The sequence below is a fragment of the Heloderma suspectum genome, chromosome 8, assembly GCF_057233095.1.
Source record: "Heloderma suspectum isolate Gila_16-S chromosome 8, 16-S_ref, whole genome shotgun sequence".
Lineage (NCBI taxonomy): Eukaryota > Metazoa > Chordata > Lepidosauria > Squamata > Helodermatidae > Heloderma > Heloderma suspectum.
The window spans coordinates 18,600,160-18,744,338 of NC_139465.1; positions in this window are offsets into that span (position 1 = coordinate 18,600,160).

The following is a 144,179-nucleotide window of genomic DNA, read 5'->3' on the forward strand; positions in this document are numbered from 1 at the left end:
AAAGAATTCCTCAAACCCCTGAACATACAAAAGAAGGAAGATGGTTTTTGCCTCCCTCTGTCTTTGCTAAATACCCCTAATTTCAAGCCAAAGCTTTGGCCTTTTGAAAGCTTGACCAGCTCTTGCTATATCGTTCCTCCTTTTTATCATGCCCCCAATAAGCATAGCCGATTTGCAATTGCAGACTACTGCAGGGCTGAAATGCAGGGCAGAAATGCAGCCCCTCAGTAAGGCAACCAGGAACTACATGCAACTGTCCCGTGTGGTGAATCACTCAACTGCAAGTGGCAGATTCTCAGGAAAGAAGCAGCCAGACCTGGACTGACTCCACCCACCCAGGCTGGTCATTGCATCCTTCTGGGCAGGAAGGAGCATCATAGGCTTTCTGTTGCTTGAGCAACAAGGTCTACCTGAGCTCTGGTGTGTCTTGTGTTCGTGGGCTTGCTGTCCAGTCCTGACTCCTGGCTTGCTCTCAGGTCCTGATGGCCCTTTGGTCCTGCCTCCTGGGTTCCTCCAGACCACTGCCAGCCCTGACAATTTGATACAGAACCACAACCCTGATGGTGCAGGAGGTAACATGCCTGCCTAGGGCCTATAGAGTTACCACACAATTACTGGCTCTATTTCAGCCAAGAAATGCAGCTACTTTGTGACCCAAGAGATCATTTCCCCCCCACAACAGAATCATCAATACCTGTTAAATAGGTGAGGCAGTTCACAGCAGATTTTCTGAGATGCATGCATTTTTCAGACAAGGATGTGAGTCCCATAAGCTTATATATTTAAAGGGGGGGGGGAGAAGCAATATGGAAAGTGAGTCTTATTGCTCATTTTTATGCACTGCATTTCTGTTTCCTCTCTTCCCTTTAACAGAACATTCTTCTCTTTGGAGCCCACATCCTTGCATGCTAACTATTTAAGATTTAAATCCAACTTTGCAACTTTATAGCCGAAGATGACTCCTGCTGTGGGAAGGGAATGGGACAGATGGCATGAGATATTACTGTAATTTTACTGACAAAGCACTAAGCAAACCACAGAAGTAGTTCAAAACCCATTCATCTATTTTTCCCAGTAGAAGGAAGTTTAAGTCACCAAAGAACAATCTCAATAAACATGGTGGTGTGATGAGATGGAAAAATTAGCTCTGTAAAGGGGGAAATTCACATGTTTCGTTTGTTTCCCAATTTATTTATTTTATCCCCCCCGCATTCTATTAAAAACAAGTGCTGTGCTAATTTCTCAGATTAACTATCATAAGGTACAGCAGAGCATGGGCTGCAAATACAACGTGATCTCTAGCTGTCTTGCTGTGTGGTCCTTATTACTCTAGCCCTGATCTGTACAATCCAAACTTAGAGAACAATCCTAACGGAGGAGCTGAATGGCCGATGATCTACCACTTCCAAAGCCCTGCTGGCTCACTCTGGCCAGGGCGGAAAGGGCGGGGGGGGGATGGAGGGGGGCATCCTTTTGCTTTCTACTTCCCTGGACAATCATCGTCTTTCTAATTTCCCTCCTGTTGGTTCTGATGGGAGAGAAATTAGAAACAAACAAACATTGGTTCCAATGGGGAGGTAAAACGCCTACTCCATTTCAAGAATGGCACTGGTATGAGGCATTGCTGGGAAGCAAGGGGTTTTTAGACCAGCGGATCCAAAGCCACCCCTGGAATCCCCTGCTTTAGCCATTGCTGCCTGTGGAAAGACCACCAGTGGTTCTCCTATGCCCAAGGGGATTTTTGCGAGGACACTCAGATGCTCCAGGATGGATGGGCTGCCACACCAGTGGAGCTCCTCTTTAGCGGTGGAGGGGCTCTTTTCTTCTCCTTCCTTTTCTCCAGTGAGGGGGCATCTGTGTATTTATATGAATTCTTGGTGCACACACATAAAAAGTAAAGTCTGCAAATGTTGGACTGCATTTGATTGCTTACCTGTATTTTGACTTTGGCCATGTCTCAGACCCCCTCTTGGAATTCCCCCTCTTGACTGTTAATACTGTGCCTTTGACCATTGCCAGCATACTGACTTCTCCTGCTTTAAACTGCCCTCTTGCTGGACTGCTAAAACTCTGTTTGACCTTTCATCTGCCTGATGACTTGCTAATGGATTTGCCCCTTAGTTGATCCTAGGCTGAGCTTGACTCAGCCATAGCAGGACAGATACCTGTACTCACAAGGTGCCGTCAGCTAATGCTCAGCTCTTCCTGCTTCTGTGTGTCTATACCTATTCCAGTTTGGTTCTTTCGTCATACACCCTGACCCCTTCCACTGCCCCATCCATGTAACTGGAGGGGGAAGGGGTGTATCAACTTCCCAAACCCTGATGGCTTTCCCTATTCCATTCTAGAGAGATCAACTCTTTCCCAGACATTGCCTCCCATTGAGGAAACATGTACCAGCTATTCTGGGTCATTAACATGCAATCTATCTGCATGACCAAAGGTGTGGGGGGTCAGCAGCTGTACCAGTATTATTGGAACTCTTGACGTCCTCTCACACACAATGTTTTTCAGTGAACTGGTGCATTTGGTGATGGTTGAGTAGTCAACTGATGCACAAGCAAGAGATGCAGATGCAGTTGTGAACCAACCCCATGTCAAAAACTACCTCTGATCCTCAAAGACTTGGGGGTCAAGCTGAGTACATCAGTAATTTCAGAACCAAATAAGAGAGAAACTACGTGAATAATAAATATGGAGGTGAATGTTCACAAATCCTAAATCATGTATATATATATTTTTCTCCTCTAGGAATGGATAAGCAAGCCCAGCGGGTTTTCTCACTTGGCATCTCATTACGATTGACAAAGCATGAATTTATGTATTCAGAACAGCATGTGGCAAAATGTGTGCTTGGGTTTTTTATGAAAATCCTCCATTAGGTTTTTCATATTTTCTGGAGCTATTAAAATGTCACTTGGGGTAAATAATACGTGATAATGTACCTGATAAATCTCACCTGCTTTTCTTCGCTGTCTCAATCTCATTTGGTAATAATTCAGGTGCTCGATGGCTTCATTGGCGTTCGCTCCAATGCCATAAAGAAATCCAAGCTTTCCATTTGTAATTCCAATTTCATCAAACCCAATTCAGTTATTCAGGATGTCATGCGATGAGAATTTAAACGGCATCCTTTCTGCACTGCTGCAATGTATCACACCTTCTGGCTTAACCAGTCTTTAATTTGCCATGATTATGGATGCATTTCGTTTCCTATTGATTGCCGAGGGACTGGGCCTATGGTGGCTCTCAGAGTGGCATAAGACTTCCTCAACCCCTTGTCATCCATATGTGTTGGAGTATGACACCCATCACTTCCATCATCCCCAGTTGGCCTTGCTGGTAGGGGATGATGTGAGTCTTCGTCCAACACATCCTGAGGAGAACAGGTTGGGGAAGACTGTCAGAGAGGGTCAGAGATCTGCACCTGTTCGGTTGGCTCAAACCAACAGGTTAGATTCAGTCTCCTCATCATTTCTTCAGACTGCCATCTTGATTCCATGGTCCCTGAGCTGCCAAAGCTTCCTTGCCTGTCTGATCCCTTTCTCACAGTGTTAGAATTCACTTCCACAAGATGTAGAGATGGCCACCAATTGTATGGCTTTAAAAGGGCATTGGACAAATTCCTGGAGGAGAAGACTATGAATGGTTGCTAGTCCTGATGGCTATAGGCTACCTCCAGTATCAGAGGCAGTTTGCCTATGTACATCAGCTGCTGGGGAACATGGGTGGGAGGGTACTTTTGCACTCATGCCCTGCTTGTGTGTTCCCATGTAGGCAGCTGGCTGGCCACTGAGTGAACAGAATGCTGGGATGCTAAATGGACCCTTGGTCTGATTCAGTATGGTTCTTCTTATTTTCTTATGTCAGAGGGGGCCTTGTAGACCTAACCCCACTACTTGAGTAGAAGATCCTGAGGCAGAGACTATCCCCCAAAGATGCTATGTTTGAAGCCCTTCAGTGAGGGAGAGCCCCCCACCCGCAACTAGGCAATTAGTTCCATTGTCAAACTGCTCTTACCAGCAAGAAATTTCTCCTAATGTTCAACCAAAATCTACCCTCCTGTAACTTAAACACATTGGATTTACTCCTGCCCTCTGGGGAAGCGGAGAACAAGTCTTTGCCCTCTTCTATGTGACCAGCCCTTCAGGTATTTAAAGAGTGCTATCATGCCCCCTCCCCCCCTCCCCTCAGTCTTCTCTTCTCCCAGGCTGAACATACCTGGCTCCTTCCACCTATTTTCCATACCCCTGACCATCTTTGTTGCCCTCCTTTGAACACTTTCCAGTTTGTCTTAATCCTTCAAGTTCAGTGGCTGGAACTGGACACAGTTCTCCAGATGAAATCTGACTAGTGCAAAATAAAGTGGAACTTGGAACTTGGTTCTATCAATGTAGTCTGAAATCTTGGCCAAGTCTGATTGACCACTTGTGTGCTTGACCCTTGCCTTTCATGGCTTATTAAATCAAACAAGGAGGGGATGTCCGGCTGGGTCCAGGAGGTTGTAAATTCCTCCTTGAGAGAGAGAGTGGTGCCTGCCGCTTTAAAAGAGGTGGTAATTAGACCACTCCTGAAAAAGCCTAACCTGGACCCAGAGGATGTTAACAATTATAGGCCAGTGGCCAACAACCCCTTCCTGGGCAAGGTGCTTGAGCGGGTGGTTGCAGGACAGCTCCAGGCACTGTTGAATGAAACGGATTATCTAGATCCATTTCAATCAGGCTTCAGGCCTGGTTTTGGAATGGAAACTGCCTTGGTTGCCCTGTGGGATGATCTCTGCTGGGAGAGGGACAGGGGGAGTGTGACCCTGTTGATTCTCCTGGACCTCTCAGCGGCTTTTGATACCATCGACCATGGTATCCTTCTGGATAAGTTGTCTGGGTTGGGAGCTGGAGGCACTGCACTGCAGTGGTTCCGCTCCTACTTGGATGGCCGATCCCAGAAGGTGGTGCTGGGGGATTATTGCTCTGTGCCATGGCAATTGTGCCATGGGGTTCCACAGGGCTCTATTTTATCCCCTATGCTGTTTAACATCTACATGAAACTGCTGGGGGAGGTTATCTGGAGGTGTGGGCTGAGGTGCCATCAATATGCGGATGACACCCAGCTCTACCTCTCTTTCTCATCAAACCCAGGTGAGGCAGTGGTTGTTCTGAATCAGTGCCTGGGCACGGTAATGGACTGGATGAGGGCTAATAAACTGAAACTCAGTCCAGACAAGATGGAGGTACTGTTAGTGGGTGGTTCGTCTGCCTGGCTAGGTGATATTCAACTTGTTCTGGAGGGGGTTGCACTCCCCCTAAAGGATCACGTTTGTAGTTTGTTGTTGCTCTTGGATCCAGAACTGTCACTTGAGGCACAGGTGAACTCAGTGGCATGGAGCACTTTTTATCAGCTTAGGCTGGTATACCAACTACGCTCTTATCTGGACAGAGATAGCCTAGCTACAGTTATCCATGCTCTGATAACTTCTCGTCTGGATTACTGCAATGCGTTATACGTGGGGCTGCCTTTGAAAACGGTCCGGAAACTTCAGCTGGTCCAAAATAGGGCAGCAAGATTGTTAACAGGGACTGGCCTGCGAGCTCATATTACGCCAGTACTTTTTCAGTTGCACTGGCTGCCAGTCCATTTCCGGGCCCGATTCAAAGTGCTGGTATTAACATTTAAAGTCCTTAACAGCTTGGGGCCAGGTTGTTTGAAGGATTGCCTTCTCTCATATGTGCCTGCCTGGACCTTAAGATCTTCCTCAACAGCCCTTCTCCGTGAGCCCCTGCCAAAGGAAGTGAGCTTTTTCAGCTTTGGCACCCCGGCTCTGGAATGAGCTCCCTAGTGAGTTTCGCCTGGCACCTACACTGTATTCCTTTCGGCGCCAGGTGAAGACCTTTTAATTTTCCCAGGCATTTTAGCATTTTAGCTTTCTAGACTTTTAGTTTTGCTGTTTTAAATCTGTATTTTAAACTCTTGCACTGCTGCTAGGTTTTATTGTGGTTGTATTGTTATATTGTGGTTTTAATGTTCTATATATTTTAAATTGTTTTATTGTGTTCCGTTTGGTTTTAATTTTTGTGAACCGCTCAGAGAGCTTTGGCTATTGGTGGTATAGAAATAAATAAAATAATAAAATAAAATAAAATCACATTTGCTTTTTTTTTTTTTTGCAGCTGCATTCCAACTGTATGTTCAGCCTGTGAATGACTGCAATACGGAGACCGTTTTCATATGTAGTAATTGTAAGCCAGGTATTTGCCATCCTATATCTGTGCAATTGATTCTCCTCCCCTTCCAGCCCCCACCCCCATGCAGAACTTTACATTTCTCTCTGTTGCATTCCATTTTATTCATTTTTGCCCAGGTTTCCATTCTATCAGGTGTCCTTATCAAACCTGCAAATTTGATAAGAATTCCCTTCATGTAAGTCATTGATAAAAACTTTGAAGAGGGACAGAACCACTTCTGGCCTTAGATCCTGCGTGAGGTTTTCCCCTGCCTCCTTCACACCAATTTCTTGAAGTATTTTGTCCTGAGTTGCTGTTCTCAGTTCATTGCCTAATGTGGTCTCCTTCCTTCAGCCAACCCGCCTCTGGGATTCTTGTATTTTAGTCCACCTGCCTCCTGTTTCCCATCAGCTTCACAGCTTTGGAATGGCTCTGCTAAACAGCACAAAGCCTTCCCTATTCTTAGCCCAACTGACGTTTAATTTTCCTGAGAGAAACTGCATTGTTTACTAGCTTTCTGTTGCTGACAGTTCCCATTCCCCTTGAGAAATTAGAATGTTTCTGAACATTCCATGAAGGCACAACAGCTCTGTCAATGGCTAGCAGGGGGTCAATGATAGGTCTTCAGTTTTTAGCCTGTTAGGGAGCAATCCTACCGGGACAGGCGGACGCCTCCAAACTCGGAGACAACTCCGAGCAACCTATCCAATGCAGGGCAGGAGAAGCATTTGTGGCTAGACAGCCGATTTTGGTTGCAGGAAGGTGGAGTGGGGGAAGCAGCTGCCGGATGACATGTTGCATGTGTCATACCGGCATTTCCGCCTTCCCCACCTGGGATGCCCCCAGGAACACCCTGTTTTCATTGCTCCATGCTTCTCTTTCTCAAGCATGGAGTGCAAGGCCATTCCACGCTGCCTACGAGGCAGCGCGGGGGCAGGGGGGTGGGGAAAGGTCAGTTCTCAGGGAACCGACCTCGGAGCATGGAGGTCAGTTCCTGGAAACCGACGTATCCTATGGCTATCTAGCTGCTGACTAGTGGCCATAGGATTACACCCTTAGCTATGTAAGGATACTCTAAGCTGACTACAGTTGCACTGAATATGTGTCTGATTTGATTTTTGGAGCAAAGGTGGAGCTTGCTGGGGAAAGGGGGAGATCAGAAATATTTTCCCTAAATCTCTTTTATGTGAAGAATATTAACTTTTAAAAACCTATTTATTGCCATTTGTTTCCTATTGTCCGGGTGCTTTGGTTATTTCTTTTCCTGGTTAGGGCTTCTTTCAACTTCCCAATGATCTCAGAGCCAGTCAGGGTTCCCAGCCAGTCAGGGATCATGTAGAGAATGTGATGATATTGGAATACTATGGAGTCAATTTGATGTGGCAATGTTGCTGAGTATGAATGAAACTGATTTAGAGTGAGGTCAGTGTTTCCTGGGGTGGTCATATGAGTGATCCAAGCCAATCAAGAGTCACTTGGTAAACTAATGGTGTCATTGAGGACAGATGAATCTTGTTGGGGCTAATGCTTCAAGTGAACGTTTTCACTGCCATTTCCAGTTCTCCCTGAAAAATTCCCAAATTGCGGGGTGGGGGTGCCTTTTGGAGCATATGAAAATGTTTTGGAATATTGTGTCTTTGCAAAGACACAATATTCCAAAACACTTCTAGCTTAGTCTTCATGCTAACTACCCATCCTACGAACAGGCAATATCTGTTGGGTGTATTGCAACCTCATCTGTAAGTTACAGGAAGGGGGCAGTGTTGCAGTTAGCTAGTTAATGCCTGGGAATTTTGGGCATAGCTAGCCTTAGGATCTCTATAGCGTAAGTGTGTGGTTTCCTCCTTCCTGCTCCCCCCCCCCCCGCCTTCCTCCTTTGCTGGGAGCACTTGGCTTAGTCTCTCTCTCCTGCAAGCATTATAGAATAGAAAAAAATGGACTGAACAAACTTTTGAAACTATGCTGTGCCTGCATTTGCACATGTAAGAAACTGTGAGTAAACCATTTTATCTTTTTCTTCAACAAAAGAAAGGTGTGGTCTCTCTCTCTCTTTTAGCCTTTGTGTGCATGTGGGACTGGTAAATGCTCATTCTGTTCTGCCTTTTGCTTTTCTCTGCTAACTGCCTTTTTAACAGGAGGCAGCAATACCAAATAATTCCCATCAGTATCTAGCTGCTTTAATATATGCTGAGTTAGGTTTATTTTCCTTGCATGTTGTAGGCAAGTCCTGTTCAATGGGACTTACTCCCTAAGTTTGTTTAAGGTTGCAGGCTTTGTGTTTTGAGATTTCACATTTCAAAGAGATGGATGCTAGTAAGGATAACCCTCACCCGCCCCCCGCCCCCCAGATATCACATTTTGAGCTCAAATGTCACATCCAAAATGTAGAGATTAATTTTGGATTCAAAATTTCACATCATGTTTTAAGTGGCAAAACTGGGAATGTTACCAGACTTCCAGTATTTTCAGATATCTTCAGCTGAAGAAAATGCACTGGGCAGCGTTAGCTCCAGGCTTTTGAGGGCCCTTGGGCAAGGCACCCTCAATAGTGATGGGAATTATTTAGTATTGCTGCCTTGTATTAAAAAGGCAGTTAGCAGATAAACATCAAAAGGCAGAACAGAATGAACATTTACCCCACATGCACACACAAGACTATCTTAATAATAATAAAAAAGAGACAACACTTTTTCTTTAGTGAAGCACAGAAAACTTTATTCACAAGTATTTTTGCAAATGCAGGCACAGCACTGGGTTTCAAAAGGGTTTGTTTGGTCCATTTCTTGGTGTTCTACAACGCAGCGGGAGAGAGCGAGAGCAAGCCATGTGCTCCCAGCAATGGAGGAAGGCAGAGAAAGAGAGGGAAGGGGAGGAGCAGGAACGAGGAGACATACTGTAGGCTGTAGAGATCCTAAGACTAGCTATGCTCATGCATTAACTTACTAAATGCAACCCCGCCCCCTTCCTGTAACTTGCAGACAAGGTTGCAATATTTCCAGCAAATAGCTCCCTCTCTCAGTGAGTGCACCTTCTCAGCGTTACTGTCACCGACTGGTCTTGCTCCTCATCCTCTTCCTCATCATTGCTACGATGTGCTCGCTTGACAGGCAGAGAACCAGTGAGCAAGCAGGTTGTGGTATCAACTGTTCATCTTTCTCACCACCACTGTTGTCTGGGCCAGAGTGAGAAGCAGGTTGCAATGGTGAAGAGTGTTTGCAACTCCAGAGGGTTGTTTTCAGTGGGCCCCTGTTCGGGTCTGGGCCCTTGGCAGGTGCCCGACTCTTAGTGGGCCTTTCAACCATCCATGGGCTGTGGCAGGAGAAGTGCAGAAAATGGCAACTAGAGCTGGACAAAGTGCAGGAAAGGGCAACTAAAATGATGGAGAGGCTAGAGCATCTCCCCTGGGAGAGAACATTACAACAGCTGGGATTGTTTAGCTTGGAAAAAAGGAGGATAAAGGGAGACAAGATAGAGGTCTACAAAATGGCGCACGGTGTGGAGAATGTGGATAGGGAGACATTTTTTCTCCCTCTGTCATCGTACTAGAACCTGGGGTCATCCCATGAAGCTGATTGGTGGGAGATTCAGGACAGATAAAAGGAAGGACTTCACACAGCGCACAGTTAAACTATGGAATTCACTTCCACAACATGTAGAGATGGCCACCAATTTGGATGGCTTTAAAAGGGAGCTAGATAGATTCCTGGAGGAGAAGGCTATCAATGGCTACTAGGCCTGATGGCTATGTGCTACCTCCAGTATCAGAGGCAGTATGCCTCTGTACACCAGTTTCTGGGGAACATGGGCAGGAGGGTGCTATTGCACTTGTGTCCTGCTTGTGGGTTCCAGGTTGATAGCTGTGTGAACCGAATGCTGGACTAGATGGACTCTTGGTCTGATCCAGCATGGCTCCTCTTATGGTTTATGTCTTTGGAATGCTTAAGTGTCTGCTTTCCAGGTTAACATCATTCCACAAAGTCTTCACAGCAAGCAATTGTGTACAGTTTTTTGCAAACGTTCCTAGGACATTGGCTCAGACCATTTTTGTTTTATTGGCTGTCTTGTCTTTGGGAATACAAGAGACTCGTCTCAACAGGCTTGCCAAACAGCTGTATGATCAGCTAGAAAAATATTCCTGGAGACATTGCTTAAAAATGCAAATGCACTAAGTGTTTACAATTGCCATGTTTTGCTGTGACACATTAAAATCCACATAATGGAAGTACAGTAGTGTATTCCCCAAGGCAAGTTGATCTATCTCTGTGAAAGTTTTCAAGTGTATCTTCTGTGCTGTGAGAAAGACTGGCTTTCCTTTTGGATGGCTGAATCAAGGCATCTTTTGTTGTGATTAATTTGTTGTTGTTGGTGTTCAGTACAAAAGAGAGAAAATGAGCATCCCATTATTCATCTGTTCCTGGTCAAAAGAGGGCATTGTTCGATTTGATATCCTGGCCTTTCCCCCATAGACTGTTGTTCTTCAGAAGAGCAGTTAGCAAGTGCAAACAAGAGTTGGCATATTAACTTGGTTAGAGCTAATTTTACATGGGTGTATATTTCTTTTATAAGCTTCTATTATAGAAGCAAATAGACCTTACAAATAGGTCTATCCAACCCAGCAAATAGACCTTGACTCCACTGTTTTTCTTTGGGTGCCATGGGTAGGATCCAATGTTAGTCCTGCATAGAGTGCACCCATTTAAATGAATGAGACTTAAGTTAGTCATGTCTACATTCAGTCCCATTCATTTCAAGGGGTCTACTCTATGTAGGATTAACACTGGATACTACCCCATGCCTTCTCACTTCACTTAATCACTAGCTGGATGTAGCTGTGTCTGTAGCACAGCCTCCGCCAACCCAGTGACCTCCCAATGTGTTGGACTACAATTGCCATCATCCCCAGTCAACCTGGCTGGTGATGGGGGTTGAGGCCCAGAACATCAGAAGCGCATGACATTGGGGTAGGCTGGTGTAGCAGGTCGACAACCCCACTTCCATCAGGCATTCCAGTGGGATTGCAGTCTGAAGATTGTCCTTCATTTTCATAGACCTATTATCCATAGCTACAGCCGCCACTGGTTATAGTCTGCTTCATGTTTGAGAGAAACATGTCTGTGCTGAGGAGAAGAAAGGAGCTGTCATCTACTCCCCCCGCATCCTCTGTGTCAAAAGTATCGAAGACAGAAGATATAGGGGAATTATTTACACTGATAAAGACTTTATCTTCGCAATTTACAGAGCAAGTCAAAAGGCTGGATTTAATCCAAAATTCCATCACCGCCCTGGAAGGAGCTGTAGATTTAATTAATGCGTCACAGCAAAAAATGGAGACGAAAATTAATGAGCTTGAAAACCGAGTGGCAGGAAATGAAACTACATCACAAATTTGTTTTAAAAATATCTCTGATAGAATTTCTCAACTGGAGGCCTTCACAAAAAGATCCAATGTATGGATTATTGGGATTAAAAATCTGCCTAATGATGTAAAATTGCCTATTTTTGTGGATAAACTTTTGCATGAGATACTCCCTATTTCATCTGATTATTTACTTGATATTGAGCAGGCATTTCGTGTGCCAAATGCTAAAGGGGCTGATTACACCATCATAGTTCAATTTGCAAAAGTCTCCACAAAGAATTATATCCTGCGCTTGGCAAGGGAGGCTAGAAGCCTTTCCTGGAAACAAGATAAAGTTATGTTATTCCCAGACTACATCAAAGAGGTGGCAAATAAAAGAAGGCAATTTACCAAGGCAAAGAATATGGCAAAACAAATGAACTTACAATATTACTTAAAATATCCTGCTATACTTTGTATTGTGTCTGAAGGTCAGATGAAGGAGTTTTTAAATCATGAAATAGCAGAGGCTTGGCTTAATGTAAAAATGCATGAGAATTCTGTTACAACCCTATGAACTGGAATCTTTAAACAAGCTTTGTTAACTGTTTGTGCTTAGTCTATATGACTCAGGCTAATTCAGAAGATAAATGATTATATTTATATTGGTTTATTCTCTTTTCTCTTTTATTTTTTCTTGCTTTTCTTTATATTTTTTATTTTAAATAGATAATATATCCAGTATAAAATTTATTACTGATGGTTGAAGGTTTATATTAAGTTTTATTATTCCCTGTTGATTCTCCTGGACCTCTCAGCGGCTTTCGATACCATCGACCATGGTATCCTTCTGGATAGGTTGTCTGGGTTGGGAGTTGGAGGCACTGCACTACAGTGGTTCCGCTCCTACTTGGATGGCCGATTCCAGAAGGTGGTGCTGGGGGATTATTGCTCTGTGCCATGGCAATTGTGCCATGGGGTTCCACAGGGCTCTATTCTATCCCCCATGCTGTTTAACATCTACATGAAACCGCTGGGGGAGGTTATCCGGAGGTGTGGGCTGAGGTGCTATCAATATGCGGATGACACCCAGCTCTACCTCTCTTTCTCATCAAACCCAGGTGAGGCAGTGGCTGTTCTGAACCAGTGCCTGGGCACGGTAATGGACTGGATGAGGGCCAATAAACTGAAACTCAATCCAGACAAGACGGAGGTACTGTTAGTGGGTGGTTCGTCTGCCCGGCTAGGTGATAATCAACCTGTTCTGGAGGGGGTTGCACTCCCCCTAAAGGATCAGGTTCGTAGTTTGGGGGTGCTCTTGGATCCAGAACTGTCACTTGAGGCACAGGTGAACTCAGTGGCACGGAGCACTTTTTATCAGCTTAGGCTGGTATACCAACTACGCCCTTATCTGGACAGAGATAGCCTAGCTACAGTTATCCATGCTCTGATAACTTCTCGTCTGGATTACTGCAATGCGTTATACGTGGGGCTGCCTTTGAAAACGGTCCGGAAACTTCAGCTGGTCCAAAATAGGGCAGCAAGATTGTTAACAGGGACTGGCCTGCGAGCTCATATTATGCCAGTACTATTCCAGCTGCACTGGCTGCCGGTCCATTTCCGGGCCCGATTCAAAGTGCTGGTGTTAACATTCAAAGCCCTTAACGGCTTGGGGCCAGGTTACCTGAAGGATCACCTCCTCCCATATGTGCCTGCCCGGACCTTAAGATCATCATCAGCAGCCCTTCTCCGTGAGCCCCTGCCAAAGGAAGTGAGGCGGGTGGCTACTAGGAGGAGGGCTTTTTCTGTTGTGGCACCCCGGCTCTGGAATGAGCTCCCTAGTGAGGTTCGCCTGGCGCCTACATTGTACTCCTTTCGGCGCCAGGTGAAGACCTTTTTATTTTCCCAGGCATTTTAGCTTTCTAATTTTTTATCTTTGCTGTTTTAAATCTGTATTTTAAACTCCTGTACTGCTGCTAGGTTTTATTGTGGTTGTATTGTTATATTGTGGTTTTAATGTTCTATATATTTTAAATTGTTTTATTGTGTGTTGTTTGGTTTTAGTTTTTGTGAACCGCCCAGAGAGCTTCGGCTATTGGGCGGTATAGAAATAAATAAATAAATAAATAAATATTATTATATAATACTATATATATATATCATTATTAATATTACTAATAATATAGGCTTTTAGGAATGAATTGTAGACCTGTTTCCTTGATATAAGATTGATGATATGATATAGCAATGTAAGGTTGTTTATTAAACTTTAAGATTGTTAAGGTTATAGATATAGTTTTTAAAATAGAATGTCATCAGAAGCCGGGGTGTGTTGGAGTTTAAACTTAATTTTTTAAGGGGGAGGGGGAGGCAAGGGGAGGGGAGGGAATTTTTTTCTTTTCTTTTTTTCATCACTTTCTTTCCTCCTCCCCTTTCCCCTTTTCCTCTTTTTTCTTTCTCTCTTTTTTTCTTTCTCTCTTTGTTATTGTGGTGTCCTCATCAGAATATTGTACTGTTGGGAAATTGAAGTATTGATTAGGTTGTTGGTAATTTTGGTATTGTTTATTTCATTTATAAAAATAAAATAAATAAAAATATATTAAAAAAAGACTGCTTCATGGATTCTGCTTGTAAAGAGCCATAGCTCAGTGGTAGACTACAGGCCTTTCATGAACAAGGTCACAATTTGCAGTCCCCAGCACCTCTGGTGGAAGAGAGCCAGTGTGGTGTAGTAGTTAGAGTGTTGGACTGGGACTTAGGAGATCCAGGTTCTAGTCCCCACTTGGGATATCAAATGATGTATGGATCAGAGGTCTTCAGTTGGCAGTGAACAGCAATGAACAAGTTCAGTGAAATTGCTGGGTCAACTGATGCTACCCTTTAGATCATCTCTCTTGATAGAAAGAGACAGAGAGAGAGAGAGAGAGATTTGCAGTGTAGGGTGAAGAGTAGGAGGATGTCAGACTTTAGGGGGTGGACAAGAGGATTCGATATATTAGAGCCAGATCTGGGTTCTACTCCCCACTCAGCCATGAAGCTCAATGGGTGACCTTGGTCCAGTCACTGACTCTCAGCATAGCCTACCTCATAGGGTTGTTGTGAGGATAACATGGAGAGGAGGAGGAACATGTAAGCTGCCATGGGTTCCTTGCAAAAGGGAAAAAAGATGGGATATAAATGTAACAATAAATAAAACTCCCCTCGCTGAGGCTGCAATCCTATACACACTTACTGTGAGCAAGTCCCATTGAATGTGATGGTTTGTCAGTATCCTCCTTAAGCCACAGTACCCAGAACTGGATGCAGTAATCCAGGTGAGGTCTGACCAAAGCAGAATAGAGTGGAACCGTTACTGAGAACCAGTGTGGTATAGTGGTTAGAATGTTGGACTGGGACTCAGAGGATCCGGGTTCTAGTTCCCACTGGGCCATGAAGCTCACTGGTGACTTTGGGGCAGCCACTGACTCTCAGCCTAGCCTACCTGATAGGGTTGTTGTGAAGATAAAATTGTGAGGAGGAGGATCATGTAAGCTGCCTTGGATGCCTTACCAGAGGGGGAAAAGATGGGATAGAAATGTAATAATAATAATGATTTTGTGTAGCAGGTGCTGGAAAAGGACTCTGCTTCAGATGTTGGTGAACCACTGCAGACTGGAGTAGACCAACCTGAACTAATGTCAGACCAATGGACTGACATTATAAGGCAGCTTCACATTTATTTGTGGAGAGAGCTTTGCATTTTGCACTTCTCCAGATTTTGCAATGCAGACCTCGGCTCAAAAAATGTGGTGACATGCAGTAAAATGTGTATATTGAGATCAAATATGTTTGGGAGAAAATGCATTAAAATATGTATTTAAATGGAAATTTGTGTGCAGATTTTTAATTAAAAAAAGGAATTGCAGATCAATGCTGAAATGGGATAGAGCAGACTTTTGGAAATGGACAGATCTCATCCCTCCCTACGTGTGCTGGGAGCGTTGGTGGATCTAGAGATGAGGATGTCGATCCCCTGATGGTTGAGTTTGGCCACTTTGAGTCAAAGCTCACGCAAGGATCCCCTCTTAGCTGTCCCTTCGCAAGAGATGGTGGGAATTGATGCAAGCACCTGCCCCAGTGACCCTAGATTTCGGTTGAATTAAAGTTGTGGTGCAATGTACCTGATGGGATTATTTAGTAATGATGCCTCCTGCTAGGAAGGCAATTAGCAGAGCAAAGCAAAAAGGCAAAACAGAATGAGCGTTCACCAGTCCCACATGAACACAAGGCTATCTTAACAAAGGAAGTTCACACTCTTCTTTAGTGAAGAAAAAAAAAACACAGTTTACTCACAATATTCTTGCATATACCATGCAGGTACAGCGTAGAGTTTCAAGAGAGTTTGTTCAGTCCATTTTGTGTTCAATTACAACGACAGGAGTGAGAGAGCAAACGCATGTTCTCCCAGTAAGGGTGGAAATCAGAGAGGGAGGCAGGAAGGAAGGGGAGGAGCAAAAGGAAGAAATGACAGGAAACCCCATTGTAGGCTATAGAGATCCTAAGGCTAGCTGTGGCCAAAATTCCCATGAATTAACTAACTGCAATGCTGCCTCCTTCCGGTAACATGCAGACGAGATTGCAATATTCCCAGCACTCGCCACAATGAGATGGCTTTATCCTGAGTCCTGAATGGGTCCACCCAGTCTATGCTGCCAATGCCCCATTGTGACTCTGTCAAATGAAAGTAGAAACGAACATCCTTGGCACTGGCCCTCTCGGTCTGTGGATGTTGGCAAAGTTTCTTTTTACACTTGCCATGTTTTCCTTGCAGTGCTTGGAGCTGTCCATTTGATCGTGGGACTTCAGCCCTAAGTGGCGACAACTCAGAGCGGTGGGGGTGTGCATTAACAAGAATCTGCTACAGCAATGGCAGAGAAGCATTCGAAGAACATCTGCTTCATTCTGCTAGGCTCTTATGATTTTCCCTTTTGTTTTTTTGAGATCTGAAGTCATGTTGCTGGTCACATTTTTCAAGAGTTTCTCTCTGGCAATGATATTTAGAGACTTGAAAGAGGCAACACACTACGAAAATATTGCATACTAGACAAGATACAACTGTCAGCACTAGCAATGCCAGGTTTGTTAATTCTACCGACGTTTGACAGTTCTGAGCGGCATCTAGCTATTTTGAGCTGTCCTTATCATCTGTGGATGTCAGCACAGTTTTGCCTTGCACTCTGTGTTTTCTCACTGTGATGAAATGCACATTTTTTTTTTAACCAATAGCATGAATAATTGGGGCTCAGTCAAACATTCAAGGAAGCTCTTCATGCATTCTGCTGCAAGTGTCTTTCAGGAATAATTCACATGGAGAATATAACAATGACCTGGGTAGTAATGGCAGCTGGAAAATAAAAGCTCCTGTGATTGTCACTTGGAAGCTTTTTCAGGTAGACATTGTTTACCTGAATCAGGATGCAGAGTCATAATCTGCAAAGCAGTTGAGGTCTTGAAAAGATCTCTGCTTTTGATTGAGCAGATCAGGGGCATCTCTACACCAGCCTAAAATCCTGCATTTAACACAGGGCTTTCTGCTTCTGTTTTAAATGCAGGGTCACAACAACTCCCCTTTTCATGTGCTTCCCTTCCCCCCACCCCCTTCCCCCTCCTTCTCCCTGTATCTGAGTCTTCCATTATCTTTCATTGATCTCGCTCCTCTTCTTGCTGCTTTTACTCTTTTCACGGAGGAGACTGAAGCGGAACACAACGGGGTAATTTGATAGCTCATTATCTGCGATCTGTTTAAAAATGGAACAAAGGGCATTTAGTGCAGGAGATGCTTTGAATGCTCATGGCATCATGTAAAGAGCCCACAAACTTCCGTGAAGGAGCAATCTCAATCGCAGGATAAAAGCTCAGTGTGAAGGAGCCCTAGGTTTAGCAAGGCTTAACACATCATAGATCTCCTGGGTCATACCTTATATTGGCCTTGTAAGTAAGCCCAGCCTGCAATATTTTTTACTCGCCCACTAAGAGGCTAGTAGCCTGCATTTCCATGCTAGCTAGCCACAGAGGAGGCAAAGTCTGCTCCTTTGTGGTGAGTATGGCAGTATCTGGCATTTTGGGGCTTAGTGCCATCAGTATACTGATGACACCCAACTTTATCTCTCCTTTTCATCTAAATCCAAGGAAGCTGTTCTAGTTCTAAATGAATGGCTGATGTTGGTAATGGACTGGTTGAGGGCAAGAAAATTGAAGCTTAATCCAGACAAGACAGAGGTGCTCCTGGTTAGTTGAAAGGCAGATCAGGGAATAGGGACTCAATCTGTGCTGGATGGAGTTACACTCTTCCTGAAGACTCAGGCTTAAAATTTGAGTGCGGTTCTGGACTTGGCCCTGACCCTGGATGCCTTGGTTTTGAAAGTGGCCAGGAGTGTGCTTGAGCAGCTGAGGCTAGTGTGCCAGCTCCTCCCATTTGTAGAGATGTCTGATCTGGCCATGGTCAGACATGCCTCAGTTGCATCCCCTTTGGACTACTGCAATGTGCTCTCTGTGGGGCTGCCTTTGAAAACTGTTTAGGAACTTCAGCTGGTCAAGAATGCTCCTGCCAGACAGTTGACCAGGGACGGTTACAAGGGGCATGTGACTCCTGTGCTACAGCAGCAGCTTCACTGGGTACCAGTCTCTTTCCATGCAGAATCAAAAGTCCTGGTTATGACCTATAAAACCCTATATGGTCTTCTCCCATATGAGCCAGTCCAGCTCTTAAGATCTTGGGAGAAGCCCTGCTTTCAAGATTGCTCCCAGGCTGTAGAACTCCCTGCCAAGGGAGGCTAGGTTTGCCCTCTCTCCGCTGTCCTTCTGCCAGCTGGCAAAGACCTCATCATTCAGGCAGGCCTTTGGCATATAAGTGGGTCTGTTGGGTTGGATGCTGTTTTTTATTCTGTTATTGCTGTGTTTTTATGGTGTTTTAATGCATTGATTTATTATTGTTTGAATCCAGTTTTATTTATGATTGTAAGCCACCTTGAGTTCCATTTCTCTTGGTAGAAAGGTGAAGATCAAATCATTCATTCATTCATTCATTCCATCAATCAAATACAAACAAAGAAACAAACAAACAAATGCAGGATACTAGTCTTTTAGCTGGCTAACAAAAAATGGCTTTCTATGATGGAAAAGAGTTTGCTCCCTTACTGATGAGCATGAAATCCAAGAGGACTGGTGGAGAAGGAGTGGAGTAATCCATCCCTCTTCTGCCAGCTCACTCACCTGTATGGAATTCCTGGTTGCCTGTGATGACCAGAGCGCTGTTAAAGGCAAGCCTTTCAATGTCTCCCTGAATCAGGATGAAGAATACTTAGTCTGCAAACTAGTCAAAGTTTTCAAATGATCTCTGCTTTTTATTGGGTGGATAGGGTTTTGCAGAGCTTATCACATCATGTACATCTGTTTTCTTCTTCTTTCAATGATTTTTATCCTGCTTTTCCCCACTGGGATGCACTCATGGTATGTTGTAATAAAACAACTATAAATCATCAGATAAATGTCATAACTGAAAATGGACAAAATAACCAGAAAAAGTAGTAAGTTGACATTGTACATCTATGTCCAGCCCTTCCACCAAGAAGCTCAAGGCAGGGCATGTGATTATCCTCACAACAACTCTGCGAGGTAGGTTATCCTGAGAGTTAGTGACTGGGCCAAGGACACCCAGTGAGTTTTATGGCTAAGGCTCTTATTTGTACCCTGTTGTTCCTCTAAGGATGTTAGATCAACATACATGGGGTTTCCCTATATTTTTATCTCACAGTGAGGTCAGCTAAGTTAGTTTGCTGGATCAAAGCAGGAGGTTAACTTGCTGGATCAAAGCAGGAGCAGACTGGAAATTAGCTCAAGTATTTTACATGCTGACTATTTGTGTTACAGCTTGCTTCGTCTAGCAAGCTCTCATCTTGGAGTTTGATAGCCAGAGAGCTTCATGGCTAAGCAAGGACTTGAACCCAGATCCCGAAATCCAGGTCCATCTGCCACAGTCTATTGGCTCCAAGGGGGAAGCTCACCAGATGGAGGAAATCCTTTTCTGTAACAAAGCAAAACAGCTGAGCTGACTGGCAAAATGCTTTGATTCAACAATCTCACCCCACGGAAAGTTAATCATGAATAACAGTTCCCCTCTACTCAGCACTGGTTAGGCCTCATCTGGAGTACTGTGTCCAGTTCTGGGCACCGCACTTTAAGCAGGATGCAGACAAGCTGGAGAGGGTTCAGAGGAGGGCAACAAAGATGATCAGGGGACTGGAAACAAAGCCCTATGAGGAGAGACTGAAAGAACAGGGCATGTTTAGCCTTGAGAAGAGAAGACTGAGGGGAGATATGATAGTGCTCTTCAAGAACTTGAAAGGTTGTCACAGAGAGGAAGGGCAGGATCTCTTCTCCATCATCCTAGAGTGCAGGACATGGAATAATGGGCTCAAGTTACAGGGAGCCAAATTCTGGCTGAACATCAGGAAAAACTTCCTGGCTGTTAGAGCAATATGACAATGGAACCAATTACTTAGGGAGGTGGTGGGCTCTCCCACACTGGAGGCATTCAAGATGAGGCTGGACAGCCATCAGAGATGCTCTGACTTGGATTCCTGCATTGAGCAGGGGGTTGGACTCTATGGTCTTGTAGGCCCCTTCCAACCCTACTCTTCTATGATTCTATGATTGATTACGCAGGAATTCAAGCGTTAATGTGGCACAAATATAGACTAGCTGTTTTAGTTGTTCAGAGAGTTTAATAAATTAACATGAGCTTTCGTGGGCTGCAACCCATCAGCTGCTGTAATTGGAACTGGAGGATTTCAGTCTGAAAAGATGAACAGGTAGATCTGCAGCAAGCGTTCCACTCTCTTAAAGCAACAGCGGCCAACCACGAGGTGCACTAAGATTATTTTGATTACTCAGGAAACACTAAATGAGAGTGACATTAGCCACAGCAGTGTCAAAACCAGGTGGCCCTATTTTAAAACGGGAAGGGAAATAATTTTTAATGTCTCCTACTTGAAGCAGGAGCTGCAGCAATGCCGAATTTTGGATGATTGCATGCTGCTTTCCATCAAGAGGTCCTTCTTGGTCAGTACTGTCTTCAGCAGGCATAGGCAACCTGGTGCCTTCCAGATGTTTAGGACTACACCTCCCACCATCCCTCCCACTGCCCAGGCTGGCTGGGGTTAACGGGAGTTGAAGTCTAAAACATCTGGAGGGTACCAGGTTGTCTATCCCTGGTCTACAGTGACAGGCAGCTGCTCTCCAGCGGCCTTAGGCAGGACTGTTCCCCAGCCTAACCTGGAGATACTGGGGATTGAATGTGGGACCTTCACATACAAAGCATGAGCTCTCCTGCTGAGCTTCCTTCCTTCAAGGAAATGCGGAGCCTCCTAATTTCCATTTGAAGTGTTTTTACCTGGAGTAGCCATCAGTGGCTGTCTGCTGATTGTAAATCCTGCTGCTTGACAAGATCTCCTGCTGGGATACTTTGTAATCTCCAGTAGGTCTTTTGTTATGAAACCAAGATTATGGGAAAGCGAAGGGAGTCCAGAAGCCAGTGGGGGAAAGGGCCATTCCCCCTTGCTAGGGTGACACTAATTAGGAATGACACATCTTTCATTGGTGACACATCAGCTTGGTAGCCCCATCGAGAGCATCTGGGTTGAAATAAATGGAGCAAAGAATAAAAGGAACCTGGTGGTCGGAGTCTACTACCGGCCACCCAATCAAGGAGAAGACAAGGATGAAACTTTTGAAAAGCAAATAGCCAATGTTTTAAGGAAGCATGATGTAGTAGTAATGGGGGACTTCAATTTCCCTGATATTTGTTGGGAGACAAATTCGGCAAAACATGGCCCCTCCAGGAAATTCCTGACTTGTGTGGCGGATAACTTCCTCCTACAGAAAGTAGAGGAAGGAACTAGAGGATCGGCTATCCTTGCCTGGATCCTAACCAACAGAGATGACTTAGTGGATAAAGTAGCAGTTACAGGAACTCTGGGGGAAAGCGACCATGTTCTACTTGAGTTCTTGGTTCTAAGGGAAGCAAAAGCCGAGTGTAGTCAAAACGCGTACCCTGGATTTTAGGAAAGCTGATTTTCATAAACTCAGAATAATGATCAGTAAGGTCCCATGGCAAGCGATGCTAGCGAGAAAAGGAGTCCAAGATGGGTGGGAGCTTTTAAAAAAGGAAATTCTCAAGGCACAATCACAAGCAATTCCAACAAGAAGAAAAGGTGGAAGACAACAGAAGAAGCCAGTGTGGCTTCACAAAAAGCTTAGGGATGACCTGAAAACAAAAAAGGACACATATAGGAAGTGGAAAGAAGGCCAAGTAACAAAGGAAGAGTACAGGCAGATAGCACAGAATTGCAGGGATGGCGTCAGGAAGGCTAAAGCTGAGAATGAGCTGAGGTTAGCAAGGGATGTTAAAAACAACAAAAAGGCTTTCTTCAGCTACGTGCATAGTAAAAGGCAGAGGAAAGAAATGGTGGATCAGCTATTAAATAAGGATGGCAAAATGATAACAGATGACAAAGAAAAGGCAGAGGTGCTCAATTCCTACTTTGGCTCAGTCTTCTCCCAAAAGAGGGTCTATGACCCCCCTGGCAAAGGTGAAGTACAGGCTGAAGGGGCAGGATTGCAGCTTGAGATCGACAGGCATATGGTCAAGGAACACCTCATTACTTTGAATGAGTTCAAATCTCCAGGGCCAGATGAACTGCATCCTAGAGTCATAAAGGAACTGGCAGAAGAACTCTCAGAACCGCTGTCTATTCTCTTTGAGAAATCATGGAGGATGGGGGAAGTGCCAGATGACTGGAGGAGGGCTAACGTTGTCCCTATCTTCAAAAAGGGTAAAAAGGAGGAACCTGGGAACTACAGACCAGTTAGTCTGACATCAATCCCTGGGAAAATTCTGGAGCAGATCATAAAGCAATCCATCTGGAAGCACCTTGACAACAATGCCGTGATTACTCGAAGCCAACATGGATTTGTCAAAAACAAGTCCTGCCAGACAAATCTGATCTCATTTTTTGATCAAGTCACCTCCCTTGTAGACCGTGGGAATGCTGTAGACATCATATACCTCGACTTCAGCAAAACTTGACAAAGTGCCCCATGATATCCTGATGAGCAAACTAGCTCAAAGTGGGCTAGATGAAACAACGGTCCGGTGGATCCACAGTTGGCTACAGAATCGGACTCAAAGAGTGCTTATCAATGGGACCTTCTCAAACTGGGGAGAGGTAACGAGTGGGGTACCGCAAGGGCTCGGTCCTGGGCCCAGTGCTCTTCAACATTTTTATTAATGACTTGGAGGAGGAGGTGCAGGGAATGCTGATCAAATTTGCAGATGACACAAAATTGGGAGGGATAGCTAATACTTTGGAAGACAGAAACAAAATTCAAAGTGATCTGGATAGACTGGAGCGCTAGGCAGAAAACAACAGAATGACATTTAATAGGGACAAATGCCAAGTTCTGCACCTAGGAAAAAGAAACCAAATGCACACTTACAAGATGGGGGATACATGGCTCAACCACACTACAAGCGAGAAGGATCTTGGAATTGTTGTCGATCACAAGCTGAATATGAGCCAACAATGTGATGTGGCTGCAAAAAAGGCAAATGCTATTTTGGGCTGCATTAATAGAAGCATCACTTCCAAATCCCGGGAAGTACTAGTTCCCCTCTACTCAGCACTGGTTAGGCTTCATCTGGAGTACTGTGTCCAGTTCTGGGCACCACACTTGAAGAAGGATGCAGACAAACTGGAGAGGGTTCAGAGGAGGGCAACAAAGATGATCAGGGGACTGGAAACAAAGCCCTATGAAGAGAGACTGAAAGAACTGGGCATGTTTAGCCTTGAGAAGAGAAGACTGAGGGGAGATATGATAGCACTCTTCAAGTACTTGAAAGGTTGTCACAGAGAAGAAGGCCAGGATCTCTTCTTTCTCATCCCAGAGTGCAGGACACGGAATAATGGGCTCAAGTTACAGGAAGCCAGATTCCGGCTGAACATCAGGAAAAACTTCCTGACTGTAAGAGCAATACGACAATGGAACCAATTACCTGGGGAGGTGGTGGGCTCTCCCACACTGGAGGCCTTCAAGACGAGGCTGGACAGCCATCTGTCAGGGATGCTCTGACTTGGATTCCTGCATTGAGCAGGGGGTTGGACTCGATGGCCTTGTAGGCCCCTTCCATCCCTACTATTCTACTATTCTATGAATTTCGATTCTATCTAAATACCTCATGTGCACAAAGGGCCATGAAGACATGAATAAAACATGTCCCGAGCGACAAACTGTTGGCATAGTAAAGACGCTGGTGCCTGCTGGAAACAGATGGAACTTCTTGAAGATTGTGATTGTGTTTGCAAATGTATACGATGTCAGGGTGTCCTTATTTCTCTCTCTCTCCCTCCACTAAAGAGTATAATAAATGTCAGGGTGGGCACTGAGCCCATAGAATCCCAGAGTAGTTCTGATTCTGAGGAAGAGCAGTCGCTCCTGGGAGAGGAGCGCGCTCCTCTTTCCCAGGACCAACAGCTGACGGAGATTCCTCCCACCAGCATTCCTAGTTTAGTCAGCAGTCCAGGGAGTGACCAAGCACAGATAGCAGACTTGGTGGATGCGCGACGCAGACGCAGAGAGCGGTGCCAGATGGAGGGCGCGGAAAAGAGGCGAAGTGCCAGGTTGGCGCGCAAACAATGGCTGCGCCCAGAGGATCCAAGGGAAAAGGGGAGGGACTCTCCCTAGCCCTTAAGTTCAGGGTCTGCCAGTAATTCCCTTTCAAACGGGGACCAACTGTTTCAACTTAGGGCATAGGTACTCTGCTGCTCAGATCTAGTTGCTACCTGTAGAGTTGTTAAGTTGTAAAAGAAGAATAAAGCTTTGAAAGGAATTCCTTTGTCTGTGTCTGGACTTGGCTACTGGATTAGACTGAGAGAAGCCTCCAAGGAGCCCTTGACAATACACTCCCTTCCAATAATCACCCATTTACTCTGCGGTTTTGCCATGTGTAAACCATATTTTTGTACATGCAAAGGTGTGTGACTTACATCAACGTAAACTGATGTAAAATTACATCAATGTGTCAATTCAACAAGTGCTCTCTGTGTGTGTGTGCGTGTGTGCGTGTGTGTGTGTGAGAGAGAGAGAGAGAAAGAGAGATCAGATTCATGCAGTGGTGTAGTGGGTCAAAGTGCCAGGACTTTTGGATTAGCAGCAATGATGAAAATTTTTTTTTTTAGAAAAAAAATAAAATAAAAGGGGAGGGAACCACCAAAACATCCCAAACAGGACTGAGCATGCATGGCAGCTGTTGAAGGGTGGGGATCTGCGAATCAGCAAAATTCGAGCTTGTTGAAGTTCTCCAAATTCCATCTTGAAGCTCATGCAAACCCGAGTTCATATCAAATTGTGAACTTTGTTCTTTTCATTTCACATATTTTCATGCATATTTTCCCAAATGTACTCATCAATTATGCACATCTTTGAAATGTACACATTTTCTCTCATTGATTAAGGTGTACTTGCATGCATTTTTCAAAAGTACATATTTTTCAAACGTACACATGCTGCAGAATGCATTTCTTTTGGGTATCTGAATCATATTGAATGCTCAGAAATGTACAGACCTCGACTACAGATTGCGGCCAAGTCTGTATTCAGCCCAGAAAGTGCAAACTGTGTAAATCCTGATAAAAAATGAACTGAAACGAATTTCTCATATGTCCTTATTGAAGGGAGAGAATGGAAAATCACGGGGAACATAATGGAATATCTTGGAAAACAGCATAGCTGGCCGGAATCCTGTATCAAATCACTCCACACTTGGGAACATTTTGTTCTGGTCCAACATCTATAACCCCTTTTTTTAAATGACAGGTTTGTCAATCTTGCTCCTGTGTACATATATATGTATGTATGTATGTGTGTGTGTGTACATTTTTGTTCCCTCCACCCCTTATGCTTGCTTTGTAACCATACTTCTATGGTGACCTGTGGTTCAAACAAATAAATGGTCTGACTTTAACATTTTCAGAATCTGATGGTATGCTTGCCTGCCCTTTCAGCAATATCCAATAAATGTGTTTATTTCTGAGATTGAAGTGATGGGAGCTTCACAGTCCTACGGAGCCATCTCAAGTCCCTCTGACGTACTTTCCATTTAATCAAGCCACCCTCTATGATCCCATGTGCCAACCGAGGAGCCGGACAGGCGGCATTTAATTAATTGATTAATTAATTAATTAATTAATTTTAGACATGTATAGTTTGCCTTTCAGTCTTGTTTCTGAGATGCCCAAGGTAGCTAACAACGATGATTATTGAAAACAATAATATTACAAAGAACTTTACAAAAAACAAAACATCCCCCCTCCAAATGAAACACAGATAAAATCAGCAGGTAACTGTAATTGAGGGGGGTGGGATGGTGGGAGACAGACAGTCATTCAGGAAGCAGTCAGGCCATAAATGTGCTGGGTTTCAGCTCATGTCAAAATGCAGGGGCAGGGAGTTCCACAGCTTCAGTATCTTTCCTGAGTTTGGACCAGCTGCAATTCAGACAGTGGCAGGACATGCAGAAGGGCCCTGTGCAGATGTGGACAGTGACGGTCGTATGGATACTGGGCCAAGTTTATGGTTTTGCTACTAGTCTACAAAGCCCTGAAGAACTTAGGACCAGGACACTTGAGGATGTGCCTTCTCCTTGATCATCCTGCCCAATGACTGAGGTCTTCTGAAGAGGCACTCCTGGTGGTCACAGATGGGTCGGAGATCCACTTGGAGTAGGGCCACCAGGAAATCCAGGAGTAGGGCCTTCAGCAAGTTGGCTCCCAGCTTATGGAATGCTCTTCCAGATGAGATCAGGCATGCATCTACACTACTTTGTTTTAGGCATTTGCTGAAGACTTTACTTTTCAGGCCAGCATTTCCTGACTGAGGAGTAAATTCCAGCCACTGTTTGATGTATGCATTTTTTTGTATTGTATTTTTGTTTTTGTATCTGGTGTTTAAACTTGTACACCACTCCAAAATCTTTTGATGTGGAGTGGTTTATAAATCCTATAATCAATAAAAATACATAAATGTGGAATGAGATGTTGCTTTATGTATCCTGGTCCTAGGGATGGGTGAGAATGTGTTCAGTTTGTTTTTGGATAACAATTTACCACCAGCTCCCACTGTCTGTACCTCTTGAATTTGGTCAGTGCGGAAGGGTGAAAAATCCATTCAGTTCATTGTTGGTAAGAATTTACCCCAAAGTGCAAATTCTTTGATAAAAGAATGGAAAGAACTTGAGTTAAACAACAACAACAACAACAACGAATGCGGGAGAAAGCAAAGCTGACATATTTGTTTATCCCTTCCTTGTCCCAAGCCATTTAGGGCACAATCCTATGAATGGTTAGATGGGAAAAAAAAGTCCTACAACTCCCAGCATGGCTGTCTGGGTCATGCTAGAAGTTGTAGGGCTTTTAACTGTCTAAACATGCATAGGACTGTACCCTTACGGCTTTAAAGGGGACCACCAGCACTTTGAATTGCATCCAGTATGGACTGGTAGCTCTCAAATTGTGTGCAATAACAGGGAGTTATTGCATGCATCAGAAAACCAGCTCTGATAGAAAACATTAGGTGCAAAATTTAGCAGGCAGCTCCAAACGCTTCGTGGAGGCAGCCCCACAAATCTGATGTAACCATGGCCAGGTCTGCTTTCTCTAGGAATAGTGCACCAGCCAAATACATGCTTGGCTGGGGTAACATCTGAGCCTTCCCCAACCTGGTGCCCTCTGGATGTGTTGGACTACAATTCCCATCAGCATAACCAATGGGAATGATGGGAATTGTCAAAGGGTGCCAATTCATTTCAGACATCCTCAACTTGTTCCTTCGATCATTCCCAGCCAGCATGTTGGTTCAGACATTCTGCCCAGCAGTAATGGCGGCTGGGATTTATGGGGATTCTCATTCAAGACATCCGGAGAGCACCAGGTTGGGGAAGGGTGGGTGAAACATTATTTTAATTTCATACCTTGTCTGGCATCAGTGCCTGTTCTTTAAATGGTCCTTCCATTCTCCCCACCTACTCCTGGCTGTATTTGATTTTACGGCTGGCTGGCTTGCAGAAGAGCAATGTAGTTTTCCTCCACTGGCGGTGGAAAGGCCTTTTCTGCTTCATTAAAAATGAATTGATCACCAAATGCTTTTGTCATTGTATTCCTTCCTTTGGTATTCCAGAAGTGCCATTTACCCAGCAGCAAAAATATGGGGGGTGAGAAGAGTCATATCCCCCCCCCCACACACACACATCAGGCTAGCATCCTGCTCGTTGTTATTTGACAGTAACATTTTCTGTTATAAGAGAAACCTTTTGGTTGGAAGAAGATGAAATTAACAGCACTTAAGATGTTGCAGGTCTTTTGGTCTTTCTGGCATTGGGAAGTGTTTGATTCCTTCCCATGAGGATTGTTGGGATATTGCCCTAGAAAAGGGGTGCAGAACTGGTCTCAGTCCAGCTCTCCAAATGGCCCCATAAGAACATAAGAAGAGCCCTGCTGGATCAGACCAAGGGTCCATCTAGTCCAGCATTCTGTTCACACAGCGGCCAACCAGCGGTCAACTGGGAACCCACAAGGAGGGCATGAGTGCAACAGGACCCTCCCACCCATGTTCCCCAGCAACTGGTGTATATAGGCTTACTGCCTTTGGTACTGGAGGTAGCATATAGCCATCAGGACTAGTAGCCATTGATAGCCTTTTCCTCCAGGAATTTGTCCAACCCCCTTTTAAAGCCATCAAAATTGGTGGCCATCACTACATCCTGTGGTAGCAAATTCCATAGCTTAACAATGCGCTGTGTGAAGGAGTCCTTCATTTGATCTGTCCCGAATCTCCCACCAATCAGCTTCATGGGATGACCCCAGGTTCTAGTGTTTTGAGAGAGGGAGAAAAATGTTTCCCTATCCACATTCTCCACACCATGCATAATTTTGTAGACCTCTATCATGTCTCCTCTTCTCTCTCTGCCTCCCCTGGCTCCACACCCTTTCACCTACCGCTGATTGGTCATTTCCCCATTTTTGTGGACTTCTTCCTCCATTCTAAAAGGTTGAAATGCCTTTCCCAAGGCTTGCTTACTGGCAATAAGAGCTTTAAGCTAAAATATCCTGGTACTTTTGGCCCCGCTCCATTTTGCCTTTTGCTCCACCCACCACAGGAAAGGGGCCTCCGAGAGCTTATCTGCACTTGAATTTGGCCCCTGCCCTGAAAAAGATTCAGTGCCTCTGCTCTAGAAGGTAAAGGGAGCTGGCACAGAACAGTGAAGGGACAGAGGGATCCAAAGCATAGGACTTCTTCACACAGAGCTTTTATCCTGCTATTGAGATTGCTCACTCATGGAAGTTTGTGGGGCCTTGAGATGACATAGTCATCCTCAACCTCCAGGGCATCTCCCACACGAAATGACCTTTATTCCATTTTTAACTAGATTAGAGAGAATGAGCTATCAAATTACCCTGCTTGAGTTCCGTCCGTGAAAAAGAAAAAACTGCAAGAAGAGGGGCGAGATCAATGAAATATATGGAAGACTCAGATACAGGGAGAAGGAGGGGGAAAGGGGAGGGGGAGGGGGAGAAGGAAGCGGGTGAAAAAAAAAGGGAATCGTCATGATCCTGCATTTAAAATGGAAGCAGAAAGCCCCGTTTTAAATGCAGGATTTTAGGCTGGTATAGAGATGCTCATGGACTTGTATGGGAGCAAGTTACAGAAAGCCTGCATCTACGTTTGTGGCGAAAGAGAGGAAGGAATGCTGAAATGCACACACAGGGGAATCCACATTACCTGCTCAGATCCAATCACTCGAAAATGGATGGGCTTGAAGAACTCTGACTCAGGGAAGAGCCACCCGCTGCACTGGCCTTCAACTGATGGGTCAGTCTCAGGACCCACAACTGAGTCATGCCCTGATCTAAGGCGGTTTGCACTTGCAGAAGCAGCCCCGCTATTGGTTTAGTTGGTTCGGAATTTTTTAAAAAGAGCAGTGGAAGGAGAAAGGTTAGGAGGGACAGCAGCCCTGCTCAGGCATTATCTGATAGAGGATCATGCATAAGAGGGATGGGGCCATGCATGCTGGCTCTGTCTCCAAGGTCCCTAACCTCCCTGTGTTGAGCAGGAAGGTTTGCCAGGGGCAGAGCCATCATCCAGGGTAGGCATGGTTGGGCATTTGTCAAGGGCCCACGCCCCAGCAGGGGCCACTGACAAGTGCCCCTTGGAGTTGCTCCCCCACCATAGCAACCTGCAGATTCACCTGTTTACTGCTCTGGCTCAAATAATGGGTGGTAGTGAGAAGGACGAGCAGTAGAGGCCACTGCTGACTTGCTCACTGGCTCTCTGCCTGTTAAGCAAGCAAGCAAGCGATGATGAGAAACAGGATGAGGAGCCGGAGCAGCTGGTGACAATGAGCTGGTGAGAAAGTAGCTCCATCGAGGGAGGGGCCCAAGGGAGCCAGCACCGGCCGGGGGCTTCTAACTGCATTTGCTAGAAGGCAAGTAGAAGCCTCCATGGGGCCACCGACCTGCTTTATCAGTGCTCCCACTTGTGCAAAGGTTTTTACTCACTGCTTGAGTAGCAGATCTCTGTAGCTCTCCCTGTTGAACATGGGGAGGCTGGGGACTTAGAGGGCAGGGCTTGCAGGTGTGAGGATGTTGGGAGTGGGGCTAGCGCAGTCCTGACCCTGGTACTTGTGTTCATGTACACTATTTAGGCCTAACGCTTGGCTAGGAAGACAGGAAAGGGAGGGGGGAGAGAGAAGGATAAAAAGGGGGCGAAGGCAAGAGAAAGCTGTGAAAGTGATGGTCCCATGCTGTAAACTGAGGCCTCTGGAAAGGCTAATGGCGACTGATCTATTCATCCTTGACCAGCAATACATGACCACTCAGTTACCAGATCCCCACACTTCAGCACAATTTGTACTTTGCTGTGCCACAAGCAGGAAAGTCCTCCAAAATTATATATAGGGGGTGGTGTAGGAGGTCAGCAACGAGTAATGCCTGGGCTATACCTGGCCTGCAATTGCTGTCCTAGAAGACTGAATGGGAGGGGGGAGTGATGGCCGCAGCCATAGGTTTTCCAGCTGGCCACTTTGGGAAGAGAGGGTTTGGCCCACCAACCCTGCTTCTCATAGTGGTAGTTGCTGGCCAGGATCATACAGATCATCCTTAAAAATTGGCTGTATTAGAGGAACGATATGAAGTATAACACTGCGCTAACTCCATGACACTGTAGCAGACACCATGGGCTGGTGGTGCAGGCACATTGCCTCATTCGTGCATAATGTGGGAATGGATGTGTCAAATCAATGTTAATCTGATTGCACTCTTAGGAGATTTGCAGAACATCAAATGCTTTGGGGTGGCGCTGCTGTTGGGTTTGGTCAGGGTTCCCCTTATGACCTGGACTTCCTGAGCTACTCCTTAAAGATCTCTTACCTCCTTAAGAGTCCCACCTTCCTACTTCTCCCTTTCCCTTTCCAATAAAACGTGGGTTTTAGGCGGTAGACGTGGGGCGATTGCCACTCTAAACACAGGGTTTAACCACAACAGTTTAATGGTAAATTAAAGCAAGCAAATCACAACTAAAGGTATTTACACAATAGAGCTGAGTGATACAAAAGGCATTAAGAGAAAATAAAAGTTGCAAAATGCAAGTTCCTTTACCCTAGCTGTCCTTAGACTTTCCAGGCTGCTTCTTCCTGCTCTCTCTTCAGGCGCTGATCTCTCTGACTCTACCCTTACTGGCTCTCTCACTCTCTTTATATACCCTCCTCCCTCAAAACTGGAAGTACTGTTTCAAATCTGAAGAAATGAAACTCAACTGGGGAAATGAAACTGAAACTTAAGCAGGGAAATGGAACTACTCCTCTCAGGGATACCCCCTCCCAACAACGACAACAACACCCTCCAGGCCTCCAGGCCTAACATTTTTCCTTGCCTCTGTAGGCCTCAAGCCTTCACAGGTTCACATGTGTATCTGTCATATATCTGAATCACATGTCTCTCTGCTTTCAGAGTAGAACCAAAAAAGGTTGATTTTATTCTTTACATTTGCATATGAACTTTTTTTTGTGGGCTGTTCATGTAGTTTTCAGGTTGTGACACAATGTAGTTCTGAAAAGACTTGGAAAAGTGGCTAGTGATGTCATCTGAGTACATCATGTATCACTGACAAGAAGGCATCTGTCAGCATAGATAAAATAAGCTTCCCCTCTATCCCCACTTACATGGTAGTGACAGAGATGGTCAGAGTAGCAGGGCAGTCTAGTTGGAGGCCTCTCCATAAGACCTCCCTCCCTGGTGTTTTAAAGGATATAGCAACAGAATCCTAGGTGCCAGGTAGTTTCCAGGGACAGGTGGTTTTCAGGGTGCCTCATCTCTATACTAACATTGGGTACCCTGGGAAAAGTACATTTCCCAAGGTCCCTAGCCCTTGGGACATTCTGATTAGGGAGAAGAGCACTCTGATTAAATTATGAGTGTCAATAGATATTTTGGAAAGATATTGTGCTAGATTCAAGCACTATGAACTGAAGAAGCTCATACTGAGCTATGATCATCTTCAACCATGTTACTAATTCTAGCCCAGCAATGTTCAAACTATGTTCCATGGAACAATGGGGTGCCTTGGAAACCTCAGGTGCATGAGGTTCATGGAAAGACAGCTTGCCCATCGCTGCAGGGGAGCGTTGAGCCTGTGCCCATTTCATGGATGACAACACTCAGACCTAACAGGCTCAGGTTGTGACCTGAATGAACTGCAGTCTTGAGAAAATGCTGCTAGATCCTCTGCAATGTGATGTGGTTGGGTGGCAGACATGTTGACCTGGAAAGCATTTCCCCCAGTGGAAAACGTTACATGCTGCTATTTCTCACTGTGCAAAACATAAAAAAGCAACACTGTCTGTCTCAGCATGGCTGTGCTTGCATGCTGTATTCTTCCAAGTTGGCTTTGATGTCTACTGGAACTCCCCAGAGTAGGCCAGATGGCCAATGAAGCTGATGTGTCACAGAGGGTCAAAATGGCCAATACTGTGATTAAAAACAAAATGAAACCAATTGTAATCCTGAGAAAAAGATAGAGCATGTGAGTGTGTGTGTGTGTGTGTGTGTGAGAGAGAGAGAGAGCAAGCGAGCGAGCACATATTCAGCCTTGGCATGAGATCAGCTTCGTTGATGTACTGCTAACCCTAACCTGATCTCTGCATTGGCATTGCTGTGAGCCCGAGATAATATCTTAGTAATGGGACATTAATACTGGCTCCCCTGACATTGGACGGTCTGCCTTCCAGCAGGAATGTAACTGGGTGGTTTCAATTTGATGCTGGGAGTTGCCTGAGCTTAACAGATTCCTATCACCTTAAAGCCATTAACCAAGGTGTTTGCCTTTGAGGACGCCGGAATGGGTTCACAGGACGGCTGCAGTTCTCCCAAGCCAAGGCGATTTGAACGAACAGATGAACAAACCAACAAACCTTGCTACCATGACCAGTGTTGTGATAAGCTGGTCTGTCCGAATTACCTTATGCATTTTGGCATGCTCCAAAACCCAGGGTTGCCAAAGGTACCATTAACACCGATGGGCTTGGTGTCGTGCCGAGTGAAAAGAAGATGATCTTCTCTCCAGGCTCTTGTTTAGTGAATGGCTATGCTCCTCAAGGGGCACAAATACCTAAAAGATGATTGCTCAGTGTCCTTACATATTTGCTTGTTTGTTTATTTGTTACATAGCTGCCTTGAGTGCTATTTTTTGGTAAAAGGGTGGGTGCCAATCAAATAAATGAATAAATGACTAAAATCTCGCCTTTTCCTCCAAATACCTTAAGGTGACATATATGATCCTCCTCTTCTCCGTTTTATCCTCACAACAACCCTGTGAGGTAGGTTAGCCTGTGCGTCAGTGACTGGCCTAAAGTCACCCAGTGAGTTTCATGGCCGAGTGGGGACCTGAGCCCGGCCTCTCTGGTCCTAGTCCAGCACTCTAAGCACTACACCACACTAGCTTTCAGCTATTTTGCAGAGAACAGTCCTCTGTTTGAAGATGTGACAGAAGACAATCCCCTATTTGAAGCTGTTCTCTCTTTGAAGGGCTGTCCAGTCCCAGTCCAGCTTCAGAAGAAAGAATTCTAAGAAGGGACAGCGGGAGCCTTCAAACTGCCCATCTCCAGTGAGCATCTGGACAGGAGACTGAGCACGGCACAGCAAATCATCTGGTCCCAGTCTTCCCCGCTGTGGTGAGGGGTATTGTATTTCTATTTAAATGGCAGTCATTATTTCTAAATTGGCATCTATACATATAAATTAGCACAGGCAAATTATATGCTAATTGGAGTCCTCTTTTTCAACTGAGGCATTTCTTCTTTTTTTTTGGCAAGGTGTCAGTGTCCGTCCTAACTGTAACTCAGCCTGTAACTAAACCTAGGCACAAGCAACTGAAATAACTGCAGATGGCCTCCGCATTTACTCCTTCCCTTCCTCTATTGTATCTCCTGTGCCAGATTTTGGATTGTCAGCTCATTAGGACTGAGACTTGTCCTCTTGTAGTCAGTAAAATGCCAGGCACACTGATGGTGCTCTATCTATCTATCTATCTATCTATCTATCTATCTATCTATCCATCCATCCATCCATCATCTATCTATCATCTAATCTATCTCTGTAAGTGTATGTTGTGAGAGGTTGGGAGATGCATTGCATACTTCATTACTCTAAATCAGGGGTAGGCAGCTGGTGCCCTCCAGAGGTCTTGTATTACAATACCCATAAGCCCCAGCCAGCATGGGATGATGGGAATTGTAGTCTAAAACCTATGGCGGGCACTAGGTTGCACCCCCCCCCTTGCAGGTCAGTGTTGGCCTGCTGGGTCTAGGCAGAGAGTTCTCTTAGGAAGGTATCCTTCTAAAAAGCTCTTGTTCCTCATAAATGTCAGCCTAACCTCAGAAAGCTGAGGTACTTGGAGGAGGGAAGCGTGTGAAGATATTTGGCCTAGTTCAGGGGAGGAGCTGTAGCTCAATGGTTGAGTACCTGCTTTGCATGCAGGAGGTCCCAGGTTCGATCTCCGCCTTTTCCAGGTAGGGCTAGGAATGAATCCTGCCTGAAAACCTGGAGACCTGCTGCCAATCAATGTCGACAATACTGGGCTAGATGGACCAAGGGTCTGACTCAGTATAGGGCAGCTTCCTATGTTCCAATGTACCCGTGCTCTAGACAACCCATGAGTATGAACCTACTGCTAGATGGCACCAACTTTATTATACAGTCTGACCACCTGTGAAAGGGTCAGGTTGGTCAACCACTTGATGATAATGAGATGGGGTGGGGGGTCATTATAAAGCTCCCTTATACTGAGCCAGACCGTTAGTCCATCTAGCTTAGTATTGCCCATGTTGACTGGCAGCGATGGCTCTACAGGGTTTCAGGCAGGATTCTTTCCCAGCCCTACCTGGAGATGCCAGGGGTTGAACCTAGGACCAGCATTCAAAGCAGGTGCTCCATCACAGAGCTATGGCCCTTCCCAAGGCATTCACAAAGCATATAGACCTATACTGGAATACAATAGGCCATGTCTAGTAAAGGACATGTACAAATGAATGCATTCTGTATATGTTGTGAACTAGGGCTCCTTTCTCCAGTGGAAGTACTGCAGCTCAGGTCAAGCAAGAGGCACAAAGCAGCTTTAATCATTCCATGGAGCAGATTTCCCTCTTCAGTGGCTCCCATTTTGCTTTAATTCTTTGTCGCAGTATCTCCCTTAATCTAATTCTGAAGCTTTTGATATTGTGCTATCACACCCTATTTACCTTTTTTTCACAGGGCTGTTGCGAATCATTAGCTAGTTTTCCCCCTCTCCTCTCGAAAGGACTTGAAAGACAAGAGAGAAGGACAAAGTGCTATTATGAATACATTTTCTCTTTTTTCTTATCTTTAGTGGTCACTAGAGTTTCAAAGAGAACTTTCTGGGAAAGCTCTACATCTTTTAGATTTGGCTCACATTTAAAGACACTGAAAACACGACTCTGATGCACACACGTCTTTGTGAAATGCACTGTCTCCATGTCATGTAAAACTGGAGTGTTGAACTTCTTTTAGCCCGTGCCAATTTCAGATTCTGGAAAAACGCTTGAGGGTGGGGCTGAAGGCAAAAGGGGATATGACATGAGATTTGAAGCTGTGGGCACCAGCTCAGAAGGAGCAGGGACTGGTTCTAGTATCTGTTTGGAATTACTGGGTGGGTTTACACAACATGACAAGCCAGAGTATGCCGTCGAACCATGGCCTGTTGTTTTGTGTGAATCCAGCCACATGAACAAACTACGGTTTGTTAACCATGAACAACCCATGAAGAGAACCCATGGTTTGTCGTTGGTTTGTGAACTGTGGGTTGTTCACACCTAAAAAATCATGGTTTGTTTGCATTGCTGAATGCACACAACACAACTCACAATTCAACAACAACCCACACTCAACCCATACTCTGGCTTGTCATCTTGTGTGAACCAGATCATTGTCTGTCATGGACTAGTACACTGAGTCATCTTCCTTTGAGGATTCTGTCCCCTCATCCTCAGAGGAGGCTCTGGAGTCAGTAGGGAGGGACTCAGCCATGGAATGGCATTAAGAGGCTTCTGTCTCCTCAAGACACAGTTCTCCAGAGGAACCCCCAGGGGTGGCTTCTTTGCATCCAGAGAAGGCTCCCCTATTATCCTCAGACTCTGAGGACTTGGGCCATGAAGAGATGAGCCTGCCACAATCACTCACACATCGCCACAGCCTGAGGCTGCTGAAACAAGCCAGGCCCCTTTAAGGGTCAAAGCCTCAGTAAAGGCAGAGGCAGAGCTAAGCAGTGTAAAAGCTGTTCATTTCTTATTTAAGTCTTAGTTAGGGTTGGCGGAGAATTTCTCCCCGAAACTTCGGGGGGCCAAGCGCCAACATGTTCGGCCCCCCAAACAAGTTTCGGGGAGAAATCCTCCGAACCCCCCCTGCCCCCCGCACCCCCCCCGGGACGGGACTTACCTTCGCCGAATGTCCCCCCCGGCGGCGGGTCTGGCTGGCGGTTCGGCAGGTGTTCGAGCGGGGCGGGAGCGGCAGCCGGTCTTTCGACCAGCTGCCGCCGCCGCCATTACAATCAAAGAAAAAAAAAAAAGCCCCCTGATAGGCTACGTGACGATTCACGTAGCCTATCACGGCTAGATTTGCAAAGTCAGCCGTGATAGGCTACGTCAATCGTCACGTAGCCTATCACGGATGACTTAAAAAAAAAAAAAAAGTGTGTACAGATAATGGCGGCCCCCATAGGGAGCCGCCATTCCCGTTCCTTATTTGGTCGCTGTAGTCTACGTAAAGATTTACGTAGACTACGGCGAAAATAAGGGCAACGCTATTTGTAAATCTACGTAAAAAGATTTACGTAGACTACAGCGACTAAATAAGGAATGCAAATGGCGGCTCCCTATGGGGGCCGCCATTAGCGTACGCGCTTTTTTTTTAAAAAAAAAGTCACCCGTGGTAGGCTACATGACGATTGACGTAGCCTATCACGGCTGACTTTGCAGATCTAGCCATGATAGGCTACGTGAATCGTCACATAGCCTATCAGGGGGCGTTACAAAAAAAAAACAAAACAACTTTCGCGTTCGCGGCTGGGCGAGGCGGGAAGCCTCCTCCCCGGCCTGAATTTCGGCCGGGGCGAGGCGGGAAGCCTCCCCCCCGGCCTGAATTTCGGCCGGGGCGAGGCGGGAAGCCTCCCCCCTCCAGCCGGAACTTCGCAGGGGGAGCAGCGAAGCGCCTCCCCCCCACCGCGAACGTCCTTCGAGGACAGGTAAGGGACTTTCGTCCACCCCTAGTCTTAGTCTTGTTCAGATCTTTGGTGGAGCAACATCTAGACAAGTCTGTCTGACTTCCAGCCCCAGCACCACTTGGAGTTTTCTGTGGTGCTGATCTCTTTCTGCCTTGCTTCCTGAGAATCTCAACCCAACCCGATCCTTGCTCAAGGTCTGATCCCTAACAGAACTCTGCAACCCAAGCTACAGCTCAGAGCATCGTTGGACCTCATGGCCTGAAATGGTACACTGTCTCTGGAAATGGCCATGGCTCAGTGGAAGAGTACCTACTTTGTGTGCAGAAGGTCCCAGATTCAATCCCTGGCATCTCCAGGTAGTTCTGGGAAAGACCTTCTCATGAAAACCTGGAGAACTAGGGACAGCCAGTGGACACAAGAGCCAGTGTGGTGCAGAATGGTTAGAGTGTTGGACTGGGTCTCGGGAGATCCAAATTCTAGTCCCCACTCGGCCATGAAGCTCACTGGGTGACTTTGGGCCAGTCACTGACTCTCAGCCTAACCTACCTCACAGGGTTGTTGTGAGGATAACATGGAGAGGAGGAGGGCCATGTAAGCTGCCTTGGGTTCCTTGCAAGAGGAAATGTAATGTAATAAGAAAATAAATAAAATAAATAAAAAAATACTGAGCTATATGTAACAAAGGTCTGACTCAGTAATAAGGCATCTTCCCATCTTCCTAGGTTTCAGGATGTCTTTTTCTTTAAGAAGGGGGTGGAGCTCAGTGATAGAGCACCTGCTTTGAGTGCAACAAGTCCCAGGTTCAGTCCCTGGCATCTCCAGGTAGGATTTGGAAAGACTCCTGGCTGAGGTCTGCTGCCAGCCAGTGTAGACCAGGGGTGCAGAACCTCTATCCTGGGGGCCAAATACAGCCTTCCAGTATTCCCAGTCTGGTTCTCCATAGTTCCCCAGATGGCCATGCCTCTTTCCAGTGGCCCATCCCCCTTTCCCCAACCCCTTCGTGGTTTTCTGGCTTTTGTGGATTTTTTTCCCCATTCTGAAAGGTTGAAATGCTTCTCCTAAGGCTTAATGACTGGCAGTAAGGGCTTTAAGCTAAAATATGCCAAGTTTTTAAAATATATTTTGGCCCACTTCTTTTGCCTTTAGACCCTCCCACCACTTGAATGTGACCTCTGAGAGCTTCTCCGAAATAGAATTCGGCCCTTGGGTCAAGAGAGTGTGGACCAACTGGTATTTGTTACCCTCCCCCTCTCTCCTAAAATTGTCTCCACCATCATCCATTCTACCTGGCTGCAGCAGAGGGAGAGGAGAGATAGTGAGTACTGCTCCACTGGCTCAGATGGAACCATTAGGCTCCTCCCCTCCCAGAACTGTATCCACTATCATCCATTCTACTTGTCTGCAGCAGAGGGAGAGGTGAGAGAATGAGGACCCTTTGACTGACTTAGTTCCCATACATTACATTCATAGACAATACTGAGTAGGATGGACCATTAGTTTGACTCAGTTTTAAGGCAGCTTCCTATGTTTGATGAATTATAGTCTATTGATTGGGAAGGGGTTTATTACTTTCCATAGTCCTCTTTCTGTGTTTGCTGTAGAGATGACGTTCCTTCCATAATTTATGTCAAGCGCAGAGCAACTAGAGAGACATTTTCTCCCCCTCCCCCCTTTTTTACGAGTTCAATTCATCTCATTTTGGGGAAATTTCATGTGACTAAAGAGGCATCAAATTATTTTGATTTAGAGACAAGCTGGCAATGCATCCTTGGGCTCTACTTCATCTGACACCTTGGGACTTCTGATTTCATACTTAAAAATGAACATCAATAGAGGAGAGCCGAGTCAAGGAGACAACAGCATGTAGCTGCAGAGTGATGCAGAATAGAGGTCAAGTTTATTTTGCTTGTGTATTTGTTACTGCTTATTGCAGCAGCAATCCTGAGACTGATGGGAATTATTTGGTATTGCTGCCTCCTGTTAAGAAGGCCGTTAGCAGAGAAAAACAGAAGGCAGAACAGAATGAGTGTTTACCAGTCCCACATGCACACAAGAAGAGACCACACCCTTCTTCTGTGAAGGAAAGGTAAGATAGTTTACTCACCATATTCTTGCATTAAATTGCAGGTACAGCATAGTTTCAAACAGAGTTTGTTCAGTTCATTTCTTTGTTCTATAACACTGACAGGAGAGAGAACAAACATGTGTGCTCCCAGCAATGGAGGAGGTCAGAGAGAAAGAGAGAGAGGTAGGAGGAAGGAGAGGAGCAGGAAACCACACTGTAGGCTATAGAGACCCTAAGGCTAGCTATGCCCCAAATTCCCATCCAACTGAAACACTGCCCCCTTCCTGTAACTTGCAGACGAGGTTGCAATATTCCCAACAGAAACGGTATGCTCAGGGTTAAGCTGCTGTGAGCAACAGATTAATTCAAAGTTTACAGGTTCCTGGGTGCCCAAACTGCCCAATCACAATGGAGGTTTCCCTGCCATGTCTCTGCATGTTTTCCTGTTCAGCCTCCACTGAAGGCTGGTGTATTTGCTCCATCTCTGGATGTGATTCAGGGCCAAATTTAAGGGTAGGGAACCCAAGGGGTCATCTGGATTGGCAGACTGATGTGGTGGTGGTGGTGCCAGGCTCTGGAGGCATCAATCATAGGTTATCGACTGAACTATCTACTCAGCAGCTGAATGAAATAGGGACAAACATTTAATCTTCAATTGTCAAGCTGGCAACATCGATATGTCTGGCTAGGATTGTGCTAATATCTGTTCATTAATCATGGGGAAATTTCCAACATCACTGTCCTTTCAGGTGTGTGTGTGTGTGTGTGTGTGAGAGAGAGAGAGAGAGAGAGAGACTGTGATCAGATCCATGCATGCAACTATATTGGTTTATATGACAAGAATAGATCATGCAATGAGATCGTGCATCAAAGTCATGAAATGGGCTACACATTCCATTAAAGCAAATTAAGGTATTCAAAAATTGAACAAGTGGAGGGAGGTGCCGAAGATGTTCCTCATCTGTGATGCCATTTTCTGTAGGGCAGGACCTCTGTGATTAGTTCATTCTGCCTCTCCTGATGCAGGAATGCCAACCCTCCAAGGAGCTGTCCATTTTGTCTCTGTATTAGTCCCAGTTCTGGGACTGTGTCTTTCCAATTAGGAGGTATGTCCAGATGATGGACTGGTGCACAAACATGCTCTTCTGAGGTCTGGTATTTCTTTCTCTAGAATCATAGTGTAGGAAAGAACCTCAAAGGTAATTTAGACCAACCATCTGCCGATGTGGGAAGTCCATGGCTCCAGCTTTCCTGAAGGGTGGCCATCCAGTGTTATAAGACACCTCCAAAATTCTGCTGTTTCTTAACACCAGCCTCACCTTAAAACAAAGGATAGTCCACTAAGGCAGTCTGTTCCACTGCTGAACAGCTCATACCATCAGGAAGTCCTTCCTAGTATTTAGTTGAAATCCCCGTTCTTGTTATTTGAACTCATTGGTTCAGATCCTACTTTCTGCAATGACAGAGAGCAAATTTCCTCCATCATCTATGTGATATCTCTTCAAACATTTAAAGCTGGAAATCATATTGCCTCTTAACCATCTTTTCTCCAGGTTAAACATGCCTAACTCTTTCAAACCTTCCTCATAGGATTTGGTCTTCAGTTCCCTCACCATCTTTGAGCTTTTTCTATGCGAGGCATTTATTGTGTGCTCATGATTCCTTACTCAGTCTTGTTTACGGGTTCTTTAGACAACATTGTGATCCTCCAGTTTCCCTTCTGTTTTTTCAGAGCACCTCCCTGTTTTTGTTTTGTTTTTTAGAATGGGGGAAAATGCAGTATTATTTCTGAAGGTGCAGTTTGTACTTGTGTATTTGTGCTATTCTGTTATAGCACAGCTCTGCCTACAGGTTATGTAGTGGAAAAGCAGGAAAGGAAAAGCTGTTTGTGTAGAAGTTGGATCTCAATTCTGCTACAAAACTGGAAGTAGATACAGCGATTAACAGCCTTGTGTAGAAAAGCTCTTTGCCATCCTCCTCTCTTCCAGTTTGTTGATAAACGTGAACTTTTGGGGGTTTTAAGAGTTGAATATGCCTCCAATTTAAAGTTGGGAAACACTGGGTGTATACTTCCCAACTCAGACATAAATTTAGAAGTCTGTAATTTAGAGCTACAGCAGGGGTTGCAGAACCTCCAGTCTGCTGGTCTCCCCAACCCAGCTTGTTATGTCATCCAGCCCATGGAAGGCCAGTTCTGCACTCCCAAGCTACAGCTTTAATCTACACTTACATCGCTATTTCCACCACTGCTCACTCCTCCCCATTGGTTCTACATGTTCCCTTGGGTCTACAAACAGGTGGAAATGTTAGACAAAGTAAGGTTCTTTCACATGTCTCTTAGCTGGCATGACCCCCTGAGCTCATTTTTGTTGTGCCCCCAATAGGGTTAGACGCTGGACTGGAGGCAATCACAGGGCTCGGTGATGGCTGGTGAGGGTTCTAGAAGGGTAATTCTTTTGTTCTCCACTTTCTGGGCAAGACAGAAGGACTGTCACAAGTGATTTAAGCACATGGTGTTGATATGGTCACAGAATTGGATGAGTGGAAAGTCTGGCTGTTGTTAAAGACTCTAGTTCTCATTGAGTTAGTAAACCTGTGTCTGGGCTGTACCACATCAGGCTGCAGGTGATTTCACAGCAGGCTCCTGTGACTGGATGCTTCTCCATACAATTAGGGCGCAAGCCTATGGCTGCTAGATAGCAGCTAGATGGCCATAGGATTGGTCGGTTTCTGGGAACCAACCCGTGCTCCAAGGTCAGTTCCTGGAGAATTGCCTCCCCTCCCCTGCCACCTCGTAGGTGGCGTGGATCATCCCCAGGCTCCGCACTTGTAAGAGCAGTGTGGAGTGGAGCAAATGGGGGCGTTCCTGGGGGCAGGACAGGGCAGGGAGCGCAGAAGGGCCGGTATGACATTTCCTATGTGTTGTCTGGCCTCCCCACCCTGCACTCCGACGTCCCGTGGCTAGTCAGCTGAAATCAGCCATCTAGCTGTGAATGCAGGGCAGCTGGAGAATGGAAGAGAGGATCCCATCTGGGCTTCTCCCGTCATGCATTGGATAGGAGGTCACCTCCGAGTTTGGAGGCAGCTGTCTGTCCACATAGGATTGCTCCCTTAAAAATAAATTTAAAACATCTAAAATGTTTTCATTTGAACAGAACCCCTCCTCATAGAAAAGTAACACATGGGGGCATGTGCTCTCCTTGATGTGGTAGCTTTCTATGGGCCAAACCATGTGTTACATTATCATAGAATTATAGAATCAGAGAGCTGGAGGGGTCCTTGAAGGACATCTAGTCCAACCCCCTGCACTTGGCAGGCTATGCAGAGCTAGAGCATCTCCAACAGGTAGATGTGGAGCTCCAATGAAGACCTCCAATGAATACCTGCTGCAGGGCAACATGAGTGGGAGGGTGCTCTTGCATTCCTGTCCTGCTCTGGGGTTCCCATAGGTATCTGGTTGGCCATTGTGGGGACAGAATGCTGGACTAGATAGGCCTTTAGTCTCAGCCAGCTTGGCTCTTCTTGTCTCCTTACGTACTATTGGCAAACTCAGTCCTTCAAGTGCAACTCTTAGGCAGCCAAAATGGAACAAGAAGGAGGTTTCTTTTGTAAACTGCCTGGAGAGCCTTGGCTATTTGGCTGCTATATAAATGTAAGAAATAATAATATTGGCAGGCATAGAGGAACCCCAAGGCTTATGAAGATACAAAAAAAAAAAAAAAAATCCCTTTAGGAAAATCAGCAATGATAACCCAGGGAGGTGGGGGGCACCAGGCCAATTAGGACTCACTGGCCACAGGGTGCTGATTGTTGGGGAAGGGAATGGAAAACTGTCAGCATTGGAATAGAGTATCATGGAGAAGGGCATGGCTGTCTGTCTGGCTGACTGGAATATAAGCACATACCCATACTGCAACATTGTGTTGCAGGTCACACCTGTATAGAATAAGAGGCTGATGGTGAATGAAAGATTGTAGATGCATGGGAGATATTTGGGGCATTTGCTGACTATCCAATCATTTAGGAAGAGTCTCCATTCAACTAGATAGCCACGCAGGAAACCTGTCCCTGGCATTCATGTCAACGTGCTTAAGAATCCTGACGTATCTTTTTGCAGAACTGCAGTTCTCTTTCCCTAGAGCTAAAGAGGTGATGCAAATGAACCACCACAAATGCCGATGGATAAGTAGCAGGTAATCCTAAGTAACGTCTACTCAGTATTTTGTCTGGATTGGATTGTGCCTTTGTAGATATGGCTTCAGCTCTGCACAGATCTTTAACCACTAGAAGGCACTCTGGCATAATTTTCCCCCCTGTGCTGTCTTTTTTTCAGCTATCTAAATAAGAGAGGGAAAAAGTCAAACAAACAAAACACGCCTGTCTTTAAAATGCCTAATTGCATGGATAATCAGGCTCTCCTTTTGCATGAAAACATAACGCTCAGACTTTGGCTTAACTGCTGCCTCCCAGTGATACCCAAGCAAATGTTAAACTATTGATCTCAAGAAAAGCTTGTGAATTTTGAAGTGTATTTAGTGTGTGTATGGTGTGTATGGTATGGCAGCGTAGCTCACTGGTAGTGTCCACAGTTTGCACACTAAAGGCCTGATGCTCAACCCCTGGCATCTCCAGGTAGGGCTAGGGGGAAATACCTCTGTCTGAAATCCTGGAGAGTTGTTGGTATTCATTGTTGACTGGCCTTCCCCAACCTGGTACCCACCATGTGTATGGACTTCATCTTGCAGAATTCCTGATCATTGGCCATAGTGACTGGGGATTATGGAATTTGAAGTCCAAAACATCTGGAGGGCATCAGGTTGGGGAAAGCTGGTGCAGAAAATACTGGACTAAATGGACCCCTGGTCTGACTCAGTGAGAAGGGCATCCACCATGGGGTATGCAAAGGTGTGTTCCGAGAACTAGATGTGGCATTGTGACCGAGCTGGTAGTGTGGACTTAGGGAAGTGAAATACTTAATTGCTGCAGCAAACTGGGAGCGAGTTGATAGCATTGACAGCATGGTGAACCTTAACTACTGATCCAAGATCCGCGTAGATGTTGCTAATGTACTAGGTTTATTATTATAGTTTCCTGGCCAGGATCCTAACCCAGGCATATAGCAGGATTTAGTTCCAGGGAAGAGAAAGCGAGAGGTGGGAGTCTGCTAGGCTGTATGTAAAAGAACAAAAGCACACTTAGTTTACTGTGTGTGAACACAACACAGACAGTACAAACATGAAGTACTATACTGATGAACTTACTACTAGATTATGGGTCAAAGCAGACCTTACTGTATCTAGCAGCTACAGCTTCCTTCCTTCCTTCCTTCCTTCCTTCCTTCCTTCCTTCCTTCCTTCCTTCTTTCCTTCCTTCCCTTCTTTTTCTCCCTCCCCCCTTCTCGCTCTCCCTCTCCCTCTCCCTCTCTGTCTGTCTGTCTGTCTTTACTGTAGAATAGGTGCAGGGGGCCCTATCCAGATTTTAAAAGCCTCTTCCCCCGGCACTAAGGTCCTGATCTGAATTGGGGTCTCTGTGCCTATTCCAGAGTAAAAATGAAAACAACAACGATAACACATCAGGACCAAAGAAGCAAACGCCATGTTATTTCCACGTAGTCATGATGATGCTATGATTTAAGTGAGTTTCCAATGCAAAACTTCACATGCTCAGACCATCTCCCCTTTTGGCTCTAACGTATGCGAAATGTAGAAGCAATGGAAAGGCACTCAATGGTGGCGGGGGGGTGAATATCTCTGCGGGGGAAGAGAATAGACACGTTAGTCGTGTGCTTCCCAGCTAAAGAAATACACATGGCCATCTAATAAGACCTTTAAATCTAGGGTCTAAAACAGGGATAAGCAACTTTGTGCCTATGGGCAGCAGTGCACCCCTTTCCTGGAGCTCCCCCCCCCACTTACATTTTTAAAAAGATTAACACATTTTCTTACCAGCTTTGTTCAGTGTGTTGGGGCTCAGCCCTCACTTATGCCTTGTATAAGTGAGGGCTGAGCCTTTTGGGGCAGCTTACTCGACCTTTGTGATTAGCCATTCCACCCATGGGAGCCATTTTGTGGTGGTGCCCAGGACAGTTTTTCAAAGTGTCAGATGTGCCCATCAGTCCAAAAAGGTTGCCTGCCCATGGTCTAAAATTACCTAGCTACATGACCGAGGGCTGATATAAACTATCACTGATATCCTTTGCTAATCAGCGATTTCTAGTATTGAGGTGATGGAATCTGCTGACAACCTTATTATAAAATGTACCTGGATTTTGGAAAGGAAAATACCCACTGAATTATGCTACTTAATTCAGTATCATGGTCTTTTCTATTGAGGGGGACAGGGCTTCCTTGGCAAAGAAAAACATGTTATTTGGTTTTTTTTTTTTTTTTAAAAAGAAGACCCAGGTGCATGAAAATAAATTTGCAAAGCGATGCTGTTGGGCAGGGTGTCCCCCCCTGCCTCCACTGACACTGTTGCTGGGTTTACAAAGACAGATCTCTCTGTATAGACATCTATTAATTAAACATAATACTAGTTTACATAATCTCTCTCCAAACATATTATCTTCAAGCTGCCCTGATGCTGTCACTTTTGTTTAATTCCTGGGGAACATTTAGCAAAGACAGACAGTACAGAGAAGTTGGAAAAACTAAGCTTTGTAAAGTGCAGGATTGAACAGAGTATGCTGACATTTAAATTGAAGACCCCCCCCCCCGCAACACGCGCCTTACAGGAAATCCTTTATTAAAACATCTGAAGTGCAAAGGATAGTTTATACAAACTACAGATGATCTAATATTTGCTCTGTGCATAGAAAGCTAGTGTAACAGGGAGAAGGCTGAGCTGAAACTTTTGCTCGCATGAGTTTGCTTTCAAATGTGTGGGGAAGCATTCTTCATGGGGGAACTTTCTCACACAATCCCATCCACTACAGCCCTGAAGTGACCCAGTTCTGAACGAGCTTTACCATATGATACAGCTGACAGTGTGAATCAGCCTTTCCCAACCAGGTGCCTTCCAGATGTTTTGGACTTTGTTTTCTATCAGCCCCAGCCAGCATGGCCACTGGTCAGGGATGAATGGCGTTGTAGTCCATAAATTTGGAGGGCACCAGTTTGGGGAAGTCTGGTCTACACCGAATATCAGCAGCTCTGCAGGATTTCAGACGGAGGTATTTCCTCCAGCCCTGCCTGCAGATACCAGGGATCGAATCTGGGACCTTTAGCATGCAAATCGTGGGCACTACCAATGAGCTATGCCACCACACACAACTAAATACTCTGCCCTCTTCGAAATGCAGAGCCGCCAGCACATCCTTAATCTTTGACTCTCAAACTTTTCTTGAAATCAATAGTTTAACATTTGCTTGGGTATCACTGGCAGCCAGCACTTGAGAGTTATATTTTCATGCGAAGGAGAGCATGATAATCCATGCAATGTGGGACCTTTAGCAGGCAAATTGTGCAAACTACTAGTCTGCAGGCTGCCTGAAGACTTCAGACGGACTCCACGCAAGAGTGCAACTGGCAACTGCTTCTCTGTCTTTGGCCAGAGGCCAGGAATGTTGGGAGTTGTAGTCCAAAACATCTGGAGGGTCCCAGCTTAGAGAAAGCTGATTACAATATGGTGTGAGCATGAGGGACCCCTGTTGCCCATCACAAAGGATTTCAAATGCAGCATCCATGCTGGTGGGAGGGGCTGCAGCTCAGTGAAAAGAATCTCAGTTATCAGGGCTGGATGTCCCATTGCTTCCATGAAGCTCAATTCCTGCCTTACCAAGAGCAGCCCTGTGGTTCAAGGATCAGGAAGATCTTGATCATGGGGGAGTTGTCCAGCAGAGAGCACAATAAGAAAAATGTTGCTTGGGCAAGGGCTAGGATCCAACTGAACGGTCCAAACATATGGAGGGCACCAGATTGGGGAAGACTGGTTCAAACTCGGGATGGACAAATCTGACACTTTCAGTTTCTCTCAGTTCCCCATTTTTCCAATCTTAAATTTGGTTTGTCTGAAACCTTGATTCCCCCCCCCCCCACAGTTCACAGGAAAATTCATAGGTATTTTGTGTGCAATTCTCCTGATATTTTTTGCATGCAATTTTGCCAAGTAACATGTTTTGCAAGAAATTTTCCTAATAACAATTCACTTTTTAATATTATTTTCATCAATATTATTTTTAATACTATTTTCATCAATGTACTCATTTTGGTGTGCACTTTTTCCTAATATGCAAATTACTGTACACATGTTTTGATTGGAGAACTCCATTGCATCATTTGGAAAAGTGCGAGTTTTGATGGGTAGCTGAGTTTCAGTTTGTGTAGTGGTTTACAAATGTGAAATCAGGCAAGTTTGCACTGAAATGCAAACTTTCTCCCCTGTCCCTATGCCGAACTGACTATGACTAGCAAAGGTAAGTGGTCCAGGAGAAATAGTGCCCTCCTCACTATCTTTTCTTCGCTTTCTGCCACAACTAGTTCATTGGAAGCAAATCCAGGAATTTAGCCTCTGACCATGTGCCTTGAGATGTTTACTAGATAGTTCATCCAAATTTCCTTCTGAATTTTTGAGTTCTGTATTAAGTGGTCTCTCCCCACCCTGCCCCAAATCCATGCCTTAGAAATTCTCCATCATTCCATTTTTCATTTCTAGATTGTGTACAGAGCATGATGCCTGCACAGTTTGCCACAACTTTTGGTTGCTTCAGCACTTCAGTACATTCACATTTCTCTCCCCTGGCCCATATTATGAATGTTAATGTGTGCACTGATACAAATGCCACAAAGAAAAAGAATCTTTATGCAGTCATAGCTCAGTGGTAGAGCCCCTGCTTCTCATGGAGAAGGTCCCAAGTTCAATCCCTGGCATCTCCAGGTAAGGCAGGAAAACTCCTCCCTGATACCGTTGAGATACCTGCTGATACCCGCTGCCAGTCAGCATTGACAATACTGGGTTAGATGGACAGATGGTCTGACTCTGCGTAAGGCAGCTTCCTATGTGCCTATGATTTTACATATGATTTTTATTTTACTTTGTAATTTAGAATTTAAAAAGTGGAGAATGCAGCAGCTTGGCTGTTGTCAGGAGCTGCCCATTTTCAGCATGCAACTCCTTTCCTGAGGGAACTGCACTGGCTACCTATCTGCTACTGGGCCAGGTTTAAGGTCTAGTACTAGTGTACAAAGCCCTAAACAACTTGAGACCAAGATACCTGAGAGAGCAGCTTCTCCCTTACCAACCTGTCGGGTCACTGAGGTCATCAGAGGTCATGCTCCTGGTGGTTCCACATGGACCTATGGCCTGGTTGGAGTCCACCAGGAAAAAAGCCTTCAATGTGGTGGCCCCCTTCCTGTGGAATTCCCTGCTTTTGGAGGTCAGGCAGGTGCCAATGTTGTGTTCCTTTTGGTGCCTCCTGAAAACATTGTTATTTCAGGAAACCTTCCTTGAGCGACCAGCTGCAGTTTTATCAGAACTCAGTGTATCAGAACACTGTTTCCTTTTTAAAAAATAGCAATTATTTTAACATGGTTTTTATTCTTTTATGTTATCTGTTGATCACAGCTCCAAAACTGTTGGATGTGGAGCACTATATAAATATTGTAAATACATACATACATACATTTATATCCCACCTTTTTTCCTCTTGCAAGGAACCCGAGGCTGCTGACATGATCCTCCTCTCCATTTTATCCTCACAACAACCCTCTGAGTTAGGTTAGGCTGAGAGTTGGTGACTGGCCCCAAGTCACCCAGTGAGCTTCATGGCCAAGAGGGGACTAGAATCTGGATCTCCAGAGTCCCAGTCCAACATTCTAACCATTACACTGCACTGGCTCTATTGGGATTCTTTGCATATGATGTTTTACCAGTGTGTAGGAACACACGGGCACATCAGTCAAACAGTGCACAAAATGTTTGTTGTTGTTCAGTCGTTCAGTCGTGTCTGACTCTTCGTGACCACATGGACCATAGCACGCCAGGCCTTCCTGTCCTGCACTCTCTCCCGGAGTGTGCTCAAGTTCATATTCATTGCATTGGCGATGCTATCTAGCCATCTCATCCTCTGCCGTCCCCTTCTCCTTTTGCCTTCAATCTTTCACAGCATCAGGGCCTTTTCCAGGGAGTTTTCTCTTTGCATTAGATGGCCAAAATATTTGAGCTTCAGCTTCAGTATCTGTCCTTCCAATGAGCAGTCAGGGTTGATTTCCTTTAGGATGGACTGATTTGACCTCCTTGCAGTCCAGGGGAGTCGTAAGAGTCTTCTCCAGCACCACAGTTCGAAAGCATCGATTCTTCTGCGCTCAGCCTTCCTTATAGTCCAGCTCTCACAGCCATATGTTGCCACTGGGAAAACCATAGCTTTGATTAGACGGACCTTTGTCGGCAAGGTGATGTCTCTGCTTCTTACTATGCTGTCTAGGTTTGCCATAGCTTCCCTCCCAAGGAGCAAGCGTCTTTTAATTTCATGGCTACAGTCATGGTCTGCAGTGATCTTGGAGCCCAAGAAAGTAAAATCTGTCACTGCTTCCATTTCTTCCCCTTCTATATGCCAGGAAGTGATGGGGCCAGATGCCATGATCTTAGTTTTTTTAATGTTAAGTTTCAAACCAGCTTTTGCATTCTCCACTCCCACCCTCAATAAGAGGCTCTTTAGATCCTCTTTGCTTTCTGCCATTAGGGTGGTATCGTCTGTGTATCTGAGGTTGTTGATAGTTCTCCTGGCAATCTTAATTCCGACCTGTGATTCATCCAACCCAGCATTTCTCATGATGTACACTGCATATAATAAATTAAATAAGCAGGGCGACAATATCCAGCCTTGTCATACTTCTTTCCCAGTTTTGAACCAATCAGTTGTTCCATGTCCGGTTCTTACCTTTGCTTCTTGACCCTCGTACAGGTTTCTCAGGAGACAGGTAAGGTGGTCTGGTACTCCCATCTCTTTCAGAATTTGCCACAGTTTGTTGTGATCCACACAATCAAAGGCTTTAGCGTAGTCAATGAAGCAGAAATAGACATTTTTCTGGAATTCTCTTGCTTTCTCCATGATCCAGCAAATGTTGGCAATTTGATCTCTAGTTCCTCTGCCTCTTTGAAACCCAGCTTGTACTTCTGGTAGTTCTCGGTTCACATACTGCTGAAGCCTAGCTTGTAGGATTTTGAGCATAACCTTGCTGGTGTGTGAAATGAGCGCAATTGTGCGGTAGTTTGAACACTCTTTGGCGTTGCCCTTCTTTGGAATTGGAATGTAAACTGACCTTTTCCAGTCTTGCGGCCACTGCTGAGTGTTCCAAATTTGTTGGCATATTGAGTGCAGCACTTTCACAGCATCATCTTTTAGGATTTTAAATAGCTCAGCTGGAATACTGTTATCTCCGCTAGCTTTGTTGTTAGTAATGCTTCCTAAGGTCCACTTGACTTCACCCTCTAGGATGTCCAGCTCAAGTTCAATGACCGCACTATCATGGCTATCTGGGACATTCAGATCTTTCCTGTATAGTTCTTCTGTGTATTCTTTCCACTTCTTCTTAATCTCATCTGCTTCTCTTAGGTCCCTGCCTTCTTTGTCCTTTATCATGCCCATCTTTGCAAAAAACGTCTCCTTGAGATCTCCGATTTTCTTGAAAAGATCTCTAGTCTTTCCCATTCTATTGTTTTCCTCAATTTCTTTGCATTGTTCATTTAAGAAGGCCTTCTTGTCTCTCCTTGTTCCTCCTCTGGAACTCTGCATTCAGTTGGATATATCTTCCCCTTTCTCCCTTGCTTTTCGCTTCCCTTCTTTCCTCAGCTACTTGGAAAGCCTCCACAGACAGCCACTTTGCTTTCTTGCATTTCTTTTTCTTTGGGATGGATTGAGTTGCTGCCTCCTGCGTTATGGACCTCCGTCCATAGTTCCTCAGGCACTCTGTCTATCAGGTCTAATCCCTGAAATCTATTCCTCACCTCCACTGTATATTCATGAGGGATATGATTTAGGTCATACCTGAATGGTTTAGTGGTTTTCCCTACATTCTTCAATTGAAGCTGAAATTTTGCAAGAAGCAGCTCATGATCTGAGCCACAGTCAGCTCCAGGTCTTGTTTTGACTGACTGTATGGAGCTTCTCCATCTTTGGCTGCAAAGGACATAATCAATCTGATTTCAATATTGACCATCTGGTGATGTCCATGTGTAGAGTTGCCTCTTGTGCTGTTGGAAAAGAGGGTTTGCTATGATCAGTGTGTTCTCTTGGCAAAACTCTATTAGCCTTTGTCCTGCTTCATTTTGTACACCAAGGCCATGCTTGCCTGTTATCCCAGTGATTTCTTGACTTCCTACTTTAGCATTCCAATCCCCTGTGATGAAGAGGACATCTTTTTTTGGTGTTAGTTCTAGAAGGTGTTGTAGGTCTTCATAGAACCGATCAAGCTCAGCTTCTTCAGCATCAGTGGTTGAGGCATAGACTTGAATTACTGTGATGTTGAATGGTTTGCCTTGGATTCGTACTGAGATCATTCTATCGTTTTTGAGATTGTACCCCAGTACTGCTTTTCCCACCCTTTTGTTGACTATGAGTGCTACTCCATTTCTTCTAAGGGATTCTTGCCTGCAGTAGTAGATATAATGGTCACCTGAATTAAATTCGCCCATGCTTGTCCATTTTAGTTCGCTGATTCCAAAGATGTCAATGTTCAATCTTGCCATCTCATGTTTGACCACCTCCAGCTTACCTTGATTCATTGATCTGACATTCCAGGTTCCTAAACAATATTGTTCTTTACAGCATCAGACTTTCTTTTCACCACCAGACACATCCACAGCTGAGTGTCCTTTCGGCTTTGGCCTAGCCACTTCACTCTTTTTGGCTCTACTTGGAAATACCCTCTGCTCTTCCCCGGTAGTATATTGGACACCTTCCGACCTGAGGGGCTCATCTTCTGGCGTCATCTCTTTTAGCCTTGTGATACATTCCATGGGTTTTTTTTGGCAAGAATACTGGAGTGGGTTGCCATTTCCTTCTCCAGTGGACCACATTTTGTCAGAACTCTCCACCATGTCTTGGGTGGCCCTGCACAGCATAGCTTATGGCTTCACTGAGTTACGCAAGCCCCTTCGCCACAACAAGGCAGTGATCCATGAAGGGGGCACAAAATGTACCCTGATGCAATTATAAATCACAGCAAGGTTTTTTTTTTTTTTTTGCAGTGTTTTATTAACATACATCGGCAATGAGAAGGAGAAAGAAGATTCAAATAAACCAGGGGAACGGAAAGCTGCCACAAACCGTGCATGCACCAGTCTCAGAATTAAATTCAAGACATTTTCCTCCCTAATGTGGAATTCCAGAGGAGAGAACTGCAAGGCAGAGTGAACTGGGGGAACATTAAAGGAACATAACACGAGAAATCCTCTAATCTCTAATGTTGATATCTTTAGTCTGAACATGCACACACAGAGAGGGAGAGAGACAGAGACAGAGAGAGACAGACTGACTGACCAATTACTATCATTGACAAGCATAGCCTTTCCCCCAGAGCCATTTCTCCCCTTTCTCGACACTGATGCAGGCAACAGTAGTAGCAACAAGAGAAGCTCTCCTTTTGATCATGCATTTCTCCAGCCTCCAGCAGTGACACGCAGCATGCTAGCACACACTCAAAATCATAATCCTCAATGTGCAATTGATGAGTGGATTGCAGGGCAGTGTCTCAAGCTCATTACATCTACCAAAGAGACTCTGTGGGTGGCTGGCAGAGGAGACAATGTTTTCCAGTGTCCTCGCAATGGCTAAGGATGGAAGGGAGGGAAGGGGGCAGAGAAGAGGTGGGAAGAGGACATGAAGATGCCGTTTAACTGAATCTCTTTCAGAGGCTTTCCTCTGAAGGTTGATACAGTATTGTCTAATAAGGCTAGATAAGGGGACAATTTAATCCGTCCAGGTTTTTGAAAGCCCTTGAGCAAGACGCCTGTAATGCCTCCCCCAGGAGTCTACCTTCTCACTGCCATTGTCGCCAGCTGCTATTGCTCCTCATCCTCTCTCTCATCATTGCTGGCATTTGCTTGCTTGATGGACAAGGGCCAGGGAGCAGGACAGCAGTGGCACCTGCTGTGCTGCTCCTTCTCACCACCACTATTGTCTGGGCCAGAGCAAAAGGCAGGTGAATTAGCAGATTGCAATAGGGAAGAGGAGGAGCAACTCCAGGGGGCTCTTGTCAGTGGGCCCCTATTGGGGTATGGCCCCTTGGCAGGTGCCTGACCATTCCTACCCTTGACCCTGGCCCTGAATTCAATACACAAACCTAAGTGCTTGTTCTCCCTTTTTAAAGCCACTTTTTTTTTCTTTAAGTACAGGGGGGAAAGAGATGTCCATTTATCAAGAGAAAACTCCCTCTCTCCCTCCCTCTCTCCCTCTGTCTCGTGTGTGTGTGTGTGTGTGTGTGTGTGTTTGTGTAGCCATTCACTCAGCAGATCATTTGAACTGTAATCGAGGACCACTTTCCACCTTGAGTAAAGTAGTTCTCACCTTCTGGTTGTGTGGATGTGATTTTGCCTGATTGCTGAGATTGTCACTGGAAGCCTTGCTCTGGATGACCGCCCCCCTGCCCATGAGAAAACAGGCAAAAAGGAACAGTGGCTTCTTGGTGGTGTCACCCAGGCTCTGGAACTCCCTTCCCAGGGGTGTTGGCTTACTGCCCACTCTCCTGTCTGCGCCAAGTGAAGTTATTGCTATTTGGGCACACATTTGGGGAGGGAGGCATATGAAGCTCTTTGATAGTTGTTTTGTGTGAATGTGCTTTTACTCCAATTGTTTGCTCAACATTTTAGCTCTTGATTATTGTATTTTAGGAAGTTATTTTTATTAGGGTAGAAAGGTGAGATAGAAATATTTAAAATTAATAAATCCAATTCTCTTTAGTAGGCATGGTGATAAAGCAGACCAAGCTATCCCAGAGTAAGAGAGCTCACCTGGGGTACTTTCGTCATTTACCTTGGCTCATATAATCCTGCCAAGTAGGAAGGAGAATTTACTATACTTGAGGTGCAGAGGTATGGTAAAATGGTTATCTGTATTTTATCCACCCATTGTTATCTGCTCTGAAAATACAGGGTGAGATGAAATATGAATCTAAATCAGTATTTTGATTTCATAGCCAGGATCCAAAGATGTGACATACTTCTGTGGGCGAGACCTGCATGCACAGCTAAATAGTTGTTGGCTGTTTTCACTGCAGCAGCTGCTGTTGCCAAAGAGGCAAGCCACTTTTAAAGCTGCGGCTTGTCTCTTTGGCAGTGGGAGCTGCTGTGTCAGAAACAATAGAGAAGCCTCCAGCTGCATGAATGGCTCTTCCCTGAGTACACACATCATGCTTTTGGATCTTGGATCTTGTTTGTGTAGTGGTATAGCAAAATAAGATGCAGCTGAATTTCTCTCCCACATTGTCTTATCCTCCCCCCCCCACCACAGTTAAATGTTCTGTGCTTGAAACTCTTGGGGGTAATTATCAGGTCAGCTAACCTGTGAAGAACCAGCATTCTCCCTCTTGCTTCTACTCTGCTGCATTTGAAGCATCCATCTTACATCCCCAATCTATGGCTTGCTGCCTTTTAAGCCAATCAAATACAGGAGAAGTGTCAGCAATGCTTTACCTCATTACTGGCACTATGCTAATGAGTAACAAGGGATGCAGATTACATTTAGAGGAAGCTCCCCTTTTTGCAGTGATAAAAATTACAGCAGATGTCACCGGCAAAGCTTCAGTTCATTCTCATTCTCTCTCTCTCTCTCTCTCTCTCTCTCTCAGATGTCATCGCTCCTGCACGAGGCCTGATAAGATGAAGATGGTATAATGATTATTACTGTAATAACATCCTATATATAAAATAAAAGACTCATCATGCTGAGATATCTTCTCCCTCCTAAGAACAACAAAGAGGGAGGGCTGAGCAGTTACTACTGTAGATTTATCAGCTCTCAGATTCATTCTTCAAAGCCTCGCACACAGAGTTGCCATAGGACCATAAAAAGAGCCCCCAGGAGCTGCAAAGGGCAGGGGCTTTTCGAAGGGGTGTGTATATGTTCCCTGACTAGCCTCAGGGAAAGTGCAGGGATGTCCCTTGGCAGGCACTGTTTTGTTTTGTTTTTTGCACCGAGTCCCTCTGAAGTTTTCAGGCAGTCTGCAGTTGTGGCTCTTGGCTATGCGTGGGTTTGAGTGAAACTAGGGAGGAGCATCTGTGCACTTGAGAGCTGAAACTGAGGGGTCTCGGGGAACATAAGGAGATGCCCCTTGTAACTTTCGTTCTAACCCACACATATCCAAGAGTAAGTCTGCAGGCTGCCTGAAGACTTCAGACGGACTCCACGCAAGAGTGCAACTGGCAACTGCTTCTCTGTCTTTGGCCAGGTTTGGCCTCTATCCAGCAATTCCTTCACCTCCTCCTTTGCAGACTGAGTGCTGATGCAGGATTACAACTGCCTTTCCCAAGCTGCCCTCCCCACCATGTTTTAGATGTCAACTCCCATCAGCCCCAGCCAGCATGGCCAGAGGCCAGGAATGTTGGGAGTTGTAGTCCAAAACATCTGGAGGGTCCCAGCTTGGAGAAAGTGGATTACAATATGGTGTGAGTATGAGGGATCTCTGTTGCCCATCACCAAGGATTTCAAATGCAGCATCCATGCTGGTGGGAGGGGCTGCAGCTCAGTGAAAAGAATCTCAGTTATCAGGGCCGGATGTCCCATTGCTGCCATGAAGCTCAGTTCCTGCCTTACCAAGAGCAGCCCTGTGGTTCAAGGATCAGGAAGATCTTGATTACAGTGGAGCTGTCCAGCAGAGAGCACAATAAGAAAAATGTTGCTTCAGCAAGGGCTAGGATCCAACTGAACAGCATTATAGGGAATGTTGTTGCCCTGCTCCTTCCTGGGTTTTCATTAGGGCCTCAATCCAGAGAATGTTTCCTCCTCATGAGTAGGGATCAAGGATATTTGACACACTTCTGAAGGGGCACTGTGCCTTGGCCTCTGCCCTTCTGTCCAGACAAACTGTTGCCTTTGTTCCTGCAGTCTTGGGGATGATTTCAGTGGGCCTAGAGCAGGGGAAAGGGACAGTTCTAGGTGATTTGGTTCTTCCAGTGCCACAGCTTCCCTCAATGGGGCCTCAGTCCTGCCGGTGGTCTCAGGAGGGCTAGCAGCACCTTCTGACTGCCTGTGAGTCTCACAACCACTAGGACCAGCAACCTCCTCCTCCAAGGTATCCTCCAGTTCCAGAGTTGTCCTGCCAGGAAAGTCATGAAATACAACACTGGGAAAGATCTCAAAACTGGTGACCTTGAGAACTGCTCCCAGTCAGAGTAGACCAGCTGACCTCAACGTGATGCTCTCCAGATGTTTTGGACTATAGCTCCCATCATCCCTGACCATTGGACATGCTGGCTGGGGCTGATAAGAGTTGTAGTCTGAAACATCATGTTGGGCCAGGCCGGAGCAGACTCTGCTAGGTTAGAACACTCAGTGGTCTGGAATAGCCAAGCGTTTTGAGTTACACAGAAGTGCAGTCTATCAGTGTCTCCTGTAAGTTTGCTGACTGGAGCAACTTCATGTGACCCAGTATGAACCTCCCCACACACTACGATCATCATCTGAGGCCCTCCTTTAGGCCGCCTTTAATCCCAGAGAAGACCAGTATGGCTGGGCACCTGCCAAGGGCCCACACCCCAGCAGGGGCCCACTGCCAAGATCTCCCTGGAGTTGCTCCTCCTCTTCACCATTGCAGCCTGCTTGTTCACCTGCCTCTCGCTCTGAACCAGACAGTGGTGGTGGTGGTGGTGGTGGTGGTGAGGAGCAATAGATGCCACTGCCTACTTGCTCACTGGCTCTCTGCCTGTCAAGCAATCAAGTGGTTGTCATGATGAGAAAGAGAAGGTGGAGCAATCACAGCTGGTGACAATGGTGGGGAGAAGGTAGACTCACTGAGGGAGGAAGGGTGCCTTCCTGAAGGGCCCTCAAAAACCTGGAGCTAGCACTGATCCCAGGGCTCCAGGCTGCACTCTCTTATTCCTTCTTATGCTTCATGGAAAGCTGTGGGGCTCAAGCATGCATGTGCAGAGCCAGGTATAAGTCCTAGCATCAGCCTATGAGATTGCGGCCCCAGGGAACTTGACGTTTGCTGTACTAAGTGATGGCATCTGAGAAATGGAGGTGCTCCTTCTTTTTTGTTGTTGTTGAGTGGGCCAGTAAAACTGTTCCTCTGGTTAGCTTGGCTGATCTATCATTGGTACAGAAATAACATTCTTTACGATGCTTATAAATGCAGAAGGCATGGCCATTCACCAAGGATCCATTACATTTATGGAGGCGGCCGTGAAGCTTCATTTCTTCCTGATTCATGCATCGGATTGAGTAATAAGAACACAAGGTTGATGATCCAATAATAGGCTATTTCCTAGCTGGCAAACCACAGACTTCCACTTACCCACCCTCTTTCTCCAGTCTGATACATTCAATGGCAAGCAAGGCTTATCCACGTATTCCAATATAAATTATCCCCCCACCCCCACCACAGCTCTGACTTTAAGGTGTTTTTGTTGATCAGTGGCCTTTACAGATGATCAGATCATAGTGTAACAAATATGATTCAGTCAAGTGTATAGGTGACCTACAGGAGTATGATGTCACTCAGCTGGTGGTCAGCTAATCTACAGGAGCATCATGTGATATAGTCAGCTGATTTATAGAATATCATGTGGCTTTAGGTGAGGTCAGGGCAGAAGGGGTTGAGAAGGATTTCTTAAATTTAATAATTTTTAGGCTGCTTTTCCACTGTAAGGCCTTTAAAGTGGCTTCCTTTTTATATTATTATTATTATTATTATTATTATTATTATTATTATTATTACATTTCTATCCTACCTTTTCTCCTCTTACAAGGAACCCAAGATGGTTTACATGGTCTCCCTCCTCCTCTTTGTTTTATTCCCACAACAACCCTGTGAGGTGGATTAGGCTGAGAGTTGGGGACTGGCCCAGTCACCCAGTGAGCTTCACGGCCGAGTGGGGACTAGAACCACTTCCGAGTCCCAGTCCAACACTAAACATTACACCACACTGGCTCTCCTTTGTCTTCAATGTAAAATTGAAATACATAAATACATCCAAATATAGAACAATGTGTAAATAAAAACAAAACAGGGCTGCAAAGGCACAGAATCATAGCACCAACAGTTTCGACAGCAAAAGCAACTAGGAACAGAATCTCTTAGTCAATGTATATCAGCCTTCCCCAACCCGGTGCCCTCCAGATGGTTTGGATTTCAACTTCCATCAGCCCCAGCCAGCATGGCAAGTGGTCAGGGATGATGGGACTTGTAGTCCAGAGCATCTGGAGGGCTCCAAGTTGGGGAGACTGTTCTAGGTCAAAGGCCCAACAAAATAAAATTGTTTGCAAGGAGTGTTGAAATGCCTCAAGTATGAAGGCTTCATGGATCTCCCAGTGGGCAAGGAGTTCCACCACCAGTGCTGTAGTGCTCAGCTTTGAAGTGTAGGTGCTCCTCGTGACAGTCTCCATAGCCGTGCCCCCAAGGAGAATCCAAAAAATGGAGGCAGCTTTGCTGATCCGTATCAACAAACCAGTCCCAGCAGCTTTATCTCCACCAGGAGCAGGTCTTTTGTAAAGCTAATGGGCCTTAATTGCCCATTCAAGACCAAACAGCCACACAATACTTTGCATCACAACAGGCAACAATGCTAGGAAAATTATTCCTCCTACCCCAGCTACTGTGAGGATTGCAGTTGCACCTAAGCTCAGAGGGAACTGTATATTTAGGGGGTAGTGGCAGATGATGTCAGTACAGAACATACCGTCTTGTCTCATAACAATTGCCACTCATACCTCTGATGTTGCAGGACCTCCACTGATGTTCTGAGCAGGCAAGCAGGTTTATGTGGCAGCCCTGAAGACGGCTACTAGACCTGATGGCTCTATGCAGCTTCCACAAGATGTAGTGAGGGCCACCAATTTGGATGGCTTTAAATGGGGATTGGACAAATTCCTAGAGGAAAAGGCTATCAATGGCTACTAATCCGGATGGCTATGTGCTACCTTCAGCATCAGAGGCAGTTTGCCTATGTATACCAGCTGCTGGGAAACATGGGCAGGAGGGTGCTGCTGCACTGATGTGCTACTTGTAGGTTTCTTGCGGGCAGCTGGTTGGCTACTGTGTGAACAAAATGCTGGACTAGATGGACTCTTGGTCTGACCCAGCATGACTCTTCTTATGTTCTTATACCCTTGCCCCAAATGATATAGAGCCACCATAATTCTGAATGTAAAAGGGGGCATATACCTTCATGTACACAGTGTTGTGTTAGGTAGGAGTTCTAATCCTGACTGTTGGGCTTGAGCCTTCAGGAAGGCTAAGAGAGAGATGGCTGTATGGTAACTGGAGGCCTTTTGCTAGATGGCTGCCTCAGAAGAAGGTAAGGCTTGTAAATAAGATATCTGGGGCATGCATTGCAACAGCAAGATCATAGAATCATAGAATAGTAGGGTTGGAAGGGGCCTACAAGACCATCGAGTCCAACCCCCTGCTCAATGCAGGAATCCAAGTCAGAGGCTCAGAGCATCCCTGACAGATGGCTGTCCAGCCTCATCTTGAATGCCTCCAGTGTGGGAGAGCCCACTACCTTCTTTTTTTAAAAAAAAAGATTGAGAGCACAATCTTATGCATGTTTAGTAAGCCCCATTGAATTTGATGGATTGGATCCAGTCAAAGTTAGCTGCACTTGGGTCCTATTGAAATCAATGGGACACGTTAGTCATTATCAACTTTTCACATTGATTTCAGTGGATCTAAAGAGAACTTTATCTGGATCCAACCCGTTGATGCTTACTCCCAAGTAAGGATGCATAGGATTGTACTGAAAGTAGGAGCAGTAATGCTAATGTCTAATTCAGCCAATGGCCATGCCGCATATATAAATCAAATATAGAATATATCATGGCAAGACAGATTTGTAATGAATATATATACCCCTTCCCCAATTATCAATTGTAAACTGAAACTGAACAATATCATGTTCTATTCATGATCAACAGCATCAGAAATTCTCCCTTTTGTAAGAGACAGCCCTGAGAATTTAAACAGCATGAGTCTGCATTGCAATAATAGCAAAGTTAGCAACTTTTGTTTTGGGGGGATAATCCATTTCATGTTCTCACTTAAGAGAAACAGTATTTTCTGCTCAGTAGACCATTAAGTGCTTCTGTTTGTACATACACCCAGCACTAAAATTTGCTAGGGAAAATAAAATTCTCTTTCCCAGTGAAACAGACGTAAATTAGTATGCTGTCTGGAGTGGAATGTGATTGCAGCACATCTACATATCTTCCCTTCTCTGTGCAGAAGGGAAACATCAGCCTCTGTGATTAGCAGGCTGTAAAAAGCCTTTGGCTGGCCAGGCCTAGTATAAATGTTGGAGCCTGCCTAGTCTGCAGAGCAGTGGCTTTTGCTTACTGCACATCAGACTCCAACTTCAGCCTGTAGCACCTCAAAGAACTCTGGAATGGAAAACACCCTCTCAGGGGCTGGATTCGAGTCTGATTGACCCAGCCTGCTTCTGACCATCTTTGCAGCCACACCCAACCAAAATGCAGAGCAAATAGAGCTGCCGTAGAAAAGGTAGCCATCAATAACGTTGAAAGTGAGTTTGTGGGTTCTCTTTTTGGCATCCTGAGGGATGTCAAGCAAGTTTTGACAACAGTAAAACATTGCAGTGGAATGTTGCATACATTCCTACACCCTGAAAGATAGAACACAGGGGCATGGCTGCCTTATTCTGAGCCAGAGCATTGGTCCATCTTGCCCAGTATTGTTAATGCTGAGTGGCAGGATTTCAGGTACCAGATTATTGAACCTGGAACCTTTTGCATGCAAAGCAGGAGCTCTACCAATGAGCTACTGCCTTGTGTGATAAGATCTGCCAATGAAACCTTCCTCCCTATGCCATCATTTGGGGGAGGCATGAGTAATGGCTGTAAGATCTAGGCAGGACTGTGGATACAGAAAGGTCTGTGGGTTCCCGGACCCCTCCCTAAATGTTTAGCTTTCATTCAGGAATCTGCCACTCTTTTACTTATGAATATACTGTGTAAGGGAAAGCGTACAAGCAGGATTCTCTCCAACTGTCTACTACAGAGTCACTGTTTTTCTACACGAGGCTGTTAATCTGCTGTATCTACTTTTGGTTTCATCACAGAATTGAGATCCGAGTACTACATGAAGAGCATTTCCTTTCCTGCTTTGCCACTACATAACCTCCAGATGGCACTGTGGTATAGCAGAATAAAACAAAAACACAAGTGGAAAAAGCATTTTCTTTTGCTTTCAAAAATAATATCGCATTTCCCCTGCTCTAAAAACCTTACCGAAAGCGCTTTTTTAAAAACAGAAGTGAAACTGGAGGGTCACACCATCTTCTAAAGAACCTGTAAACAACCGTGAGTAGGGAATGATGAGCACACAATAAATGCCTCATGTAGGAAAGCTTTGAGCTTGCTTCTGCCTTCCAGTGTTCTGGCCAATTAGTGCAAAGACACTGGGAGAACTGATGAGCAGTAATCAGTTATGTTCCTGCCCAGATATTACGATCAAGTGGGGATGCCCTCTTGATGGTGCCACATTTGCCTGGGGTTTAATAAGTGGCAACCTGAAAGAGAGTGTTGTCAAGACACTGATTGTGGAACTTTCTCCCCCCTTGTATATGGGTGGCATCGAATCTTAGAAGCTTTTGACATCAACTAAACACCCATTTGTTCTTTCAGGCTTTTGATTGAATTTGTGTTGCTGATGCTTGTAAACTGTTATTTATCTATGCTACTGGTCTCACCTGTTTTATTGTCATCAATCGATGTTTGCATGGTTTTAATGTGTTATTGGTTTTGTACCCCACTTTGGGATTATTTTATAATGAAAAGCAGGTAATACATTTCACAAGTAAATACTGTAAACAATAGTCCGCTGTTTTTAAATTTTATAAAATTAAATCTTGTAAATATTTGATACAATTAAATAATGTCAAATATATTGGACTACTGCTCTGCAGTGATCTCCTGCCCTATTAGACCTCCTTGCTTCAAAAATGTCTGACTATGGGTCAGGACCGAGGGCTTTTGGGTTTTGACACCCTATTGTTGGAACACTCCCCAGAAAAACCTGCCTGGCTGATTCTCTTGGAAACTTCAGGGAGTCTTATGAAGACTTATGAAGTAGTTTTCTTATTTAGGAGGTCTAGCATTGTGGATCTCTAGAGGGAAAGCATTTGATGAGCTTCTGCCAGGCTTTAAAAACCTGGCTGTTCAGGTGGGCATTTGGGGTGGGTTAGGGTTTTTTAGAGCAGTGTTGTTTTGTTATGTTGTTTTGTTCAGTTGATTATGTAAATTCATTGTATTTCAAGTTGTTATTAGTATTGTACGCTGCTTAGAGTGGCTGGGTAGCTGGCCAGATGGGCGGCTAATAAATCTAATAAATAAATAAATAAAGCGTGAGTGATTGTTATAATGCACTACTAGGTTTGTCCGCTGGTGGCTTTTCCAATTAAACTTTTGAGTAGTGTTTCCACAGTTTTTTTATATTTGGTCCAGGGCCAGTGTGGTGTAGTGGTTAGAATGTTGGACTGGATCCTGGGAGATCCGTGTTCTAGTCCCCACTCAGCCATGAAGCTCACTGGGTGACTTTGGGCCAGTCACTGACTCTCAGCCTAACCTACCTCACAGGGTTGTTGTGAGGATAAAATGGAGAGAAGGAGGACCATGTAAGCTGCCTTGGGTTCCTTGCAAGAGGAAAAAAGGCAGGATATAAATGTAATAATACCATTATAATTTCAAGTGTTGTGTGTAAGCTGCATTGAGAACCCAATAGGGCTGATAGTGCAATATAGATAAAGGATGCATCCAGGTCATTCTAGACCCCAGACCCATGGGTGGATGGGTTCATAGGTAGTAATGTGTATTCACTTAGTTAAAATTAGGTAAGCCAGCTCTGCTGCTTTTATGTGGGCGTCCTGCTCATTCTGCTGAGTGGGACCCCAGGGGCCCTAACTGAGGTGAGGCATATGGAGCCTGTTCCTTCTATACTATATCATCTTCATGGGTTACCATTTTGTTTCTGGGCCTAATTCAGAGGGCTGGTTTTGACTTTTTAAGGACCTCAACCACTAGGGACTGAGATATTTGAAGGACTGTTTCCACCCATATGCACCTGAGCATTTGGATTGATGTTCTCCATGTCCCCCTGCCATCTGAGGGCACATAGGACAGGGCTTTCTTAGTAGTGGTAGCACAGCTGTGGAACACCCTCCCAAGGAAGACCCACTGGGCTCCATCACTGTTGGCTTTCTGCAATACAGTAAAGACACAGCTCTTTTGGAGAGTGCATGGTGGAGAGAGCCCATTTGACTTTTTGTGTGTGTGTGTGTGTATTCAGTTGCGTTCCTGTTGGCTTATGAGGCTTCTGCTACACTGTATTTCCCTTCATTTGTATTGGGCTATGTGTTTTAATGTATAAATTAAGGTAAACAAGTGTCCTACTTTATAGAGGACAGTCCTCTACTTTGGATAGCTGGTTGAGGGCAGTCCTCTATTAGAAGGTGCCCTCTATTTGAAGGGCTGTCCAGTCCACATCTGGTAAAGTCAAGGAACGATAAAGAGGGACAGCAGGAGGGCCTTGGAAGTTGCCCATCAACTCTTAGCACTTGGACAGCAGACTGAGCAGACATGCAGGTCACCTGCTCACTGTCTTCCCCACTATAGAGTGAGGTAGTTCTATTTAAATTACAGTTATTTCTAATTGTGCACCTATACTTGTAAATTTGCTTATGCAAATGTTACCCTCTCTTGCCCTCTTTTTTTTTTTGGTGAAGCAATTCTTCTTTTTTGGGGCAGTATGGAAGTGGTCACTCTTAGCATGCTTGAATAGATTGCTAATTTGGGGCTTTGCTTTTAAGACAGAAAGGTGTGGAATAATATTTTATAGCTGCTCCCATTTCCTGGAATTACCTTCTAGAGGATTTGCGGATGGTTGTGCTTCAATTCATGTTTTTAAATCTCCGTTAACAACTTTTTTTCTTTTCCAAAGGTTTTGGAACCTTAGTTTAGATCTTATTCACTCTTGGTAATGTTGATCATTTATTTTGTAGTGTTTCCCATGCCTGTTTGGTGCATTCCCTTCCTTTTGGTTTTATTTTGTGATCTTATTAGAATGTAAGCCTTTGGGGTAGTTTTATGGTTTTATTCTGTACAGTGCCATGTGCATTGATGGTGCTATATGAATCTCTCTCTTTCTCTCTCTCTCTCTCTCTCTCTCATCTCTCTCTCTCTCTCTCTCTCTCTCTCTATATATATATATATATATATATATATATATATATATGGCTTGGATCCAGATTCAGTGGGACTTAAGTTGAGATGAACTTAAGTCCCACAGATATTAGGGCCTCCATAGAGGGCTTTGGACAGTATCCAACGGAGTCATTTGGCAAACTCAAAGAGCGCTCATGGAGCTCTGCTGAACTTTTCCATTGCACAAGTGCTTGCACAACCATGCTTGTGCAAATGCAACTTAGGGCGGATTCTCCTTCTGCGCACAGTTCGGATCCTAGTTTCTGCAAGCACAACATCATTTGTGCTAGTGGAATGAGACAGTTGGGTATCGCCCATTCAGTCATTCCACCATTTTGAGCTTTCTTGGCATTAGCCGAGTCATGTACCCCATGTCCCGCTTTGAGCCCAAGTTGTGGGGTGCATGTCAGCTGTAAATGAAACCCTTGGAAGGACAGAGCCAAACAATCTCAAAGTAATTAATTTTCATTGGAGCAAAATCTCTTAAGCTGTTTTACTGCATTAAAATGATGGCATTAGATTCCCCCCCCCCCTGCCGCCCTAATGGGCCATTGCTAAAGTATTGCTAAAGTGCTTTTACCATCTTAGGCTTCTTGAGCATTTCAATAAAGTGACTTTATTATTATTAGCAGGTTTTACGCCCTGTATTATAGACTCCTCTGGAAATTTTCTTAAGTGTGTGATTTCCCTCCCCCCACCTTTCCTTTTCTTTCGGCATTAGAATATTAAGGCATCTTGATGAGGAGCCTGGTATAAATGCCTTGGAAGATTTTATGCTCCCCTGGTATGCCAATAAACCTCTGAGTCAGATTCTTGCTTAAATTGCAGCAATCATAAAAGACATTTAAAGAAAGCAATAATGCTTGCTGGAGAAAAGGCATCGCCTAGGAAAGTCACATGAAGCAATGGCCTTGGCGGCATGAATGGGCCATCAGACATCAGAGACAGACTTGTGCATTGCCTTGCACACAATGGGTAAAATCTGACAAAATTCTGACTTAGGGTAGGCCCATTGAAATGAATGGGACTTAAGTCTAACTTAAGTCCCATTTATTTCAAATAGGCTATTCTAAATAGAACTTACGTGGGATTTTACCCAAAGCTTTCCAGTGGAGTTGGGTCACATATTCAGCTTGCATCTTAACATTTGGTCATGCAGCACTTCTAGTTTTTATATTTTCAGTACAATTTTAGATCTTTGGTACTAATTATTTTCCCCTATGCTGGTCTCCAAATGAATGCTGTAGCAGGAAACGGGGTTCAAAAGAGGGGTTTTGTGTTTTGGAACTCAAGCCCCACTTCTGTGTTGTACTTAGGTTTGGGGGCAGGTTACTTTTCTTTTAGACTCTTGACAGTTTTCCTTCTGGGAAATGGGTGTTTTGTATCTGACCATGCCCACCATGGCAGCTACTTTGTGTATGGGCAACCCCCCCATGGCAGCCATTTTGTAAGAGTGTCCACAAACCAGTCATTTCCCAGAAGACAAACTGGTAAGACTAAAAAAAAAGTAACTTGCTCAAAAACTTAAGTACAAGGAGAGGTGGGGGCCTGGGCTCCAAAGCACAAAACCACTCTTTTGAATCCATATAAAGATGGCACTGGGGGGCAGGACTTTGCTTTGTAATGTAGCAACTTCATGGTAAATTACTTTTTAAAGTATCTTTGGGCACAATCCTATGCATGTTTAGACAGAAAAAAATCACAATGCCCAGCATTCCCCAGCCAGTTAAACATGCATACGATTGTACACTTAAGACATAAAATAAAAACCAGGAGGGGCAGGGAGCCTGCAGGGTGCCAAGAGAGGCATCTGTGGACACATTTGAGCACATGCGCACCACATTGGAAACCTCAGCACTACCTATTAAAGTAATGGGTAACTTGAGAAATTATAAAATCTCCTATCAACTCCAGTATGAAGAAACTCTTAATCAAACATCAGAAATAACATACAATTGAGTTTCTAGTGTAACACAAGGATTGCACATGAAGAAAGTTAGACAATAAAGTAGTTTTGCCTAAGAACAATAGGTGTTAAAAGAGACAAATCCCAGCAACTTGACAAATACCAGGAAATCACACTTAGCTTCTGTTGATGACCAACATAAAAAGGGCTTTCAAGCAGATGAGTAAGAAAAGGACAATTGTAGTTATTGATAATCTCGTTAAAAGAGGCCTCACTAATGTGCAGCTCTGCTGAGTAAAACCACGTAATGTTTTACATTGACTGCCCTTTAAATGCCCGTGTTTGATTTGTTAAACATGTTTCCTGCCATTTATTAGTGGTGCTGGTATAATTTTCCCATTAAACAGTGAAAGAATTATGGGGAGACCTGGAAACAAGGAAGACTCCTTTTCATCATAAAAAAATACTGCATCATAGTTATATAGTTTACAGGCTACGCCTGCACCTACAAAGTGGCACAAATCACTGTATTCATAATTAACATATTTTTCTTAAACCAGCAATGGCACATATACTTAAAACATGGCTCCCTTAATAGCTTTTCTTTTCTCCCCCACCCTCAAGTGAGATTAAATAAAAATCAAAGTCAAGCCAACATTCTCCAAAACATGCTAATCTTGAGGCTTCCATTCTCCGCAGTTATATGCAGATTAACATAAATTATATTTACTAGGGATGTGCACTGCTACAATTTGAATCCTGAATTCTGAAGCAAACTGGAGTGATTTGGACTGCTTGGGTCCAAATATGAAGTGCGTCCTGAGCTGTCCGAAGCAGTCCAAAGCAGGATGGAGAAATCTGAAGCACTTTGTATCGCTTTGGACAATTCTGAAGCCCAGACAGAATTTCTGAGCAAACGTAACAACTTGGTAGAGAAGGGAGGGGGAGAGGAAGAGTTGGGAGGGGGGAACTGAGCCTTGGAAAGTGGCATCTCCAGGAGCTAATAGGGATGAACTTTTAACCCAGCAGTTTGTTTCCTTCCTTTGTACTGTTTGTTCTTTGGCTCCCTGTCCTTGTCAATTAGTATTCCTTCCCTTCCTATTTTTCAAGTCTCTGTATTCTTATAAAAAACCAAATAATATACAACCCCAATCCCTTTTCTCTTCTGTTAGGCTTAGTGTTATTTCCTTTCTCCTCACCCCTTAGCTTGTAGGTAATTTTTTCTTTCTGCATCTGCTTTTCTTTTGGTCGTGTGTGTGCGTGTGTGTGTGCGTGTGCAACCCCACCTTTCCCTTGACCATATCCTGTTTTTTCCCATGTGAGAGAAACCAAGGAATAGGGAGGGTATAGCTCAAATCCTGGTGCTGTCCTGCCAGAATTGACCTCCCATCTTCAGCCTCTGAATGGTTATGAATGCTTATTTGCTTATATCTTTTGTTGGGCAAATTGCTAGATAATGATCCAGGATGCTCATGGGATGTCTCTGTGGGAACTGTTAATCTGTTAAGCAGGGAGGTGGGACTGTAGTTCAGTGGTAGAGTAGCTGCTTTGCATGGGGAAGATTCCATGTCCAGTCCCCTGGAAAGGTTCCCCACCCCTATGGTAAAGCAAATAAAGGTTCAATCACATGTATGTATCAGTCTGTAAGCACCTTGAAAACAATGCAGTGATTACTCGAAGCCAAAGATGATCAGGGGACTGGAAACAAAGCCCTATGAAGAGAGACGGAAAAAACTGGGCAAGTTTAGCCTTGAGAAGAGAAGAGAAGACTGAGGGGACATATGATAGCACTCTTCAAGTACTTGAAATGTTGTCACAGAGAGGATGGCCGGGATCTCTTCTCGATCACCCCAGAGTGCAGGACACGGAATAACGGGCTCAAGTGACAGGAAGCCAGATTCCGGCTGAACATCAGGAAAAACTTCCTGACTGTAAGAGCAATATGACAATGGAACCAATTACCCAGGGAGGTGGTGGGCTCTCCCACACTGGAGACATTCAAGATGAGGCTGGACAGCCATCTGTCAGGGATGCTCTGACTTGGATTCCTGCATTGAGCAGGGGTTGGACTTGATGGTCTTATAGGCCCCTTCCAACCCTACTCTTCTATGATTCTATGATATGTTTAGACAGCAAAGAAGTCCTACATCTCCCAGCATGGTGTAACCACCATGGGGCATGCTGGGAGTCGTAGGGCTTTTTCCTGCCTAAACGTGCATAGGATTGCGCCTTTATTTGCTTTATAATAGGGGTGGGAAACCTTTTTCAGCCTCAGGGCCAAATTGCAAAATAGGAAAGGCCTCAGGGGCCATGTTCCATGTGTGGATGGGGGCAGAGGGCGAGTGGGTGGGGCTAGATGTGATGATTACCCTTGCAAGCCTGCTCATTTGCATACCTTATGCAAAGTCAGACCATTGGCCCATCTAGCCCAATACTGGCAACAGTGACTGGCAGTTTTCGCTCTTCAGGGTTTCAGGGAAGAATTTTTCCAGCTGCACCCGGAGACCCCCTGGAGGATCAAACCTGGGACCTTCTGCACACAGAGCATGTGCTCTGTCACTGAGCCCCAGCTCCAGTTTACTCAGAAGTAAGGAGGACAAGGCTTCTGCATGTCTACTCAGACATAAGGACTGAATCACTCTGCAGTGTTTTAAAATAGCACCCCAGATCCAAGCCTCTGCATGTCTACTCACAAGTCAGCAGCTCTCCTGCCTGCAAAATGCACAGCTCAGAATCTTTGCAACAGCTCTTTGCAGGCTATTTACAGTTTAGTTGCCTTTAAATAGCCTCTTATCTCCAATCAGTGATCAGAGAGAACAGCAAAAGAAACTTGGGGCTGAATAGGGGACCTACCACGGCCGCATTTGGGCTAGAAGTTTCCTGTCTTTGCTTTACAACTTCCTGCATCCAAGACATGAGCCATATGTTCAAAACCCTCCCCCCATGTGGGACAGTCCTCCTGGTGTTTTCTGTACCACTGCAGAACACAGGTAAGGAATCTCATATTTGAAGGCATCACGTGCCGAAGCCTCCCATCCCATGGGAATCTAGCCTGTCAAAGAGAACAGGTCTGAACTAGCCAAGGAAGGCTGGTGGTTCTGATTTCAGTGGGGCTATGAATCCACTGTGGGTTTCAGCCAGAACCAGCCAGAACTCCAAAGGAGCTATTGAAGGTGCTAAACCTATTTTTGGGCCGTGGTGGCTTAGTGGTTAAGACGCTGAACTGCAGACTGGAAGGTCGGCAGGTCAGCATTTCGAGACCTGAGTGCTGCATGACAGAGTGAGCTCCCGTCTTCAGTCCCAGCTTCTGCCAACCTAGCAGTTCGAAAGCAAGAAATTGCAAGTAGATAAATAGGTACCGCCTCGGCGGGAAAGGTAACAGCGCTCCGTGCACCTCGGTGTTCAGTCATGCCGGCCACATGACCACGGAAGCGTCTTCGGACGGCGCTGGCTCTTCGGCTTAGAAACGGGGATGAGCACCGCACCCTAGAGTCGGACACGACTGGTTGGGGACACCTTTACCTTTTTTTACCTTTAAACCTATTTTGAGGATATGGTTCAGCACCTTGGACAGCTCCTTTAGAGTTCTGGCTGGTTCTGGCTGAAACCCAGAATGGATTCATAGCCCCACTGAAATCAGAACCACCAGCCTTCCTTGGTTAGTTCGGACCTGTTCTCTCTGACAGGCTAGATTCCTATGGGATGGGAGGCTTCGGCACGTGATTCCTTCAAATATGAGATTCCTTACCTGTGTTCTTGTTGTTGTTGTTGTTGTTCAGTCGTTCAGTCATGTCTGACTCTTCATGACCCCATGGACCATAGCACGCCAGGCCTTCCTGTCCTCCACTCTCTCCCGGAGCGTGCTCAAGTCCATATGGATTCATAGCCCTACTGAAATTGGAGCCACCAGCCTTCACTGGACCTAGCCTTCATATGCCAGTTTTCCACAAAGAGGACAGCCCACACCGGGCCGGGGGGGGGGGGTATTCAAACACATGAACTCCTCACCTGTATGCTGAAGTGACACAGCCCAGAAAGGCTGCATTGTACACCGTTTCTGAACATGCTCCAGTTGTAATGAATCCCCAGCCATTGTGAAGATTATTCCATCTTCAAAAAAGGGAACTCTCAATGAAAACCACTTCGGCTAATGCAGTTGCTTTGATATCGCTGACAACATTATGCCAGTCGCAGCAACCATTTCCTTTACAGCAAATCAGGGTAAGGTTAAAGTACGTGGGCATGAAACAAAGTCTTTGAAGCTGGTAGCAGCCTAACCATTGATCCTTTGATTTTTCAGAGGGCTCTATTTGGAAAGGAAGCATTAAAATGAAAGGGATGCATGCTGATGTGCTTCACTGTCCGGGGACCCATTCAAGCTGTCGCTGTGCATGCAACATGAAGAGTTATTACTGAGGGGCTTGCAAGCGGCGCACCTGTAATTTGTCCTATTTACGCTAAAGGATCTTTGATATTTAAATTAGACTCCCCCCTCCCAAACATATTACTTTCTTTCAGTGTGAATGCTAATCAAGAAGACGGATGCTTAATAGAGAAAAAAAGCTCCAGCTGTGTGTGTGTTTTTAAAAAAATTGCAATTGCAGGTATTGGATGATGATGAAAAGTCTAGAATGACATCTCCTTGGAGGTGTATTCACCCCTCTTGGTAAGGCCAGTTAGTTTTGGGCCTCTTTCTTTTCCAGTTTTGAGAAATTTGACTGTCAGATTTTGGTGATAAGATTATAAGTGTGGTGGTTCCTTAAAAGGATGCCTCCAGCTCTTCTTCTAGATGTAACCTTAGTATGTTCACAAACCATGGATGAGTGGGGTGTTAACAACATAAGAAGAGCCCTGCTGGATCAGATCAAGGGTCCATCTAGTCCAGCATTCAGTTCACAGAGAGGCCAACCAGCTGCCCACGGGAAACTCACAAGCAGGACATGAGTGCAACAGCACCCTCCTGCACATGCTCACAAGCAACTGGTATACAGAGGCATCCTGCATCTGATATTTGAGGTAACATATATCCTTCTCGACTAGTAGCCATTGATAGCTTTATCCTCCATGAATTTGTTTAATCCCCCTTTAAAGCCATCCAAATTGGTGACCATCACTACATCTTGTGGTAGCAAATTCTATCGTTCAACTAGGCACTGTGTGAAGAAGTCCTTCAGTGTATTTGTCCTTAATCTCCCACCATTCAGCTTCATGGGATGACCCTGTGTTCTAGTATTATGTGAAAGGAAGAAAAATGGCTCCCTGTCCACTTTCTCCACACGATGCATCATTTTGTACACCTGTAGCCGTACACCATTTTCTTGCCTTTTTCCCCCTAAGCAATCTCTTCTGATGTCACAGTACATGATCTGGGTTGGGTAGGAAGATTGGTCATGGCCCCTTGGGTAGCCGTTGGCTCAGCTGCAGTGATGTCACAGAGAGGGGCTGGACAGCCTTCCACCAAGCAGCTGAAGGATAAGCAGCTGAGGGTGGGCATTGTGCCATGCATACTCTAACATGCCTGTTCACTCCATTCCTGACATATCTCATTGAGTGGGAAGACTTCTTCATTTTGTTCATCCTATGAGCTTGTCTCTAATGGTGGCATCAGTCCCATGCCTGCACCATAGGAACCAGGCTACCGGGTGTCTAAAAGGTACAGATGGTGATTTTCCAAGGCAGCAGTTCAACGTTTGATAGTTGAGACAGCCTTATGGCAGGGAGTTCCATTAGAGCAAAGACTCAAAGTTTTAATAAAGGAAACAGGAGGGATAACCTGTCTAGTTTCTCCACATTTGGTGGTAGAGGTGGGATAACCTATGGGTTCCCCCACCCCCACCCCAATTTGGTGACTAATGGTGGAATAACCCACTAGGTTATTTAGGGGGTTAGGCAGTGATCTGAAGTATGAGGAGAGGAAGTGTTCCTAGTATGTCCCTATATTCATCTGTGAAACGTTGGAGGGTTTGATGCTACTTAAGGACAAAAAAAGAAAAGAAGAAGCTTTGTCGGCCTGCCAGCCCTAACAACACTTTGATGAACGCTGCAATCACTGATAAGGAAGCTATGCAGCCTCTTGTCTGCTTCATGCAGTGATTCTCTGACTTATGGCTTTTATATTTTCACTCTGGCCTCTCCAGCATGCCACCTGATAAATCAATGCACAAGTCATTAAATGCTTCATTATCCAAGTAATATAATTCATTCACAGTGATATGGGGCAGAGTGGGTGGGTGGGGGGAGAGAAACCAAGGGATGACGGGGACTTTAGAAACAAGCCCACTTGAACCCCCAACTGTCCATCAATGTAACAGATTAACTGGATGAAGGAGAGTATTCAGGTGAAGAGGTCAGTGAAATGTTGCCATATGTGGTATCTTTCCCCTCACCCCTACAGCAGGCCTTGACATCTTACTAGGAAGCACACACTTACCGTTTACTACCGGTAATGAGCTGGAGAATGTAATGGCAGCATCCGTCACCAGTTCAGTGCAGGGTTCATTTAAGCTAGTATACTGTCTGTCCCCAAGGGTGGCTGGTACAAGTCACTCCAAGCATCCGTGTTACGATAGTAACAATACTATTCTGTCAGAAATCCTTACAAGGTAACAAGAGAGAAGCAACAGAGGTGATGGGGTAGAAGGATTTATTTCATTTCATTAAATTTCTATGCCTCCTTTCTGTCCAGTCAGGACATGCCTGACAGTTCATGGTCCATAGAACATACGGCTTGAAAAATATGCTCCTGTCCAAACTTCAGCTTCCATGCTCTGTACCACTTGAACTTTCTGAACGTCTTTCAAAGCCAAGCCCTGCATAGGGCAGGTTGCAGCGATGTAATGCAAGGTCATGCAGCAAGGGCCACAAGATGAGAATGGAGCATGATGGAAATTTGATAATGATGCTGACACAGTTTTGTGACCAGAACTGAATTCTGAACGTATACAGTTCAGATTTAATTGTATGCTTGTCCGCTTATATTGCACATCCCCCCCCACCCATGGAACCTAACACATGTTGGTCAGTCACTATGTGAACAGAATGCTGGACTAGATGGAGCCTTGGTCTGATCCAGCAGGGCTCTTCTTATGTTTGGACAGGAACATAAAGATGCTGCCTTCTGCTCAGTCATATTATTGGTCCATCTAGCCCATCTGACTGGGAGTGGCTCTTCAGGGTTTCAGGCAGGAGTCTTTCCAGCCCTACCTGGAGATACCGAGAATCAAACCTGGGTCCTTCTTCATGCAAAGCAAGGGCTCTACCACTGAGCTATGGTCTTTCTGTGAGCTACGGTCCCTCCCAATGCAATGCACACAAAAACTGTGAGGATTCAAGGCATGACCTGGAGGTGACAACACATGAGGGGACTGCTAATCTTTTAGTTGCATTACTGTGGGGCACAGAACAGATAGCTGCTAGGAGGACTGCTGCTCCTTTTTCTCCCTAAACCAGGTCTGCACAACTTGTGGGCCACCAAGTTCACCATCTATGCATTATGGCCTGCCAAGTGCTTAACAAGCCCCATGCTGAGGCAGTCCCAGGCAGATTGCAAAACCAAGGAGATTCCTGAATTGCCATATATATATCTAGTAGGGACTAGATTTGCATTGGTGGGTCACAACTCAGGATCGAAAACAAAGTCACACGTAGGGTAGTGTATGACTCAGCAAAACTCAAATTCATTGAGGTTCTTTGGTTTCCACCTTGAAGCTCATTCCAACTCATGTTCAGATCGAACTGTGAGCTGGGGTGGGGAGTGTTGCCTGAGAATTCATGCATGTTTTTGTGTGCATTTTCCAAACGTATGCATCAATTTTCCACATTTTTTGAATGTCCTTTTGTTGTGTGTGTTTTTCATCACAAGCTCAAAAATGCATGGACTTCAGATTGCACGTTGCATTTGTGTCTGCATTTGGCTCCAGGAGGTGCAAATTGGACACATTCTGGTAAAAAAAAAAAAGAACTGAGGGAACAACCCTATGGAGTTAGTCAGCAGCCTCCGAACTCGGAGGCTGCCAAATATCCAATGCAGGGAGACTGGAGCACAGAGGCGATCCTCATGTCAGGGTGGAAACTGGGCCCATAGAGCCCCAGAGCAGTTCTGATTCTGAGGAAGAGCAACAACCCGTGGGAGAGGAGCTCGCTCATCTCTCACAAGCACAGCAGCTGGCAGAGATTCCTCCTGCCAGCATTCCTGGGATAGATAGTGACCCTGGCAGTGAGAGAGTGCTGGAGGGGGGCTTGTTGGATGCTCGGTGCAGACACAGGGATCGACGACAGATGGAGGGTGCAGATAGGAGGCGTAGCACTTGTTTGGCGCGCAAGCAATGGTCGCATCCCAAGGACACACGGGTAAGAGGGAGGACCTCTCCATAGCCCATAAGTTCAAAGTTTTCCCACTCTTCTCCTTCAAACGGGGACCAACTGCCTTGCCTGGATTCAAGGCTACTCTGCTAACTACCCCAGTGCAGTTCCTTGCTTAGTCGCTGGTGATTAGTATCTGAAAGAGTCATTAAGTTGTAAAGGAATAAAGCCTTGGAAAGAATCCCTTTGGTCTGTGTCTTGAGTTGGCTATTGGAGGGGACTTTAAGAGGCAGCTAGGGTGCTCCTGACAGCTCACCTCCTTGCTCTGTTCACCCTGCATATTTGCTAGATGGGCGATTTTGCCCATCTAGCCATGGTGCTTCCGAGTGGGAGGGAAGGAGGCTGGGCTGCCGCTGGGAACACCCCCTTCTCCCCATCTCTGTGCTCCATTTCCGAGTGCAGAGAGATTGCCATTGTGGAGAGAACCATGCTGGCTACAAGGGGTTGGTGTCGAGGAGCATGGTTTCTGAGGTCAGACCCCTGGTTCTGACCTTGGATCCCAGAAACCAAACAATCGTATGTCCCCCCAGATGCTGTCTAAGGGACATAGGATTGCTCTCTGAAATGAATTTCTCACCCATTCCTTGTTACACATGAACACTGAGCCTGATACTCATAGATACACTGCCATCCACACAAAGACCCATCTGCCTTCTGGTGGAGGAAGGCAGCAGAAGGAACCATTTAGAACAGGCTTCCACAACATCCAATGCACACCTGCAGTTCCAGATGGGTGCTAGCTGGTTTCATGCAGCCACTATGATTGGGCTTAACTATGGTAATATAAGAACCTACTGCAGCCTAATAACTTGTGGATAGACTTGCATATGCCATGCTCTCTGACAGGCAATATATTGGAAGGATCGTCTCCTCCCATATCCATCTGCCTGGACCCTAAGATCATCTTCAGGGGTCCTTCTCTGGGCACCTCTGCCAAAGGAAGTCTGCTGGGTGGCTACTAAGAAGAAGGCCTTTTGTGCTGTGGCACCCCGGCTGTGGAATGAGCTTCCCAGAGAGGCTTGCCTGGCGCCTACATTGTGTTCTTTTCAGTGCCAGGTGAAGACCTTTTTATTTTCCAAGGCTTTTGAGTTTTTCAGTTTCTGTTTTAAACCTTGTACTGTATTTTTAATCTTTGCACTGCTCCTAGGTTCTATTTAGTTATTATTTTTATTTTTATACTGTTGTTTTACACTTTTAAATTTTAGTTTTATTGTCTTGTATTTTATGGTTTTAACTGTTGTGAACTGCCCAGAGAGCTTCAGCGATTGGGCTGTATAGGAATGTAATACATACGTACATGCATATTGCTCCTGTGGTGGTCTGGCAGCCTCAGGTGAGTGGAACGTAAAGGCTTTTGGGGTGAAAGACGAACTGAAAGGGTGTGGAAAATACCATCGAAGGAATGTTATGTGGGCAAAGTAGTATGAGAACCTTTTATCTTCTCAATCTCAGAACATCCAAAGTGTTCCTAGCATACAGTTAAATATGCATATGGAAAAATTAATAATCAGCAGTGCATGAAATGATGTTTATTTACTTGCCCATGATATGCAAATTGTAACCCAGTCATTCTCTGTTCAGTGGATTTGGTGGCATGTGTGGATTGCCAGAGTCTCTCAACACTGCAGGAGAAACCTGTTTCTGTGCATGTCCAGGCCGATTTTTCTTCAATCCAAATATGTCAAAGTGCTGAACTATATACTGAATGTCTTGGCCACAGAAGTGTTCTTTAGCCCTCCCTGTCTCAATGTTATCAAGGCAACAAGTCACTCCCCCCCCCGCTGCAATGCAAAATCTAGCATGCCCACCGGTGCTTGGAAAAATTGATATTTCTGCAACAGAACTGCAACTTTGAGGGCCAGCCCTACCATTAGGTAGAGTGAGGTGGCTGCCTCAGGCAGCTGAGTTTGGATGTCATGAAAAGACAGCAAATTGTTAGTTATTTAATGTGTTATTGTATTTTTACTGGCCAGGATGCGGTATAGGTGCTTGTGGGACTTTCTGCTTCAGATGCCAAAATAACTTGGGTTGGCTTCGGTACTACGTGCCTTGTCTTGTGGGAGGGGCATTTCCAGCTCTGCCTCAGACCTCAAAATGTCCTGGGGTGCCCTTGGTACTTAGCCCACTCCCTAACATGCTGGCTTTCTGTGTAGAGGGATTTATTTATCCTTTTGGTATGAATGAGTGTTTAATCATGCACGCCTCCGCCTGCAGTCTGAAGCGGTGGAGCCAAGCCTCAGCTTTCCCATCTCAGTGGAAAGGAACCACAGAATCGATCTATGGCATAGGGGAGGGGGCACAAAGCCCTGCTCCCCATTATTCTCCTGTGTGAACACTGTCCTCTTAAATACTCAGAATTTCTCCCAGGGGACTGGCAATTACCCATGGCAGGGGCAGCCCTACCATTAGGCAAAGTGAGGCAGTTGCCTCAGGCAGCAGATGGTAGGAGGTGGTAGCAAGGTGTTGGAAGAGAGACCTGTGTGTCATGTGGCTTGCCCTGCACCCTCTAAGGTAGCCTGCTGCCTTCAGGCGTGGTGGAGGATGCTGTCCCATGTGGAAGAAAGATTCAATCCCCCCAGTGGTCTGTATCTTCTCTCCCTTCCAAGCACCCCCCCCCTCAAATTAACACAAAGAGAATAATGCAACAGAAATGGAGCGGCAATTTCTGTTGATATATCTGGTGAAATCACAGAACACTAGATTTCCTGCCTGGTCAGATGAAAGGTATTAATAACAAACATCGCCTGATTGCAGAGGATTTGTAGTGAGCGGCTTTGAAATCAAACAGTATTGAGAGAATTGTCTATGACTAAACCGGGGATGTGCTGTGAATCCTAAAGTACTGCTCAAATAGGTGGTGATGGTGGAAAAGTCAAATACTGCTTAGACACACACACACAAACATTCACTCACATCTACTTGTAGCACCCAATCAGTATGGAGAAACAATGCATAAATATACCCTGCTTTAGCGCAAAACGTCAGCCATATTACAAACAGGAGAGGTTGTCAAACTCAGTAACTTATGAGAGTTTAACACCAGAATAGTTTATTTAATCTTAATCATAGGACTGTCAGGGTTTATAAGAGCACTGTAGTAAAATCTTCTTCAGAAGCCCTTGCTAATCTTGCTTGCAAGGCTCCTATTTAGATAGCACTGACAGAAGCATTTTAAAATTCCACAGAATACCCCAGTCATTCTGGGTTTTTCTTGTTTTTTATTTAAAAACTCACCACAAATCCATAATTTGCCAAACCACTGGGCAACAAATACATCGCCATTAAGCCTCTATCACAAAAATATTTGTTTATCGTGAGTAACGACAGCAAAAAGTAGCATCAGTTTAAAGCGGATAATGCTTAAGATTTAACAGATTATAGGAAATGACTGATGAACAGTAACTATTATACAAAACATGGCTAACTAATGGCTTGATCAGATAAGGCAGCCTTCGCCAATCTGGTGCCTTCCAGATGTGTTGAACTACAATTCCTTTTATCCCCAGCCAGCATGATGATAAGAGTTGTGGTCCTACACATCTGGCCAGCACCAGGTTGGGGAGTCTGGGGGAGGGGGAGGAGAGATAGAGAGAGAGAGGGTAAAGAATGCAAAACTACTCCATGTTTCAGTGTAGAATGAAAGGTGATGCCTGCAAGTCAATATGCTCTGTGTATTTCTGGAATGTGTTCCCTACCCATGTTCAGTTGCAATGGTATTTCTTGTATCTAGGGATGAACACATTTGTCAATTCTATTTTCTCCTGCATTTGGATTGTTTAAATCTTAAGTTCTTTCCACCTTGAATATGAAGAGATTTGTGAGTTTTGTTAAGTTCTTATCAAAAACGAATTGAAATGAAATTCTCATCCAACTGCACCAGCCAAATTCAATAAGAACAGCTGTTCCCAGAATGGACCATGCCACATTATACCTGCCTGCCAGACAGTTGTTAAAGATGAGGAGCATCTCAGAAGAAAAGAGGTGGCAACACTAATTCAGCATCACAAACGTGGCTGAAGACACCAGGATCCAAAGCCAGACTTTTAATAGCTAGGTACCCAAAACCCTGGGTCTGGAACGAATCGGTCAGTTTCGGTTCCTCCCACTTTCACATTTGTTTAATCTCAAATTCTTTCCATTTTAAATACAAAGTTGTGGATTTTGGAAGGTTCTTATCAAGAAGGATCTGAAACGAAATTCTCACTCATTCCAAGTTGTATTAGGATCTTTTAGATTTATGGATACATCAAACCATGGTGGAAGAGTATTTCACAGAGACCTTCAATAGTGTCTAAGTTGCTGCAGGATCAACTATTGCTTGATGTTGATTTTGGTGCTGCTGACCCATGGCCTCCTGTTTCCCATAAAGAGGAGCCCTACCTGGACATGCTGAGAATTGTTCCTGGAACCTTCTGTATGCAAAACGTGTGCTCTACCATTGAGCCACAACACTTCCCAAGAGGACAAAAATGAATTAATGTAAACTTCTGCTCTCTGCCTACTGAGAAACCTCTGTGTTTTGCCTACAGCATGACAGAGATCTGAATTACAGCCAGTCTTTATGTTTTCAGAAGCATATGGAGGGTTACCTCCATATGCTTTTGAAAACACTAAGACTGGCTGTAATCTTTGTTCTTTCTGTATGTTCTTCCTTCATCCCAGAAAGCTAGTTATAATCAGACACCTGTAACACTGACTAGTCATTCATTCATTCATTCATTCATTCATTCATTCATTCATTTTGCAATCTCTGTTTTGAGACTGGATCTAAACTGCAGAACTCGTGGCTACAACGTCTGGCTTAAATTTTGGACTTTTTGGTGTGATTTTTGGGCTTTCCTATTCTTTCTTCCATCCCATTTTTGTTGGTACTGCCTAGCCCAGGGGAGGGGAACCTCTTTCAGCTCAATGGCCAAATTCAGTTCTGGGGAAGCTTGGGGGCAGGGGGAGATACCGGTGGTGAGCAGGGCTGAAGGTAAAGGGGGAGGGGCCAAAGACTAAAGAAATCAGTCCTGAAATCCCAAAATTAGCAGCATATTTTATCTTAAACCACTTATTGTCAATAACTAAACCTTAGGAGAGGCATTTTGACCTTTTAGAATGGGGAAAAAACTAGTCAAAAGTCAGGAAACCACCAAACTATCAGTAGTCAGGTAAAAAGGGATGGGGCTAAGGAAAGAGCCATCTGGGGGAAACGTGGAAGGTAAGACTGGGTTCCTGGGCTTGAGATTCTCCACCCCCGACCTAGCCTGATGAAGAGGCCTGACAAACCTGAAAGCTTGCAGAATCTTTTGTAGCATTTGTGTTGGTCTTAATAAAGGCTATGCCCAATGGTGAATTTTAGATTTGTAAACTGTAGGGAATCTGTGAGAAAAAATTCTACTTATTGTTTTTGCAAGGGCAATGAACAGAAAGGTTGAGTGAAAATTGGGACGAGTGTTTCCAATAGATGTCTCTCCCATCCCCAACTATCTAGGAGGCCTATAGCTCATGAGAATAATTTATCTGAGCAAAATACAATTATGACCCCCCTCTTTCAAACACCCTATTTGTTTTAACCATGAGGCTGATTTGGATATATAGAGAGACTTCAGGCAGACTCCAAAGGGATATCTTATTAATATGAGCAAAACCCAGAAGAAAGAGGCCTTGAATGTTAACTATGACAGTTATTAAAATGCTCATAAAATGTGGCAATTAACCCAGGACTTTCCATCCATACATTTCCAAGCACTTTTAAAAGACATTCTGCAAAATTCTCTATTTAGTACTGTCTAATGCCGCAATCCTGGCTAGAGACGAAGGAGTGAAAGCACAGTAGCAAAGACGTGACTCCTAGAATAGAAGCCAATGTACAGTGTATTCATATGAATTATAGGGAACTATAAAACCTGAGTGGGCAGACGTCAGGCTTGAGGGATCTACTTTTTTTTTTTTTTTACTACAACATGGAGCACTAAAAACCAGAGCCTGGTGTAGAAGACCCAGGAATTTGTTTTGAGTACCATAACTAAATGGAACTTGCTGTCCGCCCACCTAGACGTCCACTCTTGCCTTACCCTAAGCTAGGGCTGCACATCTGCCCTTGCCCCTGTAGGGGTGCACATCTGGCCCTCTGTGTTTCCTCAGACTGCTACTCCCACTTCCTCTAGCCCCACTCCTTTCCCCCAATCACCAACCGGCTTGATTGTTCCCTGGCTTTTGTACCCCACCGCCATTGTGGAGAGCCAAAAGTTTCCCACCCTCGCTGTAAAGCAGGAGTGGGGAAATGTTTCCAACTTAAGAGCTGTATTCCAGTTGGAGAAGCTCTGGGGAGCCACATTCCAGTGGTGAGTGAGGCTGAAGGCAAAGGGGGTGGGGTCAAAAAACAGAAGAAGATTTTACCACCAGTGACTAAGCCCTAGGAGAGGCATTTCGACGAGTGCTGTGGCGAACATTTCTCCCACATTTTTTCTGACCATTCTCATTCAGTTTGACAGAAAATAAATCGCTTTCAAAAAGAAATTCAAAAGAGGAGAAATTTTGGAGAAATTCTCATGGGTTGGGTTGGGGGTTCGTGTACTTAGCTTACTTGTGAGGTGGCTGAGGAGTGTGCAAGAGCATCCTGTCTTTCATTGTACAGTCATCTCTGTGGCAGCCTGTAGCCTCCTCAGCTTCCTGCACTTCAGTCAAAGCCATCATGAGGAAGACTTCATGAGGCAAATCCTCTCATGGGCCTTTCTCTGTTCAGGAAGTGCAGGTGGCCTGGGAGGCTGCAAAGCAATGGTAGGATGTGTAATAGAGAGGAAACACACGCAGCACCCTTGGCCCCCTCGCAGGGATTAGGTAAGCTCAAAAATACCACCAAAAGAAATTAAAAAATTTACCTCAGAAGAGTAAAAGCTTCAAGACAGTTGATGCTGTTGCCACTTGCAGGAGCAGTGTAAGGAACCAACAACCCTCATGAGAAAAGAAAGAAGCTGTGCAACAACCCCTGCCAATAGTGAGCTCTATCTGTGAGAAACTGCTGGAGAATTTCTCCTCCCCTGGGAGAAATTCGGTGAAATTGTCCCCCACAATTTATCTGCCCACAAATGGGCTGGAGAATTTTGAGAGGCCATTTGCTCACAGCTCTAATTTCAACCTTTTAGAACGAAGGGTGGGGGGAACTGCACAAAAGCCAGGAAACCACCAAATGATCAGTAGTAGGGGGGAAGCGGGTGGGGCCAGGAAAAGGGGGAGTGGCCATCTGGGGAACCCTGGAGGGGCAGATCAGGACCCCAGACTTGAGTACCCCTGGCCTGGTATAAAGCTTGCCCAAGAGCAATCATAGGGTAAAATCCAGCATAAGTCCTACTTAGAGTCAACCTATTGAAATGAATAGGCCTTAAGGTAGTCATGACTAATGTGAGTCTCCCTCATTTCAGTGGGTCTACTCTGAGTAGGACTTATGATGGATTTTACCAATAGTAAGAAGAGGGTGTTTGTTTGAAATGCATTGGCCAGTGAAGCCATTCTGCGCTTGACTCTAATTTCCCATAATCCTCTGCAGTTTGCAGCCAAGCTGGATTCTTCAGCAATCGGCTTGCATGGAGCCATAAAGCAAAGCGCAGTGAGGAAGATGACAAAGGAACATGCACAGCTGTGAATCTCCTTTATTATTACTAAAAAGCAGCTGAGCCTCCATTGTTGATATTTGTGGCTTTGAACTGTCTGCAGGAGAACATTTTCCATTAACATAGCACTGGCTTTGAGTAAACTGCAGGGAAAAATAGAACGTTTCTTCTTAAGCAATAAACTTGTAAAGGAATCTGTATCATCTCAGGCTGGAACATGCAACAGATTTAGTGGGTTAGGCTGCAAACCTAAACTCATTTACATGGAAGTAAGTCTAATTGAATTCAGGGGGGCTTACTTCTAAGTAGACATGTATGGGATGATACTGTTGACCTTTTGCTTTGAAACGTTTTAAAAGAAGCAGGTTCATGGCTCTTGGTTAGCTTGTGTTCGGAATGAAATAAAGCTGGAGATTTCCATACGCCACATTTATTTTCTTTTGATAAATGTGTCGTTTTTACATGGTGGTGCTGCGTTCATTTCCAATGGAGGTGCCACCCCTCCCCCACAACGAAACATGAAAATGCAATATAGAAAAATCTCCCTACTCATATAAGAAGGGACACGTGCACCAGCCCCCAGCTTCAACTTGTACCCTGCTTTGGAGCTTTGGAAAATGGCCTGATCCGGATATTCTGTTGTTATGGGTGGAGCAGCCAAATGTTCAATGGCTTGTTTAAGGAGAAGGGGAACATTATGCACAGTTCCTTTGCATGGTGAACCCTTGGCTTGTAGTCCTTGTTTATGTAATGTAGTTTATATATGTCTTTCTGCCAAAAATGTCACTCAAGGTGGCTAACAGTAATAAAAACCACAGATTAAAAACCACATCTTAATTAAAAAGATAAAAACAGATCAGTTAAAAACTCCATTAGAACCCCAACACTAAAAGAAATAAAAAGCATCCAAGCAGTTCACCCTTCAACACAAACCAGCTTCCAAGCCAAAGGCCTGCCTGAATAAAAAACATATTTGCTGACCATCAGAAGGACAATGAAGAGGCAGCCAGCTTGGATACCCTTGGCAGGGAGTTCCAGAGCCTGGTCATGGCTGCTGAGAAGGCCCTCTCTCCGGCTCCCATCAAACATGCCTCCAATGCTGGTAGGACTGAGAGAAGAGACTCCCCTGATGTCTGTGGCTCTCTGCCTACCTCACAATTCACAATCAAGATGTTCAAGACTTGCTCACTTTAGAGATTCTGAGGAAGTGAGTGTATTCAGAACTTCCACCAGATTTTTAAAAATTGTATTCATTTTTAACATTTATATCTCACTTTTCTTCCATCATGGAACTCCAGATGAGGTTCCCCTGGAGTCTCCCATCTGGGCACTGACCAGACCTGAACCAGCTTAGCTTCAGCAGGTGGTTGCATCTTATGCACTCAGACCATGTCTTCCTAGGGTAGTGTGTGTGTATGTGCGTGCATACACGTGCATTTATAACACTGATTATGGAAGACTAGTGGTCATTTGATTTCACTTCTCTTTTATTGCATCATCCCCACCACTGCCTTTTGTTCATTCTCTTCTCCTATTAAGTGAAGCGACGTCTTGGAAAAACAAAAAGCAGTGCCAGAAATGCACTTGGTGATTCTGCAGAAAGCATCTTCTTCATAATTAGACATGGAATATAAATTCCCATTACCGATCAAGGTTGCTTTGTCATTGTCAGATCAATTGCAATGTAAGATCATGTGTGAGCACAGTATGGTTGCTGGGACTTGAGGCTGGACCAGGAGTAAGTTAAAGTTTGCATTGTTTTGAAAGACTTTTTGGTGATTGCTAGTTACTAGAAAATGTGCTCATATGCTGAGAAATTTTAGATCACATGAATATCTTTTATTTCTAGGTTATTTTAGGGACTCTTGTTTAAAATGATCCTCTGTTTTCCTCTCTCCTCCTCAATTTGGAGTGAATTAGCACCTCTACCCCCCTTCATGGATCACTGCCTTGTTGTGGTGAAGGGGCTTGCGTAACTCAGTGAAGCCATAAGCTATGCCGTGCAGGGCCACCCAAGACGGACAGGTCATGGCAGAGAGTTCTGACAAAATGTGGTCCACTGGAGAAGGAAATGGCAACCCACTCCAGTATTCTTGCCAAGAAAACCCCATGGAAGGTATCACAAGGCTAAAAGAGATGATGCCGGAAGATGAGCCCCTCAGGTCAGAAGGTGTCCAATATACTACTGGGGAAGAGCAGAGGGAATTTCCAAGTAGCACCAGAAAGAGTAAAGCGGCTGGGCCAAAGCCGAAAGGACACTCAGCTGTGGATGTGTCTGGTGGTGAAAAGAAAGTCCGATGCTGTAAAGAACAATATTGTTTAGGAACCTGGAATGTCAGATCAATGAATCAAGGTAAGCTGGAGGTGGTCAAACATGAGATGGCAAGATTGAACATCGACATCTTGGGAATCAGCGAACTAAAATGGACAGGCATGGGTGAATTTAATTCAGGTGACCATCATATCTACTATTGTGGGCAAGAATCCCACAGAAGAAATGGAGTAGCACTCATAGTCAACAAAAGGGTGGGAAAAGCAGTACTGGGGTACAATCTTAAAAATGATAGAATGATCTCAGTACGAATCCAAGGCAAACCATTCAACATCACAGTAATTCAAGTCTATGCCCCAACCACTGAGGCCGAAGAAGCTGAGGTTGATCGGCTCTATGAAGACCTACAACACCTTCTAGAACTAACACCAAAAAAAGATGTCCTCTTCATCATAGGGGATTGGAATGCTAAAGTAGGAAGTCAAGAAATCACCGGGGTAACAGGCAGGCATGGCCTTGGTGTACAAAATGAAGCAGGACAAAAGCTAATAGAGTTTTGCCAAGAGAAAATGCTGATCATAGCAAACACTCTTTTCCAACAGCACAAGAGACGACTCTACACATGGACATCACCAGATGGTCAATATCGAAATCAGATTGGTTATGTCCTTTGCAGCCAAAGATGGAGAAGCTCCATACAGTCAGTAAAAACAAGACCTGGAGCTGACTGTGGCTCAGATCATGAGCTGCTTCTTGCAAAATTTCGGCTTAAATTGAAGAATGTAGGGAAAACCACTAAACCATTCAGGTATGACCTAAATCATATCCCTGATGAATATACAGTGGAGGTGAGGAATAGATTTCAGGGATTAGACCTGATAGACAGAGTGCCTGAGGAACTATGGACGGAGGTTCAGGAGGCAGCAACGAAATCCATCCCAAAGAAAAAGAAATGCAAGAAAGCCAAGTGGCTGTCTGAGGAGGCTTTACAAGTAGCTGAGGAAAGAAGGGAAGCGAAAAGCACGGGAGAAAGGGGAAGATATATCCAACTGAATGCAGAGTTCCAAAGAATAGCAAGGAAAGACAAGAAGGCCTTCTTAAAGGAACAATGCAAAGAAATTGAGGAAAACAACAGAATGGGAAAGACTAGAGTTCTCTTCAAGAAAATTGGAGACCTCAAGGGAACGTTTTGTGCAAAGACGGGCATGATAAAGGACAAAGAAGGCAGGGACCTAACAGAAGCAGATGAGATTAAGAAGAGGTGGCAAGAATACACAGAAGAACTATACAGAAGAACTATACATGTCCCTGATAGCCATGATAGTGCGGTCACTGAACTTGAGCCGGACATACTCGAGGGTGAAGTCAAGTGGGCCTTAGGAAGCATTAGTAACAACAAAGCTAGCAGAGATGACAGTATTCCAGCTGAGCTATTTAAAATCCTAAAAGATGATGCTGTTAAAGTGCTGCATTCAATTTGCTAACAAATTTGGAACACTAAGCAGTGGCCGCAAGACTGGAAAAGGTCAGTTTACATTCCAATTCCAAAGAAGGGCAATGCCAAAGAGTGTTCAAACTACCGCACAATTGCACTCATTTCACATGCCAGCAAGGTGATGCTCAAAATCCTACAAGCTAGGCTTCAGCAGTATGCAAACCGAGAACTACCGGAAGTACAAGCTGGGTTTCGAAGAGGCAGAGGAACTAGAGATCAAATCGCCAACATTCGCTGGATCATGGAGAAAGCAAAAGAATTCCAGAAAAACATCTATTTCTGCTTCATTGACTACGCTAAAGCCTTTGATTGTGTGGATCACAACAAACTGTGGCAAATTCTTAAAGAGATGGGAGTACCAGACCACCTTACCTGTCTCCTGAGAAACCTGTACGAGGGTCAAGAAGCAACAGTAAGTACCAGACATGGAACAACCGAGTGGTTCAAAATTGGGAAAGGAGTACGACAAGGCTGCATATTGTCACCCTGCTTATTTAACTTATATGCAGAGTACATCTAGAGAAATGCCAGGTTGGATGAATCAGAGGTCGGAATTAAGACTGCCGGGAGAATTATCAACAACCTCCGATATGCAGACGATACCACCCTAATGGCAGAAAGCGAAGAGGATCTCAAGAGCCTCTTGTGGAGGGTGAAAGAGGAGAGTGCAAAAGCTGGTTTGAAACTCAACATTAAAAAAACTAAGATCATGTCATCTGGCCCTGTCACTTCCTGGCATATAGAAGGGGAAGAAATGGAATTAGTGACAGATTTTACTTCCTTGGGCTCCAAGATCACTGCAGATGGTGACTGTAGCCATGAAATTAAAAGACTCTTGCTCCTTGGGAGGAAAGCTATGGCCAACCTAGACAGCATAGTAAGAAGCAGAGACATCACCTTGCCGACAAAGGTCCGTCTAATCAAAGCTATGGTTTTCCCAGTAGTAACGTATGGCTGTGAGAGCTGGACTATAAGGAAGGCTGAGCGCCGAAGAATTGATGCTTTCGAACTGTGGTGCTGGAGAAGACTCTTACGAGTCCCCTGGACTGCAAGGAGTTCAAATCAGTCAATCCTAAAGGAAATCAACCCTGAGTGCTCATTGGAAGGACAGATACTGAAGCTGAAGCGCAAATATTTTGGCCACCTAATGCGAAGAGAAAACTCTCTGGAAAAGACCCTGATGCTGGGAAAGACTGAAGGCAAAAGGAGAAGGGGACAGCAGAGGATGAGATGGCTAGATAGCATCACCAATGCAATGAATATGAACTTGAGCACGCTCTGGGAGAGAGCGGAGGACAGAAAGGCCTGGCGTGCTATGGTCCATGGGGTCACGAAGAGTGAACGACTGAACAACAACATCAACAAGCACCTCTACCTGGCTGCAATCCTATGCAGGACTGGCCCTACCATTAGGCAAGGTGAGGCAGGCAAGGTAACCATGAAGTGCCAGAAGAAGCTCTCCTGCCATCTGAGCTTACCCGCTTGAGTGCATCCGCCACTGCCGCCGCTGCACCACCATTGCCACCATATCTGTTTCCCTCCCTCCCCTGTACCATGGGTAATCTCCAGAAACACCACTCCCACAATGCCTGGCCCTAAAAGAAAGACCCTTCAGAACCAGACATTTGGGCCTGGCTGGTTCTCTGAAGAGCCAGATTGGCTGCTTTTCTGGCCAACATATTTCTTCAGAGAACTTGGCTGCCCACTGCTTGCTTTAAGAAGGTCCACAGAACGGGGAGTGGCAGAGGAAATGGGGTAGCGAGGGAGTGGGGGACACAGCACCAAAGGGGTGGTTGGGCACATGACAGTGGCAGGTTCTCCTGGTGGTGGTGGGAGCATGCAATTCGCCTCTGCTCCTGCTCCACTGCCTAAGGTGGGGGATTAACCCCCAAATCAGGCAAAACTGGAAAACATTCAAAATCACATGGTGAAAATGAGAGACAAAGTTCCAGGATGTAAACCCCCCAAAGTTTTATTCCTTGGAGTAGCCCAATGCTTTTCAGCCCTGTACCGCATATTTCTGGGCCTTCTTCAGGGTTATTTTTTTTTAAAATATCTCCTGCAGAGATCTCTGAAAAATGTGTCTCTGAGAGTAAATCCTGTGACTGGGGCACATGTACATCCAGTAATGAAAGACCTTGAGTTTCATTAGTGCCATCATGAGTACATCTGAGAGGGGTTAAAAGAATGTATATAAACTGCTGTTTGCTAATCAGTTCACTGGTCACAGGGTTTAATCTTGGAGGCATGTTTTTTTTCAAAGATCTCTGCAGGGTCCATTTACAAACATTAACCCCTGAAGAAGGCTCAGAAATATATGGTACAGCTCTGAGACACAATGGGCTATTCTGAGGAATAACCTAGGACTTTTACAGCCTAGGACTTTGTTTCTCCTTTTCACTTGGGGATTAACCCCACCACATGGGAGGACTGGCCCCACGCAGGCAGCCTGTTTTACACTCTCTCTCTCTCTCTCTCTCTCTCTCTCTCTCTCTCTGTGTGTGTGTGTGTGTGTGTGTGTACCATTATAGCAGCCTTTCCCAGCTTGGTATCCTCCAGATGTGTTGGACTTCAACTCCCATCAGCCCCTGCCAGCATGACCATTGGTGAGAAATTCAGGGAGTTGTGGTCCAAAACATCTGGAGGACACCAAGTTGGGAAAGGATGCATTATAGACTAGCAAATTGTCCATTGTTTACAACTAGTATATTTCTTCCACCACAACTTACCATTTGCATTTTCTGCTCTAGGTACCAAGTTGTCTTGGTCCACCAAGCACATGTACTTGGAAGGATGCTCCATTGCAATCTATGACATCTGCTTCTGAGTAAACACGGCTAGGATCGGGGTGTAGCGGCTTCCCCAATGTCAGGGTTGCCTCTGAGCATATGGAGTGCCAGAGCAGTTTAGATTCTGAGGAAGAGCTGCAACACGTGGGGGAGGAACTTTCCTAGGCTTCAGAGGCACATCTGGACAGAGAGGCCCTCCCTCCACACTTCCCTGTGAGTGATAGCGAACGGGGGGAGGCGAGGGAAGGACAACTTGAACTCTTAGACACAAGGCGCAGACGCAGGCACAAGCGAGAAATCGCAGGGGCTGAACTTAGGCGCTCTACCAGATTGGATCAGCGTCAACAGCTGCGCCTAGAGGTGTCACGGGAGAGGGGGAGAGTTTCCCCTCCCACCCCTTAAGTTAAGAGAGTTTGCCGCCTTTTCCCAAATGGAGACCAACTTTCGCAGCTCACCTTTGAACTCCTTGAAGGCATTTCCTTTGTAGTCTGTGAGTCTCTAGCAATTTGCATCTGTATGCCTCATTAGGGTAAATGGAATTAAAGCCTTGGAAATGCAGCCTCTTGTCTGAGTGTTGATTTTGGCTATTGGAGCTTTCAGCAGGGCAAAAGGGGAATCCTGACACCCAGATGCATCTTTTCCCTAACAGGCTTCCACGTGCAAAATACATACGTATAAATCACAGGTCAGATCAAGGTTTACACTGAATCAACTGCACTGATGGAAGTGGGCTTCCCCACCCCTTCCTTCCCATATCAGCTACTACAGACCTCATAAAATGCTATGCTGAGAATCAGGAGACCCTGCTGAATGGAGTGAGCTGTGGTGGATGGGACGGGGGATCCCAAAAAATCACACAGAGGGAACATCTGCAAGTGGGCCCCTGCCTCTCATGGAAGGCAGCTCTTGGATCCAAGTCCATGTCTTCTGCCTATGTATAAATCCTGTCTTCTGCCTACAAAATAAACAGGAGCCATGGTCCAGATGTGAAATAGAAGGCAGATCTGCCAATAAAACAGTGTTTTCAAATGGTATCCATAGCATATCTGAGACTGGTCCCAAGCCTCAGGGGAAGAGGAATGGATTTGTAAACAGACTTTCATATCGGATGCCGAGAGGTCAAATTCTGCTGTTATTGGGAAAACTCCCCATGGTTTAAGGCAGGTCAGAAACTGGCTCAGGCTCAATTGGAAGGAAGTCGATTGACAATGATTGAAGAACGTATCCTGGTTATGGGTCACCGAGCTGGCTGTAATTAATTTAGGAGATTGACATGTTCAGCCTGGAGCAGCTGCCTCTTTCTCTCTGCTAAGTGGCATGAAGGGTACAATCCAATCTATTGCTGCTGATTCAGGATTTAAGGCTAGATGCTCCCAATGCTTTTGAATGGAAGCCTACTACTTTCCATCCTTTGTTCCCGGGTCCACTCCAAGCAATTTTCAAATACACACCTAACTCATTATTTAAGGCATTGCTTTTTGCAAACCAGATGATGGGGAGATGGTCTGCTTGGCTTATACTGGAGAGGAAAGTCAAGAAGGGAGAAATGATCAGGTGTGTGTGTGTGTGTGTGCGTGCGCACGCATGCAGTGCTAATTCCAGGGTTTGAGGGCCCTGGGGCAAGACACCCTCAGTAGGACCCTTCTGTCAGTGAGTCTGCCGTCTAACATCATTGTCACCAGTTGTGATTACTCCTCATCCTAAGAACATAAGAACATCAGAAGAGCCATACTGGATCAGACCAAGGGTCCATCTAGCTCAGCATTCTGCTCACACAGTGGCCAACCATCTGTCGACCAAGAACCCACCAGCAGGACATGGGTTCCTGCCCATGTTCCCCAGCAACTGGTGTACGTAAGCTTATTGCCTCTGGTACTGGAGGTAGCACATAGCCATAAGGACTAGCAGCCATTGATAGTTTTCTCCTCCAGGTATTTCTCTAACGCCCTTTTAAAGCCACACAAATGGGTGTCCATCACTACATCTTGAGGTAGTGAATTCCATAGTTTAACTATGCACTGTGAGAAGAAGTCCTTCCCTTGATCTGTCCTGAATCCTCTTTCTCATTATTGCTACTGCTCACTTGCTTGACAGATCGCTGGTGAGCAAGTAGGCAGTGACAACCTATTGCTCCTCCTAATCATGACTGTCATCTGGGCCAGAGTAAGAGGCAGATGAACAAGCACCTTTCAGTGGTGAAGAAGAGAAGCAGGTCCAGGGGGTTCTTGTCAGTGGGCCCCTGCTGGGGTGTGGGCCCTCGGCAGGTGCCCAGCCATGCCTACCCTTGACACAAGTAGTGGCGGCCTAGGTAGAGAGGATGTGGCCTGAGTAGAGCCCAGAGGTCTGGAGGTCCTCATTTGGCTCATGTGCTGGAGGATGCCCAACCTGCTTCTAAAGCTAACTAAGACAGTGACTGTCACCACATCTTGTGGCAGGAAATTCTGTAGGTTAGCTACACAGTGTATGAAGAAGTACTTCCTCTTGTAGGTCAATCTACTGCTCATCCATCTGAGTTCTAGCACTGTGGGAGGGGAAGACAAAATCCTCTCCATGCATGGTTTATCTCTACCAGGTTCCCATGCAGTAATCTTTCTCTGCCTCCCCACCCCTCCAATCCAACTGGAGTGGTTCCAAGTGCTTCTCTTTTCCATGTAGAGAAGGTCCTCCAGCCTCTTGATCAGATGTGGGGAACCACTTCAGTTCCAGGGCTTGGATTGTTCCCTGAACCCCCCCCCCAGCTGGATGACATCAGAGGGTGGATTACCTACCAGTGAGGTCTGGGGCAGCCCCCCCCCCATGTCATTGGGTCCCTGAGCAAAGCATTGGAGGGAGCTTTTCCAATCGGTGCTTTCACCAGTGGCCAGCTTCACTCCTCCTTTGTCCACAAGAGAAAGATGAAGGAGGAGTGACGCACAGGAGCTCCTGCAACCACCAGGCAAGTGTGCACCCCAGCTTTGTCCTTGCTTCTCATTCCCCATGCAGAAAACGTGAAGCAGGAGCAAAGCACGCTCAGCCAATGCTTGCAGGGAGCCCCCTTGTTATCTCTGATCACAGATTGGAGATAACAAGGGGATTCCTCTCCCTGCCAGCTCCTCAATAATCTCCAGGCCAGGGGCTGGAGAGAGTCCAAGTCTACATGGGCCAGATGGGTAACCCCTGTAGGCTGGAATAGGTCTGCAGGCTGGAGGTTCCTCATTCCTCCCTTGATAATTTGAGATGCTCTTTTATGCATCTTTTGCAGCTCTACAGTATCCCCCTTTCCTCACAATGTGGGTTTGTACATATGGATCTGCTTATTTTGGATCTGCAGCAGAGTCTTCCAAAGTGTAAGGAGTCACCTTTCTGCAATCCAAGAATTATTGAGGGTGGGGGGGGGGAGGGAGAGGAAGGAAACTTCTGCATTCCCACAGCTGTTGTTCAAAGAAAGCAGCTGAATCTTCCGGACGTCAAAGATGGCAGCTATAATAAAAAAAATGAGACGTGGGAAGCTTACAGGAGTCTTAAACCTCTTAAATGACAACCCCATAATTTGTGGGAGAAAAATGATTCCCTGAATGCACGTTATATGTCCAAGTTCCAAATTGCTGAGTTCTTGTAGAAATTGGTTTCTGCCCAGGAGGAGATAATGTCAGTCAAGTCACTTGCTTTTCTGTGTGCCCCTGGGGAGTGAAGGTGGTGGGGTGGGAGGGGGATAAGGAGTCTTCCCATCCACATAACAGCACTTGTTGGAAAGCTAAATTAAATTCAATTTCAGCTCCTTAGCTGGGCTTTCACCAGCACTCCAGAGCATAAAGTATGGCTGCAATGCAAAACTCAGGTTGAAGGAAGGCTCTGGTTTATTGGGCGGCCAGAATTTCCACCTTTTAGAATGTATTCAGTCATAAGACCATTCCATCTAATATCTGCATCAGTCAACACATTAAAAAAAAAACCTGCATGGAAATTTGCATTTATTATCTTTCCCTAAATGCAACTTTCCCTAATGTAAACATTTTCATACACAATTTCCTCTAATATATGCATTTTTGCACATAAGATTTGAGCCAAGAACTGCATCACAAAATTGGTAGACAAGTGTAATCTCATGTTAAATTGAAAGGATAACTGTGTTCAGATCCACATATTAGTCTGGGAAGTACAAATTAGGATGGTTCACTTAAAATGCTGAGCAAAGAAAAACTACTCCTATCCCTAATGTCAACTAGGTATATATAGGGACACCTCTACAGGCCATAATAGCCAGAGTCAGTTCTGGGACAATGCTGAGCCTCTCTTCTTTTTGTCTATCTAAAACAAGAACTATGAAGTGGTTATATTGGAAGTGGCACCAACTCTCTTGGTTGCTAGAGTAATTTTGCCCGCTTCGAATTTTCCAACGTCATCTGTTGGATGTGGATAGCATCCAACTATAGTTACTTTACTTCTCAGCAAGCTAGAATGATTACGTTTTCATCAGCTTGATATCTCCGAAGTGTCAATGCTGAGAAGTAAATTGACCTTTCTGGGGGTGAGAAAAACACCCTTGCATAATCCAGGCAGACCCCTTTTTATTGCTAAGTGATGAAAGCCTTATGGAGAGAGGCACCACATTTCTTATGCCATGCTGGGAAGAATATGTAATGCCCGAGATTCTGCCTAGCAAGACTGGGGGGAAATACATATAAACATCGCATACAAGCAACAGACATTTGCATTTTACTGTATATTTTGATTGTAAATGTGATAATTTTAGCTTGTATCTGTTTTCATCTTCCAAGCACCCAGAGAATTTTTTTTCTTATAGGGCAGCCTAGAAATAATATAAACGAAGTAAAAATAAAACAACACATACTGTGTTTTGATCATTTCAGTGAAAAGTGATAATGAGGATGATATTAACCTCAAACTATTTAATGACAAAAATGTATGGCTGATGATAGATTACAGCAACAGCTCTGATGGGAATAGATGCACTGTGTTGGAATGTATAAAGTGGTGGTTTTCAAACTGTGGAACTGCGTTGTCTGGGGTGTCCACTTACATATTGGCCAAAAGAAGAAGAAGAAGAAGAAGAAGAAGAAGAAGAAGAAGAAGAAGAAGGAAATGCAGTTATATTCTGTACATACAAGTAAAGTTTATGTGGCCATCATGTTATCCACATCTAGGGTACCAGCATTTTCCTCTGCAGACATATTAAGTGTGAACAGTAGGTACATCTTCCAAAATGCACAGGAAGCTTCCTGAGAGTGTGATTTTGCTTCCAGACAGGGTGTGTGATCCCCGTGCATCTTGCTTTCAAGAGAAATTGCTGCTTTTTCCCCACCAGTACCATGCCACCAAATTTCAGTGGCAGATTTGACAGCAAGGTGGCAGCAGGGGTGAACTTCCAATGGTGTTGGGGAGGGGAACAGTGTGACTCCCTGACAACCAGTAGATGCCCATCCCTGACCTAGACTGAGGCCACTGTTCATAGGTGCTGGAAACCTGCAGCTGGTCAGGCTCCCTTGACCGAACAACAACAACAACAACAACAACTAACTCTTTTGAATCGTAGTCATTTTTTGCTGGAATAGCCATTTTGCATCCATCCATCTGCAGTTTATACCTTCTCTGTCTTTTTCAGGCATTGTATATCCCCCAAGTAATGGGCTGGAGTGAGGGTGACAGTGGTAGCTCCACCTCTATCTCCATGTATTGGGGGCTGAATATTGCAGCAGACAGCCTGCTCAACTTGTGTAAGCGTGGTTAGAATCTTGATTTTCCAGGGTTCTTAAACATTTGAGGAGACTGCATGAACATAGAAGGCTCCCCACTAAACACAGCAACCCTCCAACTTGAGGATAGCTATGGAAAAGGTGGAGCTAGTGTGCTAAGATCATGCATGCATGCTCCTCCCTTCCCTTATGTAGCTGAGATCATAAGAACATAAGAAAAGCTGTGCCGGATCAGGCCAAAGGCCTCTCTAGTCCAGCATTCTGTTTGTACATTGGCTGAAATGGATGCCTACAGGAAGCCCACAAGCAGAACACGAGTGCAACAGCACCCTCCTCCCCATGTTTCCAGCAAGTGTCATATATACAGAGGCATATTGCTCCAGATACTGGAAAGTAATATATAGGATGGGCAAACCTGGGTCCCAAATGAATTCATCATTTCCTTGGAAAGTAACGAACGCATCCATGCAATCTCAGATGAGAGTTCTCCTTTAATTCGAGATCTTGTTTGGTGTATACAAGTTTTTGTGCATGAGCAACATCAAACGGCATTCTGGGAGCTGTTGTTTTTAATTGTGTTATGAGTCATGATGTTAGGGACCCCTGCCTGATTGGTTGTTTCCACATGGCCTTCTTTTGTGATGTTTTCTTGCTGTCAGTGATCAATATAAGGCGGAGAGATGATGGTGCCACTGAGTGACATCATCACGTTTCCTTCTGAAAGAAAATGTAGCTCTTGCACAGAAATGCCATACTTTAGATGCAGAATGCATATGCTCCAAAGCTTGCAATCTATTCTAAAGTTCATTCCTAAGATGGTGATCCAAGCTTGCTACAAGGGTGAGCATTACAAATGCATGCGTTTCGACCAATGACTCAACTAAGTACAAACTTCAGTGGCATCACTAGTAATATATAGCCATCATGACCAGTAGCCATTGATAGCCTAATCCTTCATGTATGGTTCTAATTGCATGAGGGAAACTAATAAGACTTATCAGACAGAATGAGATGATCCAATGGAATATCAGAGAATATCATTTTCATAAGAGCATGACATTTGTACTGGGCTTTTAAAACAACCCAGTTGCTTTTGAATAAGACAAAGAGGCAGTGTTCTGATTTCATGAAGGAAAGTAGTGCAATGATAGCCAGAACAAGGGTGGGTAACAGTCTTAATTCCAATTTCAATGGATGTAATTGCTGCTGTTGCCTCAGCACAAACATGGCAATGAATTAAATGCACTCTGCAATACCAGAATATTCAGCAGAGCTGCTCGACAGGGGTAATGGAGCTATATTTTGGGGAAAATGCGAATTAGTGATGGCTGCATGCTTCATTTTAGACGAATAAGCAAACAACTTCTAAAGATATCTAATTGGTGTGCCTGCTGCCCTTGAAAATCTCTGAGCTTCGGGGACAGAACGCTAAAGGCAGCAAGAGGGATGAGCATCTAGGGACTGAAGGGTAATGCGACAATCAGATATAAAATTTTTAATGAGCTCTTTTTTGACACCACAGTTTGTCTTCACAAGTTACTTTGAGCGAGCGAGGCCAGAAGCCATATGTAGATGAGTTTTTCTTGTGACTGGTGCTTGCCGCAGCTGCAAGGCAATATTTGGGTGATGAAATGATATTGCACATAATGGGGTTGAAGAAGGCTACAAGTCATTTCCTTGAGGGAGACACACTCTGTTCATTTTTTAAGAGTGAGCTCACGCGGAGAGTTGCAGGTTCACATTCTCTCTCTCTCTCCCTCTCCCCCCGCAAGTCTTTTAACGTTGCAGAATGTAATTGAGTTTCAGGAAACAAAAACAAATAATGGTTCTGGGTTTCCAGTTGGCTGTTGCATTGTTGTTAGGGGTTTTTGTGGGGGAGAATGATTGCTGCTTGCATTGCAAATCCAGATGAGGCAGGATGGGAATCAGGCTATCGATATTTGAGAGGATGCTGAACCTTGGGGCTGAAGACAGGGAAATGGCCAGAAGGCAGAAGCCTCTCTAGATTCTCTTTCCTGCCAGGTTTGTCTGTGCACATAACAAACAAATGACTGAATAAAATAGTGTTATGCTTTATGCTGGCCTGTCTAACCCACTTAGATTCTCTTTCCTGCCAGGTTTGTCTGTGCACATAACAAACAAATGACTGAATAAAATAGTGTTATGCTTTATGCTGGCCTGTCTAACCCACTTCTGTCTACTTAGCCTAAAAGAGGTTCTCAAGGATCCAAGTACAGGTCTTTCCCAACCAGGACCAGGTAGGGATGGGTGAACTCAACCTAGCTCACCCCGCATACTGCTTGCCAGACCCCTGCTGGCCATCCGACCCTGTTTTCTGTTTGCAGTGAGCTGCCAGGAGGTCTGTGGGCACTCGGTGAGCAGTGCATGGCTGCCTGTTCCCTTGCCAAGCCACCATTTTCTGTAAGAATGGTGGCTTGGCCTTTTTTGTAAATCCCCATTTATGAAAATGGAGGCTGTAAAGCAGCCATTTATGCAAGATTACAGGCATAAATGGCCTGTTTATGCCCATAATGTTGCATAACTGGCTACTTTACAGCCCCTATTTATGTAAAACCAGACTTTACAGAAAAGGCTGAGCTGCCATTTTGCACAGAATGGTGGCTCAGCGGAGCAGCAGAGCTTGCTGCTCTAGGCTGACTCGGCACATGCTGAGTTGGACAAGTGTGGTGGTCTGCAGACTGGCATCTAGGAGGCCAAGCTGATGGGAAATCACTGACCTTTGTGCCCCAACCAGATGCCTGAGCCATCCCTAGGACCAGGGCCAGGGCCTGGAATTGCAGGGCACCTGTTGAGGCTGCACATCCTGCTAGGGGGCCCACTGGTCTAGCAGGCTTATCCATGCAATTTGTACAGTTCCTCCTCCCCAAAACAAAACAAGGTGCGGGGGGGGGGGCAGGGGAGAGAAAAAAATGAAAATTATGTCAACTGCTCCTTGCGTGAGAAGCACCTGCAATGCACATTAACTGCACCCCCCTGTTCCTCCACCAATGAACTGGAGCATCAGTTGAAATAATATGCGAGATCGGCATTCCACCTGGACACGCAGATGAAGCTGATGTGAGCCTAACAGTGTGAGCTATGAGTATTCCCAACTGCCATGTGGGGATAATAATGGCAGCCTGCCTTTCAGGGTTGTTATAAGGTAGACTGAGCTAAAGGATGTTTAGTGCTTTGGAGAATACTTGGAAGGTGCTCTGCAAAGGTTAGGCATCCTTATGATTACCATGCCTCCTTTGAACTTAATGTTAGGGATGTCAGAGGAATCCAGTTGTGGGGTGGAGCGGAATGAGCTTTTCATAGGATCATAGAATAGTAGGGTTGGAAGAGGCCTATAAGACCACTGAGTCCAACCCCCTGCTCAGTGCAGGAATCCAAGTCAAAGCATCCCTGACAAGCGGCTGTCCAGTTTTTGTCGGCTTGGTCCCACAGACTCCATTCCATCTTCTGCCAGCTGGCCCAACATGGTCCGCAGCAAGTCGGGTCAGCTGGTGGACTTCCTCTATTTTTTTTCCATTTGTGGAAATAGTCATTTGCACAAATTTTGGTCCCGATTTGCACCAAGTGTAGCGGCCATTTGAGCAAATTACACCAATTGCAGCTGAAATTTGCACAAATTACTCAAATTGCAGCTACAATTTGTGTAAATGTCTATTTCTGCAAATTTAAAGAAATGTAAAAAGTCCCCAGAATTTGGGGAAAACGTGTGGTTTGGCTTGCAAATGCAGAGTGAGTCAGGCACACCATGGAAATCTTGTTGTTGTTGTTCAGTCGTTAATTCGTGACCGATTCTTCGTGACCCCATGGACCATAGCACGCCAGCCTTCCTGTCCTCTGCTCTCTCCCGGAGCATGCTCAAGTTCATATTCATTGCATTGGTGAGGCTATCTAGCCATCTCATCCACTGCTGTCCCCTTCTTCTTTTGCCTTCAATCTTTTCCAGGGAGTTTTCTCTTCGCATTAGGTGGCCAAAATATTTGAGCTTCAGCTTCAGTCTCTGTCCTTCCAATGAGCACTCAGGGTTGATTTCCTTTAGGATGGACTGATTTGACCTCCTTGCAGTCCAGGGGACTCGTAAGAGTCTTCTCCAGCACCGCAGTTCGAAAGCATCAATTTTTCGGCGCTCAGCTTTCCTTGTAGTCCAGCTCTCACAGCCATACGTTACTACTGGGAAAACCATAGCTTTGATTATACGGAGCTTTGTCGGCAAGGTGATGTCTCTGCTTCTTACTATGCTGTCTAGTTTTGCCATAGCTTTCCTCCCAAGGAGCAAGAGTCTTTTAATTTCATAGCTACAGTCACCATCTGCGGTGATCTTGGAGCCCAAGAAAATAAAATCTGTCCCTGCTTCCATTTCTTCCCCTTCCATATGCCAGGAAGTGATGGGGCCAGATGCCATGATCTTAGTTTTTTTAATGTTGAGTTTCAAACCAGCTTTTCCACTCTCCACTTTCACCCTCAACAAGAGGCTCTTTAAATCCTCTTCGTTTTCTGCCATTAGGGTGGTATCATCTGCGTATCTGAGGTTGTTGATAATTCTCCCAGCAATCTTAATTCTGACCTGTGATTCATGCAACCCAGCGTTTCTCATGATGTAGTCTGCATATAAGTTAAATAAGCAGGGTGACAATACGCAGCCTTGTTGTACTCCTTTCCCAATTTTGAACCAATCAGTTGTTCCATGTCTGGTTCATACTGTTGCTTCTTGGCCCTCGTACAGGTTTCTCAGGAGACAGGTGAGGTGGTCTGGTACTCCTATCTCTTTCAGAATTTGCCACAGTTTGTTGTGATCCACACAATCAAAGGCTTTAGTGTAGTCAATGAAACAGAAATAGACGTTTTTCTGGAATTTTCTTGCTTTCTCCATGATGCAGCGAATGTTGGCGATTTGATCTCTAGTTCCTCTGCCTCTTCGAAACCCAGCTTGTACTTCCAGTAGTTCTCTGTTCACATACTGCTGAAGCCTAGCTTGTAGGATTTTGAGCATCACCTTGCTGGCATGTGAAATGAGTTCAATTGTACAGTAGTTTGAACACTCTTTGGCATTGCCCTTCTTTGGAATTGGAATGTAAACTGACCTTTTCCAGTCTTGTGGCCACTGCTGAGTGTTCCAAATTTGTTGGCATATTGAGTGCAGCACTTTCACAGCATCACCTTTTAGGATTTTAAATAGCTCAGCTGGAATACTGTCATCTCCCCTAGCTTTGTTGTTACTAATGCTTCCTAAGGCCCACTTGACTTCACTCTCGAGGATGTCCGGCTCAAGTTCAGTGACCGCACTATCATGGCTATCAGGGACATGAAGATCTTTCCTGTATAGTTCTTCTGTGTATTCTTGCCACCTCTTCTTAATCTCATCTGCTTCTGTTAGGTCCCTGCCTTCTTTGTCCTTTATTATGCCCGTCTTTGCACAAAACATTCCCTTGAGATCTCCGATTTTCTTGAAAAGAACTCTAGTCTTTCCCATTCTGTTGTTTTCCTTGATTTCTGTGCATTGTTCATTTAAGAAGGCCTTCTTGTCTCTCCTTGCTATTCTCTGGAACTCTGCATTCAGTTGGATATATCTTCCCCTTTCTGCCTTGCTTTTCACTTCCCTTCTTTCCTCAGCTACTGCTAAAGCCTGATCAACTTTGCTTTCTTGCATTTCTTTTTCTTTGGGATGGATTGAGTTGCTGCCTCCTGAACAATGTTACGGACCTCCGTCCATAGTTCCTCAGGCACTCTGTCTATCAGGTCTAATCCCTGAAATCTATTCCTCACCTCCACTGTATATTCATCAGGGATATGATTTAGGTCATACCTAAATGGTTTAGTGGTTTTCCCTATGTTCTTCAATTTAAGCTGGAATTTTGCAATAAGAAGCTCATGATCTGAGCCACAGTCAGCTCCAGGTCTTGTTTTGACTGACTGTATAGAGCTTCTCCATCTTTGGCTGCAAAGGACATAATCAATCTGATTTCGATATTGACCATCTGGTGATGTCCATGTGTAGACTCGTCTCTTGTGCTGTTGGAAAAGAGTGTTTGCTATGATCAGCGTGTTATCTTGGCAAAACTCTATTAGCCTTTGTCCTGCTTCATTTTGTACACCAAGGCCATGCTTGCCTGTTATCCTGGTGATTTCTTGACTTCCTACTTTAGTATTCCAATCCCCTATGATGAAAAGGACATCATTTTTTGGTGTTAGTTCTAGAAGGTGTTGTAGGTCTTCATAGAGCCGATCAACCTCAGCTTCTTCGGCCTCAGTGGTTGGGGCATAGACTTGAATTACTGTGATGTTGAATGGTTTGCCTTGGATTCGTACTGAGATCATTCTATCATTTTTAAGATTGTACCCCAGTACTGCTTTTCCCACCCTTTTATTGACTATGAGTGCTACTCCATTTCTTCTGTGGGATTCTTGCCCACAGTAGTAGATATAATGGTCACCTGAATTAAATTCGCCCATGCCTGTCCATTTTAGTTCGCTGATTCCCAAGATGTCGATGTTCAATCTTGCCATCTCATGTTTGACCACCTCCAGCTTACCTTGATTCATTGATCTGACATTCCAGGTTCCTAAACAATATTGGTCTTTACAGCATCGGACTTTCTTTTCACCACCAGACACATCCACAGTTGAGTGTTCTTTCGGCTTTGGCCCAGCCGCTTCACTCTTTCTGGCACTACTTGGAAATACCCTCTGCTCTTCCCTGGTAGTATATTAGACACCTTCCGACCTGAGGGGCTCATCTTCTGGAGTCATATCTTTTAGCCTTGTGATACGTTCCATGGGGTTTTCTTGGCAAGAATACTGGAAAGGGTTGCCATTTCCTTCTCCAGTGGACCACATTTTGTCAGAACTCTCCACCATGACCTGTCTGTCTTGGGTGGCCCTGCACGGCATAGCTTATGGCTTCATTGAGTTATGCAAGCTCCTTTGCCACAACAAGGCAGTGATCTATGAAGGGGCATGGAAATCTGGCGAGCCCTAAAAGGGCCAGATTACCTTTTGGTGGACATCCCTGCTTAATGTATATAAAAAGATAGTTAAGCACACCAAGGTGGGCTCCCTTGTTCTCAGCTTGCTCACAAAGAGAACCACAGACTATATATAGGAACACAGATTATGACATTATTATTAATAATAATAATAATAATAATAATAATAATAACAATGATATCATTGTTTGCTTGTTTGTTTATAGATTGCCATAAGCATAGCAATATATAATTCTGATGCTGATATATATAGCCATGAAGCATGGTGCTTTATGGAGTACAAGAGGCCAGGCCCCTGCCCCAAGGAGCTTACAATGGGAAATTCGAAACAGTAGAAACAGGGGAAGTGGAGTCTGAATAAACAGGATATTCAAATGGGATAAGAGTTATTTTTCTGCAAAATATTGTTCACAGAATAAAGCAGGCTAGAAAGTATGGGTCCCTGCTTACTGGGGACTGTGTTTGCACTGTCATGCTGGTTTAAGGGAAGTGAAATGTCCTGAATTGTCATCTTGCTGTGTGGCTTGTCAACCATGCTGAAGACTGGGAAAGCTTCGGGCTGGGGAGACTCAGCAGTGCTCTTTTCCCCCAGGCTGGAGCCTGTGGATTAATTCTGGTCATGTGTCACAAGGTCATAGAATCATAGAATCATAGAATAGTAGGGTTGGAAGGGGCCTACAAGGCCATGGAGTCCAACCCCTTGGTCAATGCAGGAATCCAAGTCAGGTGCAGTCAGGCAGCTGCAATTCAGGACCACGGAGAGCTCTTTAAGGAGCAAATGTCAGGATCAGGCCAGATATCAGCCTCACTGAGACACTAGGAGTATTGCTTTGGCACTGGTCTGGAGCTGACCGATGTTTGGTATCAGCCTTCCCCAACCTGGAGTCCTCCAGACATTTTGGACTACATATCCCATTATCCCTGACCATTGGCCATGTTGGCTGAGGATGACAGGAGTTGCAGTCAAAAGCATCTGGATGGCACCAGGGTTGGGAATGCTGGTTCATAGATTATGGAAGAAGTCTGAAAGAAGCCCTGCCTCCCTAGAAGAGTCTGTGTCCTCTGTGGCAGGTGGGGTTGGGATGTTTCCTACAATCTCTGGGCTTAGTGGTACAAATGAAGAGGGTCCTTTTGCACTGTTGGTAGTTCAAGGGAAAAGTCACCTGAGTCCAAAGAAGGGACAGAGCTACCTCCTCTGGAACCACAGATGGAAGCTTTATTATCTCATCTGTGTGTCATAGTCCAGGGCTTTGAACCCTAGTTCTCAAGAGATCCTGACCATTCATCCTCAGAATAAGAGGTTCCAGAGCTAACAATTCTGAGAGAGGATTGTGTTACAGGAAGGCAGCATGAGGCTTCCACTTCCTCAGGACCCAGTTCTCCTGGCAAATCCCAGGGACCCACTGCTCTGCATTCAGAAGAGGTCACAGAGGAGGTCAGACTCTGAGGACTCCGGCCATAAAGACATCTGCACACCTCAGCCACTCCTATGTCATCATCGTAGCCTGGGGCTGTTAAAACATATCAAGCCCATTTTAGAGAAAAGGCCTTAGTCACTATGTAGGTGGGCTAACCAGCCTAAAGGAAGCTAAACACCTGCTTAAGGCTCATTCACAATCTCCTGCTTGCTGGAGCAACATACAGACAAGTCCGTCTGGCTTCCAGTCCCAACACCATTTGGATCATTCTATGGTGCTGTTCTATCTCTGTTGGTGAAACCTGAATTTGCTGAAAAACCCAATCCATAGGGGAACTCTGCAACCCAGATCTCACCAGTGCATAAATGACACTAAGCCCTCACCACAACAGAGGCAGAACAGAACATGGTGGAACCCTCTGATGGGGTCATTGCTTTGGTAAGTGCCTTACAGGGAGATTCAGTAACCCAGTAATCTCAGAATCCCTGGAGCTCTCCCCTCTGACTGAGATCAGGTTCCTGGATTATGACATGGGTGTGATCCTACTACATCCTCCATCCCCCATGCATTCATTATCCACAGTTCCTATACATCTAAATAGGGCTACAGTGTGAATCCCAAATGGATTGGTAGGCATTCTAAGTTGCATGACCAACACATACCTGAGGTGCTTTTCCTTATCATCAACGTATCATCACTTTCCAATATTTTCAAATCTTTCTGGTCTCATCTCACTCAATTGTGCTTTCATATAACACCTGTTCTTTTTACCATCTGTCTTGACAATTTTCGAGTGAGGCATTGATTTGCGCATATTATTGTTTTCTTATTTACAATTTGTTCATTCCTTGTGATGTCTTTCAGAACTATGGTTTATATATTTCTTTTCTACCTTTCTGATTACCAGTGCTGGTCTCCTTCCGCTCTCCTTTTGCTTAGCACATCTGCATTATATTGTATAAATAAATCACTCCTGATAGGCTTCCTGTAAGCTGTGCAGATTGTTATGGGTAGATTGTTGTTTGAGTGAGCTTTTGGATTAAAAAGAAATAAATAAATAAAGCCCAAGATATTTAACAGTGTCCCTCATTCATCTTTTGGAATGCTTGTTTCAGTGCAAGAACAGTGAGAGACGTATACTGAACAACGTATACTGAACTGTGCAGATAGTGTTGGACTTGGCTCAGGGAGTCACAAATTCCAATTCTGAATGCATCCTAGATGCATTCACCATGCAATCACCATAAGAACATAAGAAGGGCCATGCTGGATCAGACCAAAAGCCTATCTAATCCTGGCTTCACAAAAGCTTAGAGATGACCTGAAAACAAAAAAGGACACATATAGGAAGTGGAAAGAAGGCCAAGCAACAAAGGAAGAGTACAGGCAGATAGCACAGAATTGCAGGGATGGCGTCAGGAAGGCAAAAGCTGAGAATGAGCTGAGGTTAGTGAGGGATGCTAAAAACAACAAAAAGCCTTTCTTCAGCTACGTGCATAGTAAAAGGCAGAGGAAAGAAATGGTTGTTCAGCTATTAAATAAGGACGGCAAAATGATAACAGATGACAAAGAAAAGGCAGAGGTGCTCAATTCCTACTTTGGCTCAGTCTTCTCCCAAAAGAGGGTCTATGATCCCCCTAGCAAAGGTGAAGTACAGACTGAAGGGGCAAAATTACAGCTTGAGATCGATAGGTATATGGTCAAGGAACACCTCATTACTCTGAATGAGTTCAAATCTCCAGGGCCAGATGAACTGCATCCTAGAGTCATAAAGGAACTGGCAGAAGAACTCTCAGAACCGCTGTCTATTCTCTTGGAGAAATCATGGAGGACGGGTGAATTGCCAGATGACTGGAGGAGGGCTAATGTTGTCTCTATCTTCAAAAAGGGTAAAAAGGAGGAACCTGGGAACTACAGACCAGTCAGTCTGACATCAATCCCTGGGAAAATTCTGGAGCAGATGATAAAGCAATCTATCTGTAAGCACCTTGAAAACAATGCTGTGATTATTCAAAGCCAACATGGATTTGTCAAGAACAAATCTTGCCAGACAAATCTGAACTCATTTTTTGATCAAGTAACCTCCCTTGTGGACTGTGGGAATGTGGTAGACATTATACACCTCGACTTCAGCAAAGCTTTTGACAAAGTGCCCCATGATACCCTGATGAGCAAACGAGCTCAAAGTGGGCTAGATGAAACAACGATCTGGTGGATCCACAGTTGGCTACAGAATCGGACTCAAAGAGTGCTTATCAATGGGACCTTCTCAAACTGGGGAGAGTTAATGAGTGGGGTACTGCAGGGCTCGGTCCTGGGCCCAGTGCTCTTCAACATTTTTATTAATAACTTAGAGGAGGAGGTGCAGGGAATGCTGATCAGATTTGCAGATGACACAAAATTGGGCAGATAGCTAATACTTTGGAAGACAGAAACAAAATTCAAAGTGATCTGGATAGACTGGAGCACCGGGCAGAAAACAACAGAATGACATTTAATAGGGATAAATGCCAAGTTCTGCACCTAAGACAAAGAAGCCAAAGGCACAGTTAAAAGATGGGGGATACATGGCTCAACAGCACTGCAAGTGAGAAGGATCTTGGAATTGTTTTCGATCACAAGCTGAATATGAGCCAACAATGTGATGTGGCTGCAAAAAAGGCAAATGCTATTTTGGGCTGCATTAATAGAAGCATAGCTTCCAAATCCTGGGAAGTACTAGTTCCCCTCTACTCAGCACTGGTTAGGCCTCATCTGGAGTACTGGAGTTCTGGGCACCACACTTGAAGAAGGATGCAGACAAACTGGGAAGGGTTCAGAGGAGGGTAACAAAGATGATCAGGGGACTGGAAACAAAGCCCTATGAGGAGAGACTGAAAGAACTGGGCATGTTTAGCTTTGAGAAGAGATATGATAGCACTCTTCAAGTCCTTGAAAGGTTGTCACAGAGAGGAAGGCCAGGATCTCTTCTCCATCATCCCAGAGTGCAGGACACGGAATAATGGGCTCAAGTTACAGGAAGCCAGATTCTGGCTGAACATCAGGAAAAACTTCCTGACTGTTGGAGCAATACGACAAAGGAACCAATTACTTAGGGAGGTGGTGGGCTCTCCCACACTGGAGGCCTTCAAGACGAGGCTGGACAGCCATCTGTCAGGGATGATCTGACTTGGATTCCTGAACTGAGCAGGGGGTTGGACTCGATGGCCTTGTTGTAGGCCCCTTCCAACCCTACTATTCTATGATTCTATGATTCTAATCCAATTTTCTGTTCACTCAATGGGCAACCAGCCACTGGAAGCCACAACTAGGATATAAGTACAATAGCACTCCTGGTACTTCAACAATTGGGCAGTATAGAAAGGCAATAAATAAATAAATAAATTAATTAATAAATAACTGACATGTAGGCCAATGAGACCCCTTCATGGATCACTGCCTTGTTGTGGCGAAGGGGCTTGCGTAACTCAGTGAAGCCATAAGCTACGCCGTGCAGGGCCACCCAAGACGGACAGGTCATGGCAGAGAGTTCTGACAAAATGTGGTCCACTGGAGAAGGAAATGGCAACCCTTTCCAGTATTCTTGCCAAGAAAACCCCATGGAACATATCACAAGGCTAAAAGATATGACGCTGGAAGATGAGCCCCTCAGGTCGGAAGGTGTCTAATATACTACTGGGGAAGAGCAGAGGGAATTTCCAAGTAGCGCCAGAAAATGTGAAGCGGCTGGGCCAAAGCCAAAAGGACACTCAGCTGTGGATGTGTCTGGTGGTGAAAAGAAAATCCGATGCTGTAAAGACCAATATTGTTTAGGAACCTGGAATGTCAGATCAATGAATCAAGGTAAGCTGGAGGTGGTCAAACATGAGATGGCAAGATTGAACATCGACATCTTGGGAATCAGCGAACTAAAATGGACAGGCATGGGTGAATTTAATTCAGGTGACCATCATATCTACTATTGTGGGCAAGAATCCCACAGAAGAAATGGAGTAGCACTCATAGTCAACAAAAGGGTGGGAAAAGCAGTACTGGGGTGCAATCTTAAAAACGATAGAATGTACGAATCCAAGGCAAACCATTCAACATCACAGTAATTCAAGTCTAGGCCCCAACCACTGATGCTGAAGAAGCTGAGGTTGATCGGTTCTATGAAGACCTACAACACCTTCTAGAACTAACACCCAAAAAAGATGTCCTCTTCATCATAGGGGACTGGAATGCTAAAGTAGGAAGTCAAGAAATCACCGGGATAACAGGCAAGCATGGCCTTGGTGTACAAAATGAAGCAGGACAAAGGCTAATAGAGTTTTGCCAAGAGAACACGCTGATCATAGCAAACACTCTTTTCCAACAGCACAAGAGGCGACTCTACACATGGACATCACCAGATGGTCAATATCGAAATCAGATTGATTATGTCCTTTGCAGCCAAAGATGGAGAAGCTCTATACAGTCAGTAAAAACAAGACCTGGAACTGACTGTGGCTCAGATCATGAGCTGCTTCTTGCAAAATTTTGGCTTAAATTGAAGAACGTAGGGAAAACCACTAAACCATTCAGGTATGACCTAAATCATATCCCTCATGAATATACAGTGGAGCTGAGGAATAGATTTAAGGGATTAGACCTGATAGACAGAGTGCCTGAGGAACTATGGACGGAAGTCCGTAACATTGTTCAGGAGGCAGCAACTCAATCCATCCCAAAGAAAAAGAAATGCAAGAAAGCAAAGTGGCTGTCTGTGGAGGCTTTCCAAGTAGCTGAGGAAAGAAGGGAAGCGAAAAGCAAGGCAGAAAGGGGAAGATATATCCAACTGAATGCAGAGTTCCAGAGAATAGCAAGGAGAGACAAGAAGGCCTTCTTAAATGAACAATGCAAAGAAATCGAGGAAAGCAATAGAATGGGAAAGACTAGAGATCACTTCAAGAAAATCGGAGAGCTCAAGGGAACGTTTTGTGCAAAGACAGGCATGATAAAGGACAAAGAAGGCAGTGACCTAACAGAAGCAGATGAGATTAAGAAGAGGTGGCAAGAATACACAGAAGAACTATACAGGAAAGATCTTCATGTCCCTGATAGCCATGATAGTGCGGTCACTGAACTTGAGCCAGACATCCTCGAGGGTGAAGTCAAGTGGGCCTTAGGCAGCATTACTAACAACAAAGCTAGGGGAGATGACAGTATTCCAGCTGAGCTATTTAAAATCCTAAAAGATGATGCTGTGAAAGTGCTGCACTCAATATGCCAACAAATTTGGAACACTCAGCAGTGGCTGCAAGACTGGAAAAGGTCAGTTTACATTCCAATTCCAAAGAAGGGCAATGCCAAAGAGTGTTCAAACTACCGCACAATTACGCTCATTTCACATGCCAGCAAGGTGATGCTCAAAATCCTACAAGCTAGGCTTCAGCAGTATGCAAACCGAGAACTACCGGAAGTACAAGCTGGGTTTCGAAGAGGCAGAGGAACTAGAGATCAAATCGCCAACATTCGCTGCATCATGGAGAAAGCAAGAGAATTCCAGAAAAACGTCTATTTCTGCTTCATTGACTACGCTAAAGCCTTTGATTGTGTGGATCACAACAAACTGTGGCAAATTCTTAAAGTGATGGGAGTACCAGACCACCTTACCTGTCTCCTGAGAAACCTGTACGAGGGTCAAGAAGCAACAGTAAGAACCGGACATGGAACAACTGAGTGGTTCAAAATTGGGAAAGGAGTATGACAAGGCTGCATATTGTCACCCTGCTTATTTAACTTATATGCAGAGTACATCATGAGAAATGCCAGGTTGGATGAATCACAGGTCGGAATTAAGATTGCTGGGAGAATTATCAACAACCTCCGATATGCAGATGATACCACCCTAATGGCAGAAAGCGAAGAGGATCTGAAAAGCCTCTTGTGGAGGGTGAAAGAGGAGAGTGGAAAAGCTGGTTTGAAACTCAACATTAAAAAAACTAAGATCATGGCATCTGGCCCTATCACTTCCTGGCATATAGAAGGGGAAGAAATGGAAGCAGTGACAGATTTTACTTTCTTGGGATCCAAGATCACCGCAGACGGTGACAGTAGCCATGAAATTAAAAGACGCTTGCTCCTTGGGAGGAAAGCTATGGCAAACCTAGACAGCATAGTAAGAAGCAGTGACATCACCTTGCCGACAAAGGTCCGTCTAATCAAAGCTATGGTTTTCCCAGTAGTAATGTATGGCTGTGAGAGCTGGACTATAAGGAAGGCTGAGCACCGAAGAATTGATGCTTTCGAACTGTGGTGCTGGAGAAGACTCTTACGAGTCCCCTGGACTGCAAGGAGGTCAAATCAGTCCATCCTAAAGGAAATCAACCCTGACTGCTCATTGGAAGGACAGAGACTGAAGCTGAAGCTCCAATATTTTGGCCACCTAATGCGAAGAGAAAACTCCCTGGAAAAGACCCTGATGCTGGGAAAGACTGAAGGCAAAAGGAGAAGGGGATGGCAGAGGATGAGATGGCTAGATAGCGTCACCAATGCAATGAATATGAACTTGAGCATGCTCCGGGAGAGAGCGCAGGACAGGAAGGCCTGGCGTGCTATGGTCCATGAGGTCACGAAGAGTCAGACACGACTGAATGACTGAACAACAACAACAACAAGGCCAATGAGAATTGAGCATGCTCCAAGGCCATGGAGTGCAGTCTGCCTGTTGGGGTGAGAGAAAATGGAAATGGATGTAGGGGAGAGGGAATGGAATGGAATATAATAAAAGAATGTATGGCTGGCTGGAACAAGAACTGAGGTCTGTGGCTCAGTGGCAGAGCACATGCTTTGCAGGCAGAAGGTCCCCGATTCAATCCCTGGCATCTTCAGGTAGGGCTGGAAAAACTCCGGCCTGAAACCCTGGAGAGCCGCTGCCAGTCAGTGTTGACAATACTGGGCTAGATGGACTAAGGGTCTGACTCAGTATTAGGCAGCTTCCTATCTGCCTATGAACACTCCACACTCCACAGTGAGGCTTTTTCTTGCTGGTCCCACTTGTATATGACTAAAATTGAACTGAGATCTGAACTGAGCCAACAGCACAACAGACAAGCAAGGAAGCCTGATGCATTAAATTGGAATTAACTGGTCTTTCTCATGTGGGAAAATGAGTTCTTTTTGGGGTTTAAGAACCAGGCCAACCTTGCTCCCGCAACAGAGAAGAAAAGTTCCAAAGCAGGGAGAACTTCCACCTAGCTTCAAGTGTTAACTTTTCTTCCAGTAGAATCAACAATGAAGATAATGAAAGTTAATGTGACTATTATCTGTTTGTATAAAGGAGATCTGTTTTGTATCAAAGACTCTGGGGTTTCATTCTATAAAATCTCTTTGCTATATCAAATTGAAAGCTATCACTGTCTCCCAGCTTGACAGGAGGTGATATGATAATCCTGTCATTGCTAAATGTACCTGTAATTCCCCCCCCATTTGAACAGATCTTTATTCCAAATTGACGAATTTAGAAAAAAGGTATTTTTTTTAAATAAACGTTTTGTTAATACTTCAAACTGTCAGTAACTTTTCCATTATGCTTGTATTGTACCCAAAGGCATCCCTTTGTGGTTATTGTTAATAATTTAGTATGGATAATTTGAGATTAAGAGATGTGGTGATTTACATTTTTGACTGGGAGGTGAGCGAACAGAATGTATTTAAAGTCTGATAAGATATAACATAACCAAAAATCAAATAGTAATTTAACAAGATCCTTTGTATTATGCTTCAAAGTCAGTTTGGAAAACTAATTTTCCTTGCATAGACACTGATGTTGCACAGTCTCTGATCTTTAGCACATGGCTTGAAGTATAATGTATAATGCCCCTAGGAATCCAGGACCACCTCTAGGGACAGCCCCTTCCATTTTCAGATGATTTTTGTTCTGAATTTTGAATGTTGTTTTGTGGGCCTGAAACTCCAATTCAAGTAATGTAATCCTCAAATACTTAAGCTTAGTATCTCACTTTAGAATCCATTTAAAATTATACAAGTGCATATTTTTTTAACTCATCTCTGCCCCATTTTCATTACCTGAAAAGATCAGCCTTCACCAATCTGGTGGCTTCCAGATGTGTTTGACTACAATGCTAGCTGGGGATGATTGGAGTTCTAATCTAAAACATCTGGAGAGCACTAGGTTGGGGAAGGCAGGTTTAGATCAAGCTTCAAATATAGGGGTTTTAGGCTGCAATCCTGTACTCAGTTACCCAAGAGTAAGTCCCAGTTCACTCTATAGAAGTTATGTCTGAGTAGACATATTTAGGATAGCGCAGTCATATTTCTGCCTGAGCTTCTGGAGAAAAGATCCTGGTATTTATATTTAGGGGCATTGAACTATGACATCTTTTTCTCTGTTTACTATCTCTCTGCATGCTTTGTTTAAGATTTAAAATGCCAGGACATTTTGGGATAATTCAGAATGTTTGGTTAGATCTTATTTTCAGTTGTTGTTGTTCAGTCATTCAGTCGTGTCCGACTCTTTGTGACCCCCATGGACCATAGCACGCCAGGCCTTCCTGTCCTGCGCTCCCTCCCGGAGCATGCTCAAGTCCATATTCATTGCATCAGTGATGCTATCTAGCCATCTCATCCTCTGCCATCCCTTTCTCCTTTTGCCTTCAGTCTTTCACAGCATCAGGGTCTTTTCCAGAGAGTTTTCTCTTCGCATTAGGTGTAGGGATGTACGAAAGTGACTTAGCTTTCACGGATTATGTTGATGGTGGGGGAGAGGCATTCTCTCCCTCCCCCCGGAATCCTCAATGGGGGGGAAGCGATCCGTTCCTCCCCCCTGGAATCCTCGATAGCTGGCTGTGCTCTGCGGAGGGCTCTGGGAAAAAACAAAATAAAACCGCATACGCAAATGGCGGTGGCTACGGCCGCCGCCATTTGCGTTCCTTATTTTTGGCCATCTGAATCTATGTAAATATTTATGTAGACTATGACAGCAAAAAAAAGAGGAATGCAAATAGCGTAGTGGGAGCTATTTGCGTCCCTTTTTGATTCGCTGTTTTAGCCTACGTAAAGATTTACGTAGGCTAAAATGGTGAATTAAAAAGGGACGCAAATAGCACCCGCTACACTATTTGTGTTCCCCTTTTTTTCGCCGTCATAGTCTACGTAAATATTTACGTAGCCTAAGATGGCCAAAAATAAGGAACGCAAATGGCGGTGGCCGTAGCCGCTTCCATTTGCGTACGCTTTTTTTTTTTTAAACCCACCCAGCCATGATAGGCTACATAAAGATTTACGTAGCCTATCACATCATGTTTTTTTTTTAAACCCAGCCACGATAGGCTATGTAAATCTTTATGTAGCCTATAACGTCTTTTTTTTTTTTTAAACAAGACTGGAAATGGCGGCGGCGGCAGCTGGTCAGAAGACCAGCTGCCGCCGCCACCGGACCCGCCGCCCCCCGGAAGATCCGCCTCAGGTAAGTCTCATCCCGGGGGGGATCTGCGGGGTGGCGAGGGGGTGGCAGGCCATTCCGCCACAGAGTTCGGGGGGCTGAATGCACTGGCATTCGGCCTCACCGAGATCCGTGGCGGAATTCTCTGACATCCCTAAAAAGGTGGCCAAAATATTTGAGCTTCAGCTTCAGTATCTGTCCTTCCAATGAGCAGTCAGGGTTGATTTCCTTTAGGATGGACTGATTTGACCTCCTTGCAGTCCAGGGGACTCGTAGGAGTCTTCTCCAGCACCACAGTTCGAAAGCATCGATTCTTCGGCGCTCAGCCTTCCTTATAGTCCAGCTCTCACAGCCATACGTTGCTACTGGGAAAACCATAGCTTTGATTAGACGGACCTTTGTTGGCAAGGTGATGTCTCTGCTTCTTACTATGCTGTCTAGGTTTGCCATAGCTTCACAAAATAGAGCACTGGCACAAATGAACATGCTATCAGCTGTGTGGAGGGTGAGCAAGCGATGCCATGTGCAGAATGCTGAAGTGCTTCTGAATTTCTACAGATACTGTAGGTATTATTTCCTCTAGGACTGAGAAAATGTCCCCCGGTTCACTTCTCATGGAAAAGTAGTAGTTTCTTTAGGTGGGGGTGGAATCCACTGAAATCCCTTTAATCCTAACTTTTGCATTCATCCATCTGATGCTTTGATGATGCTTCAGAAGTCATGAACACCTCTGCCTTGAATATTTGTTAGAATGGGGAGATAAAAGCTGAAAATAAAGTAGACGTTGTGTGGCTATTTGCTACTGCTTGCAGCTATTTTTTTCCCCATTGTTTGCTACTAATTTGGTGGCTATTTTTCTTTGTACCTCAAATAATCCCAGAGATCACATACTGGATGTGATGACATCACAATGCTACATAGCCAGTTGGATTTTTGCTGTTCACTGACATCGCTAAGGGCAATTTAAGGGCTCATTTAGAGTAAGAATAGTTCTTCCAGGGGTGCAGAACTTCAGGCCCAGGGGCCAATCTGTCCCTTCTGGGGTCCCAATCTGGTCCTCTAGGATTACTCAGAGGCCCTTCCCCCTTCCCCCCAGTCACTGACCACTTGGTGGTTTCCCAGCTTTTCTGCAGTATTTTCCCAAATCTAAAAGGTTGAAATGCCTCTCCTAAGACTGAGTTACTGGCAGTCAGACCTTTAAGCTAAAATATACTGGTATTCGGGTTTTTTGGCCCCGTCCCTTTTGCCTTTGACTCTGTTCATGGGGACGTCTCCAAAATGGAATTCAGCCCATCAACTGAAAGAGGTTCTGCACCCTTGCTCTACAGGTAACATGGCTGATCCTTGGCAATCAGGGATCATAAATGATTAGAGATCACAGCACGAACATTTTCATAGCTGTTTCTCAATGATATTTGAAAAATGACTGCGGGTGGGGTTCTTGATTTTAAAGGTTATTTTGAAGAAATTTGGGTAGGCTCCAGCTGGTATGTTATGGGAACAAGAGCAATATACTTTGGGATCCAATTCCTATATGTTTTCAGATCTTCGGGGCTCTGTCAGTTAATTAGACCTCATCCATTCTCAGACAGCTACTTACACAATGTCCCATCTCTCAGGGTAGTCTGCTTCCTCAGATGGGCTGTTTGCACCAGAATGACTGAGACTGTCTTTCACAAGCAGACTGACAATGGGTGCTAAAGGATGGCAGAGAAATCGATTTGGGTGGTGGAGTTCACTGAGTTTTCTTAGGCTCCCCCCATCCCCCGGCCTTCATTTCAGTTCCTGCTGTGGTGCCCAAATCAATCTGCAGTGATTTGCCTGCCACAACAGCTTTTCTGGGAATTTTCTAGGGATGGCAGAGAATTCTGCCATGGATTTCAGTGAGGCCGAATACACTGGCATTTGGCCCCCCGAAACCCGTGGCGGAATGGCCCCTCAACCCCCCGTCCCTCCACGGATTCCCCCCCTGGGATGAAGCTTACCTGGTGCGGATGTTGTGGCGGTGGTGGCAGTGGCTGGTCTTTTGACCAGCTGCTGTGGCCGCCATTTCCATCTGCCCTTTGCTGTGATAGGCTATGTAAGTATTTACGTAGCCTATCACAGCAAGCAAAACAAACAAACAAACACCTGCGTACGCAAATGGCGGCGGCTACGGCGGATGCCATTTGCGTTACCTTTTTTCTGCAGTTTTAGCCTACGTAAATATTTACGTAAGCTATTACAGCAAAAAAAAGGGGAGTGCAAATAGCATAGTGGGCGCTATTTGAGTTCCTTTCCCCCCCCACCGCTGTAATACCTTATGTAAATATTTACGTAGGCTAAAATGGCAGGAAAAAAAGAACGCAAATGGTGCCCACTACACTATTTGTGTTCCCCTTTTTTTTAGCTGTAATAGCTTACGTAAATATTTACGTAGGCTAAAACTGCGAAAAAAAGGGAACACACATGGTGGCCGCCGTAGCCGCCGCCATTTGCGTACGTGGGTGTTTTTTTGTTTTTTTTTCCCGAAGGAAGGCTGCCCAGCGGCTGGATTTCCGCCTGGCTGCAGGCAGCCCCGGCTGGTGGCTCTGCGGAATATCCGTGGAGCGGAGCCAGCCGGAGAAGGATTTCAGGGGGAGGTGCGGAGCGCCTCCCCCCACTGTGAATTGCCTCATCGAAAAGGTAAGTGACTTTCGTATATCCCTAGAATTTTCTGCATTTTGGGGAGAAGGTTCTGCAACTAGCATGAATTTCTGAGCAATTCATGCAACTCACAGATAAATTTGTGCAAATCATGGCTGAATTGGTGTGAAATATGGCAGTTTTTGTGCAAATTATGGCCAAATTTGCATAATTTGTGTAAATTTAGCCATAATTTGTGCAAATGCAGCCCTAATTTCCTCAAATTGCTCAGAAATTTGAGCAAATTGCAGAACCTTCCCCCAAATGCTCAAAAAGTTCCCTGAGTTTGGGGAACAGCCCACAGCTGGGCTCACAGATGCAAAATGAGTCGTACATGCCACTCTGTTGAGCCAAACACAAGAAATGGATTTCCCAGCGACAGACAGACATCCCAGCCAGACACTGAGACTGGCTGAGATTATCAGCCACACATTGTCAGGGTCATTTTTTTAAAGGTTTATGAACAAATATGTCTGTCTGTCTGTCTGTCTGTCTGTCTATCTATCTATCTATCTATCTATCTATCTATCTATCTATATCTATCTATCTATCTATCTATCTGAGTTAGAAAGATCATGAACTCCTGTCTTTGCTGCTACTTTCTGGGTTTTTTGGTAGACACACTACTGCTCAAAGTCAGCTACACTAAACTCTTGGATTTCTAAGGATACAATCCTATGCCTGTTTAGACCGAAAAAAGCCCTACAGCTCCCAGCTTTCCCCAGCCAGCCATGCTGGCTGGGGAATGTTAGGAGTTGTAGGACTTTTTAACTCTAATCAGGTCTGGGATTGCACCCTAAATGGTTGTTGTTGTTGTTTTAAATGAGGCTGCAATTACTTCCTAACAAGATAGATCCAGAAAGTGCTTATCACACTCCGAAGGGTTAACACAGCCAGATAGTGGGCATGTTAACCATTGCTATGACTTCATTCATTGGCTAAAAACACTGAACAGTGGGAGTGGGCTAGTTTCTCACAAAATGCATGGGCAGACTAGTGGCTGCACATTTCGCTTTGTATTTCGGGTTCTACAAAGGCTAGAGACGTGATATTTTTTTTTAAAAAATGAAAGCTGGGAATCTGGAGACTATGGCTCATTAGGGTGTGTGTGTGTGTGTGTGTGTGTGTGTGTGTGTGGCAACTGGACCCCTTGCCCCTTCCCGTGGATGGCCATGCTTACACGTGAACAGTCTCTGTAAATGGTAGCTCCCAAGGTGTAAGTGCTGGAATGGGGCCTTTAATGGTTTCATTTAGGTACCAAGATGTCAAAAGTCAGCACTAATACCAAATTAGGAGGAAGAATAGACAAGATATCCAAATCTCTGTCTAGGGAGTGGTGGACAACTTCAGGCATCTCTGAGTCCAAACTGCCCCCCCCCCCCGAATTCACCATGGGCTGCAGTTTTACTCAAGATGGCAGCAGCAGCAAAAAAGTTGCCTTGAGAGCAAGCTAAATTTGTCCTTGGTAATCCCCCATAGCTTCTTGTAGCTGAATTTCAGTGTCAGACCACTGCTTTACTTCCTTTCCCCCCAATTTCTTTGGGGTTGGGGGGGAGTGGGGGCCATACTGGGGGTGGGTGGGTGTTGCATGCTGCCCACGGCCTGCGTGTTGCTCATTACTGGTCTGGGACGAACAGAAAGCCTGGGAAATATTATTACACATAGATTTGGTTTAAAATGGCATGATGTCACAATAAATGTCTTGTGTTTCATTTCAGCCCTTCACTCTATTTGAATGAAAAAGCCCCTTTGTCATTAAAATTGCCAGTTCCTAAAATCACAATCTTCTGATGAGCACATCTAAAAATGTCCTTTCTTCATTGTAAATACCATCGAAATTACGTTCTTTTGTAGAATGTAGGCAGACTCAAGAGACAGTTTCCTTAATATACTGAATATTGCTTTCAAAGTACAGTAATTGACTAAATTAATAACGGCCTTTCTTCCCTCTTAGTTCCTATAAGGGACATGTGAATTTGAATCACTCTCCAAAGGATTGAATTGCTGGCTATCTCATTTTGATTACTTTTTGCATTCATTATAAAATTAAAATATGAAAGCCAAGGTCACCTTTTGGGTATCGGGCATTTTGTTTGTGAGAGCAATGAGGCATCAAGCATGTGCATTTCTTCACCAGATAGTGAACAAATGTAGTATAGACCAAAATGAGGGTATAGGAAGTGGGAAAGAATTTGGGAAGAACTTCAGAAAAAAGAAGGCTCTAGAGATAAATGGCCGATCATTGGATTTGGATTTTTTGTTTTTGTTTGTTACTGATCTTAGATTTTACGCCAAAAACAAAGGTAGCCATGTTAGCCATAAGAACCGTTCCAAAATCTGTATGGTGTAATCCCTTTATTCAGTGATATTTGAGTTGGCCCAGGAAAGGCAGTGCACTGTATGGATATTAGATTTTGTGTTACTCTGCAAGACATTCTGGAAGTATTATACTATACTTGGGCAGCCTATATTAAGTCTGCTAGGAATGCAGAGCTGAAGGGAAGCATGCTTTAGCTCAGCTTTTTCCAACATGGCACCCTCCACATGTTTTGGAGCAACTCCCATCAGCCGCAGCCAGCATGGCCAATGCTGGCAGTTGTAATCCAAAACATCTGGAGGGCACCAGGTTTGGGAAGGCTGTTCTAGCCTCTGTCATTGTCCAAGGGGCAAAGGGCTACTGGGAGGCTCTGTCATTGTCCAAGGGGCAAAGGGCTACTGGGAGGCTCTGTCATTGGCCAGGGGGCAAAGGGCTACTGGGAGGCTCTGTCACTGGCCAGGGGGCAAAGGGCTACTGGGAGGCTCTGTCACTGGCCAGGGGGCAAAGGGCTACTGGGAAGATCTGTCACTGGCCAGGGGGCAAAGGGCTACTGGGAGACTCTGTCATTAGCCAGGAGGTGAAGGGCAATTGGGAGGCTGCAGCCTCTGCCTTCCTGGGGGTGGGGGGACGGACATCATGGCAAAGAGGAGACCAGCCCAGCCCATTCATTGGTCAAAGAAAGACCAACTGCAGGGAGCTTGCTTACGCCCTCCTTGCCAGAAAGATTTTCTTTTGTCTGTCCTGAATTTCACACCATTCAGCTTTATTGGATGATCCCGGATGCTGATAGGTAGAGAAAGGGAGAAAAGCCTCTCCTTGTCTGCTTTCTCCACACCATGCCTCATTATATACACCTCTTCCATGCCTCCTTCCTTCCTTCCTTCCTTCCTTCCTTCCTTCTTCTTTCCCCAAACCAAGTAGCCCCAAAAGTTATAACCTTTCCTCATAGGGGAGTTGCTTCACCCCCCTGATAATTTTGGTTGCCCCATTCTGCATGTTTTCCAGCTCTATAATATGCTCCTATAGGCATGGTGAGACCAGAGTTGTACACAGTATCCCAGGTGTGGTCACAGCATAGATTTGTACAGAGGCATTATGACATTGGCAGTTTATTTATTCATTTGTAATTGTAATAAACTATATTAATTTGTTGAATCTGTATTCATATTAAAGGGGCCCTGTGGGGTTTCTGATATTATCTGAAACATTTTATATAGGCTATGGCTAATTAGTTAGTCTTGCTTGTACTCTTCAAGGATCAACTGGAAGATGGGGCAGAAGTAGATTTGTTCCCCTGTTTTTCTTCACCTGTAAGCTTTGTGTATTAATGTGCAAATCTGCATTAGGCAATGCAGATTAATTTGTTGCACTCCATCTGGCAGCTGAGAAGAGAGAGAAAATTAGTCAGGAACTTTATTAATCACTTGGGGGATCAGCTGAGTACTGCAATTAGCCTGGAATGGCATTTTAAAAATGCTGCAGATAGTGTACTGTAAATCAGCTCCAACTTAGTAAATCAAAGCTTATTGGGAAAGTTGCCTTCTTAAAGCTAGTGGTCCGTGTATCATATTGACTTATCAAAGCTATGCTAGGAGGGACAAAGGGTGGCACAGGAGGTAACCAGAGGCTGACTTGGGGTTTTCCCCAATGCTAGTCCTACATAGAGTAGACCTATTCATGTCAATGGGTCTACTCTAAGTAGGACTAACATTGGGGAAAACCCCAAGTCAGACTCTGGTGAAGTCTCATGCCACCCTTAGTCCTACTTAGAATGGACCCATTGAAATGAATGGTACTTAAGTCTCATTCATTTCAATGGGTGTACTCTAAGTAGGACTAACATCGGAGCCAATCCTTGGAATTCGACCCTGGGATTCCAGGGGAAGCAATCCAAAATGGAAGTCGAGCCTCCCAACATCCTAACCTCTTCTCATGAGTGCTCAAAACTGGAGTTCTTGGGAGAGAATGTCCTACCCCCAGCTATTATTTCTACTCCCAGTGCCCCAAACACCCCCTCTCTTGTTGTTCAGTCATTAAGTCATGTCCGACTCTTCGTGATCCCATGGATCATAGCACGCCAGGCCTTCCTGTCCTCCGCTCTCTCCCAGAGTGTGCTCAAGTTCATATTCATTGCATCGGCGATGCTATCTAGCCATCTCATCCTCTGCCGTCCCCTTCTCCTTTTGCCTTCAATCTTGCCCAGCATCAGGGTCTTTTCCAGGGAATTTTCTCTTCGCATTAGGTGGCCAAAATATTTGAGCTTCAGCTTCAGTATCTGTCCTTCCAATGAGCAGTCAGGGTTGATCTCCTTTAGGATTGACTGATTTGACCTCCTTGCAGTCCAGGGGACTCGTAAGAGTCTTCTCCAGCACCACAGTTCGAAAGCATTGATTCTTCGGCGCTCAGCCTTCCTTATAGTCCAGCTCTCACAGCCATACATTTATCTCTATCTTTGAAGAGCAAGAACAGTGGCAGCATCAGTGACAAGAGACTCTACTTGTAAGAATATAAGAAGAGATGTGCTAGATGAGACCAAAGGTCCATCTCCTTTAGCATTCCTGTTTCTTCCCACACTGGTCAACCTACCAGATGCCTATGGGAAGCCCACAAGCAGGAAACCAGCACAACAACACCCTCCCACTCAAGTTCCACAGCAAAAGGTACACAGAGTAATTCTGTCTCCAATTTGGCATGTAATATATAGCCATCATGACTAGTAGTGATTCTCCCTCTCCTTCCTCCCATCCATCTGCCACTCTTGCTCTACATCCCATTCAACATTGTCCCACATAAGTAATCCTGGCTGTGAGGGATTCTGGGAACATGGTACATCCAAGGTTCTTCCAGTGACAAGCAAAATTTAGTACTCATTTAATAAATAAAGAGGGGGTTGCAGGAAAAACGAGCAAAGGGCTGGATGTGCCTGATCTCGTCTGATCTCGGAAGCTAAGCAGGGTCAGCCCTGGTTAGTACTTGGATGGGAGACTGCCTGAGAATCAGGATTCCTGCACTGAGCAGGGGGTTGGACTCGATGGTCGGGTAGGCCCCTTCCTACCCTATGATTCTATGATGGCATCAGCTTGTACCTTTTCCCTGGTGCCAGAGGTGCTGAGCTCCCATGGTGTTGAACCCCAACACCCATGACTGACAACTTGTGGGGGTTCTAGGGACCTGAGAGATAACCCAGAAGCCACCTGTGCAGTGGGCCAGAGGGGGCAGGATGAATTCCAGGAGCAGGGACATTTAAACCCTGGGTGAGTAGGAAGCACTGGGCGAGAAGGAAACACTGACTGGCAGCAACTCTTCAGGGATATCCCAGCCCTACCTGGAGATGTAAGGGGTTGAACCTGAGGACTTCTGCATACAAAGCCACTGAGCTGTATCTCTTACCAATACATTGTTTTGCTGCCTGAAAGGCCAGCATAACCAAGCCCCAAATGTTTTTGTTTTTTTATTTCTTTATTTAAAGCATTTTTATCTTGCTCCTCAGCCAGAAAAGGCTCCCAGAGTGGCTTACATAAATCAAGTAATAACAGTCTCTGCGCATGGGCTTAGAATCTAAAAAGACAGGACACAAAAGGAAAAAGGAGATGGGGAGGGAAGAGGAAACAAATAAACGGTCTTTTAGCTGGTGGAATAGCCCAGCTTCCCATCCTATCTCCCTCTGCTTCAGCCTGTTGGCATCATGGAAAGGAAGGAAATAAATTTCTCAGAACCACCATTCAGGCAGGGTTTAGGAAGATTAATCTCATTTACAATGGGAAGGATATCTGTTATCTCAGAATGAACATGCCAGAGAAACATGCCCCCACAGCTTGGAATCATCATACTGCCACCGTTTGCTTAATTGCTTTACCACTGCTTTTATAATTAAGGCCCATTAACTTGTCACATACTGATAACAGGGATGACCCCGAAACGAGCAGAAAGATGAAAGTCTCCCAGAGGTCTGTGCTTCCCTATGGCTGTGTTAATTCTTTTTGTCCCTGCTGAAGCGACATGAAAGATGAGCACCCACAATAAATGAATAACAGATTTGGAGACAGTGCTGATGTTTTGCGAACAGAAGGACAGGACATCCCATGTCAGGATGCCTGGCTAAAGGCAAGCTGCTGAGTTGGCAAGCTGGAGAGCAAAAGGCCAAAGTGGGCAAAACCAAAACCCTGGTTTCAGACCCCTGTAATGGCAGAATGAGGGGAGGGAAAGATTGACATCTGACACCAGAACGGAATGTTGTGTGGCGCTAGAGGCAGTTTGAGAACATCACTTAAAAGGACGTTCCTTTGAGGGAGTTGACCTCTTCCAGACAGGGAGAGGTCAGGGAAGGAGGGAGTTGAGTTACAATGGACAGAGAGAGTGAGAGAAATTAGGGGCCAGGGGTACTTAGGTTAATTAGTGAGTAAAATAAGAGGCAGGGTGTGAATGAGAAGGGAGGGAGAGGAGATATCGAAAGCACTACAAATGTAGTGTTCGGTTTTTAGAACATTCTTATGATTATTGCTCAGTTATTGTTTGTCCTGAATCTTGACCTGTTAAATAGGTAAGTGCATAAGTAAATGTCTATTCTTTTAAATACCCATGTTCTAGGTGGGGTTGAATTTTTTTTTTTATTTTATTTATTAAGTAAATTTCTTAATCACACATCTGGCCGGTCACCTAGCCACTCTGGATGATGCACAACAATACAAAGAGTTTAAAACAATAAAATTACACATTAAAGCATCATATTTCTAAAATTATCCTAACCAACACCAAATGCCTGCCTGAACAACCAAGTTTTCGAGGCATGACGGAAGCTCATTAAAGAGGGGTCATGGCAGAGTTCCCTAGGGAGGGAGTTCCACAGAGTGGGGGCCACCACAGAGAAGGCCCTCTCCCTCGTCCTCACCAGCCTAGCTGTCCTGGCTGATGGAACAGAGAGAAGGCCATCCGAGGCTGATCTTGTTGAGCGGCCTGTCTGGTGTTGCTGGAGGCGCTCCAGAGATAGGCTAGGCCGGAACTGTATAGGGTTTTAAAGGTCAAAACCAACACCTTGAATTTGGCCTGGAAAACAACTGGTAGCTAGTGCAACTTCTTCAGCACCGGAGTGATGTGATCACACTGTTGGCTGCCTTTAATATATATCTCACCTCACATGCTAAGTATATAAAGAAGAAAGTCCTGCTGCTCTCTCTAAATCAGTAGGTAGTGGCAGGCAGCTGGTGTTTTGGGAAGTGCTGGGAAAAGTCTTGACACTGTGTACTGTAGAGGCCAGGGGCTTATAGGAGACCCCTAGATTATGTCAGAACCCCATTCACACACATGCATTTACACTCCCCCATTCACACATTCATATGCACAGTCACAGATAATACACACGAACATATACACAAAGGTGTCCCCCCCCCCACCCCATGGCACAGCAATTTGTCTTGAATGGGATAATTCTCAGGCCTAATTCTGCACAAGGGTGTGATTTTTAGGGAGGGACGGAGGGAGGGGTCACAGTGCACGAGGAAGACAGGATTAACCCTTCCCCCCCAGCTCCATCCCCCCACCCCAATTCTCCCCAGTGCTGCAATTAAGTTTGAAAAAAAGCCTCCCTTGGTGTCCTGCCTGACCCAGACCCAGGCCAGGATGAAGATCCTGAGACTGCGGAGCTTGAAGACCACATGGAACTCCCTGACTCTAGTTTTACCCTCGCCTCCTCCAGAATGTGTAGGGAAGCTACACTGGGCCCTTCAACAGCAGTGGACCCTGAGAACCCATGGACAGGGGCCCTGTGCCTCACCTGTGGTGTCAAAGGAGGAGTGGAACAGTCTGAGCATGTACAGCTGTCACACTTGCTCATCATTCCCCAGGCCAGCAAGGGAGGATGCAACAGAGAAGAGAAAGTGGAGGAAGATAGAAGTTGATACCATAACATTTTACAATTCTCTACTGTATTAATCTGATAAAGGTTTGGGGAGACTGGGGAAAGTGAGCAGGATGCAGGAGGCAGGTTCCCCCCTTCCTCGGCCCTTATTTTGGGCCACTTCTGCCACGAGGGGCAGCAGAGAATTGTTTCTGTTACCTGTTCCTTGCCCAGTCACTCCATGTCTCCTCCTCCTCCTCCTCTCTCCTCATAACATTTAGTAACCCCAAACAGGGGATGTCATCGCGTTGCAAATTTCCATGCTCCTGTTAGTGGCAGCCAATGGAGGTAGGTGGGGCAGGGAAACATGCAGGGTGGTGTCATTGCATCACATGCTGGTGTAGTGGCAAGAGTGTTGGACTAGGAGCTGGGAGATCCGGGTTCTAGTCCCCACTTGGCCATTGAAACTCACTGGGTGACTTTGGGCCAGTCACACACTCTCAGCCCAACCCACCTCACAGGGTTGTTGTTGTGAGGATAAAATGGAGAGGAGGAGGATAATGTAAGCCACCTTGGGTTCCTTGCAAGAGGCAAAAAGGTGGGGTATAAATGCAATAAACAAACAAACAAACAAAATGACATTATGAGAAAAGGAGGAGGAGGAGGAGATGTGAGCTGTCTTTAGCGGTGGCCATGACTCTAATGTGACACCTCACCCTGACTAAAGTGATATCCATAGAAGATGAACACTTACCTTCTGACCATCATGTGGCATCCATGGGAGAGATTAAAAACCCTGTAAATCGGTACAGATATAATTTTGTTTAGACCTGTGCTGTTTCTACAGATGCCAAGACAACTCGGAAATGACTGTTTGTACATATAGCTCTAAAGACAACAAAGAAGACTTATTCCTCCCTTTATATCCACGTTGTACCTTCACCTGTACAGAGCTCAAGGCCGACAGCAAAGCAAGCAATCCAAAGATGAGTCAGTCAGTGAAAGGAGTCTCTCCCAATATGTAATTACAATAAGATTGCAGGCATGATGCACTGATTATAGTTGTTTTGCTAGCTGAAGAGAGAATTTAAATTTAAATTTTAAAATGCATCACACTGGAGGGTTCTTGCTGTGAAGGCTGGAGAGAGAGGGGAGGGAGGGAAAGATAACTTTCCTCACTCATGAGAATGAGCCAGAAATGTTGCTCTCTCTAAAGTAATTCAGGAAACCTATTAGGGTTCAATATTGCAGTGTGTACTTAGTATGTAATGGCACTCCAGAGCACCGCCTGTAAACCACATTTAAGTCAGGGACTCATAAGCATCTGCTAGAAGGTAAGGAAAGGTGCAAGGGCTTTGATAAACTGGACTCTGGATGACTAGGGAGATGGTTTACACTCCAGCCATTTGTATGAAACTGCCCTTTCAAAAGACATTAAATACACATTATATTATGAGAAGGGACTATGCCAGCCCAGTATGAAATTGCTCCTCAGATAAAAACATGTAGGTGTGAGAGCCTCTTTGGATTTTTCAAAAGGAGCAACGTACGTGATGTGTGTTTCCTCTCTCCACACCTCAAGGTGTTGCCCAAAGAGGAGAAGTGCAGTTCCCCATCTGAACCAGAGCCATCCTAAGAAGTCTTGATGTCTGAGATAGGAAGTGGCACCTCCAGTCTGTGAACTGGCAGATGGGGCACATGCTACTGGGAAGTTCTCCTGTGCAAGTTTTACTGAAATGAATGGTGTGTGTGTGCAAGAGAACATGGGACCAGTACTGTACCTGTATTCACTTGTTGCCTGTGTGTTTCTGGGCCCAATATAAAGTGCTGGCATTAACCTTTAATACCCTAAACATTTAGGGTTCCAGGTTATTTGAAGGACTGCCTGTACCTATATGATCTTGCTCAGGCTTTAAGATCAGCTCCAGAGGCCCTGCTTTTGGGCCTGCTTTCAAGATCAATTTGAATGGTGGGCTCTAAAGACAGGGCCTTGTCATCAGTGGCCCCCTCTCTGTGGAACTCCCTCCCAAGAGATATACAATTGGCCTCATCAGTTCTGGCTTTTAAATGGGCTTTGAAAACCCGTTTGTTTCAAGTTGCTTTTAACTGAGCTGTGTTTAGTTGAAGTGTTGGGCTGATTTTTCTGATTTTTCATGGCTCAGTTATCACAGTTTCAAATGATTTCTCGAATGGCTTAACTAATATATGATTGCTGAGCTTGATTGTGAGATATTTTAACAGTTGTTTCAAATGATTGTTTTATTGAAATAGTATATTATAGCATATGATTATTTTATGTAAGCTGCCTAGAAATATTTTAGATAGATAAATATTATGTTGTAGTTGTTCAGTTGTTAAGTCGTGTCTGACTCTTCGTGACCCCATGGACCATAGCATGCCAGGCCTTCCTGTCCTGCGCTCTCTCCCGGAGCGTGCTCAAGTTCATATTCATTGCATTGGTGACGCTATCTAGCCATCTCATCCTCTGCCGTCCCCTTCTCCTTTTGCCTTCAATCTTTCCTAGCATCAGGGTCTTTTCCAGGGAGTTTTCTCTTCGCATTAGGTGGCCAAAATATTTGTGCTTCAGCTTCAGTATCTGTCCTTCCAATGAGCAGGCTGGGTTGATTTCCTTTAGGATTGACTGATTTGACCTCCTTGCAGTCTAGGGGACTCGTAAGAGTCTTCTCTAGCACCACAGTTTGAAAGCATCAATTCTTCGGCGCTCAGCCTTCCTTATAGTCCAGCTCTCACAGCCATACATTACTACTGGGAAAACCATAGCTTTGATTATACGGACCTTTGTCGGCAAGGTGATGTCTCTGCTTCTTACTATGCTGTCTAGGTTTGCCATAGCTTTCCTCCCAAGGAGCAAGCGTCTTTTAATTTCATAGCTACAGTCACCGTCTGCGGTGATCTTGGAGCCCAAGGAAATAAAATCTGTCACTGCTTCCATTTCTTCCCCTTCTGTATGCCAGGAAGTGATGGGGCCAGATGCCATGATCTTCATTTTTTTAATGTTGAGTTTCAAACCAGCTTTTGCACTCTCCACTTTCACCCTCAACAAGAGGCTCTTGAGATCCTCTTCGCTTTCTGCCATTAGGGTGGTATCATCTGCGTATCTGAGGTTGTTGATAATTCTCCCGGCAATCTTAATTTCGACCTGTGATTCATATTATATATTATACTCTTGCACAATTCTCATTCATTTCAATAGTGCGATGGCAGAAGAACATCCTGATGGGTTGTGTCCCATGGGTCAGATTTGACAGTCTCCCATGCGGCTTTTCTTAATGGCACATCAAATCCACCATGAGATGCAGCCATTTCACATTATCTCATGGTGGGGCTGCCTTTGATTGGGGTGGGGCAATGTGGGGGTCTGGCTGTTGCCCTACGTAAAAGGACTGTGCACCCTACAGCATGTCACAGAATTGTGTTCAATGCATAAGACATGCCTGGGAGTCTCAGCAGACCAAAGTGATGTGGAAAATACACAATGTTGAGTTTGTGCAAATGTCGAGTTCCATAGTAAAGTCAGAGGTTGCATGCATTTTTATAACATGAGAATAGCTGTAGTAGTGGGGAGGGGGGATGGCAGGGGAGGGAATCTTGAGAAAATGCAAGGAACTGCTTTTCACCATCTGAAATGGATTATTTATTTATTTATGTATTGTTATATTTATATCCTACCTTTATTCCTACAAGGAAACCAAGGCAGCTTACATAATTCTCCTCCTCTCCATTTCATCCTCACAACAACCCTATGAGGTAGGTTGGGCTGAGAATCTGTGACTGGCCCAAAATCACCCAGTAAGCTTCATGGCTGAGTGAGGACTAGAACCCAGGTCTCTCGAGTCCCAGTCCAACATTATAACCACTATGCCACACTGGCTCTCACCCTGGATATGAAGATGCCACTGCTTCATCTAGTTCCCACATGACTGAATGGATCTGCTTGTATGAAAACGCAGCTTGGGAACAGACCTCCCACCAGCCACGTCCCCTCCTTGCCAACCCTCTACTCTCCCCAAACCCTCCTCCTCTTCTCCTTAAGGCCTTACCTGGCCATGTGGCAGTAGCAGCAACACTGGCAGCATGCCACAGCCAGAGGAAAAGAAGAAGAGTTCCGTTTTGTCCTTCCCTTCCTTCCTGCCCTGCATCCTGGCATCGTCTTGTCAGGGCCACCCAAACCACTGGCAGAGTGAGTTGATCTCCTTAGGCAGCATTTGCTAGGGAGTAGCAAGAAAGTGTTGGAGGAGAGAGCGTGTGCTGCACAGCCACCCTGCTTTCCCTAAGCTAGCCTGCTGCCCTCAGCTATATGGTGGAGGATGCTGTCCCATCAAAAGTGTCGAAGAAAGATTCAACTGCCAGCCCAGTCAGCTTTGGAACATGGAATAGGAGGGACCACCATCTTGGTCTTCATCTCAGGAACCAACAGCTCGGCTGTTGTCAGGAACTGCCCCTTTTCAAGGTGCAACTTCTTTGCTGAGGGAACTGCACTGGCTGCCTATTCACTACTGGGCCAGGTGTACTACTGTGCAAAGCCTTAAACAGCTTGGGACTAGGATACCTGAGAGAGTGTCTCCTTCCTTACCAGCCTGCCCAGTCACTGAGGTCATCAGAGGGCATGTTCCTCATGGTTCCACATGGACCCATGGCCCAGTTGGAGTCCACCAGGAGAAGAGCCTTTGGTGTGGTGGCCCCCTTCCTCTGGAATTCCCTGCCTTTGGAGGTCAGGTAGGCACCAATGTTGTGTTCCTTTCAGCACATCCCAAGGACATTGTGATTTCACAGTGATTTCGAGAGGCCTCCTTTGAGTGACCAGCCGCGGGTTATTAAATTCAGCCTTATTGGAATTGGTCTTTTAAAAATGATTTAACTGTTTTAACCTGGTGTTCTTTTATCTTGCTGTTCACTGCTCCAAAATCTTTTGATATGGAGTGGTATATAAATATTGTAAATAAATAGATAGATAGATAGATAGATAGATAGATAAAGCCTTGGGCCAGCTCTGCTTCCTGGGCTGGCATAGTGGCTTGTTGTTACAGAGTGTGTCCATGCACTGAATTTGGTGGAGGCTGGTGGCTCTGATTTCAGTAGGGCTGTGAATCCCCTCTGGGCTTCAGTCAGAGCTCCAAAGGAGCTATCCAAGGTGCTGAATTCAATCCCCAAAATGGGTACACCACCTTGGATAGCTTCTTTAGAGTTCTGACTGGTTGTGACTGAAACACAGAGTGGATTCACAGTAGGGATGTACGAATTCCTAACCTTGTTCTGGGTGCTGGCGTCCGCAGTGGGGGGGGAGGCAATTCATCCCTCTCCCTGGAATCCTCCCTGGCCAGCTCTGCTCCACAGCGAGTCCATGGAGCTGCTGGCCGGGGCCGGCCGCTGCCGGTCTTCGGATGCAAATGGTGTCCGGCGTAGGGGACACCATTTGTGTCCCCTGCCTTTTGCCATGAAAGGCTACGTAAATCTTTACGTAGCCTATCACGGCAAAAGGCAGGGACGCAAATGGCAACTGCTATGCCATTTGCGCCCCTGCTCTTTGCTGTAATAGGTTATGTAAAGATTTACATAGCCTATCACGGCAAAAGGCAGGGATGCAAATGGCGTCCACTATGCTGGATGCCATTTGCGTCTAAAGAGAAGCAGCGGCAGATGGCGGAGGGCAGCTGGATGGACCATACCTGCTGACGACCAGGTACGGTCCGTCCCGGAGGGATTCCACAGGGTGGCGGGGGGGGGGTAGTCCATTCCGCCAAGGACTCCAGGGGGCCAGATTCTAAAGAATCATTGGAGTCCGCGGCAGATTTCTCCGCCATCCCTAATTCACAGCCTCACTGAAATCAGAGCCACCAGCCTCCACTGACCGAGTCCAGGCCTGCAGAAGATGGAGTTCTGCCAAGAGCTATGGCAATTGTTTGTAATTATGATATTGTATTGTTTTTAATTGTTTTTAATGTTTTTATTAATGTTTTATAGAAATGTTTTAGCAATTATTATGCATTTTAACGTTTTTAATGTACATCATAATGCATTTTAATGTGTCATTTTTTTGTGAATTGCTTAGAGATGTTTTTAAATATGGTCAGCGGCATATAAATGTATTAAATAAATAAATTGCTCAGCGTTAATCTGAGCTGGAGAAGAATTTGGGGGCTTTAAAAGCTTGCCTCTCATTGTCCCCCAGCCTGGCTGAGGAGAACTTTGCCAGAAGCCTTGGATGGAAAGAAAGATGGATGTGTGATCCTGAGTGAGTCAACAGAAAGGCAGAGGAAAGGTAAGCATTCAGCATGGAGGGTCCACTGCATATTGTTCTTATGGGAGGATTAGTGAATCTCTCTCTCTCTCTCTCTCTATATATATATATATATATATATATATCTGCACTAATGCTAATTAAATATGAGTGCATGTCACAAGATTTGGTGGTAACAGATGTGTTCTCACATAACAGCAGTTTCGTTGACGCATGATGTGATACTTGCTTCTGCCACGTGAAGTTCTCTGTAGCATTTGGAATTCATGCTGTTTGTGGCACCAATTAATTTGACTTAGGGCCCCCCTCCGACACATGAGTGTTTAGGGTGTACAGACTGGTTATGTTGACGTCACGCCTGTCACAATACATTCTAGTTAGCCAGATAGGACTGACTTCATAGAATCATAAAATCATAGAATAGTAGGGTTGGAAGGGGCCTATAAGACCATCGAGTCCAACCCCCTGCTCAGTGCAAGTATTCAAGTCAAAGCATTCCTGACAGATGGCTGTTCAGCCTTGTCTTGAATGCCTCCAGTGTGGGAGAGCCCACTACCTCCCCAGGTAATTGGTTCCATTGTCGTATTGCTCGAACAGTCATAGAATCATAGAACCATAGAATAGTAAGGTTGGAAGGGGCCTACAAGACCATTGAGTCTTAAAAAGGTAAAGGTGTCCCCAACCAGTCGTGTTTGACTCTAGGGTGTGGTGCTCATCTCCATTTCTAAGCTGAAGAGCCAGCGCTGTCCGAAGACGCTTCCGTGGTCATGTGGCTGGCATGACTGAACACCAAGGTGCATGGAACCCTGTTACCTTTCCCGCCAAAGCGGTACCTATTTATCGACTTGCAATTTCTTGCTTTCAAACTCTTATAGGCTCCTAAAATGGTTGAGACCATCGACCATTTTCCTGATGTTCAGCCAGAATCTGGCTTCTTGTAAATTCAGGCCATTATTCCGTGTCCTGCACTCTGGGATGATCGAGACGAGATCCTGGCCTTTCTCTCTGTGACAGCCTTTCAAGTACTTGAAGAGTGCTATCATATCTCCCCTCAGCCTTCTCAAGGCTAAACATGCCCAGTTCTTTCAGACTCTTCTCATAGGGCTTTGTTTCCAGTCGCCTGATCATCTTCGTTGCCCTCCTCTGAACCCTCTCCAGTTTGTCTGCATCCTTCTTCAAGTGTGGTGCCCAGAACTGGACACAGTACTCCAGATGAGGCCTAACCCATGCTGAGTAGAGGGGAATTAGTACTTCAAGTGATTTGGAAGCTATACTTCTATTAATGCAGCCTTTGTGGCACAGTGGTTAAATAGTTTGGCAGTTTGAGCATTGAGGTTGATTGTAGGGATGTGCAAAACCCCCTTACCTTGCGTCCGTGGGGGTTCCGGGGAGGGGAGGTGACCCATCCCTCCCTCCTGGAATCCATGTGGGCCGGCTCCGCTCTGCTGGCGATACAGCCGGCCGCCATTGCTGTGCCGTATTGCTGGGGTAGGGTAAGTGAGTCTCTGGATGCAAATGGCGTAGTGGGTGCCATTTGCGGCCGTAAAGTTGGTAGATTAGCCTAAGTGCAGCCTTAAATGGCTGCATTTAGGCTAATCTACCAGCTTTATGGCCGCAAATGGTGCCCACTGTGCCGTTTTCATCCGGAGACTCACTTGCCCTACCCCAGTGATACGGCATGGCAATGGCGCCCGGCTGTATTGCCAGAGGAGTGGAGCTGGTGGCTGGCTCCGCAGGATCAACACACAGAGGGAGCTGACCCGCACGGATTCCGGAGGAGCATGGAGGTGAGTGTTCTAATCCACCATGGGCCCCAGTGGGGCTGGATTCTTGGAATCCGGCCTCCTTGGGGTCCATGGCGGAATTCTCCCCCATCCCTAGTTGATTGTTATATCCTTTGCAGGCTTGTGGTGGTGGCAGGATGAGCAGAAGGCTTTATCTTTTGGGCTGGTTGAAGAGTGCACTGGAACTCACTTGAGTCACAGCTGGGCCTCAGTGAGTAGACCATGTCCAATTATTCTTTCAATTGTTTCCTTATAAATGGTGAGTAAGTAAGAGTGGGAGTCATAGAATAGAATCATAGAATAGTAGGGCTGGAAGGGTCCTGTAAGACCATTGAGTCCACCCCCTGCTCAGTGCAGGAATCTAAGTCAGAGCATCCCTGACAGATGGCTGTCCAGCTTCATCTTGAATGCCTCCAGTGTGGGAGAGCCCACCAACTCCCTAGGTAATTGGTTCTTCTAATGCATACATTTATGCATTCTTCTAATGCATACTTCTAATGCACTTCTATTGCATACATTCTGTTCTGTATTCTAATGCACAGATTAGGGAAATTTGCACACAAAAATGCATTATATTAGGGAAAACTACTTGGAAAAAAGGTGTATTTGAACAAGTGCATATAAAAATACATAGATCAGGAGAAATGTGCACAAAAATGCCATCTTTTTATGAAGACTTTTAAGGGAAACATGTGAAAAACATGAACTTAATATTGGAAAAATGAATAACTGAGTGGAATCGAACTTGACAGATTTTTCCATCCTTATGAGTCCACAGTGGCACAACAGTAAAAATGTTGGGGGTGGGGGAACAATAGGGAACTGGGGGAATGGAATGGAGAGACTGGAATCTTGACCTGGGTGCACTCCACACTGTAACATTTTGTTGTGGGCCCATTTGTCTGGTTGCATATTTTTAAGTTGGGTTTTTTGTTTGATACAAATCCTTCAAAAAGATGTCTGTCTATCTATCCTCTGTCTATCTATCATCGTCTGTCTGTCTCAGATGAGTTGATCTCCTGTATTCAGCTCTGTGGGCTGAACAAGTTGGACATGTGGAAATAAACTGGGCTGCACAAGGAGACTTGCCAGATGTGAAGCTTTCATTTTAGCAATGTGCCTCTTGTACACCACTACAGGGCAGCCTTCCCCAACCTGGTGCCCTCCATATGCTTTGGACTGTGATGCCCAGCATTCCTGAGCATTGGACATGCTGCCTGGGGCTGATGGGAACTGAAGTCCAAGACATCTGAGGGGCACCAGGTAGGGAAAGGTTAGAGTATAGGACTTTAATCACTTCGTCCTATCCATCAAGGTCCAATCCATATGAAATACTTTCATCTTCTTTAAAGTTGCATGCCATGATTAAACTTAATCTGGATTTGGTCAATGACTCCTGAACCTTGATGAGGATTTAAAGCTATAGTATATGCATAATGACTTAGAAAGAGCCATAGAAACATAGAGTAAAAAAGAAGGATGCTCTCTAGTTGATTCATTCCCTTTGCAGTGGAAAGTGTTAATCCATGCCTTACATCTGTTTCCTTTTCCCACTGTATCTAGTGGAAATTATTCAAGACTTTGCTCATTTCAAACCCAGTTGAAGAAGAAAATAACAGACAAATGCAAAAGAATTCTTCTGGAGCTGCATCTGTGCTGCTGTTGTCCTCACTTTGACGTGAAAGTCCAAGAGACATCCCAAGCAGCTGACAAGCCTCAAGGTCTCTCCTGGGTGTGTGGAAGCTAGTAAAAGCAAATAAGAAATGCATTAGGTAGTGAAATAATTGGGTGCTGTGTTTGACAGGCTGCATTGCTCCTTCTCATCATGATATGGTTGTTTTCAGGAAGAACATCCTGGCCTTGACATTGCCCCCCCCCCCATCTATATTCTCAACATTTGAGACCAAGCAAACTGAAGACTGGAGAAATTCTCAAAGTTTGAGATGAACCAAACTTAAGACTGCAAAAATAAGAAACAGGGAGAAACCAAAGTTGATAGATATAGCCATTCCTAATTGCAGCTTTGCCTCACACTGAGGCATGGATAGGGTGCCTATGTTTGCACAAAGGGCAGTCCTCTATTTGAAGGGCTATTAGTAGGGTTGTCTGAGACACCTGCAACTGATTCAAATGAGTTCGGATGTCTATGAATCTGATCTGTGGATTTTGCTGTGGACTTTGCTGTGGATTTTTCCAAGTCATGTGGATTCTGCACACTTGCGGGCTGATTTTAATTGTGGGGGGGATTTGCACTAATTCGCATCAGTGCTAATGCACATTAATGCATCAACACAAATGCACTAATCCGCATTAGTGCACTAATATGCACATTAGCACTAATTCTCATTCTCTGAGAGAATTAACTACAATGGACTTCTCCAGTCAAAATAACTGCACAAAAATGTGTATAGAAGGGAAAATAACCTTAAAATGCATTATACTGGAAAAATTGCTTGCAATAATTATATGCATATTAGGCAAAAATGCATACAAAAATGCATGTACTAGGAGAGATGTGCACAAAAATGCTTATGCATTTTCAGGTGATTTTTTTTTTAAAAAACATTCTCAAAGTTTGGGATGAACTGAAATTAAGACTGGAGAAATTCTCAAAGATTGAGATGAACTGAATTTAAGATTGGAAAAATAAGAAACAGAGATAAACTGAAATTAAGAGATTCATCCATCCCTATGTATGAGTAATTGTAGGTTGAGTGGAAATTATTCAGAAGCATGTCAAGGTAGCAGTTTTTTTAATCCACTGAAGAGCAGCTAGAGAAGAAAAATTGCCTGTGTTTTATTAGGCAATTGATGCTGTTAGCAACTTGCATTTTAATCATTCTTTAATATTTTAAACCCAAGGAAGGTGTGATGTATGGGTTCGGTGTTTCAATGTTGGATTATAAATCTAAAGCAAATTATGTATAACCTGGAGAGCAGAACTTATTTTCTCCTGGGCAGAACCCCAAATAGTTGTCCTCTGCCCATATGAGCAAAAATGTGTATTCATCTTCATGATGGATGTAACACGCAGTGAGAAATCTGCCTTGTGAGATGGCAGTTGTCACACTTCTTCTAAGAATGATTGTCTGGTGATTTTGAGCCTTCATTGTCAGTCTGCATGGGAATCCCACAACCCTCAACCTTTGTCAGGTGGCTTATGGCAAGTTGGATCTCCAACAGTCAGATTCCTTTGGCTACCGAGGGCCACCTCACCTGATGTTGGAGGATGGATGGCACTGACGTTTGCAACGATCATGTTCAGAATGTGAATTGGTCCAGCTCATATGTATTATGTATTGAGGCATGTTTTCTCTGAGAAGTTCTTCTTCAGCTCAGAATGTAAAATGATGTTCTGCTAATGCAAGGCCAGCATCCAGTGATTAGCAGGCTTTGTAAGCCTGTGAGAAAAAGTTCTTTAGAGCTAGCTGTCCCTTACTCTCAGAGAAACTCCCATTGCTTACTGTGACACTATAGGAACTTTGTAGGTGCATGCATGCTTTCTTTAATTTCAACCCAATAAGATCATAGGAAAGGGCCTTACAACAGGTCAGACTATTTGCCCATCTAGGCCAATATTGTCTATGCCATGGGTAGGCAACCTGCTGTTCTCCCAGGGCAGTATCCAACGGTGTCATTCCATTAGCAGAAATGACATTGCACTAGTGGAAACTGGGTTCTGAACTATGTGCAAGAGCAGAATCCAACTAAGGTTACATTTGAGCAAGCGCCTGTGCATATCTCTTGTGCAACCTGTGGTGCATCCAGAGGCACATTCTGTTCATGCAACCAGTTGTGCAATGGCTTGCACAACCTACTCTGCAACTGGCTGTGCAAGTGTAAGGGGCAACTGCTTGCGTGATAGAAAGATTTTGCGGAACTCCACTAGCACTATTTGAGTTTGGATACTGCCCAGATATTTTGGGCTACAGCTCCCATAATCCCTGGCCATTGGGAATTTAAGAACATAAGAAGAGCCATGCTGGTCCAGACCAAGCATCCATCTAGTCCAGTGTTTTGTTCATACAATGGCCAAGCAGCTGCCTGTGGGAAACTGATAAGTTTGACATGAGCGCAATAGCACCCTCCTGGTCATGTTTTCCAGTAAATGGCACACATAGGGATACTGCCTCTGATGCTGGAGGTAGCATATAGCCATCAGGACTATTGGCCATGCTTAGGGGGGTCCAAAACATCCTGAGGCAACAGGTTGCCTACCCATGGTCTACTCTGACTGGCAGCAGCTTTCCAAGGTTCCATGCAAAGGTCTTTCCCATCCACTACAACTTGATCCTTTTTTCTGGAGCTGCCAGAGAATGCACCTTGGACTGTGTGCATGCACAACATATGATATGCCCCACCATTCTTCTTCCCCTTGCTCCCAATGAAATTTTCATTGATGGCTATGAAATTATGTTGTCATGGTTCCCTCAGTGCCCCCTCTTTCCTCCAGCACTCACAACACACAAAAAGAGAGGCTTCAGTCTCATGCCTTTAATTCATTATTCTCAGGTTCATTACAGATGCAAATCTTCGAAGACTCTCTGGCTACAAAGGAATGCCTCCAGGGGATTCAAATGGGAATAAACGAGAGTTGCCCGCAGTTTGAAAAGGCGGCTGGCTGACTAGGCTAACTTAGAGAGGGAGGTTTCACCCCTCGCCTGCTGCTTCCCTGCGTAGCCTCTCACGCATCGCTAACCAGTTCGGCCATCTGAGCTCCGCCCCTGACGTTTCCCTCTTAGCTCTGCATCTCTGCCTTGTGTCTCTTAGGTCACAGTCCTCAAGCCCCTCCTCCTCCTGCACACTGTTTCTCATGGGGGGGGTGAGGATGAGGTTTTCATACCTGGCCATCTGGGAGCTGGTAACCTGAACTGGCCTGTGAAAAAACCTCCCCCAGTTCTGGCTGCTCCTCTTCTGAATCTGAGCTCCTAACTATCTCCCTGCACTCAGAAACAATCCTGACATATGTGACTGAACAGTTTTTTGTTTGGGAAACATCTTCCCCATTTGGGCCAGTTCTCTTGATCTTTAAGCATATGTTTAAATTGCTCTTATATTCTATCTTTTGTCAATAGAAAAAGTGGGATATGAAGGATTGTCAGATGGTTTCCCATCCAGGCACTGACCAGCCCTAGACCTGCTTAGCTTCAGCAAGTTGGCTGCATCATGAGGTTTCAGATCATAGCTCCAGACCTGATGTAAAGCCCCTCTTGTTTCCAGGTGTGCTAGTTTGGGAGGGGGTGGGCAGTCGAATACTACAACCTTAAGGTGCATATGCACAAGCTCATAATTTTTCATGTGCCAACATTATGTGTCAGAAAATAACTCTCTGGAAAATGTTGGCCTCTGAAAAAGCTCATATGAACGGAGTCAATTCTGAAGTGAGCTGAGGAGAATTCACCAGGCACTACATTGGTTAGATGCTGAAACATCAATGAATAATTTTATGCACTCTAATTATGCATGTGTCGCAGTAGTCATATGAGTGGTTCAGTGTTTGGAGACTGAACCCCCTTCCCCCAACATCTGTCTATATCATACCACAAAAGTAGCCAGTATTCATTTATTTTAGAATATTTATATACTGCTTCCCATTTTAAAAATCCCAAAGTGGTTTAGAGCAAATTCTAAAACATTACATCATTATGATAACACAACATTTAGACAAGTTAATGGTTAGGAAAAGCCAGGGGTAAACAAGTATGTTTTTAACAATAATTGAAAGCACATGATTATTGGTGCTTGACCTCTTGCAAAGGAGAGTTCATTCCAGAGGAAGGGTGCCACCACAGAGAAGGCCAAGAAGTTAAATGATAGCAGGACAGGTAAAGACCATTGAAAGTAAGGACAATGTACATGAAAACGCAAAGCTTTTTGCGAGGAGTTCCTAAACATTGCTGGAAAGGGGAGGTGTTTTCTGGCTGAAAATCTCAGGAAAAATCAAGGGTGATTTAGAATTAGGGAGCAATCCTATGGGGGTAGTTGGCTGCCTCTGGACTCGGAGGCGGCCACCTATCCAATGCAGGGCAGGCAGAGCACAGAGGAGATCTTCTCCACACTCTGGCTGCCCTGCATTTGTGGCTAGATGGCCAATTCTGGGTGTCTAGCTGTGGTATGTCAGAGTGTGTGGTGTGTGTGGGGAGCCCAGACAGCACATCGAAGCGTCGCAATGGTGCTTCCGCAGAATGCCCCCTTTTCACCTGCTCCATGCTGCTCTTATGAGCACAGAGCCGGGGACAAACTGCGCCCCCTACGAGGCAGCAGGGGATATGGGGTAGGGTGCATGGTTTCTGGGAAGTGAGCTCAGAGCCCTGGCTCCAAGCTTGGTTCCCAGAAGCTGAAAAACCCTATGGCTGTCTAGGCGCTGTCCAGCAGCCATAGGATTGTGCCCTTAGTGACTCTGAATAATATTCATCTTTTTAGAGATGAATATTTGCCCGTTAACCTTCCAGAGTGTGTATGCATAACCAGTCCCAAGATTTTATTAGCAAACAAAGCCAGTTACAGACTAATACCTTTTGTCATTGCATATAGCACACTCATTCAAGAATCTTTAAAGCCTAACATTAATCACCAACGACAAAGCGGTAACCTTTTTGTAGCCTCCTTTAATTAAGGAAAATAAAGGGCTATGGAATGGTAAATTGCTCAAATGAATACTATTGACTGAGTGCTGGTCTGTCACCTCTCTTTTGTTTACAATTTTATACAGTGGAAAGTTTCAGCATTTTGTTAGTGAGTTTGGATGTTTTCGAGTTCAGGCCAGTTTGGTCATCTTCATATGACTCCGCCCCCCCCAATCACAAATAACTTTCTGTAGTTTATATGTATCCACGCATGAGAACCATGTGGGACTAAGGCTTCAATCCTATGCATAAATACCAGGGAGTAAGTCCCATTGAATGCTGCCTCTCACCGAAGATGCAGAAACATGTCCTAAAAGGAATGCAAACATTCCAACCGTCCCAGATGCACAGGTCTTGCAGGTCAATTCAGAGAACACAGTTTCATCACTACAGAAGCATTCCCATGCTCCTGAGTTTCAGAGCATCTGTGATTAGGAGCATGTACGTTTTCTGCCCACTCACTGGTTCAACACCTTAGGAACATAGGAAGCAGCCTTATACTGAGTCAGACCATGGGTCCATCTAGCCCAGTATTGTCGATACTGACTGGCAGCAGCCCTCCAAGGTCTGAGGCAGGATTTTTCCCAGCCCTACCTGCAGATGCTGGGGGTTGAACCTAGGATGTTCTGCATGCAACGTATGTACTCTACCCACTGAGCCACAGCCCCTCCCCTGAATGACTATTGTTTCATGTCAGGAGTGAGTAATGTCTGAGCCAATTCTCCTCTGAACCACTGGGGGGGGGGCACACCCCTGCCACCACCATGCCATCAAATGTCCCACCAAATTTCTGTGGTATGGTGGCATGGCAGCAAATACATTTTTTTTTCTTTAAGTCCTGTTTTTGTGGCCCTGCTGCTGCACTGCCAAACTTCAGTGGCAAACTGCTACTTGCTTTCCTTACAAAAAAGAAAAAAACCCTGTACTTTTTCCGCTGCTGTGCTGCCACATCACTGAGTTTTTGGAGGCAATTCCTGCTGTGCTGCTAAATTTCAGCGGCAGCTTCAGGGGTAGTGGCAGTGGAAGCCATCAAAGAGGCCATGGGGCTGCATGTGGCCTGCAGGCTGTGTTTTGCCCACTCATTTTAAATCATTGTGATTATAGGAAGCTGCCTTATACTGCGTCAGAATGTTGGTCCATCTAGCTCAATATTATCTATGTGATGGGTGGGTAGACTTTTTTTTCTGCCAAGGGCTACATTCCCTCATGGACAAGTTGTCAGAGGCTGCATGTTGGCAGTTTACAAAGCTGAAGCCAGCGGAGGCCAGGCCTAGAGCCAACAGGATAACCCCTTTTCTCTTTCTGCCACCCCCTTTTCTCTCTCCCTCCCTTCCTTCCCACACAGTGGGCTGCCAGGGAAGGGACAGGTTGCTCTTGCCAGAGGTCTGAACTGACAGAGGTCTGAACTGACTGCATGCAGAGGGCCTTTGAATTGAAGCTGTAGTTTGGGCAAACTGCATGAGGCCCAAAGGCCATAGTTTGCCCAACCCTGATCTGCACTGACCAGCACCAACTCTTCAACATCTCAGACAGGGGTCTTTCTGAGCCCTACCTGAAGATGCCAGGGATTGAATCCTGGAGCTTTTGCACACAAGGCACCTGCTCTAGCTCTGAGCTATGGACCATACCCAATTAAATTAGGTGGATACTAGCTATATATGCTTGGTTGCAATTTTGAATAGGAATAATAGTTTCCTGTTGTTTTCACAATGTCTGAGCCTGAAAGCTGCAGGCTAGTTTAGTTTAGGGGTGGAGGTTGGGGAGACAGGGCAGGCCATTTGGCACACAACTCTCTCCTCCAACACCTTGCTGTCACCTTACAGCGTCTGCTGCCTCAGGGGACTGCCTCACTTTACCTAACGATAGGGCCAGCCCTGTTAATTGTTACTGTCAAAAAGTGGCCACATCAATGCTGCTTTTGTGGATAGGTTTGGTACAAATTTCCACACCACTCCCAGAAACTGCTGACTCTCTCTCTCTCTCTCTCTCTCTCTCTCTCTCTCTCTCTCTCTCTGTCTCACACATTGGGACAGGTTTAATCCTTTTTGTGAGGATGATGTCTCCCATAATAGTCAGCTCTGTAACCTGGAGGAGAATAAACCTGGAGGAGAATAAAGGCATATAGAGCTCCCACCCCACACACATATATAAACTATATAGTGGTAGCATAGCTTGCAAAAGTATAGTATAGGAACACAGATGTAAGGCATAGGTCATTGGCCTGCTACAGTAGAGCATACGTCATGCCAGTCTACATTAAAACACAACTTTGGAGTTGCCTGAATCAGTCCTAGGTCGATTTTGCTTTATGTTTGCCATGTTGGCTGTGATCTATACCATCTCAACCTCAGCATCGACTATACGAAGACTGTGCATGCTCCAGTTCCATTCCCTACTGTTTTCTCAACAACCTGATCTATCTGCAGCCAGCACACCACCTCTCATGCTCATCTACTACACTTCTGAATTGGCCATTCCTTTGTAGCCATTCCTTTTGGAGGTTCCACGGTATCACCATTGTACAGCCTTTGAAAACCACTGGGAGTTCATGTTTGCAGTTCCAGTGGCCTTTTCTGCAGAGATCAGAGCTGCCTTTGCCTTCTGGCAGTCCCTGAGCGACCACTTCCTTTACAATTCTCACTGAATCACTCCTACATTCTTATGTCTGCTTCAGGGAGTGATTTGACAGCAGCAATTCTACATACTGAGAACCTGAAGCTCGGAGGTCTTTCCTGCGTTCAAAGTAGGGTTTACAGCTCTGGAAAGGGCATCGGCTGTAAATAACAATTTACTTGTTGTGTCGGAGTCAATCACATCCTACTCTACCAGTTTGGTCCTCATTCTCTCGCTCCTTACAGTAGAGTCATTCTGCATCCGTTTGTTTGCGAAACAAAATGTTGAGGGGTTGTTTCAAGTGAACAGTCTGGCCATAGAGATATTGATCAGTGTTCACAAGTGAACAAGATTCCCAACAACTCTTTCTTGATTTGTATGCATATCTCCTTTTCGCGTCAGACACTGATTGAGATGTGTGCTCTACTGGTTGTCAGCTCTCATTATCTTTCTTCAGAATTACTACTCCCTCTCCTATACACAGTTTGGGATGCACAGTTACAATTTTCATGAGTCTTGCTGTAGCAGAACATGTTAAGGCTCTTCTTGAGTAAGATGTTGTTTATTGCTCCTATTACACATCCCAGCCACATTAATTGTCAGGGCTGTCCCAGGGTATTTTGCTCACTGAGGCAAAGAACAAGATGGTACAAAAGCTAGCTGGACTGGCAGTTGAATCTTTCTTCCACACTGACAATGGGACAATGTCATTCACAGAGCCTGAAAGCAGCAGGCTAGTTTGGTGGGAGATACAGGGCAGGCCATTTGGCACACAACTTGGCAACTCGCTGCCACCTCCCAGCTTCTGCTGCCTGAAGCAACTGCCTCCCCTTGACTAATAATAGGGCTGGCCCTGTTCATTGTTACTCTCAAAGTATTTAGGCAGCAACACTGTTTTTGCAGATAGGTTTGGTAGAAATGTCCACATCACTCTTAGAAACTGCTGAATATCTTTTTAAGAAATGGGGACAGGTTTATCATATGATTTATTTATTTATTTATTTATTTATTTAATTTATAATCTGTCCAATAGCTAGCGTTCTCTTGGCAGATTACAAACAGCTAAAAATTAAAATTTTAAAAGGCTTAGAACAGTTAAAAATGTAAGACACAATACAAATATTTAAAAGAATAGAATACAATACTATACAAAACAACAGACAGCACAGAATTGAATTGATACAACAGCCATAAAAACCTAGAACCAGGTCACTAAAATGCCTGGGATAAAAGAAAGGCTTTTGCTTGGTGCCAAAAAGATGACAATGTAGGTGCCAGGTGAACCTCTTTGGGGAATTGATTCCATAAGTGGGATACCACCACCGAGAAGACCCTCTCTCTTGTAGGTACCCATCTAGCTTCCTTTAGCAGGGCGACCTGTAGGAGGGTCTCTGAAGATGACCTAAGGGTATGAGCAGGTACATGTGGAGGATACATTCCTTTAGATATGCTGGCCCTTTCTGGTTTAATCCTTTCTGTGGGGATGATGTCTCCTATAATAGTCAACTCAGTAACCTGAAGGAGAATAAACCTGGAGGAGAATAAAGGTATATAGAACGGTTGCACATAAATATATTTAAACTGTAAAGAGGTAGCATAGTTTGCATAAGTATACTATAGGAATATAGATGTAAGGCATAGGTCATCAGCCTGCTACAGTAGAGCATACGTCTTGCCAATCTATATTACAACACAACTTCAGAGTTGCCTGACTCAGTCCTAGGTTGCTTTTGATTTACATTTGCTATGTTGATCCTGATCTGTACCATTTTAAGCTTAGCATCGATCTTACAAAGATGGTACATACTCCAGTTCTATTCACTTTTTTTTTTTAACCTGCATACATCAAATTTCATATCTCTTCCCTTTTCTTGGAGGAATCTCATTATCCTTCAGCTTTACCTATATCAGGGTTGCCCAATAGGAACTGATTATCTCTGTAATGAAGTTCAGCAGGGGAGCCTGGTATAATCTATTCTTTGAAACACTATCTTACCCTAATGATTTCTATGTCCTTATTTACTGCAATCTCTCTTGTCTCAATGGGTGCATCTTTGCATAATAATCCAAGTATTTTGTCAGAGAGAGAGAGAGAGAGAGAGAGAGAGAGAGAGAGAGATTGTGTGTGAGAGCAAGCAGATTGATTTTCTTTGCCCCTTTCTATTTTACTTGTAATGATAGCTATACATCACCACAGCCACACCCTAGATTGAATAAATACGAACATGTCATGAAATACCTAAGAGGGGTAAAAATATGGAGAAATTGATTGCTTATCCATTGCCTCTTATGGTGTTTGGAAACACATTGAAATGTGGCCCCCAGGTTCACCTCTGATGTCCAGAGGGGCAGCTCTGCTGAATTACCTCCTGCTGGCATCCAGAGCAACAACCCAAACAAGGAGGAGGCTGAAGCCATCAGGATTTCTCTAGAAGATCATGGCTTAGCTGCTGAAGGGAGCCCTCAAGAGCTGGCTACAGGTCTATAGTTAAAGCAGTGGGTTGCCCTTGGACCTCTTGTGAAAGGTTGCTGATGTCACCCATGCTTTCACAACTTGCCTAGCAATATTTAGTGGTGTGAAGGAAGCTGCCAAAAAAGAAAGGGAAAAAAGAAGGAAAGAAACAGCTCTGAGGAGCCAGGGCAGAGTGTGGAGGGTTTGGCTGTATTCAATCACTTTGCTTTTCAGTCCGAGGCAGAGATATAGAAAAGGGTGGAGCTGGTGAGAATTTCAGTTCAGTTAATTTTTTATATGAATTTACCAGTATTCACCAATTTCTTCATATTTGGGATGGAAAGAACTTGTGATTTAAAAGAGTTTGAATGTGGGAAAAAATGAAATGGACAGTTTCGTCCATCCAGGCCCAGGGCTTTGAGTGCTTAGCTCTTAAAAGTCTTGATTTGAATCTCTGTGTGTTCAACCACGTTAGTGCTATACAATAGACAGGTTCAACATGATCCTCTTCATGTTGAGAATAGCTGTACCCATTGAATATTGGCTCATGCATATGGATGAGAATTTCATTCCAGTTCCTTTTTGATATGAATTTCCTAAAAATTCACCAATTTCTTCATATTTGGAATGGAAAGAACTTGAGGTTTAAAAAAAAATCAAATGTGGGATAAAGGGAAACTAGCAGATTTGTCTGTTCCTAGAAAAGGGGTAGAATAGGGGCAGCTCTCCAGCCAAGAGGTGATGGTGATTCCATGGTCATCTCATTTTATGTAGGTATAGAATGGCTGAATATATGAAGGTGACTTCAACTCAGT